Raw genomic sequence first — 136,696 nt, forward strand, 5'->3', positions numbered from 1 at the left:
TGTTCCGCGCGGAACAGGAGTTTCTGTTTCCTGTACCCGGCCGGACTGACAGGAAGGTGCACACTCAGTGTGCACCTTCCTATTACTCCGGCCGGGCACCGGACCGCACAGCAGCTCGGCCACGCTACAGAGGAGGGGTGGGTAAGAACAGAGAGGGAGGGGGTGGGGGGGGGGAAAAGAACAGAGGGGGAGGGGGGAAATTAACAGAGAGGGAGGGGGGGAATGAACAGAGAGGGAGGGGGTGGGGGGGGAAATGAACAGAGAGGGAGGGGGTGGGGGGGAAATGAACAGAGAGGGAGGGGTGGGGGGGGAAATGAACAGAGAGGGAGGGGGTGGGGGGGGAAATGAACAGAGAGGGAGGGGGTGGGGGGAATGAACAGAGAGGGAGGGGGTGGGGGGAATGAACAGAGAGGGAGGGGGTGGGGGGAATGAACAGAGAGGGAGGGGGTGGGGGGGAATGAACAGAGAGGGAGGGGGTGGGGGGGAATGAACAGAGAGGGAGGGGGTGGGGGGAATGAACAGAGAGGGAGGGGGTGGGGGGGAATGAACAGAGAGGGAGGGGGTGCGGGGAATGAACAGAGGGGGGGGGAATGAACAGAGAGGGAGGGTGTGAGGGGGGAATGAACAGAGAGGGAGGGGGTGGGGGGGAATGAACAGAGAGGGAGGGATGAACAGAGAGGGGGGGAATGAACAGAGAGGGGGGGATGAACAGAGGGGGGGAATGAACAGAGAGGGGGGGATGAACGGGGGGAATGAACAGGGAGGGGGGGGAAATGAACAGGGAGGAGGGGAAATGAACAGGGAGGGGGGAAATTAACAGGGAGGGGGGGAAATGAACAGGGAGGGGGAATGAACAGAGAGGGGGGGGGAATGAACAGAGAGGGAGGGAGTGCTTGCTGCGGAGTATGGGTGGGGCCTGTAAGGGGGCCCTTGATTTATTTTGCCCGGGGGCCCTGAGGGTTTTCAGTCCGCCCCTGGGTCGGAGTACAATAGGAGTGTGACAAACTCCCCTTTTTTGGGAGTTTGCCATGAGTTTTTGAAGGGGACTACTTGCCTGCCTCCTGCCCTGCGACGATGGCCCCTTGGAGTGTATTGCCATTTAAAATAGTCTATTTGGGCTTATTGGATTTTAAAATACTTTTTCTGCCCCTTTAAATCCATGGGAAAATGTGCCTCTTCCCCTCCCCCCTTTTCCTGTCCTATTGTTTCTCCAGCAGGGCATTGTCCCAGGGACACTGCCAGACCAGTTTAAACTGGCTGCTTTGTCCCTCCTCAATCTCCCATCAGCCCTGGCTATTTTCTGACCTCACCCTATTATAGTGCACTTTTAACATTGAAAATAGACCGGCCGCACAGTCAAAATCTGTGGAACTATTTTGGGCATGAAAGCCATGCTTGCGGTCGGTCAGAACAGACAATTTTAACCACATGGCTATCCAACTGTATTCGTGAGATCTGAGCGCTGTTCGGACATATTGAGCGATCAGATCCAAGCTATCTGGGGATATGTTGTATTATATGAGTCATGTATTTTTATGTATTTTTTTTAAACAGTTTTTGGACTTAGAGATATTTCCTGTACCTGGAGATAATTTGCTTACCACAGCCACTTACGCCAATTATCTCCAGGATAGAGGAGAAGATAGACCGGCCGCACAGCCTAAATCTGTGGAACTATTTTGGGCATGAAAGCCATGCTTGCGGTTGGTCAAATGTGACTTCCATAAAACTTTTGAACCCCTGCTCTGATCTGGGTGATTTTTGGATTTGTTGTTCACCCAGATCAGGGCTATCCAGAGATGTAGGATTTGTGGGGATATGTTGTTGTTTTGGGGTGTTCCTGGATTTTGGGTAAAACTGGAGATTTTCTGCCTGTGGTAATTGAGTTAGTCTATTGTGTTTGGTAATTGTATCACAGGCAGAGGGGAGGGTTTGTGTACATTAGCTGGGAGTGTCTAACTGTACAATACTGTGTTGATTGGCTGTTGTGACTTTGTGTCCTGTGCTCCACAAGGTCCACGTGGGTGGTAACCTTGTGGGGAAACCTGTATATAACAAATGCCTTTGTGCTCATTAAAACCAGTTCTACTTCACCCTCAATTTAGAGTCCTGACTCTTATTGGGGGAATCTGCTACAAGGCGTTGCTATGCCTTTCATAATCCCTTGAATAATCACTAAGCTCTTGTAAGAGCTTGTTCCTGCTTCACTCTCTGGGGAAAGAGAGGTTCACCCGCTGGAACCTGGAGCCTTGTCATAGGAACCTGGAGCCTTGGTTTAACAATCTGATTTAAAGGGACACTATAGTCGCCAGGACAACTATAGCTTATTGAATTTGTTCTGGTGAGTAGAATCATTACCTTCAGGCTTTTTGCTGTAAACACAGTTTTTTTCAGAGAAAATGCAGTGTTTACATTACAGCCTAGTGGTAACTTCACTGGCCACTCCTCAGATGGCGGTTAGAGACCCTTCCTGGGTCATGGCTGCCTAAAATGCATCCAAACATTCAGTATCTCCTCCCTCTGCATGCAGACACTGAACTTTACTCATAGAGATTGATTGATTTAATTCATCTATATGAGGAGGTGCTGATTGGCCAGGCTGTGTTTGAATCATGCTGGCTCTGCCCCTGATCTGCCTCCTTGTCAGTCTCAGCCAATCCTATGGGGAAGCATTGTGATTGGATCAGGCCACCACTTCTGATGGTGTCAGCAGACAGCTTGTTTTTCTGAGGCAAACAGCATGCAGATCTACAGCTTCAGGCTTGAATACAGTATTAGACGGTGGTTTTAACACTATAGGGTCAGGAATACATGTTTGTGTTCCTGACCCTATAGTGATCCTTTAACTCTGAGAACCAACTTCGATTGATCCAATATTTAATGATGGCTATCACGGTTCTGTAGAGTCTGAGGAATCAAGGCAAGGGGAGGAAGCCAGCCTGACATCCCTTGTCATTGCAAGTCTGTCTAAAAATATATGAATAGGGAGACCTTCTTGTTTTATTTGGTTGTCATGAGATTGATATATGAAAAACCCAGATTTTCTCACGATCTTTGAGAAAACCTATGAATCTGGATACCATTCTGTCTGTCTCCTCTGGTCATCCGGGATAACATTGTCTATGCCTCTGATATAAATTTTCAAGATAGATTCCAGTTTTCTTTCTTACCAGGACATGATTTGTGCGCAAACCAGAGAAAGAGTTTTGACTTTTGTGCCTCCTTGCTTGTTCAAGTATATGCCGGTTGTGATGCTGTCTGATTGTAACGGTTTCAGTACTGCTGTAATTTTCATGAAGTTGGAAGAATGTGCTGCCTCTTCTGTTTTAACTTTTCCTTGATGCATTAATGTATTTAGGTGAGCATGCCAACTGATTCTTGATGTGTCTGTAGTGATTGTGACCAGTTTCTTTCTCTGAAAGACAGGCCCAGATACAGGAATTTTGAATGAATCCACCTTAACGGACTTTGAACTTTTCTTGAAATGATAAACTCTGAATCCAAATCTTCCTGCTCCCCTGACAAGGACCGAAGGATTTCTCATTAGTGATCTTGCTGATGGATATGGCTTAGGTAAGAATGCTTAGAGTGCTTGTTGCCTTTCTGATGAAGTATGCAGAATTGGCACATATTGAAGCAACGTCTTTCATCATCTTCTTGATCTTTTTAAGGGGAATATATACAATATACAATAGGTTATCGTTCAAACTCAAAGAAATTGGTCTAGATGAAAAAAAAGATTGTTTTGGGGTAGAACAGTGTCTTAAAAATAGAGTACATAGAATAGTAATTCATGGTGCATTTTTAAGCTGGGCAAAAGTGGTAAGTGGTGTCCGTCAGGGTTCTGTTCTGGGACCATTTCAATTTAACATATTTATAACTGATCTTGAAATATGCATTGAAAGTCATGTTTCAGTATTTGCAGATGAAACATAACTCTGTAAAGTGATACAATGTGAGCAAGATATTACTTAGCTGCAGGAGAAATTTAGATAGACTAAGGGACTGGGCACTCAAATGCCAGATTAAATTTAATGTGAAAAAATGCAAAGTTATGCTCTTCAGGGTAAAGAATGCACAAGTGTGACAGATCCATCTGTCTTTAAAACTGCTTTTATTCCCCTTGATTCGTCTGTTTGTTCGGCTATTTCCCTGTCCGTACAGTCCCCACGCTTTATTCCCTTTTACCAAACAATTTGCTGAACGGCTGGTCACCCAGCATGGAAGTGTGCTGCTTGTTAACCACTTGGCCCCATCAGAACGTTGTGGTTAACCGCAGACACTTCCTAATTGTCGAATGTCGACTGGATGGACGTCGTTCGTATGAACGAACACGTGGCGGTGGCCATCTTGGACATACGAATGCCCAGCGGTGTTTGTCGACGATTTCATGGAACTAAAAACGGCTACTATTTTCACACCAACACTGCTGAAGCCACCGACCTCCGTTCATCTGTTTCCCGTTCATATGAACACCGTCCATTCGGTACTTTTCATACGAACGTAGCCACCTCAGATAGCTATCCCATGGAGCCCATTCGTATAACGAAAGGACTAAGTGAAAGACTTTGGCTCCATGGCGATTGAACTGTATGCATCTGATCTGAGGGCTGTTTGGTAGTTTTGTGCGTTCAGATCTAAGCTATCTGGGGATATGTTGAATGTATATGCTTTATGCGGTAGTTTATAACTTGTGGATTTTTATGTATTTTTTCTCCCCGCTTTTAAAATGGAGGTTAGTCTCTATCCTCGGAGATAATTTAGTTACTTACCAATTATCTCCAGGATAGAGAGGAGGGATCACAATGTACCTATGTCCCCTACCTCGTGAAAATCCCCTACCCTCGTCACTTCCGGTGAGGGGAATCAGCTGGATCCTGTGCTGCACATGCGTGCCAGCACTCCTGCTACTCCTCCACAGCCAGGTCCTGGAAGGTAAGTAAAGCTAGTTTTACGCTTTCATTATAGTTAGTGCATTCACTAAGCTTAGGCACATGGGACATTTAGGGTTAAGTGAGGGTTCAAATTAGGGTTAGGTAAGTGCTTCTAACCTCTCTCACACTCTATTCTTAGCTTAACCCTTGGGGTATGGGTTAAAATAAAGTGTGAGAAAGCACAATTTAGTGATATTCCCCTAATGTGAAATATCACTAAATGTGAACAAGTCCCTAATCCTAACCCTAATTTGAACCCTAACATTAACCCTAAATGTCCCATGTCCTAAGCTTAGTGAATGCACTAACTATAATGAAAGTGTAAAACTAGCTTTACTTACCTTCCAGGACCTGGCTGTGGAGGAGTAGCAGGAGTGCTGGAACGCATGTGCAGCACAGGAACCAGCTGATTCCCCTCCCCGGAAGTGACGAGGGTAGGGGATTTTCACGGGTAGGGAATTTTGAATTTTGAATTTTGAACAGAGGCTACCAGAGAAAAAAGTAGAATTTTTTTCAAAATTAGCCAGAGAATAAACGCCTCTCATTACACCAACTTTCTGCTTAACTTAACCTTGCTGTTGTGTTTGGTTTTCTTTCGCCAAAGCCGCCTTCAGAGGTGGTTAATTTTTCGATTGCCAGACATACTAGGTCTGATTCCTCTAATACTTTTTGTGTCAATCTTTCTTTTATTCAAGGCATATATGATGGGGTACAGAAGAAAAAATATGGGAAACGTACTAGTAAGTTACATCACAGGGTAGTTACATCGGTATTGTCATAACAGTACAGTTTCAGAATATTGATGCCTCATTTTTAAAAAAATTTAGTAATTAGTAACATGGAAGCTTCAGTTGTACAATATAACTATAGGGATTCCTCTAACATTATGCATAAGCCTCAGGGTAGTTAATAAGCTAAATTTAGTGAGGGGACAGAAGGGGGTCGGTAGAATCTTGGGAATTATTCATTATCAGAGTCTCTCCCCATCCATGTAGAGTGCTTAGTTGCTCCGGCTGTTCAGGGGTGGTCTCAGCACCTAAGAGCCGTATATTAGGTCAGCGGTGTTGTGCCATGGTGTGAAACATGTGTATCGAGGCTTAGCACCACTATAATGCGTCATAGGAGGTTATCATAATGGCTAGTCTCTCCTCTAAGTCAGGGTCTAGTGACCCCGTCCTAGTAGATATCATGGCGTTCAACTTTATTGCCCTCTAAGGGCCAGCACATGACATGGTCGGGGTAAGTCATTAGTCATCAAGCGTCCCAGGCCCCCTGGGGGTCTGGGAGAAGGGATATGCAGATGGGGTTGGGTGGGGAGGAGGGGGGGGGTATTCCGGGTGGGATCCCTCCGGCCCCCGGGGCCATGCCACAGGCACTTCCCATGAATGGACAGCCATTGTGTCACTGTTGGTCGCGGCTCAGCCAACACCAAGCGTCGAGCCTTGGGGAACCCACTATGCTGATCCATTAGAGATATAAGATCAGCATTTGTCAGCAGATATAAGATCTGACATTTGTCAGAGCGCTCCTGCAGGGAGGCGGTCATGATTTCCATGTCATAGATGTTTTCTACTTTGTCAACCCATTGTGTGAATGTGGGCACTGTGGTGCGTTTCCAGTGTAGTGGTATAAGGGCTTTCACTGCAGTGAGCAAGTGTATGGTGAGGGAATTTTTGTATGTACGTGTGAGTACGGGCGTGTGGTGTAGCAACATCGTCAGGGGTAGGAGGGGGAGGTCCGAACCTGTAATCTCCCTGATCTTTGTATTGATCATCTGCCAGTACGGTGTGATGCGTGGGCACGTCCACCATATGTGTATGTTCGTGCCGGGTCCGGACCCGCATCTCCAGCAGTCCCCTGTGGTCGCGACTTGCATACGTTTGAGGGTCTCCGGCGTCTGATACCATTGCGTATAGTTTATAGCTGGTTTCTTGGAACTTTGAGCTTATTGAGCATTTGTGTGTGAGGAGGAAGATTTTCCCCCATTCCTGATCTGTTAGTTGGGTCCCTGTCTCTCTTTCCCATTTACCAGTGAAGCCTAGTGGGCTACCTCCCAGCGATGTCAGGAGGATAGCATACATGTGGGAGACACCGTGTTCTATGTGCCTCCTGTTAGTGCACAATTGCTCAAAGTCCGTGAGCTGCCTGTGGAGGTGGGCTCTACCCGCTATTTGTGCGTGGTATGCCTTTACCTGGTGGTGGTGGAATGCGTCTAGCTGAGTGGGAGGTCCCTCCATCAGGTCCGTCAGCCGCCTGATCTCGCCCCCCGAGGTCCATTGATGTAGGTAGATCCAGTCTGCCCCTTGGATGCGTTTGAGGGCACCCGGAGGGAGGCCCCCTGCGAGATCCGGGTTGTAGGTAATGGGGGTAAGGGGGTTCGGGGAGGTAGTCAGGCGGCGGGGGAATCGGAGGCCGCACCACACTTTGAACGTGGCGTCAGTGATGGGATTGCCCGTTTGCAGGTCCTTGAAGGTGAGCCGTCCCAGCCAGAGTTTGGATGGGATGGTGCCCAGGGACTGTCTTTTCTCCATCTGCACCCAACGTTTGGGGCTGGGATGGGCGTGCCAGTTCATATTCTGTGTAGGTGTGTGGCCTGGTAATAGGTCTGTAGGGATGGGAGTCCCACACCTCCGGCAGCCTTGGGGCGTTCCAGGGTGGTCCTGCGAATGCTGGTCGGTTTCTGGTTCCACACGAAGCGTCTGATGGCCGTCGTCGCCGATTTGAAGAATGTCTGTGGAATCCTCGTGGGGAGGGTTGCGAACAGGTAGAGGAGGCGAGGCAAGATGTTCATTTTGACAGCACTTATGCGGCCGAACCAGGTAATGTATTGTCCTGTCCACTTTGTCAGATCTTTCTGTATGGTCGAGAGGATGGGAAGGAAGTTCAGTTGATAAAGTTGAGCCAAGTCTCTCGGCAACCAGGTACCTAGGTAGCGAAGTTTGGTAGTGCTCCAGGAGAAACGGAATTGGGAGCTGAGGTGTTTGGCGAGGTCCTCGTTCCGTGTTATGGGCATGGCTTCGGACTTATCTATGTTCAATTTCAGGTTGGATAGTCGTCCGTAGGTCTCGAATGCCTGCAGTAGGTTAGGGACAGAGATCATCGGTTGTTCCAGGAAGAAGAGCATGTCGTCGGCATATGCCGCCACACAATGCTCCTCTCCTCCCACCCGCACCCCCCTGATGCCCCTGTCTCGTCTCACCGCCTCCAGGAAAGGTTCCAGGGTGAGGGCAAACAAGAGGGGCGAAAGTGGGCATCCCTGACGAGTGCCGTTGCATATTGGGAAGGCGTTCATCAGGGCTCCATTGACTCTGATCCTGGCCGTCGGCGTGGTGTATAGCGCCGCTATCCATGAGCGCATGTGTGGCCCGAAGCCCATATGTCACAGCGTTTCGGCCATGAACACCCAGTCCACCCGGTCAAACGCCTTTTCGGCATCAGTCGACACGAGTACTGTGTCACGTTTAGATATTTTGGCGGTGTGGATAACGTTGAGTGCACGTATCGTATCGTCTCTGGCTTCTCTACCCGGGATAAATCCCACTTGATCCGGGTGGACGAGGTCCGGTAGTATGTGGGTCAGTCTGAGGGATAGAGCTTTGGTATATAGTTTCAAGTCAGCGTTTAGTAAGGAGATGGGCTTGTAGTTCGCACAGACGGTCGTGTCCTTGCCCTCTTTGGGGATGACCGTGACAGTCGCCGCCAGGGTATCCACGGGAAAGCGTCCTCCGTCCCGTAGAGAGTTGAGTCCAGCAAGTAGTTTTGGCAGGAGCGTATCTCGAAACGTACGAAGGTATGTGAGCGGTAGACCATCTGGTCCCGGAGCTCGGTGTGGCTTTGAATTCTTTAGTGCCATGGCCAGCTCTTCGAGCGTTAGGGGGCTCTCCAGGTCTTCTGCGAGTTCCGGTGTCAACTTGCGTGTGACATGTTGCGACAGGTAGTCCGTGATTCTTCGGCGTTGGGACAGGTCTTGTGTGGCTTGTTTCTGGTTATAGAGATCCGTGTAGTACGCTTCAAATGCCGCCATGATCCCCTTGGGCATATTAGTGTGGTGGCCGGCCCGCGTCTGGATCTTATGGATGTGTTGAGACCGTCTCCTTGAACGAAGCATCGTCGCCTGGAGTTTGCCACTCTTGTTGGAGTGTTCATAAAAGAACCTTGTTGATTTTCGCAGTATTTGTAGGTGGCCTTGAGCAAGGTGTTCCCTGAGTTCCCTCCGAGTCTCTGTCAGTTGAAGATAGGTGTCGTCGTCCAGCGTCGTTTGTGGGAGCTCTCCAGGTCTGCAATCCTCCTCGTCAGGTCCGTGATGCGTCGGGACTTATCTTTCTTGCGTTGTGTACACACTGATATAAAGTGCCCACGCATCACACACTTATGAGCTTCCCATAAAGTCAGTGGGGGCATGTCGGGAGTTTAATTTTTTCAAAGTAATGGGTGATAGTGCGCTGTGCCGCAGTGCGGGCTACTAGATCGGTCAGTAAGGATTCATTAAGTTTCCACTGGCGCTCCACTGGCTTATATAGGGGGGAGTTTATCTGTATTGATGTCGGGGCATGGTCTGACTGGCGGACAATCCCTATGTGTGCGTCCCGGAGGAGCGTCAGGTGTTCCTGTGGCATGAAGATGTAATCTATGCGGCTATATTGTTTGTGTACAGACGAATAGCAAGTCAAGTCCCCGTCGTCAGGGTGGGTCGTCCTCCAGCAGTCTACCAGTCCCGCCTTGTGCAGGGCCTTCCTGGCAGTGAGTAGGCAGTGTGGTGGGATTGTGCAGGTCCCTTTCGAGGTGTCAATGTGGGGGTCCAATGGTAGGTTTAAGTCCCCTGCCAGGATCAGGAGGCCGTCCCTGAAGCGTTCTAGTTTGGACAGTGTTTTGGCTAGGAACGTGTGCTGCACTCGGTTTGGGCTATATATGCAGGCGAATGTGTATGTGTGGTCAGCTATGGAGCCTTTGATGAAAATGTACCTCCCGTTCGGGTCCGCAAGTGTTTCTTTGTGTTGGTATGGGATCGAGTGTGCGACTAAGATCGCAACCCCTGTTTTCTTAGCGTCTGGGTGGTTCGCAAAGAACCCCTGAGGGAAGCGGCTATTCTCAAGTTTCGGCTGGGCTCGGCTCACGAAGTGCGTCTCCTGCAAGAACGCTACTGACACTCTCTCGGCCCATAGTAGGTGCAGCAGTTGGGCGCGCTTTTCTGGGGAGTTCAGGCCGCGGGTATTATTCGACCAAAGCTTTAGCTGAGCTGGGCGTACCTCCGACATGGCCACGCGGACCGGGGATCCCCCCAAGGCCCGGAGTGTATCGGGAGGAGGGGATAGGTCAGGAGCGGAGGGGCAGGGGGGCAGGAAAGAAGGGAGAGGGGGTGGGTGTGAGCGGGGAGAGGGGTAAATGCAACGTCGAACCACGGTCGGGGATAATCGTCGGTGGGTACTAGCCTGTAGTCCCTCCGAACTCCGACCGGTATATACAAAACAGGTTCGTTGCTTGAGGTGCGAGGGAGGCAACCGATGTTGTCAGTCGTTCGGTTGTATTAAGTCCGTCAGCAAGTGTCTCTCAGGGCTCCCAACCCGCTGGTGGCGGTTACTAGTGTTCATAGGTAACTGTCTAAGGTAGTACCTTGTGAGGGTGGACCTTAGGTCCGTGCGGGCGGTGGGCGTCCTGACGGAGGGCATCATGAGATAAGTCTAGGGGGACCTCTCCCTATCCAGTGTCCGTCTGGCTGTGTCCGGGGTCTCTGTCAGTCGGTACCCAGAAAGAATGGCTGTGTGTCGGAGCGTCGTCTGCGGAGGTTGGGACCGTAAGCATGCTATCCAGGCCTACCCACATCCCCGGGTCAGTTAGTTACGTCCGTGGGTCCCGACTGCCTAGTCGTACCGTGAACATGAGGATACATAATGTAACACATAACAAAAAGCAAAAATTAAGAAATACAGTAAATTGTGAACATGTAAAGCACCTTTAACATTCCCCAAGCCCGTTTACCCGGGGTGCTCGGCCGCCGGACCCTGTTTCCGGACCCCGCTTTTGCTCACAACTTGGTTAGCGGGGGGGGCCCAAGAGGCTCCGGGGGTGCGGCGGGCGTGCCCCCATGACCCGTCCATCCTAACCCCCTCGCCCAGCCCAAGTACTCAGGGGACCCCCGATAACAGATCAATGGCCAGCCGAGGTACGGGAGCCAAGGGGATCCCAGGCCCTGCGTGGCATAAGCATTCAAGTCTCGGCTGTACTAGCATGCAGTTTCCAAGTCTCTATGGCGGGGAGTTCCGTAACGAACCTGTAACATGACAGGTGTGTGGCATGGTTGCGATGTTTGTTGGGTGTGTTGGCTTTTATCCTTGGCAGTCGTCGTTCACACATTCGGGGCACATTCAGTTTGCGACGCTGCAGCTTCTCCCACGTTGCCTTCCGAGGATACAGAGCCACCTTGGCTGATATTTTCCGGTTGGCACACGGGAGGGTACTTTTTAGGTGTTTTTATTTTTGTCCTGTTCTGCATGCCTGTCTTGCATTGTTTGGGGAGCCTTAAAAACGATATATTCCTCCTGTCCTGTGGTAAAATTGTGTATTATTCTCGTATTTTCCAACCTTCTTACTTTTTCCTACCCTCCCTATATCTTTTATTGTTATTATTGTTTTTATTTTTCTTGGAGTTTTCATTGTTCACATTGGTAATCACCGTATATTTCGGTTTTTCTGCCTAAATAAATGTTTTTAATTTCTAATATGTCCAACACTCCATTTCCTCTCTCTGACCACCACCTCTTATCATTTGCTTTCGAGTACCCCCTCACCCAACAACCTAAGCCTAACCCCCTTCAACTCAGGAGGAACCTTAATTCTATTGACCTCCAGCAGCTGTCAGCTGATATTGATTCGCAACTCCTATCCATCCCTTCCCTCTCCTGTCCCTCACTGGCCATCTCCACATATAACACTACCCTTTAACTCTCTTCTAAACCCTGCTGTGGCCACCCCCCAAACTAACCTTACAGCCAATAGCTTTGCATGCTACTTTTCCGACAAGATTGAACAGCTAAGGAAAGAATTCTCCCCACCCTGCCAACAGCAAAGGCGGGCAGATCACAGTATACATTTACTCAACATTAAACTGCGCCATTTTGTATAATATGTAACAGAGTAACACCAGTCCTGTCCGAAGATGGGCATGTATAGGTAGTAACTTATGATTATGTAGATTAGTCTTTTTGGCATTCAAGGTGAGATAATAGTTTTAGATAAAAAAAAGGGCCAAAGGACACGACACGCTTACCGATCCCCCCCCCCCACCCCTCCCATTATCCCCGTTCTAGACCCATTATTGACGAACGACACTAAAGGCCGAGAGACACTTACAACCTGTAAGAATAAGTACACGATAGAACCTAAGATCACAAACAATATCATAACGCAGAGCGAGCGATTACTATTAATCTGAACATAGCTAACGCACCTGACAGACTGTAATTAATTAATCTGCAACATGCTTTGTAAATATCGTAATTTGAAACCTTTTGCGCCCAGAGACCTGCGACTATCACAACTATTACTTCTTTAGAGATCTGCGCATCTCAAAATCTCAAACCAGACTCTGAATGATTGAAACCTGAGTGTTTCGCACTGCTCATAGACTAACTGCGATTTGTTTACCCTGCAAAAATTTCAATAAAACGATATTTATAAAAAAAAAAAACTTAACATCTGCACTTCAAATGTGATATAGTTAGCCTGAATGAGGCGACGAGGCACCTCCCGCAAAAATTGGTGGGTATGCTAGCTAGGTTATTACTGCGAGTGTGTGTATCGCTAATGGTGAACTATGGCCATTGATACAATATTTGTTCGTGCCTACAGTGGCGCGGCTGGAGCCTAAAGTGCCATATGCAACGACCACTTGTTGCGGCCATCGTCCGGCGGTTGCCAACACATACTACGGATATGATTGTGAAACACTAGCTACATGTGTGACCCCTGGGTGCCCCCCAATATCTTTCTCATTGTAAGTCTGAATATCAAAATAAATATAACGGTAAATAAATATAACGATAACAATAGTAATTAAATAATAAATGATAAGAATACGATAAAACCTTGCAATCATATGGTCCCAAGTTATATCTGACTGGTATAAGATTAAGGTAAGGCACTCTAAGCATTTAGTGCAGGTAAGCTTCCGCAGGGTGGTAAGTCCCTATATTGGTCCTGGTTGACCTGTCGTGCGTGTCTGCTTGGCCCCCTTGCCATGCCACCGCGGCTGGGGTACTTCTGGTCAGGAGAGTCCTACAGGGGGTCCTGCCGCCCTAGGGGCCGCGTATCTCCGACAGACCTAGGCCCGCGTTTCTGTCTCGAGTTAGGGTTCGCTGCCGTCTGGGCTACTGCCGCTTGCTGCTCTGAGGGAGGTGGTACTAGTAGATGAAGGCCTTTCAGAAACTCAGTGTGGTCCTCAGAGGCCGACAGAGTGTGTACTGTTTCCCCATGCGGCACCACCAGGGTTCCCGACATCCCCCATCGGTACCGGATTCCTTGGTCTCGCAGGATCCTGGTGATGGGTGCGAACTTGCGCCGGTCGAGGAGGACTGCATAGGGTAAGTCATCATATACTGAAATCTTGTTGTTGGCAATTAGCAGGCTTGGTCGTTGTCTGGATCGAGCCATAATGGAGGATTTCACGGTAATGTCTCTAGTGACAGCTATAAAGTCCCGTGGTGCGTCCGCGGGTGCTGTGGTAGCCTTCTGTACTCTATAGGCCGACACAAAGGGTGGCAGCTCACCATCTATCTTAACCCCGAGTGCTTGCAGAACTTCGTGGGCAAAATTTATCAATGCTTCTTGGCCTACTGATTCTGGGGCTCAGCGGATCCTAATTTTCCTCCGTTGGTGCCGTGTCTCCAGAGAAGTCACCATGCGAGAGAGGCGCTGTTCTTGTTGGGTGAGTGTGTTCGTGTGGGAGCTGGTATCGTCCAGCATTTTTCCCCCTCCTCTTCCCTGGACTCTTCAGCTCCTATGCGGCGATTCAGGCCGCCAATCTCCTCCTGCACTCCAGCGAGGTCTGCCTTCCAGACCTCCCTCAGGTCCCGAAGGAGGTTTTTGATGTCTCCTTTAGTAGAGAGGGATTTGTCTGAATCTGAGTCAGACCTTTGATATACCCTGCCTTGGGCCTGGGGTGCTTGGGCTCTCTCTTCATCTAGCGATAGCGCGGAGTCACTGGAGCCGCATGGTTCCTCAGACGCCATATTTGGTCGGGCCTGTGGTCTATTAAAGGATAGATGGATATCTGAATAGTTGGTACCCTCTGTATGGGCAAATTTTCTGTGTTTTCGCCCCATCTCTCTTAAGGGGGATATCCAGAGTGCAAAAGTCGTCAAAGTTTAAGCACTTGCGTGGCAAACAGTTATTTTTTTCTCTTTATGGAGCAGAAGCACTGCAAAAGCGCGACCGCTCAGTGGCTCAGCTAGCCATGCCCCCCGCTATTCTCTTTTATCTCACCCCACCACTTGCCCGCTTGATCCTGTCCCATCTCACCTTATCAGATCTCTCTGCCCTTGTCTTGTGCCTTCCTTAATACACATCTTCAACTGCTCTCTCTCTTCTGGCATTGTCCCTGCTGACCTTAAACATGCTACTGTAGTACCCATCAGAAAAAAAAACATCCCTCGACCCGCCCTTCCCCTCTATCGCCCCCATATCCCTGCTCCCTTTTTCCTCAAAGCTCCTGGAAAGACTTGTCTTTACCCGTATGTCTCACTTTGTCAATTCCATCTCTCTCCTTGACCCTCTTCAATCTGGCTTCCACCCCCTCCACTCTACGGAGACTGCTCTTATCAAAGTTACTAATGACCTAATCGCAGCTAAATCCAAAGGCCACTACTCCATACTAATACTCTTTCACCTCTCTGCTGCCTTTGAAACCGTTGATCATGCTCTCCTTTTTCAAACTCTTCAATCACTCAGTCTCTGTGATTCTGTACTCTCTTGATTTTCGTCCTACTTCTCCCAACGCTCATCCAATGTCTCCTTTTCTAATGATACCTCCTCCATTCATCCTGTCACTGTTGGAGTCCCCCAAGGCCCTGTCCTTGGTCCCTTTCTTTTTTCTCTTTATACTGCCTCTCTTGGCAAACTTATTGCCTCATTTGGATTCCACTACCACCTGTACGCTGATGACACCCAGCTATATCACTCCTCCCGAGACCTCTCCCCTGCCGTCCTGCAACGTGTTACTGCTTGCCTTTCCTCCATCTCTGACTGGATGTCCTCCCGTTGTCCTCTAAAACTAAATCTTTCTAAAATTGAACTCCTTGTCTTTCCTCCTCCGAATACTAATCCTCTTCTTTCGCTCTCCCTTCAAGTCAGTGGTATCAACATCAGTCCATCCTTGCAAGTGCCTTGTCTTGGTGTCAAATTTGATTCTAGCCTCAGCCTCAATCCTGTAGATTCCATCTTAAAAACAAACATAGCCGGCATTCGCCCCATTCTTACGCAAGATGGTACCAAAGAGCTTGTCCATGCTCTAGTAATTTTCCGCATGGATTATTGTAACCCTCTCCTAATTGGTCTTCACAAAAAACGTATTGCCCCGCTACAGTCTGTAATGAATGCTGCCGCCAGACTGATTTTCCACTCTAGTCGGTCCTCTCACACCTCGCCCCTTACATTGGCTTCCTGTATCCTATAGGAGTCAATTCAAAATGCTAACCCATACCTATAAAGCATTGATTAAATCTAGCCCCTCACATCTCTTCACAGATCCATAGGTATGCCCCTTCTCAGTCTCTCCAATTCTGCCCGTGATCTTCTTCTGTCCACTACTCATACGGCCAACTCACGCTTGCAGGACTTCTCACTTCCTATGGAACAGCCTGACTACCGCCATCAGACTCTTCCCTAGTCTTGAATCGTTTAAGAAGTGCCTTAAAACCCATCCTTTTAGGAAAGCTTATGGCCTGCCACAGTAACCGCTACCTCACATACCTGTCTCTTTCTTGTAATTGTCCTATTTATAGTTAAATCCCCCCTCTCATAATATTGTAAAGTGCTACAGAATCTGTTGGCGCTATATAAATGCCGATAATAATAATACTTGTAATACTGAGTTGTATATTTTGAATAATTTTGTCATTTTCCATTAATTTCTACCTTCATGTTTCTCTTTCGGTGTAATTTCTGAATTTTCCATAATGGGAAGACAAATGCCTGGTTACGTGTTCCTTTATTGATCACATTGGATGTTTGGTTCCTTTTATGTTGGACTATTTTCTTTTAAAGAAAGAGGAAGTGATGCATTGTGTGCTGTGTTCTGATTGGTTGATTTACTTTAGTGTTTGTGTGCTACTATTTTGGGGTGGAGTAAATCAAAATACTCACCTCCTGTCATTATTAAAATTAAGATTATTTCTTCGTGAAAACTAGAATAATCTACATTTATCATTGAATAAACCCCAGGTCTTCAGCCTTTTGAATAGCCCTGTCAAACAGAAAAATAATATCTCCTACTGCAAAACGTTGATGGGATTGCTCCTTGCTCTCTCGAGTTTAGATTTTTTGCATACCCTGTGTATTTCCAGCTAGGAAACTCCCTGAATGAGACACAAGACTCTGGCTCTCCACTTTCTGATCCTAGTGGAGGAAGGAAATATGTATATCTAGATCAAAGACAGGCAAAAGGCCGGCAAAGCATTATGGGTGTTGTAGTTGGGGTGTAGCCATCCATATGGTGGGGAGTTACCAGGTATGTTTATAGCAATACTTACGGTGTTCACAGAAGTTCTCCTGTCTAGAGGGGTTTAAAGTGTGAATTGTCCATTGCTTATAATGCCTAGAGCCATCAGGCACTGTGCCTCCAATCAGTGAAACCTTTTTTTCAAACAGCTTTACACACAATGGAAGCACACTGCAAGGGGCCCCTGTGACATGCTACCCGCAGTGATTGGGCCCCTGTGACATGCTACCCGCAGTGATTGGGCCCCTGTGACACGATATCTGAAGGGATTGTCTCCCTGTGACATGCTATCTGAAGGGATTGTCTCCCTGTGACATGCTATCTGAAGGGATTGTCTCCCTGTGACACGCTATCTGAAGGGATTGTCTCCCTGTGACATGCTATCTGAAGGGATTGTCTTCCTGTGACATGCTATCTGAAGGGATTGTCTCCCTGTGACACGCTATCTGAAGGGATTGTCTCCCTGTGACATGCTATCTGAAGGGATTGTCTCCCTGTGACATGCTATCTGAAGGGATTGTCTCCCTGTGACACGCTATCTGAAGGGATTGTCCTCCTGTGACATGCTATCTGAAGGGATTGTCCCCCTGTGACATGCTATCTGAAGGGATTGTCTCCCTGTGACATGCTATCTGAAGGGATTGTCTCCCTGTGACACGCTATCTGAAGGGATTGTCTCCCTGTGACACGCTATCTGAAGGGATTGTCCCCCTGTGACATGCTATCTGAAGGGATTGTCCCCCTGTGACATGCTGTCGAAAGGGATTGGGCCCCTGTGACATGCTGTAGAAAGGGATTGGGCCCCTGTGACATGCTATCTGAAGGGATTGTCCCCCTGTGACAAGCTGTCTTAAGGGATTGGGCCCCTGTGACACGCTATCTGAAAGGATTGTCCCCCTGTGACATGCTGTCTAAAGGGATTGGGCCCCTGTGACACGCTATCTGAAGGGATTGTCCCCCTGTGACATGCTATCTGAAGGGATTGTCCCCCTGTGACATGCTGTCTAAAGGGATTGTCCCCCTGTGACATGCTGTCTAAAGGGATTGTCCCCCTGTGACATGCTGTCTGAAGGGATTGTCCCCCCTGTGACATGCTATCTGAAGGGATTGTCCCCCCTGTGACACGCTATCTGAAGGGATTGTCCCCCTGTGACATGCTATCTGAAGGGATTGTCCCCCTGTGACATGCTGTCTAAAGGGATTGTCCCCCTGTGACATGCTGTCTGAAGGGATTGTCCCCCTGTGACATGCTCTCTGAAGGGATTGTCCCCCCTGTGACACGCTGTCTGAAGGGATTGTCCCCCCTGTGACACGCTATCTGAAGGGATTGTCCCCCCTGTGACATGCTCTCTGAAGGGATTGTCCCCCCTGTGACACGCTGTCTGAAGGGATTGTCCCCCCTGTGACACGCTATCTGAAGGGATTGGGCCCCTGTGACACGCTATCTGAAGGGATTGGGCCCCTGTGACACGCTATCTGAAGGGATTGGGCCCCTGTTGATACCGGAGAAACTGACGGAAGCGAAGCACAGAGAGATGGACACAGGTTTCTTCAGGAAGGAAGAGATTCTTTATTGGATCACCGATCGGGACTCAGAGGGACTAGCGTCACCAAAATACCACAAGTTCTGAGTCCCGGACAATAGTGCAGGCTCCCTATATAGGCACATAACTCCTCCCATATTAAGCTCCACCCGCACATTCTCTTGACCAATCAATACAAATAAGAATTAACTTCCTGCTTGACCGCATGGCTTGTCCAGCACAATGGAGGAGGGGAATACTACATCCTGTATTCTTGCACATGCTCCGTACACTACTGATCGTATCTTGCCTCGTGCAACCAACTGATCGATACGTCAGCATATGCACGTACACATGCCACGTGGTAATCTCGGCCTACTAAATTTATTTTTACCGAGATTCCACCACATTCCCCCCTTTGATGCCTCTTGATATTTCACAATTACTTGAGGCATCACTTAACCTTAGTTTGCATACACCGCAAGTTACCTTGAACCAGACCAGACTTTACTTATGATGTGAATCTTCAACACTCATCTTCCTGCATTGGTTCTCCCTGATCTAGAGCCTTATATTTATAAATTGCCATTATCTGTGCAGCAGCCTTCCTCTCTGCTATATTTTCTATCAGGCTTTGCACAGACCTAACTACTAAGGGTATAAGACACGGCAGGAGTAGACACAACATTAAAATCAGTAGGACTCCACCTACCACTGCCTTAAGCCCTCCAAACCACTCATACCAGCTACCAAACCAACTACTTGGATTATACCCTTTCCATACCTGAGTAGGCACATGCGCTAGTTTAACCATATGGCTAGTAAGCTCAGCTTTTGCTTGCCCTTCGTCATCTATTTGAAGACAGCAATTGCTCAGGTTAAACTTCCCACATACACCTCCCTCTACTGCCAAAAGGTAATCCAAGGCTAATCTATTTTGGTAAACTGCCGTCCTCATCCTAGTATTATGCTTCGCTAGAAGATTGAGCGCTTGTGATGTTTCGTTAGTAATAATCTCAACCACCGCCTGTAATCTTATAATACGGTTGAGCATATAAATAGGGGTTCTATAACCAAAGGTACCATCTTCTGCCCATGTGGCTGGCCCATAATAATCTATGATACGCTGGGGAGGCCATTCATCATCTTCCCAGGCGCCTATCTCTATGGGTCCCCTTTTCTTCCTATGATTCACATCATACACTTTAACACCTAAAGTCTCACCTGTTTCAATCGGTAACAAGAAGAAAGATGGTTTGAGCATACCCAACACACATGCCCCTTCCCAGTCCTGTGGCAACTCCGAATAGGCTTTCTTACCACAGATCCAGTACAAATTTGCTGGGGCTCTCCAGGTAGATGTGATGGATAAATCAAACCACACATCCTTTAAATTGGCGTATCTAGCAAACGGGTTAGATGGTTCTGAGACATTTGAAGCCGACCACCAAGTTGTATTCTTTGTATCATCATCATAAGCTTTTTGCCCTAGACAAGTTAATTCTCCTACAGAAGTATTATACATTATTCCTTTCCTTGCTATGCAAACATAACCTATGATGGAGGTCTTTAATCTCCACTCAGATTTACCTCTAACACTCATATGATAATCGGCTTGTGTAGATATTAGTTGGTCAACTGCCTCAGAACCGGACATTACCTCCTTTGCTTCCCAAGGCCATTGGTCTCCCATGTTAGTACCTCCACACACATAGCAGTTGGTAACATTAAGACTACCGGCAATACTTTCAGCTAAGTCAATGAACAGGTTTTTAGCATTATGGGGGATCTTATTATCTATACTCATCTCTTCATAAAAGGAATGGTATACTTGATGAGTTTGGGAGGATACCGTATCAGTCTCTATCCCTATAAACAATACTGTCCCAGGATCTAAACCTGTCCCGTATATTTGAAACCCAAATAAATTGCCATATTTGTCTAAGAACTTATCGGGGTTATTTATAAGTATATGGATGGGATTACATTCCATAGACTTACAATATGGGCTGGTAGGCAACTTAGTCACTATCATGTCTTTGTCTACTGTCTGTCCCCAAGTCGCCCACCCCACACAAGACCAATATGGGCAAAAGTTATAGTCTTTATTTGGGCATCTAGGACTCACAAATTTATTTTTACTACTGGGACAAATATATTTATCATTAGACCCATACGTCCTCTCCCATCTAAGATCCCCACATACATTCCACGGCTTTCTACCACTTGATATCGCTTTACACGCATCAAATAGCAGAACACCCGAAGAATGTACGGATTCTAACACTGTCTTATTAATTAGGGTCCCCTGAGGATCTCCATTCCTGAGAGTCAACCAAATTGTACGGGGTTGATACTCTGGACTGAAGCACTTAGGTTCTCCTACTCCTAAATGGCACACACTATAGTCTATATTTAGGTATCTACATCTCGATACATCTCCTTTACACTCGTATTGTGAATGCCAAATTAGGGTTTGGGAAATATGGTTACCTGTTCTTGTAGTCTTAATGCATACCTCACAGCTAGGAGTGTCGGTACCTCTACCTTCCTGAATATAAAAATACACATAAATAAACACTATCATCAACACATCTTTCGCCGTCATCCTCAGTCTTCGTCCGTGCGAAGGCACCTCAGCTTCCAGGATGTAAGGGCTGCAGGGAATGGAGTTCTGCTCGTCTTCACAGGAGTCCCTTCGAGACTTTCCCTGGCTTATACACTATATGTCGGTGAGCGGACAGGCTTTATTATGGCCGTCTAAAACACTCACTTCACCAAATCCCTGTAACAATAAAATTTGTAATCCACAAAAGTTCCTCGTTACTCCGACTGAGTAGTGCGTTTTAACCGGATCTTGCAGGGATTCTCTGGATCTGCTGTAACTTGCCAAGAATCGACTGCTGCTGGTTTAACCCTGGAGTGATGTATCCACGGAGTCACTTCGGCTACTTTTATCGCTGTAGGGGTAGACAAAAGAACAACATAAGGACCTCTCCACTTGGGCCCTAACGGTACATTATTCCACTCTTTAATCCACACTTGATCTCCTGGATGATAACTATGAACAGGGGGATAAATATTCACAGGTAATCTATCTTGTACCCATTTCTGTACCTCCTCCATAGTCTTACCCAACTCTACAACCTGCTGCCGGGTAATTCCTTCTCCCAACTGACTCAAGTCCCCCCTTAAGTTACCAAGTACGGGAGGTGGTCGCCCATACATGATTTCAAAAGGAGAGAGGCCCATCCTTCTGGTAGGGGTACTGCGGATTCGCAATAAAGCTATGGGTAAGAGAACGTTCCACTTAAGTTGGGTTTCCTGACACATTTTAGCCAACTGATTCTTAATAGTTCTATTCATTCTCTCTACCTTACCAGAACTCTGGGGTCTATATGCTGTATGAAGCCTCCACTTTATACCAAGCATATGAGTCAGTTGTTGTAGGCACTGATGAACAAAAGCTGGACCATTGTCCGATCCTATAGAACAGGGTAGTCCATATCGAGGTATTATTTCTCGTAGCAGGAATCTCACAACTTCTCCTGCTTTCTCTGTACGAGTAGGACATGCTTCTACCCAGCCTGAATAGGTGCACACAATTACCAGCAGGTAACGATGTCCACCCGATTTAGGCATCACTGTAAAGTCAATTTGTAAATCGGACATGGGGAGTCCCCCCATAAACTGGACTCCTGGTGGCTTTACTGGTCCTTGTCTTGCATTATTTTTAGCACATGTTACACATCTTCGTACAATGGCCTGAGTCAAGTTGGACAATCTTGGTATGTAGAAATGTTTTCTGAGAGATTCTTCTGTACTGTCTCTCCCAGAATGTGTCCCGTTGTGATAATTTTGGACAATTTCTACCGCTAGTGATGCTGGTATGACTATTCTTCCATCTTCTAGCTGATACCACTTGTTCTCCAAATACTTTCCTTGTTCAGTCTTTAACCACTCCTCTTCTTGAGCTGTATAAACTGGAGTCCATTGGGACAATGGAGTTGGTATAAGAGCAGCTATATGCCCCACATATTCCTGTCTTCCTGATTCAGCAGCACTATCTGCCATCCGATTTCCTTTGGTTACATCACCATCTCCTCTCAGATGCGCTCGACAATGTATGATACCGACTTCTTTCGGCTCCCACACTGCTTCCAATAGTTGTAGGATTTCAGCTGCGTACTTGATTTCTTTGCCTTCTGAATTCAGTAGTCCTCTTTCTTTATACAAAGCTCCGTGGGCATGAGTGGTTAAAAATGCATATTTGGAGTCCGTGTAGATATTCACTCTTAAACCTTCAGCCAATTGTAACGCTCGTGTCAGTGCTATCAATTCTGCCTTTTGTGCTGATGTTCCTTTCGCCAGTGGCCGAGCTTCTATCACCTTGTCTATTGTTGTCACTGCATATCCTGCATAGCGGATCCCTTCTTTCACATAACTACTGCCGTCGGTATAATATTGAACATCGGGGTTCTGGATGGGAAAATCACGAAGATCTGGTCTACTTGAAAATACTTCATCCATTACTTCCAAACAATCATGTTGACTTTCAGTAGGTTGTGGCAAAAGGGTAGCTGGATTTAAGGTGTTTACAGTCTCTAAATGCACTCTTGGGTTTTCACACAACATTGCTTGATACTTGGTCATACGGCTGTTACTAAACCAATGATTTCCTTTGTAATCCAACAACGTCTGTACTGCATGTGGGACTCGTACATAAAGTTCTTGACCCAGAGTGAGTTTATCGGCTTCAGCTACTAGCAGGGCGGCTGCAGCTACGGCTCTTAGACAAGGTGGAAGTCCGCTGGCCACTGCATCCAATTGCTTAGACATGTAGGCAACAGGTCTTTGCCATGATCCCAAGTACTGTGTCAATACTCCCACAGCCATTCTTCTTTGCTCATGTACATACAGGTAGAATGGTCGTGTGTGATCAGGTAGACCTAATGCTGGGGCACTCATCAAAGCACATCTTTGTGTAGTAGATCGTGCGTTGCTTGCTGACAGATTTATTTTGTAACTGCTGCTATCAACAAGTCATCTACATACTGTAACAATACACACTCTCCTGGGATGGACTCGAAATCCAGTAAATCTTGACTTAGAGCTGAACCAAATAGGGTAGGTGAATTTTTAAACCCTTGGGGCAGTCTTGTCCAAGTCATTTGGCGTTTTGAGCCCGTTACAGCGTTCTCCCATTGGAAAGCGAAAATACATTGACTTTCTGCGGCAATTCGGAGGCAAAAGAAGGCATCTTTGAGGTCTAAAACTGTAAAGTAAGTAGCCCCGCCCGGAATTAAAGCAAGCAGGTTATATGGATTGGGTACAACTGGATGTATACTAACAACCGCATCATTGACTGCTCTCAAGTCCTGCACAGGTCGATACTCATCTGTACCGGGCTTTTGAACAGGCAGCAATAGGGTGTTCCAGGGGGAAGTACAGAATTTTAGGATATCATACCGTATGAACTTATCCAGATAAGATTGGATGTTCTTCTTAGCCTTCTGCGGGATGTGGTATTGTCTTAGGCTTACTGGATAAACCCCAAGTTTTAGTTCAATTTTTATAGGTGGAATATTGCGGGCCAGTCCTGGTGGGTTGTTCTCTGCCCAAACTCCTGGTATGTTGAATAATGACTCATCACTCCTAGGGTTTTGGCTAGTCAACGCTGTATAAAGTCGCCACTCTTCTTCCTTTGGTACGGATAATGTCATGATACCTGAAGGTCCATTAAACTTTAAGGATGTTGTTCCATTTGGTAGGAACGTAATCTGCGCTTGTAATTTTGATAGCATATCACGTCCCAGCAATTGGACTGGACATTCAGGCATATAAAGGAATTGATGTTTTACTACGTGGCCTCCCAATGTACAGAGTCGACTTTTAAGAACCGGTTTTTCAGCACTTCTTCCAGTTGCTCCTATTACAGTAATAGTCCTTCCAGATGGAGGAGCAACTAGATTAGTCACCACTGAATGTTCAGCACCAGTGTCGATCATGAACGCACTCCTTTTCCCCCCTATTGATACATCGACCATAGGCTCCGCTCGACCAAGGGGGATGGAGCCCGGTCGGTATCAATAGTCCTCCATGACCGTGTCAGCCAATCCTACAAAGTCCCTGCCTTCTCTATCGCGGGAACTTTTGCGCTGCTGGGATATATCAATCTTCCCTCTGTTCCCATTGCTCCCTCTATTACCATTACTCCCTCCGGGGCCTCCTCTACCTCTCGCTCTGCCTCTAAAGTTTCCGTAACCTGCCCTGGGTTGGTCTCTCTCGTACTGCTCTCTTTGTGGACATTCGTTCCTCCAATGCCCTTCTTCCTTGCAATACGCGCACTGATTCCTACTCAAGGGCTCCCTATTCCATCTACTATCGCCTCTATCTGGGCCCCGTCTATCTACGCCTGTGATCGCTACCGCTAGCATGTCTGCCTTTCTACGCATCTTGCGCTCTTCCTCCTTCTTACTTTCTGTTTCCCTATTCATATAAACCTTATTCGCTACCTCCATTAGTTGGGTGATAGACATACCTGCAAACCCTTCTAACTTTTGTAGCTTGCGCTTAATATCTCCGTAAGCTTGGCTGACAAAGGCGGAGTTCACCATTCGGGAATTATCTGCGTCTTCCGGATTAAAGGGGGTATACAAGCGGTATGCCTCCAATAATCGGTCATAAAAGACACTAGGCGCTTCATCACTTTTCTGAATCACCTCAACTGTCTTCGACATATTAATGGCTTTCTTTCCTCCGGCTTTCATGCCAGCAATTATAGCGTCTCTATAGGCTCTGAACCATATCAGCACCATTTACATTCCAATCGGGATCGGTGTTGGGATAATGTGTTGCGGCCCATGCTGATGGATTTGCTTGGTGTAAAGTACGGGCTTTATCCTCTAGTGCTTTAATGGCCGCTTGATTCATTCTTGTCCTTTCCTCATTGTTGAATAAAGTCATTAATAACTGCTGGCAATCAGCCCATGTCGGGTTATGTGTCTGTACTATTGAGGTGAACAGATCAGTCATAGCTTGTGGTTTCTCAGTATACGAGGAATTGTGGGTCTTCCAATTTAAGAGATCGGTCGTCGTGAACGGGACATATACAAAGACCGGGTCAGCATGTGCCATTTGGCCTGCGGCATCGATATAGGCTGACCCAGGATTCAGACGAAGAGGCATCTGATAGTGTTTTAATTGTTGGGCACCGGTCAGTTGTCGGGTCTGTATGGGGCTACGTGGAGGGGCGTCAGTCATAGGTTCCAGTCGGGGAGAAATAGGGTATGGGGATGTGGGAGCTTGGTTTTGGGAAAAGGTTGTAAATAAAACACTTCGAGTCGAGCTAGATGAAGCTTGACCGGAAGTCTGAAGTGGCGCCAAATCAGGATATTCGGATTTAATGGGGGTTGGTTCTGATTCCGGAAGGGGAGATTTAGTACGAGGGGGGGTGGATTCTGTACTGGAGGAGGAAGCGGAAGTGGATGAGGGTAATGAGGGGAGGGTTGCAGGACTTCCTGCATTTGCGTCACTTCCTCTTAACGGAAAGTAAGGGGGCGGCAAAGGGATCTCGGACTCAGGGGGCATGTCCAAAATGGGCCTAACACCAGTCCTAGTGGACAAACAAGTCCTAGCTACCATGAGGCGACATTGCTCCTCGTGGCATGTCTGGAGCCATTTTGGCGAGTCATTTACGGCCTGTCTCCAACAATCAATATAAGGAAACTGGCCGTAAAGTTCAGGCCTACCCGATACAGCCACGTGTAAGCGCTGTACCAGAGTTGGATCCAAACTGCCACGTGGCGGCCATGCCGCAACCAAAGTAGGCCACTCCCTTTTACACAAAGTGACCAAACGTACAGGAGACATTTTAACCCCAAAATCACAAGTTTTGAATCCCTTTTTAAAATTCTTCACCATACAACCTAAGGGATCCGGAATCGTTGACTGCGACGCACCCATACTTAACAATGGAACGTCGTCGACAACGAATACTATACACGCGTACTATTCAACAGTCACACCCGTTTCCTCTGGCAACAGCACCACGTGGTACAGTTACCAAGTGAAACGTATACAATAACACAATAAACACTCAGGGAATTCCCGTACACACACAGCTGTTACACCAGTCACTAGATAATCAATATTATGCCCTTTGGCGAAACTATACAGTCACCCACGCTATAATTCTCTATATATGAATTACCCGTCTATAACACACCCCAGTAACATCGTCTTTTACAAATAGCGGTTACAGTACGGTTAGCATAGGTCAAAGCACAAGTTAAGGTCACAATACAATTATTAGTGGTTATGGTGTTAAACATGCAATGGACGACAATTATTAGTACTTATATACAGTGTCAGTAAATATACAGGGTTATGGTACCGTGCACTATAATACAGCAACACACTATTAACACTCTCGCTAGACGGCTGAGCTCGCCCTATCTAAAAAGATATACACTTTACTAAACAATCTTTATCACATTTACAATTCCCAACTAAACTATTGGCCAGTACCTTGATGGACTACCTAAAACTATATACACCCGTTTTGGTTAGCCACACTGCCCAAGCACCACATATAGCGAGCTAGAGGACCGAATTTACACAGGCGCCTCTTAGTCGATTACTATCAAAAATCTAGTGGGTTCCAAATTTACACGCCTTCCCACTTAGCCAAGATAGGTTGAGAGCTAGCGAACCGAATTTACACAGGCGCCGCTTAGTCTCCCGGTCCCTCCGACCTAGCGAACGTAATATACACCCTAGAACGCTAGTCTAGACAAGACACCGGTGTCCGGCTAGGGCTATTTACACAGGACCCCGCCTGACTAACCAAATCAAACGGTCTGACTAAAGAGCGTTCGATTGAGCGGTGCGCCTTCGCTCCTTCCCTCCGACAGAGGGGGCAGATTCCATACACAAATAACCCCTTATGGGCCTACCGCACAATCGGTATACCCCTAGTGGGTCTGCCGTCTAAAACAGCAGTTGTCTTACCTCCTCGTTCCTGAACCTGAGTTCACACTCATCGACGGGGACACCCCAGCACTTCTCACGTAGAGGCCGATGATCTCCTGGACAACAGACCAGTGGCGCCGAGACGAAGGGAGGTCCACGCAGAAGTTCAGGGGTGCAGCCGTAGAGAACGTGGGCAAAGATAGACCGTCTCACGCCTCTGCCTCTCAGCTACCGTTGAACGATGAGCTTCCCGGCCAATGCACCAAATGATACCGGAGAAACTGACGGAAGCGAAGCACAGAGAGATGGACACAGGTTTCTTCAGGAAGGAAGAGATTCTTTATTGGATCACCGATCGGGACTCAGAGGGACTAGCGTCACCAAAATACCACAAGTTCTGAGCCCCGGACAATAGTGCAGGCTCCTTATATAGGCACATAACTCCTCCCATATTAAGCTCCACCCGCACATTCTCTTGACCAATCAATACAAATAAGAATTAACTTCCTGCTTGACCGCATGGCTTGTCCAGCACAATGGAGGAGGGGAATACTACATCCTGTATTCTTGCACATGCTCCGTACACTACTGATCGTATCTTGCCTCGTGCAACCAACTGATCGATACGTCAGCATATGCACGTACACATGCCACGTGGTAATCTCGGCCTACTAAATTTATTTTTACCGAGATTCCACCACACTGTGACACGCTATCTGAAGGGATTGTCTCCCTGTGACATCCTATCTGTAGGGATTGTCCCCCCTGTGACATGCTGTCTGAAGGGATTGTCCCCCCTGTGACACGCTATCTGAAGGGATTGTCCCCCTGTGACATGCTATCTGAAGGGATTGTCCCCCTGTGACATGCTATCTGAAGGGATTGGGCCCCTGTGACATGCTGTCTGAAGGGATTGTCTCCCTGTGACATGCTGTCTGAAGGGATTGTCCCCCCTGTGACACGCTATCTGAAGGGATTGGGCCCCTGTGACATGCTGTCTGAAGGGATTGGGCCCCTGTAACATGCTGTCTGAAGGGATTGTCTCCCTGTAACATGCTATCTAAAGGGATTGGGCCCCTGTAACATGCTATCTGAAGGGATTGCCCCCCTGTGACATGCTGTCTAAAGGGATTGGGCCCCTGTGACATGCTATCTGAAGGGATTGCCCCCCTGTGACATGCTGTCTAAAGGGATTGGGCCCCTGTGACATGCTGTCTAAAGGGATTGGGCCCCTGTGACGCTATCTAAAGGGATTGGGCCCCTGTAACATGCCATGTAAGGTGATGATATAATGAGAGCTGTATCTCTGTGAGGGGTTGATGTCATGTGAGGTCCTATTATGTGAGAGGATGTGAGGTAATGATGTTTGGTAATGTCATGTAAGGTGATGATGTCATCTGAGGTTCTATTATGTGAGATGATGATGTAATTTGAGGTTCTATTATGGGAGATGATGTCATGTGAGGTAATGATGTCATGTGAGGGGATTATGGTGTGACGTCAAGTTCTGCGCTTTCAGCGCCACTCACGTGGGTTTCCATAGCAACCAGCGGGAACCGTTGTTCTGTCAGATTTCTATACCTTGTCAGAATGCTATACCGGAAGTGACGCAGCCGCACCGGAAGTGACGAGGCCGCACCGGAATTGACGTTTCGGAGCTGGAGGAGGAGGAGCGCCTGCGCAGAAAAACAGGTAGGTGAAAATTTCACACAGATCGGGAGCGAAGGACACCTAATGCGCATGCGCAAAACCCACACTGCGCCTGCGCAAGTAGCTACAAGGGAGGGGGGATGGAGGGGATTTAACGTGCCAGTGCGCACGCGCGCCTAAGTACTTCCGCCGGGCACAGACAGCGGGATACAGCGCGCGTGCGCACCAGCGGGCAGGGAGATCGATTCAGCCGAACATTCATCCGATCTCCCTGCCCCACACTGCGCACGCGCCCACCAAGCCAGGACAGCCTCGGACACCGCGCATGCGCACTAAGGGGGTATAGAAATCTGATGGCCATATCTTCTAAGAAATCTCCTACCCCCTGAGTGCGCATGCGCGGTGTCTGCACTGTATCCTGACATCTCTCAGGTAAGCCTCGCTCACAACACTCTCAGCCATCAGGGGGGACTGTGCTGTATGGAGGGGGTGTATGTACAGTATTGGGGGGGGGTCTGTACAGTGGTGGGGGGGGTCTGTACAGTGTGGGGGGGTCTGTACAGTTTGGGGGGGTCTGGACAGTATTGGGGGGGGTCTGGACAGTATGGGGGGGGTCTGGACAGTATTGGGGGGGTCTGGACAGTATTGGGGGGGTTCTGTACTGTATGGGGGGTCTGGACAGTATGAGGGGGGTCTGGACAGTATGGGGGGGGTCTGGACAGTATTGGGGGGTCTGGACAGTATTGGGGGGGTCTGGACAGTATGGGGGGGTCTGGACAGTATGGGGGGGTCTGGACAGTATGGGGGGGGGGTCTGGACAGTATGGGGGGGGGGGTCTGGACAGTATGGGGGGGTCTGTACAGTATGGCGGGGTCTGGACAGTATTGGCGGGGTCTATACAGTATGGGGGGGGACTGTACAGTATGGGGGGGGTCTGGACAGTATGGGGGGGTCTGGACAGTATTGGGGGGGACTGTACAGTATGGGGGGGGGTCTGGACAGTATGGGGGGGTCTGGACAGTATTGGGGGGTCTGGACAGTATTGGGGGGGTCTGGACAGTATTGGGGGGTTCTGTACTGTATGGGGGGTCTGGACAGTATGAGGGGGGTTCTGTACTGTATTGGGGGTCTGGACAGTATGAGGGGGTTCTGGACAGTATTGGGGGGGTCTGGACAGTATTGGGGGGGTCTGGACAGTATGGGGGGGTCTGGACAGTATGGGGGGGTCTGGACAGTATGGGGGGGGGTCTGGACAGTATGGGGGGGTCTGGACAGTATTGGGGGGGTCTGGACAGTATTGGGGGGTCTGTACAGTATGGCGGGGTCTGGACAGTATTGGCGGGGTCTGTACAGTATGGGGGGGACTGGACAGTATGGGGGGGGTCTGGACAGTATGTGCAGTATTGGGCGGTCTGTGATGTATATTGGGGCGGTCTGTGCTGTGTATTAGGGGGCTGTGCATTAGATGTGGGAGGCAGTGTATTAGGGTGCTGTGTGTTAGATGTGGGGATTGTGCGTTAGATGTGGGGGGTGGGCAGTATGTGGGGCCTGTGTGTTAGATGTGTACAGCCCTGGTTTGACTACCAAATATTTTGTTTCAGAGATCTCAGACGCCATGGCCTGCTTTTTGCTACGAAAGCCCAGCCATCTAGTCACTCACCAGGGGTGGATGAGAAACTGCACCCCAGCCAGAGGGACTGCCCCACATCTGCAACCAAATCCGTCTGTCACTGAATTCTGTAATCTCCGTGTCTTTGTGCATTGTGTATGTATAGTACTCCCAATTCTTATATTTAATACGGTGTGTCTCTCACAATCTTTGTGTCTGTCTGCTGTAAATATGTGGCACGCAAGTCTGCATGCACTGTGTCTGTTTTGCCATTTTACTCTAACCATTATATTTTTGTGTGTGTCACAACTCTGACAAGCATGTTCTCCTATGGGGCACGAAGTACATAAAGAGGAATGAAGAAGTCCCCGTTTGAGGCTCGCGTCCAGGGTGGATTATTGAAGTGCCATCTGACACGTGACAAGTTTCTCCTGTTTGCACGGCGACTTCAACATTGTGTACTGTGATCAGAGGTAGGTAACCTTAGACAGTTCAGATGCTGTGAATTACATCTTTGCCAGCAGGTGTAGTCCAAAACATCTGGAATACCGAATGCGTATGAATGAAAAGTATGGTGTGTGTGTGTGTGTGTGAATGGTCAGTAACAAGGGTTGAAGCCTTGACGTGGCGTTACTGCTCACATGTGTTTTCATGTGCCAATTCAACCAATGTGAGTCACTGTAATACTTATAAGGTAACCAAAAGTACTGTGATTGTGGAGAATTAAACGCCTGTATCACCTACACACTGCTTACACTGTGACCGTATGTCCTATACACTGCTTACACTATGACCGTATCACCTAAACACTGCTTACACTGTGACCGTATCACCGAAACACTGCTTACACTGTGACCGTATCTCCTATACACTGCTTGCACTGTGACCGTATTTCCTATACACTGCTTACACTGTGACCGTATCACCTAAACACTGCTTACACTGTGACCGTATCACCGAAACACTGCTTACTGTGAATGTTATTTTTTCAAGTTAGTTTTAGTGTTTGCGGTTTCATATATTTGTTAACCACTGTCCTCAATCTTCTGTTCTGTGTTTTCTTACATTTGTGGGAAGAACAAGGTGATCCTCTCCATTTTACACTCCTTTACTGATGGTTCCAGTTCCAGAGACAAACCCACCACCATTAACCTCGACCTGCTCAAACAGAAGAGATTACCTTCTTCTATAGAAAAATTCCATATGGCTGCTTCGGAACGCATGCTGCAGACATGATGTAACCTTAATTTTCCAGTGGACCGTCCAGGGAAAGAGACCATTATATTATTAAGATACTGCCTTCCTAATGCCATACAGCCTTTCTTTACATGTGATTGAACTTTCTCCTTCTTGGATACCACAGTGTGACTTTTCTTAACCAGTTTCCAAATTTGACTTTTTATGTTTTCCACTATACATATAAAGTGTAAACTGCATATTAACTTTGAATAAATAAAGTATTTTGCTGACACCTTAACATGTAATTTGTGTTACTTAGCTACAAATAATACCAGCACTTGCTGCGTTCCATTGTAGGTTTCTCAGAAACTGCAATATTTAACATTGCAGGGTTAAGGGGACATTGGCACTGCACCCAAACCATTTAACCCCTTAAGGACACCTGACATATGTGACATGTCATGATTCCCTTTTATTCCAGAAGTTTGGTCCTTAAGGGGTTAAACGAGATGACGTGGGCTTTTAAAGAGCAACTTCTTACTATGCTTATTGCTATCTTTTGAAAGTCATCACATTTATAAGCAAACCTATGCATTGGCACAGTGACAAGAGGACCTATATGCACCATAAATTATCAAATGTTGTTACAAAGCCATATTTCCTAACAGTCCTGGATTGTTTGGTAGAGTCCCAGTTTGGGTTTTCTCTCCATTGTCCCACAATAATTAACAGGTTAACGTTATTACAGACAAATTACTGTAGATTTAAAAAATAAGAGTTTTAATCTTTTTAAAAGTGGCAATATAAAAAAAGTCAAACAATATTTAATTTCTAATTGAACAAAATTGAAAAAGTATGTTGTCCATTATTTACATAATAATTGCACATGTGGCCTAATATCAGATATTGTTATTGTCACCCCCCTGTCACCCTGTCAGACCCCCACACCCTGTCATCTCACCTCATCACCCCTTGTCACCCCCCTCTTACGGTCACCTCACCATAACCCCCTCACTCTGTCACCCTCCTCACACTATGTCACCCATCCTTACTCTGTCACCCATACTCTCACATTACATCACCCCCCCTCTTACTCTGTCATTTCCCCCCTCATCTCATCACCCTCACACTATGTCACCCTCCCCACACGGCCACCACTCCCCGTACACACAAGCACCACTCTCCACACTCTGGCACCTCCCTCCATACACACTGTCAACCATCAACACGCTGGCACCCTCCTGCTCTTTTACACTCACCCTGCCACAGTTACCCCTTTACTCACCCTGTCACCCCCCCAAAGGCAATCATTATACACACACCGTCATAAAACTTAGCTTCGCCATAAACTCAGTGCCAAAGGCCAGTCAGTACACAAACATACACATGCTCAGAGAAACATACATACAGATACAAGGATACTCACTGTCAGACACACACTCAGGTAGACAATGAAACGATGTATACAGAGACTAGCTCTGTGTATCCAGTGCTGAAAGCTCCCCCATCAATATATCTACAGCTCCTTATACACAAAGTCAACTGCTATTTATTCTTCAATAATGGTGTTCTTCGTGGGGTCTCATGTATGAGTTTTGCCCAAGGCCTCGCCAAGTCTAGAGCCGACACTGCAGTACAGCCCTTCAGTATCCAATAGTCTCTTGTGCAGGGACTCCTCAAAGCGGTTTGCTCCTTCCCTCTGGAACTGTAAAAATAAAAAATATAGTTACAACTCACCAAATCGTAACCAGAAAGCATAATACTTATTTTATATTATTACAAACGACAATTTCAATGTTGGAGATTGGAGGCGTAGAATAGAAAGAATGGTCGAGCGCTTTCAATTTTGAATAAAAGCATGTCTGTGCTTAAAGTATGAGCAGTGTTTAGGAGATACGGTCACAGTGTAAGCAGTGTATAGGAGATACAGTCACAGTGTAAGCAGTGTTTAGGAGATACGGTCACAGTGTAAGCAGTGTATAGGAGATAGGGTCACAGTGTAAGCAGTGTTTAGGTGATACGGTCACAGTGTAAGCAGTGTATAGGAAATACGGTCACAGTGCAAGCAGTGTATAGGAGATACGGTCACAGTGTAAGCAGTGTTTCGGTGATACGGTCACAGTGTAAGCAGTGTTTAGGTGATACGGTCACAGTGTAAGCAGTGTATAGGAAATACGGTCACAGTGCAAGCAGTGTATAGGAGATACGGTCACAGTGTAAGCAGTGTTTCGGTGATACGGTCACAGTGTAAGCAGTGTTTAGGTGATACGGTCATAGTGTAAGCAGTGTATAGGACATACGGTCACAGTGTAAGCAGTGTGTAGGTGATACAGGCGTTTAATTCTCCACAATCACAGTACTTTTGGTTACCTTATAAGTATTACAGTGACTCACATTGGTTGAATTGGCACATGAAAACACATGTGAGCAGTAACGCCACGTCAAGGCTTCAACCCTGTTACTGACCATTCACACACACACACACACCATACTTTTCATTCATACGCATTCGGTATTCCAGATGTTTTGGACTACACCTGCTGGCAAAGATGTAATTCACAGCATCTGAACTGTCTAAGGTTACCTACCTCTGATCACAGTACACAATGTTGAAGTCGCCGTGCAAACAGGAGAAACTTGTCACGTGTCAGATGGCACTTCAATAATCCACCCTGGACGCGAGCCTCAAACGGGGACTTCTTCATTCCTCTTTATGTACTTCGTGCCCCATAGGAGAACATGCTTGTCAGAGTTGTGACACACACAAAAATATAATGGTTAGAGTAAAATGGCAAAACAGACACAGTGCATGCAGACTTGCGTGCCACATATTTACAGCAGACAGACACAAAGATTGTGAGAGACACACCGTATTAAATATAAGAATTGGGAGTACTATACATACACAATGCACAAAGACACGGAGATTACAGAATTCAGTGACAGACGGATTTGGTTGCAGATGTGGGGCAGTCCCTCTGGCTGGGGTGCAGTTTCTCATCCACCCCTGGTGAGTGACTAGATGGCTGGGCTTTCGTAGCAAAAAGCAGGCCATGGCGTCTGAGATCTCTGAAACAAAATATTTGGTAGTCAAACCAGGGCTGTACACATCTAACACACAGGCCCCACATACTGCCCACCCCCCACATCTAACACACAGCACCCTAATACACTGCCTCCCACATCTAATGCACAGCCCCCTAATACACAGCACAGACCGCCCCAATATACATCACAGACCGCCCAATACTGCACATACTGTCCAGACCCCCCCATACTGTCCAGTCCCCCCCATACTGTACAGACCCCGCCAATACTGTCCAGACCCCGCCATACTGTACAGACCCCCCAATACTGTCCAGACCCCCCCATACTGTCCAGACCCCCCCCATACTGTCCAGACCCCCCCCCCCATACTGTCCAGACCCCCCCCATACTGTCCAGACCCCCCCATACTGTCCAGACCCCCCCATACTGTCCAGACCCCCCCATACTGTCCAGACCCCCCCAATACTGTCCAGACCCCCCTCATACTGTCCAGACCCCCAATACAGTACAGAACCCCCCCAATACTGTCCAGACCCCCCATACAGTACAGAACCCCCCAATACTGTCCAGACCCCCCCAATACTGTCCAGACCCCCCAATACTGTCCAGACCCCCCCCATACTGTACAGTCCCCCCCAATACTGTCCAGACCCCCCCATACTGTCCAGACCCCCCCATACTGTACAGTCCCCCCCCATACTGTACAGACCCCGCCAATACTGTCCAGACCCCGCCATACTGTACAGACCCCCCCATACTGTCCAGACCCCCCCATACTGTCCAGACCCCCCCCCATACTGTCCAGACCCCCCCATACTGTCCAGACCCCCCCCATACTGTCCAGACCCCCCCAATACTGTCCAGACCCCCCAATACTGTCCAGACCCCCCCCATACTGTCCAGACCCCCCTCATACTGTCCAGACCCCCCATACAGTACAGAACCCCCCCAATACTGTCCAGACCCCCCCCCATACTGTCCAGACCCCCCCCATACTGTCCAGACCCCCCCCAATACTGTCCAGACCCCCCCAAACTGTACAGACCCCCCCCCCAATACTGTACATACACCCCCTCCATACAGCACAGTCCCCCCCTGATGGCTGAGAGTGTTGTGAGCGAGGCTTACCTGAGAGATGTCAGGATAAGTGCAGACACCGCGCATGCGCACTCAGGGGGTAGGAGATTTCTTAGAAGATATGGCCATCAGATTTCTATACCCCCTTAGTGCGCATGCGCGGTGTCCGAGGCTGTCCTGGCTTGGTGGGCGCGTGCGCAGTGTGGGGCAGGGAGATCGGATGAATGTTCGGCTGAATCGATCTCCCTGCCCGCTGGTGCGCACGCGCGCTGTATCCCGCTGTCTGTGCCCGGCGGAAGTACTTAGGCGCGCGTGCGCACTGGCACGTTAAATCCCCTCCATCCCCCCTCCCTTGTAGCTACTTGCGCAGGCGCAGTGTGGGTTTCGCGCATGCGCATTAGGTGTCCTTCGCTCCCGATCTGTGTGAAATTTTCACCTACCTGTTTTTCTGCGCAGGCGCTCCTCCTCCTCCAGCTCCGAAACGTCAATTCCGGTGCGGCCTCGTCACTTCCGGTGCGGCTGCGTCACTTCCGGTATAGCATTCTGACAAGGTATAGAAATCTGACAGAACACCGTTAGCGACTCTGTTACACAGCCCGAGACAGCAAGAGACCGTTAAACAGCCCGAGACAGCAAGAGACCGTCACATAGCAAGAGACACCCAGACACCGTTACACCGGAATATACACCCAGAGACTGTTACATAGGAAGAGGCAGCCAGAGACTGTTACACAGGAAGAGACAGCCAGAGACCAGTACACTGCCTGAGACTGTTACACAGGAAGAGACAGCCAGAGACCATTACACTGCCTGAAACTGTTACATAGGAAGAGACAGCCAGAGACCATTACACTGCCTGAAACTGTTACATAGGAAGAAACACCCATAGACTGTTACATTGCCTGATACAGTTACACGGGAAGAGACAGCCAGAGACTGTTACATTGCCTGATACTGTTACATAGGAAGAGACAGCCAGAGACTGTTACAGAGGAAGAGACACCCAGAGACTGTTACACTGCCTGATACTGTTACATAGGAAGAGACAGCCAGAGACCATTACACTGCCTGAGACTGTTACATAGGAAGAGACAGCCAGAGACCATTACACTGCCTGAAACTGTTACATAGGAAGAAACACCCATAGACTGTTACATTGCCTGATACAGTTACACGGGAAGAGACAGCCAGAGACTGTTACATTGCCTGATACTGTTACATAGGAAGAGACAGCCAGAGACTGTTACAGAGGAAGAGACACCCAGAGACTGTTACACTGCCTGATACTGTTACATAGGAAGAGACAGCCAGAGACCATTACACTGCCTGAGACTGTTACATAGGAAGAGACAGCCAGAGACCATTACACTGCCTGAGACTGTTACAGAGGAAGAGACAGCCAGAGACCATTACACTGCCTGAGACTGTTACAGAGGAAGAGACACCCAGAGACTGTTACATTGCCTGATACTGTTACATAGGAAGAGACAGACAGAGACTTTTACACAGGAAGAGACACCCAGAGACTGTTACACTGCCTGATACTGTTACATAGGAAGAGACAGCCAGAGACTGTTACATAGGAAGAGACAGCCAGAGACTGTTACATAGGAAGAGACAGCCAGAGACTGTTACACTGCCTGAGACTGTTACATAGGAAGAGAAAGCCAGAGACCGTTAAACTGCCTGAGGCTGTTACATAGGAAGAGACACCCAGAGACTTTTACACAGGAAGAGACAGCCAGAGACTGTTACATAGGAAGAGACAGCCAGAGACTGTTACATAGGAAGAGACAGCCAGAGACTGTTACATAGGAAGAGACAGCCAGAGACTGTTACATAGGAAGAGACAGTCAGAGACTGTTACACTGCCTGATATTGTTACATGGGAAGAGACAGAAACTGTTTCACTGCCTGAGACTGTTACATAGGAAGAGACAGCCAGAGACTGTTACATAGGAAGAGACAGCCAGAGACTGTTACACTGCCTGATATTGTTACATGGGAAGAGACAGAAACTGTTTCACTGCCTGAGACAGCCAGACACTGTTACACTGCCTGAGACTGTTACATAGGAAGAGACAGCCAGACACTGTTACACTGCCTGAGACTTTTACATAGGAAGAGACAGCAAGAAATTGTTACAGAACTTGAGACATAAAAAGGAGACCGTTGCATAGTAAGAGACATCCTGAGCCTGCAAGAAAAGATTCTGCCAGGGACACCATCATCCAACCAAGTACATCATCCAGCCAGGCATACCATCACCAAACCAGGTATATCCTCACACAGCCAGGGACACCATCACTCAGCCAAGTATATCATCCAGCCAGGGATACCATCACCAAACAAGGTATATCCTTACCCAGCCAGGTATATCATCCCCCAGTCAGGGATAACATCACCCAGCCAGGTAAATGACCATCCAGCCAGTGACACCATAATCCATCCAGGTATATCATCCAGCCTGGGACACCATCATCCATCCAGGTTTATCCCCATCCAGCCAGGAATACCACTACTAAACCAGGTATATCCTCACCCAGCCAGTTATATCATCCCCCAGTCAGGGATAACATCACCCAGCCAGGTATATGACCATCCAGCCAGTGACACCATCATCCATCCAGGTATATATTCCAGCCTGGGACACCATCATCCATCCAGGTATATCCTCACCCAGCCAGGGACACCATCACCCAGCCAAGTATATAATACAGCCAGTGATACCATCACCAATCCAGGGATATCATCATCCAGCCAGGGATATCCTCACCCAACCAGGGATATCACACCCAGCCAGGTATATCATCACCCAGCAAGGGTAATGTTTGGTGATGTCATGTGAGGTAATGATGACATGTGAGGTGCTATTATGTGAGAGGATGTAAGGTGATGATGCCATGTGAGGTGCTATTATGTGTGAGGGTGTAAGGTACTATTATGTGAGAGGATGTAAGGTGATGATGTTTGGTAATGTTATGTGAGGTAATGATGCCATGTGAGGGATATCCATCCAGGTATATCACCACCCAGCCAGGTATATCCTCACTTAGCCAAGGATATCATCCAGCTATGTATATCATCCAGCCAGGTATATCGTTACCCAACCAGGTATATCGTCACCTAGCCAAGGATATCATCATTCAGCCAGGGTTATTGTCACCAAGCCAGGTATATCCTAACTCAGCAAAGGATATCATAATCATCCAGCCAGGAATATCATCACCCAATACAAAAAAAAAACAAGTCCCTCGCTCAAACTCCCATTACTCCTGGGCGGCAGCAACGACCATAGTACAAATCAGCCCAAATACATACAGTAAAAACCAAAGAAAAAAGTTACCTGCGCTCTTTCCCAAATCCCTCTGTATATTTAAACAAATGGAGATTTTTAGTTACCTCCAATGGTCATTAAAGGGTGCCATGTCAAAGCAGACCTCTTAGGTGGGTCCTAACTCTAACCATTGCTTCCTTGAGCTTCTGGCAACGATATCTCTAATGAGACAGAAAGGGGTATTTTTTATATACATCCCTACATGCTTATTAACCCTTAATAGGGAACAGATGGGATGGGCAGCAGCATTGTAACATAACCATTCACCTTGCTTCCTTGATATCTTTGCCAGAAGCTCAAGGAAGCAAGCTGAATGGTCAGAGTTAGGACCCACCTGAGAGGTCTGCCTTGACGTGGCAGGTGGGCATACCCTCTGGCCATTGGAGGTAACAAAAAAACTCAATTTGTTAAAATATATCATCACCAAGTCAGGTATAGCATCATCCATCCAGGTATCTCCTCATCCAGCCAGGTATATCCTCATACAGCCAGGTATATCCTCATACAGCCAGGTATATCCTCATACAGCCAGGTATATCCTCATACAGCCAGGTATATCAACCAGCCAGGGATATAATCAACCAGCCAGGTATATCACCATCTAGCTAGGTATATCGTCGCCCAGCCTGGTATATTATCACCCAGCCAGGTATATCCTCACTCAGCCAAGGATATCATCACCCAGCCAGGTATATTGTCACCCAGTTAAGGATGTCATCACCCAGCCAGGGATATTGTCACCCAGTTAAGGATGTCATCACCCAGCCAGGTATATTGTCACCCAGTTAAGGATGTCATCACCCAGCCAGGTATATTGTCACGCAGTTAAGGATATCATCACCCAGCCAGGTATATTGTTACCCATTTAAGGATATCATCACCCAGCCAGGTATATTGTCACCCATTTAAGGATATCTTCACCCAGCCAGGTATATCGTCACCCAGTTAAGGATATCAGCACCCAGCCAGGTATATTGTCACCCAGTTAAGGATGTCATCATCCAGCCAGGTATATTATCACTCAGCCATGGATAATTCTAACGCCCAGATTATCTATGTCTAGTTAATTGTGGGTGATAGTATGATATAAATGTAAAAAAACAGACTAAAACGAAAATTCACTTATATTATAAAAGAAATTCAAATATAATGACAGTTTTTCTTTAAAATCTAGCTTTTAAAAATAAAGGTGTTTTTTTTTTGTTTTGTTTTTTACAAAAGTTAAAAATGTGTGACTTCAATCTGAATTTAAAATGTATGGGCAATATAGCTGAATTTAAAAAATTGTCACAGCCAGCTATTCTTCAGTCTCGTGAGTACCCCGGATTATGAATTTCAAATGTAACCCTTATGCTTTTTAGATCAGCATCTTAAAGGGTTACTCCAACCCTTTTTAGAAAACTAGAGTTCAAATAAAAAAGGTAGGTTAGCGCTAATAATATAGTGGATAGGCAGCGACCTTATAGAGGGTAACCCTCTATATGAGAAATATACAGTAAGGAAAAAGAAAGGCTGCACCAAATAAATAAAAAAATGAATAAAAAATTTAAAAAATATATACCGTAAATAAATAAAAATAGTTAAGTTCCAATAAATATCAGAAGGTAAAATGGATATAGTCACTAATTCCGCTGTAGGGGTATCTTCTTTTGTTATAGTAGTTCACACCGTCTCGTGATATGGAAGACACAAGAAGAGAGGACCAATCGTGCGGAGTGTATACAATTAACCCCTTCAGGACGGAGTCAATAGTGCACGTTCTGATCAAAACAAAACGTAAACAAAAACTGGAATTTGCGCTATATGTCTGTTCACCCGTAGTTCCCCTCTTTCAAATTATATGCACCCACACTTATTATATATCATTTTGTTCAGGAGAAACAGGGCTTTAATCTATCATTAATTATTCATATATAGAACATAATTTATTATGAATAAAATAAAAAAAAATGTGAGAAAATAAGATATTTTTTTTAAAACTTGCATTTCCGTCTGACATTTTAACTGTGAATGTCATAACACTGTTAGGTTTTACTGCAAAAAAATGCACATATTTGTAATCAGCGATGTCTCACAAGTACAACAGTACCCCCCATTAACAGGTTTTATGTTGTTTTGGAAAGTTACAGGGTCAAATATAGAACGTTCCATTTTCAAATTGAAATTTTCCAGATTAGTAATGTTACCTTTGAGACGGTGTGGTAGCCCAGGAATGAGAATTACCCCCATAATGGCATAGCATTTGAAAAAGTAGACAAGCCAAGGTATTGAAAGTGGGGTATGTTTAGTCTTTTTTAGTAGCCACTTAGTCACAAACACTGGCCAAAGTTAGCGTTCATATTTGTTTTTGTGTGAAAAAAGCAAAAAACTAATATTTGGCCAGTGTTTGTGACTAAGTGGCTACTAAGAAAGACTGGACATACCCCACTTGCAATACCTCTGGTTGTCTACTTTTGCAAATGGTATCCCATCATGGGGGTAGTTCTCATTCCTGGGCTACCATACGCTCTCAAAGGCAACATAACCAATCTGGCAAATTTCAATGTGAAAAAAATGAAAGGCAAGCCTTATATGTGACTCTCTAACTTTCCAAAACACCTTAAAACCTGTACATGGGGGGTACTGTTATTCTCGGGAGACCTCACTAAACACAAATATTAGTGTTTTAAAACAGTAAAACATATTACAACAATAATATAGACCATAAAAGTGCAGTTCGCTTGTAAAAAATGCGAAAAACGTCACTTTTACTTAAAATATCATCGTTGTAATACAATTTACCAGTTTGAAACACTAATATTTGAGTTCAGCGAAGTCTCCCGAGTAAAACAGTACCCCCTATGTACAGGTTTTAGGGTGTCTTGGAGAGTTACAGGGTCAAATATAGTGCTTGCGAATTAAATTCTCTGCACTTTCTCCCTGTGTTGTCAGGCATGTCAATCAAATTTTAATTAATCAAATCACATAATTACGTTAAAAGATTATTTAAATATACACGTAGAATTTTAATATATATACATTTATAGGTATTTAAATTCTACGTGTATACTAATGTAATCTTTTATGTAATTATATGTATTTATCTATATATATATATATATATTTGCGGTTATTTGTATTTTATATATAGATATATATATATATATAGAATGTCATTCTAAGTGTATTTTGTTACCGATATATATATATATTAATAACAAAATACAGTTAGAATGAAATTACATATGCATATATAATTTATATTAAATTTTGTTTCAATATTTTATTTATTTATTTTATTATTTTATTTATTTATTATTTTAATTATACGTATTTATATATAATATATATATGTACATCTATTATATATATAATATATATACATAGTGTATATATATGTAACGTCATTCTAAGTGTATTTTAATATTAATATATGTACTTATATTAATATTAAAATACACTTTGGGGGGGGGCGGAGCCAGCGCCCAAGCGAGACGGTCGCACTTACTGTGAGCTCCGTGCAGCCGCCGTATTTACCGGCTCATATACTGCCTCACAGGACGCACACAAAGCCCGAGACAGGCTCCCCAGGGTCCATAGAACATGGGACGCCGCTCCAAAAAGCAGCGAGCAGATCCTGGCCCTGGCTGCCGAGATATTGGGAGTTTGTTCCGACAGCAGCAACCTCCGGTGCAATCCAAGATGGCGCCGACCGCTGCCTACTCCACAGCCTCGTCGGAAGCCGAGAGTGCAACAGAGGACGACTTCCATGCCACACTGCCCAGGGTAATTACCACACAATTACAGCATGCAGGGCTTGGGGATGCAGCTCCCTCAACTAAGGCTGATATTAAAGCCTTACTCCAAGACCTCAAAGCTATGTTCCAAGCTGACATAGCAGTAGTGAGGGAGGATGTCGCCACGCTGACAGGCCGGGTCCAGGCAGTGGAGGGAGAACTAGGGGGCACACACTTGGCACAATCAGCCACTGATGCTGCACTCCACGCTCTACAAAAAAAGAACAGTGAAATGAGCGCACGACTGGCGAGCCTAGAGGACAGAGCCAAAGCTCGCAACGTTAGGATCCGAGGCATACCAGAGTCTGTCTCGCCAGACGAACTACCCCACTATGTACGGCGACTGATGGCCACGTTATTAACGCCCAAGTAAGCAAAGCAAGCGGTCACCGACCGATGCCACCGACTGTCAAAGGCAACTAAGGCACCCCCAGAGGCACCTAGGGACGTGCTATTGCAATTTCAAAGAGACTCTGATAAATCCGCAGTCCTCAGTGCCACGAGAGCATCTCCCTCGCTATCTTTTGAGGGCTCCCAGCTATCCTTTTATAAGGATCTCTCTAGAGCAACCATGCAATGGAGGCAATCGCTCCACTCCACCACAAGGCTACTGAGAGAGGCGGAGATCTCGTACAAATGGGGCCCACACTACCTAGTGGCAGAAAAGAGCGGCAAGAAGATCCCTCTCTCCAACCTCCAAGTACCTGCATTTCTTCAAGCTTTGGGAATCTCAGCAGAAGTTCCTCCACCACATGAGAGAAGAACACGGGCGGTAGATGAGATCCCCCCATTTGTCCTGAGGAGAGGCACAGCGGGGTCGGCGGACCCTCCAGCTTGACACCGTCTGAACTAACTGTAGATTTTCCTTGTGTCATCATTTTTTTTTGTTCTTTCAGTTTCAAAATCTTTAAGTTAAGAAGTTGCTATTGTTATTTCTCTGGCTCCGTAGGCACACTTCCAAAGCCGTAAAACACCAAGATTCACCCCCACACCCCTCCACTATATATCTTTGTACACATCGCTCCCAACAGGGCCTGGTATCGCCTGAACTAGCCTTGTATAAGCTCCTGACAAACACAGCGTAACACACATTTTCCTAACGCAGCTCAACGACACGTAATACTGTAAATGTAGAGGATGTACGGAGTATGTGTGTACTGTTATCCATGTGTGTATTGATATCCACTCATTCTAGTTTTACTTAAGCATATACTTTTCCTATCTAAAACCTCATGTTGCATATACAAACCTGATGTTAGGCGGTTACGCATCCTATAGAATGTAAGCTCGTTTGAGCAGGGTCCTCTTCAACCTATTGTTCCTGTAAGTTTATTTGTAATTGTCCTATTTATAGTTAAATCCCCCTCTCATAATATTGTAAAGCGCTACGGAATCTGTTGGCGCTATATAAATGGCAATAATAATAATAATATATGGCTATTGTGATTTTACCTGTACACTGTTTTACGCCATGTTATCTACATTTGGCCACGTTTAAAAGATGTGAACATGCGATATGAACAAAAATAAAGAATTAAAAAAAAAAAAAATATACACTTTGTATGACGTTACATATATATAATATGTATATATATATTATATACATAATATATATACATATTATATATATATAAAAATATATTTAATTTAGTTTTAAACATGTTTTTTTTTTTTTTTTTTTACACCTCCTACCAGCAGGGGGACTGTCTGATATTTCAAACAGTCTCCCTGCTGGCAGATCCACAGCCAGCTATAGGGGGCCTCATTTGCCGGAGGGGGGCTGCCTGGGCTGTCAGGCAGCCCTCCAGAAGAGGATCGCGGCGGAGGTAAGTACAACTCACCTCCTGGGGCTGCAAGCCGTTACGGCGTACCATGCCGTCGCAACGGCTTTAAAGCCCATTTAATGCGTGACGGCATGGTACGTCGTAACGGCGGGAAGGGGTTAATGTAACAATAGTTAAAATATATATGTTACACTCACATTTGGATGAGCTATGGCCAGCTCAGGATTTGTAAGCATACAGCGGAATAATCGCCGCTTACAGGATATGTTGGTGCTTGTCCTCCAGGGGGTTTGTCCAATTCTCAGGAGAAGAAGGAGATAAAAAAAGCAAATAGTGCTCTCTGATAATATAATGAGGTAGTGAATAAAATAAAATATACTCACAAGTAAAGTGCAGGTCACATTGCACTTTAGAAATAGCGTTGGTGGTATAATCCCCACCTCAGGATAAGTAGTATAAAATGCCAGGAAAAAATAAAAATAGTAGTAGTAATAGTGTATAAAATGATAGTGGTACAGATATATAACCAAAAATCATTTATTTTACTATTCTTGCTGTCAGTTTGGGGCTATCCTATTCATAGTTGTTACCTACGGCATTATAGTCTAGGATACCCCCAACCTGACCGTATTTTTTATTACTATGTGCTGCTTAAATATGCATAAATATGTCTGTTATACATGCTCATTTTATGTATTTTACTTTGTTTGTACAAGGAAGCCCACAACAAATATGGCTTCCTTTATTATTGTTATCCTATATAGTTTCTCTTATATTTATATTAATATACCATGTGTCTAATTTTATCATTGTAAATTACCCCTACTAATATATGTTTTCTTTTCAAAATATTTTAAAATATCTTAATATATTCCAATTTTACCCCTTAATCACAATTTTATATAGTTTATATCTAGTTTTCATATGAATGCCCACAACTAATATGGCCCGCTTTATTAATGTTGTCATATTCAGCTTCTTCTATATGTATACACATGATGTGTTTAAATTTGTTACTGTATGATTTATTTACTTATAGACAAATTAATTTAGTTTTTTTAAACTATGTCTGTCCCCTTTTATACTGATTTTTATTTAAGCTTATTGAATCTAATCTCCAGACGAAAGGGCGTTCTAAACTACATTTCCCATACGCCCTTGTTATGGTACTTTTTAGCAGTAAACCAAAATGTTTAAATGTCTATCTGTTCCTGTCCAAATCAATAAAATTAAATTGCGTATATACGCTGAAGTAATTAAGTCTGACACACAAGGTTCAGGTTAAAATAACTTCGAGAAAATTTATTGGCAAGTGATTAAAAAGCGGACGCGCAGGCCCTTTTAAGAGACATTTTACGTCATCATTGATTATTAGAATATCAGCAAATAAACATCATTAATTGGATTAATTGTTAAGTGTCGGGATTAGTGTCCACCTATCAATATTATTAATTGGCTCAAGAGCTAAGTGGTTAGTCCCGTGTCCACCCACCAAGAGGTGGGATTGTTCTGGACACGGGTGGGGACAAGGGGGTCTTGAGCGTCATTTTACACGGTCGGTGATCTCAGGCCTCGTGGCCAGGTGCAAGGTCTCTTATGAATAGAACATTTCATTACTACTGTGTTCTCATGGCCTTCAAATTATACTATGTTGCAAGTTAAGGAAAAGTCAGCAATTCCTGTGTTAATCATGTCTTTGTTAGAACATACAGTCTTTGTCTTATTGTATTAGATATGCTGGGAAATTCTGTCATGTAAGGTAGTTTTAAAATGAACAAGTTAGGTTATGAGGACAAAATGGAGGATTGAAGAAGTCAGGTTAGGAGGACAAAATGGAGGATTGTCACAGTATAAAGTTAAAATGGAGTTAGTGCAATAATTCAATACAAGTACAATAAAGATTTTTAATAATCCCACATCAGTCCCCCCTATGAAATGTTAGATTCTAAGAGATAAAAACTTTATTAAGTTAGTATCAGGAAGACGTGTTAACCCAAAGGCACAGAAACCCCGTGGCCACTAGCTAGGTGTTAATGCAAAGTGCAAGACTGTCCCTAGATCTGACCCTGATAGGCTAACTCATCCGTCAGTATGGCTCTCGAACACTTCACACCCATGGGTGTCCCATGGCGGCTAACCCACCACTTCTCCACACGGGGCCTTTACCATTCACTGACAGATGCTGTCCCTAGGCTGGTCCCTTCCTAGAATTCCTGCACTTTATCAACAAAAGGGATTGTTTGCAGCGGCAGACAGGGTGAGTTGATGTCTTGGAAATCTTGGTCATCAACTTCGAGATGAGTAAAAGTGGGTGCCGCTTGGTCAACAGTCTTCATGAGGGATTTTCTCAGACATGGGAGGATACAACAAAAGAGAAGAGCAAAGATAAAAAGAAAAATTAGTATAGCCATATCAATATGCATTAAAGCCTTTTGCCATCCTGTCATCCAACCAAACCATCTTTCCCAGGGATCTTTTATCCCAGAATTCCTTTTTAACTCTTCAGACAGGTCATTTAATTTCTCTATGGCTAATGTAACTTTACCATTAGGGCCTGTGTTTTCTGGGATATAGGTACAACATGTCATGGTGTCGGGCAAAATTTTACAAACCCCTCCTTTTTCGGCTAAGATCATATCTAGGGCCATTCTATTCTGAAAAGCCATTTGGGATGTTGCCTGCAACTGTTCGGCCAACCCCTGGAGGGCGTCTCTGGTATAATTAACAAAACGCTGTTGATTATAATAAATGTAATTTATCCAATTTAAATTCTTGTTCGTGGTAACTATGGCAAAAAGTGATTCAAATCCTGCGGCAACTTCATCTCTTGCCTTAAACTCATTGGGCACCCCCCTAGGCACTCCAATGGCATCAATATAAACATGAGGATCAAAACTTCCTTTCACTGGGGCGTCACGCTTAACCTTAGTGTGCCTGGACTCATGGGTGACGAGGTGTGTGTCAGAGATAATATGTATAGGCATAATAGCTTTAGCCAGAGTACACTCCCCCCACCACTCTTTGTCCATTCTGGATCTTAGCTGTAAATCCCCACACAACCAGTAAATATCCCCTAATGACCTGGTGTGAAACTGCAACAAGTTCATAGAGACATTTCTGTAGGTAGCACAATACCCCTTAGAGAAGTTACCCAAGAATTTACCAATTCCATCATAATTAGCATAACAAGTGTAATTACTTTTATACACGGTAATACCATCTGGGGGTTTGACATCCTTGGTTAGGAGAGGATACTCCTTTGTCCATGCTATACATATGGACCTGTTAAAATCATAGTGATAGGCAAAAAGGCTTAAAACACATTCTTCTATATCTACTGGCAGGATTAAAGGCACAGTACCCAGGTGAGGCCGGGCACCGCCACATACATAGCATGCAGTCTTATTATGCTTATTAGCATTATATTTCATCCATTCTAACCATAAATTTACATCATTAAAACCTGTTTCAGCGGCCATGGTATCTTCAAAGGTGGGGTTAGCAATGGCCATCATGTCTTGAAAGGTCTGGATATGAGGTTTTAATGGGTTAGGGACCATATGGGTGGCCCCTTGCCACTCAGAAGAGTTGCACATATCTTTTAGGAAGAAATGCCCTAATTTACGGTAGGAACCCTTTTTCCAATACATTCCCATCACATACTGGTCTGCATCCGTTGGGCTTGGATGCTCAATGTTAAGGATTAATTTCATTGGTGTACCCCCCCCAGGCTTTCTCAAAGTCATTCTCTGGAGAAGGGATCTACCTTGATCATCTACTTTAGATAAGGCACTTTTTGGTTTGTAACCCCAGGCAGGCCCGGCATTCCATCCCGCCGCCCCCCAATGGTTACAATTGTGCCCCCATTGCTTGTCAACTACACAAACATATGGGTCTTTTGAATGAGGGATATCTCTGTAGATACTCTGGATTTGTGATGTGGGGAACGGACATTCTACAATATCACAATAGTCAAAGGTGTAAGTAGCCACATGGGTGCATGATGAATTGTACCAGAAGGTATACCCACTAATATCTTTGGTGATGGCTACTTGTTGGGCCTTTATGAGGCTAATTAAGGAGAAGGTGTACCAGAGGTACATGCTTGTGCGGTATCTGCTTCCTCGGGGGCTGGAGATTTCTTGCAGTGGGAAGCGTGGATCCAATTTGGCCTACCGGCCAGTTTGACGGAGGTTGCGGTAATCAGGAGAACTTGGAATGGACCGTCAAATCTTGGTTCCAGGGTATTTTTCCGCACAAACTTCTTGACCAGAACCCAATCTCCGGGAAGCAGGTTATGGGTACCTGTATCCAATTCGGGATCTGGAATTGAAGAGAAAACTTGGGCATGTATTTTGTTCAAGGCACCTGCAAGTTCAGTTACATAATCTATTAAAACATCTGATTGGAGCTGTAACTGCTGCGGATAATAACAACCTAGTCTGGGTGCTGTCCCAAATAGAATCTCATATGGGGACAGTGAATGCTTCCCTCTAGGTGTGTGCCTAACACTAAATAAGGCTATTGACAGGCTTTCTGGCCAGGGCATTTTCGTTTCTTGTGCCATTTTTAACATTCTGGCTTTTAGAGTGCCATTCATGCGCTCTACTTTACCACTACTTTGTGGGTGGTAAGGGGTGTGGAAGGCTAGGGTCACCCCTAGAGCAGTCCAAATTTCTTTAGTCACTGTTGCTGTAAAGGCTGGGCCTTGATCACTTTCAATGACTTCTGGGAGTCCAAACCTACATACTATCTCTGTAAGTAGGCGTCTTGCGGTTGTTTTTGCAGTGATATTGGCCACTGGGTAGGCCTCTGGCCATCCTGAGAACATGTCCACTATGACTAGTGCATATTCATGGGGCCCACTCTTGGGCATTTGGATGTGGTCAATTTGAATTCGCTGGAAGGGGTACATGGGCTTTGCCAGGTGTTTTGGAGGCACCTTGATTGGTCTTCCTGGATTGCATTTTGCACAAATGACACAGGCCTTACAGAAGCTGCTGATCAATGTTGTGATTCCGGGTGCTTCATAATACTTCTGTATGAGGGCGGCCATCAATTCCTTTGACAGGTGTGCAGGCCCATGTGCCCATTGGACAACTGCTGGATATACATTTTTTGGAAGACAAAATTTGAAGTTGTTGTAATATACTCCGTCCTTTTGGACAGCTCCTTTCTTTTTCCATTTCTGGATTTCTTCAGGATTGACTGCAGCTTGCTGTTCTCGCAAAATTCGCAAATCAGTAGGAAGAGTTTGCAGAGCAAAAATAGGGACTTCTTCTTCTTCTTGTCCGGACACTTCTTCATCCACTTCCTGCAGATCCCTGGCTGCTAGCTTAGCAGCCTGATCAGCCAAATGGTTGCCCTTTGCTTCATCTGTATCCAATTTCCCATGGGCCTTTACCTTCAAAACGGCCACTTCTTTAGGGAGTAGGAGGGCATCCATTAGCTCCTTGATTGCAGTACTATGCTTGACTGGTGTACCGGCGGTGGTAAGAAATCCTCTTGTCTTCCAAATTAGGCCGAAGTCATGTGCCACGCCCAGAGCATATCTTGAATCTGTATAGATGTTGGCACGTTTTCCTTCGGAAATTTTGCATGCTGAAGTCAGAGCCTGTAATTCAGCTTCTTGCGCAGACATTGCTGGCGGTAAGGATGATGATTTGATAACTTCATCTGTTGTGGTTACGGCATATCCTGTATGATATCTTCCTTCTTCATCAGCATATCTTGAGCCGTCCACAAACAGGGTAAAATCTGGATCTGGTAACGGATTTTCATGCACAGTTGGTAGGTGCACTGTCTCCATTTTCATCTGTTCAAAACAGTCATGAGGTGTTTCGGGGTCATAATCATGCACTATGACCAGATCTTGAAATTCTTTCTCTAGGAAGTGGCGTGGCCATGCTTCCAGAAGGTCAGTTGTTGGTTATTTGACAATACCATTTTCCTGTAGCTGTTCTTCATCCATGGTGGCCCATAACTTTGCCATGGGCCCAAGATCATTCCATGACCTTGTCTTCAATTTGGTAACAGGAATATGTGGGATAGCAGTATCCCAATGGCGGTAGAGGTAGTTAAGTTGTTGAGGTAGTTGGACCAAGACCATGCTATTGCCTTCAGAGTCACAATAGAAATCTTGAGCAGTGAGCTTCACATCAGTCCAGTGGTAAAGCTCATCTTCATAGCAAGGTTCGGGAGTAATGTTTGGTTTGTACCACATGGTACAGAAGGCGTAATCTGGGCCTTCACAGAGAGGCTTTTCATCTTCATAAAATGTCAAATGTGGATGCATGACTTTCTTGATACATCCACAAAGCAGGTAAATGTAGGTTTCATCCGTGATAAATCCATAATAGATACCCCCCTCAGGGAGTGGAAGAAGAGTGGATGGGTTAAGAACTTGACATCTTTGGATGGAAATGTTGTCAGGTAGAAGAAGATGGCACTGGAGGCGTAGGTGTCTGGCTGGAGACACGTGCTTGAGCTGGACTTGGTTGATGATGGCAGAAATGTCATGAGGGTGGCCAAGGACCAGGTCTGAGGTTCTTTCTATGAGCTCTCTTGCAGCAAAAACAGCCCTGAGACAGGAAGGAGTCCCTCTGGCCACAATGTCCAGTTGACATGAGAAATATCCAATAGGCCTCTGGCGGCCTCTTAAGTCATTAGTTTGGGTGAGAACTCCTGTTGCGTGGCCTTGTCTTTCAGAGACAAATAATTTGAAAGGTTTGGAGTAGTCAGGTAGGCCCAAGGCAGGAGCAGAAGCAATGGCACGTTTGAGAGCATTGAAATTGTCCAGAGCTTCATTAGACAAACAGAAAGGGTCAAACTTAAGTGCGTCATAGAGAGGTTGCATGAGCAGGGAGGCTTCTGGGATCCATGCTCTGCAGTAGGAAATGAGGCCTAGGAAGGCATGGAGAGATTTTGAAGTCCTTGGAGTTGGAATATCCAGTACAGCTCTTACCCGGTCCCGAGTAAGATGTCTGGTACCTTGAGATAGGCAATGTCCAAGGAAAACTACTGAGGGTTGGCAGAATTGTAGCTTGATGAGCGAAGCTTTGCATCCTTGTTCTGCCAAATAACAAAGAAGACTAATTGAGCACTTTTCAGTAGTGGGTATATCATCTCCACAGAGCAGCAAATCATCCACATACTGGAGCAGAACAACTTCTGGGTGCTCAGCTTGCCATGGGTCAAGGATGGTGGCCATGGCCTTTGCAAATTGACTTGGAGAATTTTGTGCCCCTTGGGGCATGACAGTCCAGGTATACTGTTGCATCTCATGGGTGAAAGCAAACAGGTATTGGCAGGATGGGTCCAGTGGGACACTGAAAAAGGCATTTGCTAGGTCAATGACTGTGAAAAATTTTGCAGATGGTGGGACTCCAGAGAGCAGAGTATGGGGATTTGGTACAAGAGGGGTGTCCAGGACGGTGGCTTCATTGACGGCACGGAGATCCTGAACCATCCTGTACTTTTCTGGCTCACCTTTTGGAGTTTTCTTTTTCACAGGGAATAGCGGGGTATTGCATTCAGATTTACATTTTACCAAGGCACCCTTCTCCAAGAGTGCCTTGATCTGGGTAGAAATGGCTGCAGCCTGTGCTGGTTTTAAAGGATATTGTGGTTTTCTTGGTAACTTAGCTCCTGGGATAAGCTTTACCACCACAGGGGGAACATTTAGGTGACCTATGTCCTCTGGGCCTGAGGACCATAACTTGGCGGGCACCTGTGTTTTTAATACCTCTGGGAAATTGGACCTTAATTCTGCTGCTTTCTCACGGGGCTTTTCTAAATGCAGCATCAGAGGCAATGAGCACAAGGCTGAGGTGTCTGATTCAGATAGGGGTGTAGACATTTCTACCTGACCGTCTGGGGTAAAGGTGATGGATGCTTGCAGGCGTGAGAGAACATCAGCACCTAACAGGTTAATTGGGCATGTGGAGGATACCACAAAGCGAGCAAGCAGGCTAGATCCAACTCGTAGTGGAGTTGTTAGAGGGCTATGCCTTGGCTGGCCATCCACTCCAACACAAGAAACATCAATATTGGACAGGAAGGATGGGTCTGGCAGGTCTTGTTCTCGCAGAACACTACGGGCTGCACCTGTGTCAACCAGAAATGTGGTAGGGTGGCCTTCAATGGGCAAAGTCACTGTGGCAAGTGGCCCCCCCTTATCCCCTGTAGACACTGCCATTACAGGGGTTACAGACACAGGCTTGCCAATTTCCTAATCATCGGGTTCCTCAATTATCGGAACCTCTTTCTCGGCCTTGGGGGCCGGGGCAGGCCTGGATGGCTTTCTTGGCTCTCTCTTGGGTTCTGGGCAATCACTTTTAAAATGTCCCTTAGCCTTACAATTAAAGCAATGGCCATCCTCCGGTCGGACGCCCTTGGGAACAGGGGTAGAGCGGGAGACCATGAGAGGAGCTGAAGTGGGTCTTCTTGGGGTCTGAGCAGATTCTAACCCTCTGGCAACTAAGAGCAGGGTATCCAGAGGAACAACCTTATATTCTGGGCGGGCAGCAATAATTCCCTTGCGTATAGAGTCTTTAACACCTTGGACAAACGCACCAGACAGCATTTGTGAATGAATCTTGTCAGTAAGATCAAACCCCAAATCTGTAAACATTTGATACAGTCTTGCATGAAACCTTTCCACTGATTCTCCTTTATCTTGCATAACATCAGTAAGGCCAGCAGCCTGATCTGCAAGTTTGTCCTTGGCCCAGTCTCTTAATTGGCTACAAAAAGTTACTCCAGAGGGGTAATCAACGTCACTGCCGAGCAGATCTGTACTGAGGTGTCGGGCCATGCTTGGCCAATATGCATCCCCTGCTTTAATAGCACAAATGCTCAGTAGATCACGCCATGCGGCGGAATAAGTCTTTTGAATTTGAACTATCCCTCGGTAGAAGGGCATAGGCTGCTTTTCTGGGTCAGGGAGTGATTTCATTAGAGCACTAGCTTGAGTGGGGTTGAAAGCAACATATTTAGGAGGGGCCCGTTCTCCCCGACCCTTGTGGCCAAAGGGGTCATCGATAGAACGATGAGCTGAGGCTCCCGCAGCAACCTCCGATGAGACATGGGACACCCTGTCCTCCTCTTCGTCATCGAATTCTATGATATTGGCTCTCTTACGCGGTGCAGGGCCCGCGTGAGGTGAAAGGATCGGGGGTTGGGAAAGAGCCCCAGATGCAGGGGTGGCTAGCGAGTCATAACCTGGGGACAGGTAGTCACCGGGGATTACCGGCATCAGGGCTGAACTGGGGGCCGCCATATTGGAGGCGGGGAAAGGAGTTGCATTAGGATTAAGGGAAGAAGTGGCGGCCATGTTTGATATGGGCACTTCCGGGGCAGACTGAGCCGGACTGGGCATGACCGGAACCTGGGGAGTGGCTTGGGGAAAGGGAGGGTAACCGGGGTAGGGCAGGGCCATGGGATATGGGAAGGGGTAGGGCCAGGCAGGGGAGGGCAGAAGAGTAGGGTGGGTAGGTACATTTAAGGAGGTAGGATATTGGACTGGGGCGGAGCCGGTTATGGGAGGAGACAGGACGGGAATAGTAGGGATGGGTGCAGAGGGAGGAGTTGGAGCAAGGGAGGGAGGGGTAGTTAGTTGGGCGGATGCTGACGGGAGGGGATTAGCCATGGAGAGGGATTGCAGGGAGGAAATAGCAGATGAAATGTTAGGATTTGGCATGGAAGGTAGCGTGGGGATGGATGAGGATGATGGGACTGGTAGAGAAGGGGAAGGGGTAAAGAAAGATCCGTCAGATTTCAGGACTGGGCAGACAGGGGAGGTGATGGGATGGGATTCGGGAGGATTGGGAGTGGGGAACATAGTCAGCTGGCTATCACCTATTGCTGACTGAACCTTGGGGATAGACATCCCCTGGGCGCCATTTTGGGGCGCCGGCTGAGGGTAAACCCCAGCAACACAATTCTTATGATACACAAACAATTTCACACCTTTGTGATTTATCTCTTCCTCAACCCAACCTTCTAACTGAATAGCCTTCGCTACTCTGTACCATGCTTCAGCAGTCTTTAATAAACCATTATTTGTAAGCTTGCCTTTCATTTCTGCCAGTAACTTGCGCCAACTTTCTGGTTGCAATCTTCCACATGTCGGTACAGCAATTTTACATACTTTTGCAATCTTCTCAACACCTTTAACCATCTCTTCACCCTCTCTGTTCTCTACTAAATCACATGCTAACCAGCCCTTGCTGGGCTTATCTAAATCCTGTCCCATAGTCCCTTTACCCCTATACCAGCGTCCTAGATATAGAGAGAGAGAAGGAAAATTGAACAGGAACGTCTACAATGCTCGACTGCCACCCGAGAACCGTGGGACTTTCTCAGGTGCGTCTTCCCAAAACGTAGACCAGTCACTGAATCCGCCTACCCGGGGTGGTAGACACGGATTGGAGCGAGGTGAGAAGTGTGTGACCAATCACTTCTCTTTTAAGAGGAATGGGAGTGGATAGTATAATAATATAGAAAGTGTAGAAAAGATGAAAGGCAAGGAAAAAAATCCTTAGAGACAGACTCAGGAGTTCATGAGACTCCTCATTAAACAAACAAGACAACAATACAGTGCATGCATCACAATTCAAATGAAATCAACAGTAATTCCTTTCCTTTACTCGTGTGCTTACTCCAAAGTCACCTCCCTCAATCCCGTAGTGTCTCCACTACCTGCAGCCGCGGAAAACAACTGACACCGGCCCGAGTTCCGCCAGCCTCCCTCGACACAGCAGCCCACTAATAGTGTCTGCGCTACCCTCACCCTTGTAGTGCCCCTATAAAAACCCACTTTATAAGTCTCACTACTCCGTGGCGATGAAAACAGCAATGCCTGCCCGAATTCATCCACCACAAATAAAAAATTGGAATGGCTCCAGCTCAGCGCTCAAAGCTGGAGAGTACCACCACTCTGCAAGCAGAGTAACGTGCACAGAGAAGCTAGCTAGGCTATCAAAGTGACACAAGAAGGATCCCCAGGAAACTATGAGTCTACACAATCTCCACAGATCCAACACACCTCTTTTTCCCTACAGCCCCAGCCACGAGGCTCCTAAAAGAGTTAAACAGGAAAAGATGACCCCCAGGAACACATCCACAGGTCAACCCCCCTTTTTCCCTACAACCACAGCACCGTGGTTCCTAAAAGGGGTAAAACAGGCAACAGAAGACCCAGGCAAATCCCCTCAGGTCCACCCCCCTTTATCCCAAAAGGGGTAAAATACAAACAGACAGATATACTGAAGACCCAGGCAAGTCTCCTCAGGTCCACCCCCCTTTATCCCAAAAAGGGGAAAACAAGCAAGACAGAACCCCAGGCAAATCCCCTGCAGGTCCACCCCCCCTTTATCTCAAAATGGGGAAACAGGCAAACAATTCAAACACACCCAGGCAACAGACTAAAATGCAGGTAAACAAGTGAGTAACGAGGCACCGGGCAAGATATTACCTGTCTTTGATGTCCTCCCGGGAAGCAGTCACAGACACGTGGACGGGTCAATCAAAGGGGCCGGAACATACCGGTGGCTCTGCAGAAGTCTCTACCGTGTACCTGGAGGTGATCAATCTCCTTTCCTTCCCCCTGGATTCCTCCGTCCACCCTTGTCTTCCTTAGGACGGCTCACCGGCCGGACATAGCCCGATGCCCCACGTTGGGCGCCAAAGTTGTTATGGTACTTTTTAGCAGTAAACCAAAATGTTTAAATGTCTATCTGTTCCTGTCCAAATCAATAAAATTAAATTGCGTATATACACTGAAGTAATTAAGTCTGACACACAAGGTTCAGGTTAAAATAACTTCGAGAAAATTTATTGGCAAGTGATTAAAAAGCGGACGCGCAGGCCCTTTTAAGAGACATTTTACGTCATCATTGATTATTAGAATATCAGCAAATAAACATCATTAATTGGATTAATTGTTAAGTGTCGGGATTAGTGTCCACCTATCAATATTATTAATTGGCTCAAGAGCTAAGTGGTTAGTCCCGTGTCCACCCACCAAGAGGTGGGATTGTTCTGGACACGGGTGGGGACAAGGGGGTCTTGAGCGTCATTTTACACGGTCGGTGATCTCAGGCCTCGTGGCCAGGTGCAAGGTCTCTTATGAATAGAACATTTCATTACTACTGTGTTCTCATGGCCTTCAAATTATACTATGTTGCAAGTTAAGGAAAAGTCAGCAATTCCTGTGTTAATCATGTCTTTGTTAGAACATACAGTCTTTGTCTTATTGTATTAGATATGCTGGGAAATTCTGTCATGTAAGGTAGTTTTAAAATGAACAAGTTAGGTTATGAGGACAAAATGGAGGATTGAAGAAGTCAGGTTAGGAGGACAAAATGGAGGATTGTCACAGTATAAAGTTAAAATGGAGTTAGTGCAATAATTCAATACAAGTACAATAAAGATTTTTAATAATCCCACATCACCCTTGCGCCGCTTTGCCGATCACCTGAGCCGTGCACCATCCTCCTTATTGGCCGCAGGTCACGTGCTGCACTTCGATCCCGCCCTCTATGTAGTGCATGCAGCCCACCAATAGGACGACTGCACTACTTCATCTAGCATACGGCCAAGCCTCCTGTTCCCTCCCCATCTAATCATACTAATCCAGACGCCGATCACGTGACTCGCGCACTACATTTCCCATAGTGCTGTGCGAGTCACGTGACACGTCATCTCTATTATAAAGTTCAACTTATGGTTTGGACCCTCGTTTTTTAACTTAATCTACCCCAAAAGATTGGGATACATAGCCTGTAAATGATATATACTTTTGTTCATTGTTTTAATTACAATCTTAAATTTGATTTTGTACATGGACAATGTATGATTTCGATTGGTTACTAACTAATGATGTCATTTTGGCGCCATTTTTTAAAGTACTAGTATACCTATATATACTCTTTATGTGCCAGGTTATATGTTATTCCATTTTGATAAAGCCCCAGTGGTGAAACGCGTTAATGGTTATTTATATACTATCATTTTATACACTATTACTACTACTATTTTTATTTTTTCCTGGCATTTTATACTACTTATCCTGAGGTGGGGATTATACCACCAACGTCCTCTCTTCTTGTGTCTTCCATATCACGAGACGGTGTGAACTACTATAACAAGAGAAGATACCCCTACAGCGGAATTAGTGACTATATCCATTTTACCTTCTGATATTTATTGGAACTTACCTATTTTTATTTATATATTTTTTTAATGTTTTATTCATTTTTTATTTATTTGGCGCAGCCTTTCTTTTTCCTTACTTTTTAGAAAACTGTTTGTTTTTATTTCTTATGCCCTATTAAGCATCACTCATTAGATCCTCCCCTCTTGAAAATCAGCAAATTAAGTTCTAAACTTAGTTAAACCCAGTGCCGGACAAAGGTCCCAGCTCCTCTCAACTCCCCATCTGACATCACAGGGTCCCTTGTGTGACATTTAATTGGACCATGCTCACCGGCTTTAAACACATGTACGCTGTCGAAACAGTGATGGGGAGAGGGGGAGATCAAATGTTATTAAAAAAAATCTACAAAACAGAGGAAGACCTGGGAGGGTATCAGGAAGCACTCTCTAACTGGCTTTGGTGGGACTTGAACCCCTACTGATTCCACCCTTGGCTTTGGTTTCACTAGTTGGCATGTATGGACAGTGGCAATCTCGTTCATCCATTCATTCACATCACTAATTAGGTGGCGAGGCTTTTGATTATCTTTTTTTCCCATTTTTAATTTACGCTGTAAGGGTGTGTTTAGGCCAACCAAGAATGGGAGTTACAATTCATAGTGTCTTGAAAACAGGTACTCCATTACCCTAAGCTCTTAGTAATGCTTTTATAATGGTGTTCATAGAGTCAACATCTGTAAAGTAAATTGATGCTGATTGCACCTTTTTACAGACAATTTTAGACTGCAGTGTGCAGAATTCCCTACATGTTATAATTGGATGAGAATTCAGAGAGCTGTAGTCCAGTGCTACAAAGCTAAATATGTGTGCTGTAACTTGTAGGCCATTATTATTATTCTATGCAATTCATGCTTTAGTGTGAAATTGTTAACGCGGGTTAAGAGTACATAAATAGGACAAAGGAGTGTGGATAGGGTGGTAGTAATAGTAGCCTTGGTTTAGCTTGCTCATGACCAGTTGTTTTATTGTTCTTTCTGTTGTACAGGCTCAGCCTATAATGTGCACTAAGGATGGGAAATGTGCAACCTGAGTCTGTGTGTTTTGGACCAGAAAACTCAAACTGCCAATACCTAGAGTTAAATGACAGCAGACAAGACAGGACAAACCATGAAGAGTCTTCTGCTTTGAATCCATTTTGTAACAGTATGGTTGCTGAAGGACAACTAACGTCCAGGAATTTCGAGGTACCTGACATGGGAAAGAAAATTAGCAAAAACATGGTGTTTAAGAAATGCAATACAAAGGAAAAAAACAAAGATTCATCAATAGAACATATTCCACCAAAATGTCAAAGGCAGACTGACGTGAAGTGCACCAAAGCTGAGTCAAGACCATCGCACACCGTAATCAATCATCAAAAAAGCAGCTTTCAGAATCAGGATCCACAGAGAGGGTCAACTGAGAAGGAGCAGGGTGGGTCCATTAAGCCGCCACACACAGAAATGGGCAAAAGCATAAAAGACAGTGCAGATGACAAGACAAGGAATCCAGGAGAATTGCCAGGTATGGATAAGTGTGGAAAACAGCATTTCCCAAATTGTTCATTAGACAAACCTACAGGTGAGATCCAGATCTCAAAGACATTTTCTGCAATTCCACAATCTGCTCAGCTACCACAAAATGCCCCAAGCTGTAAAAAGCAACAGCATCTTGAACCGCAGCCTTCACAGGTTCTCTGGCTAATGCAGAATTCAAGGACAGACAATTCCATGACTCCTTCAGATAATGTCCTGATTAGTCACAGAGGGATACCATTGGATGGCAAGGCTGTTCCTGATAACATGGTCACAGACATGAATATAAAAGCTCCCATGTCAAACAATGGTCCCATCATAGCAAACGAAATGAGTCAGCCCTCTAAAAATATCCCAGATAATCCTATCTCACTCAAACCATCAGCTATATGTCAGACAAAGTTCAGTGTTATGCCGCCAATGAATATGACTGATTTTCAGTTTGGTGGAAACTTTAAAGTGCAAATGGACAAGGAAGCACATAGCTTTAATTTCACAAGACAGTCTCCAAACAAATCCAAATCTATAAAATCAAAACAGATAAAGAATGTTCTCCAGAGAATCCAACCACCAAATGACAATCTTTCTTTACCCAGTTTCTCTTTTACCGATGCTTTTATACCAGGTTCACATGTAAAATGTTCACAATGGTCCAAAGATAATACCTGCCCATTATGTGAAAATCTGGAGTTATCAAACCTTAAATCCTCTGTTAAAGTAGACATGCCAAAGAAGGCAAAAGTATTCAAAAATGCTAATACAAGCACTTCAGAGTTAGAAATACCATTACAGGTTGCAATGGTGGATTCTTCCTGCCAGACATCTGAAGACATGTATATTACAAAGAGTCAAGTGAAGACCAAATGCAAACAGCCATCATCAAAACCCCCCAAAAAAGAAACAGACCTTCAACTTCCAGATATTTCCAGTACAACTCCATCAATCCTAGAATTCAAAGGGGAAATGCCCAAGTCTGATTTGAGTACACGTCCTAAAATCCCATCACCTCAATGCCATGATTCTTTCAACACAAAGGAAAAGCCAACAGACTTTATACAGGGACCATCAGACCAGTTAACAAAACACACTGTAATTGATGTAGGTCAAGGTAGAAAAACACCCAGACCTAAATGTCCGACTCTAGAGAAACCACTGCAGCGTACACCTGAAAAGCTTCAAGAGTTGAAAAAGGTTAATTTTGTTGAAGATAAGTCACAAATGACCTCAAAGAGTCGTCCTGTGAAAAGCAAAATATTGGCCCAGTGGCCTTGTCCCGTTCTGGCTCCTGCCACTGTGAAGTCCTCCAAGCAAATAAATGCAAAGGCACAATATAAAATAAATGAATTGACACAGCATACTGGTGATAAGGCGCCGGCCGCCGCTCCTCCAGGTGCTAAAGAATACATAATGCCAGCTAAAACAGAAACTACAAAGCCAGCTCAGAAAATGGCTAAGGCTGGGATTGTACTCTCACAAGAACCCACCCATTTAATTAGTGAGAGCCCAAAATATCAATCTGTGAACGTGAAAGCTAATCGTCAATGTAAAAAACCAAGAGCATCCTCCAAGAACTCAAAGCATAATCTAATCATTCGTCAGTCTTCTAAAAATATTAGTGACAGCAGTCCTCAAAACACTCCAAGTGCTCTCGCTGAGGATCAACCAAAGGACGTCATGGAGAACATTCCTACTAGTAAGCTGTCTAACCATAAGACACCTCAGGATATTACCAAATGTCAAAGAGAGGACGTTTTGGGTGCAAGACTGGAACAAAAAGAGCCCCAGAGATGGGAGAACTTCCAGGTGGACACTGCTTGTAGTATGAAACCACAGCGTAAAGTAAATCTCCCCCCTAATGTGGAAGCCTGGTAAGCTTATTTCCAACCATTAACATCAGTACAGGGCAGAGAGCAATCTCATCTTACAGGCCAAATGACATGCATCACTTTGAGACTGCTGTCTCATTCATCATTTTTAGCTTTGAATGAGACTGTTTTCTCACTGCAGGCTGAAAAGGAGCAGGTTTTTTTTTCATATTTACCTGCTTCTCCTTTCTTATGCTTTCCACACCCACTTCAGGAGGGGGACATTGGTCTAACCAATCAGTGTTCTGTCCCTAAGAATGCTGGAAAAGTGTCTTGGGAATGCCTGGCAGATTTACACATGTGCAGTGATAATATCTCTTCACCTCGTGGCATCCTGACGGGAAGAAGAGAGGGAGTCTGAACACATCCTGACAGGGGGAAAAGAGAGGGCATCTGATCACATCCTGACAGGGGGAAAAGAGAGGGAGTCTGATCACATCCTGACAGGGGGAGAAGAGAGGGAGTCTGTTCACATCCTGACAGGGGGAGAAGAGAGGGAGTCTGATCACATCCTGACAGAGGGAGACGAGAAGGAGTCTGATCACATCCTGACAGGGGGAGAAGAGAGGGCGTCTGATCACATCCTGACAGGGGGAGAAAAGAGGGTGTCTCATCACATCCTGACGGGGAGAAGAGAGGGCATCTGATCACATCGTGACAGGGGGAGAAGAGAGGGAGTCTGACCAGTGTGATCATGCAGAGGAGGCTCTGGTGTCTGGTTTTTCTCTCCTGCTGCTGCACAGTGATGCTCTATTTCTGTCAAAAGTGGACTCGTTTGAAACTGAGATAGGTGGGTAAGGAGGAGGGTTCAGCTGAAAACTGGCTGAGAAGTGTACCCAACAAGGCAATCTGACCAAGTTTATTACCGAAATTTTGTTTCATACTTACCAGTAAATTTCTTTTCCTGGCTATTTCTCATGGCAGCATCACTTATGAGTTAGCTCCACCATCAGCCGGATCAGGACAGAAAACAATTAAACAATTAATGAGGCTGTAGGCATAAAGGGTTCCTCCTCCCTCCATACCTCAGTCCAATTGAAAAGCTCAGACAAAACCCAGGGCGGGAACCTGATGCTGCCATGAGAAATAGCCAGGAAAATAAATTTACTGGTAAGTATGAAACTAAATTTCGGTATTCCTGGCTGATCATGGCAGCATCACTTATGGGTAATCCCCTCCAAACTAGCAAGAAGGGCTGGGAAAAATAATCCACACATTTTAACTGCAATAACATATAATTTTATTTTGCCGAGCTAATAGAAGCCAACACGCTTCTGCCAAACTTAGTAGAAGAAGAGGCTACATCCAGCCTATAATGTTTTATGAAGGTCATAGGAGAAGACCACGTTGTTGCCTTGCATATGTCATCAGGGGACACCTCTGCCCAATTAGCCCATGAAGTAGCCAAAGACCTAGTCGAATGAGACTTAATCCGTTTCAGAGGAGAAACACCTTTGAGAGAGTAAGCTTTAGTGATGATGTTGGAAATCCATCTACGTAGTGTAGAAGTGAAAGCAGCTTCACCTTTCCTGGAGCCTTCACTAATAATGAACAAATTATTCGTCTTACGAAATGTACCAGAAACAGACAAATACCTGATCAAGTATTCCCTAATATCCAGATTATGAAGCTTCACATCCAGCTCCGAGGAAGGTCCAGGAAAAAAAGAAGGCAGAGCGATCTCCTGGTGTAAGTGAAATTTTGAGACAACTTTAGGAAGGAATTCCAACTTCGGACATAAAACCACTCTGTCGTGGAAAACCTGAATATAGTCCTCTGCACAGGAGAGAGCTCTCACCTCCGAGATTCTTCTGGCTGACGTAACAGCCAACAAAAACAGAGTTTTGTACGTGAGAGAAGAGAAATCCAAGTTCTCTAGAGGAGAAAAAGGAATTTCGGACAAGGCATCCAAGACCAGAGGAAGATCCCAAGGAGGAGCATAGTTGCGCAGAGGAGGTCTAATGCGAATGGTAGCCTTAAAGAACCTGTCAATCAGGAGATTTGAAGCCCAAGAGTAGTTACAGAGGGCTGATAGTGCCGAACACTGCACCTTCAAGGTACTCAGGCTTAAACCCTTATCCAATCCAGCCTGTAAGAACTCCAAAATCTGGTTCTGATCAGGTTTAAAGAAGTCTAGACCTTTGTCAAGATTCCAGGACTTAAATGACTCCCATATACGGTGATAACACTTAGACGTAGATTTCTTACTAGACAAAAGAAGAGTATTCGTTACTGCCTCAGACAATCCTGTTTGCAGGAGCCGTTCCCTTTCAAAAGCCAAGCCCCCAATCTCAGATGTACGGAGTTGGGATGGTAGACAGGACCCTGGCTTAGGAGATCGTTCCTGATTGGAAGCCGCCAGTGTTCCTCCAAGGACATTTTGCACAGGAGAGGGAACCAGGGCCTCCTTGGCCAGAACGGGATGATAGCTATTATCACTTGATTCTCCTTCCAAATTTTCTTTAGTAAGCGATGAATTATCGGTAAGGGAGGAAACACATATCCCAGATCAAAATCCCATATTTGAGACAAGGCATCCTGACCAATTGCCCGATGGTCTGGAAGAAGAGAGAAGTACTTCGGTACCTGAGTGTTCCTGTTCGTAGCCATTAAGTCGATCTGGGGTATGCCCCACCGAAGAGTAATTGCTTGCAATACTTCTGTATGTAGCTTCCATTCTCCTGGCAGAATACTTGATCTGCCAAAATATTTTGAGGACCTGGTAGATATACTTTAATCCCTGAAGATGATTCTGTGCCAGAGACATAAGAGGAGTTGGTTCCCTCAACAGCAGCTTGCTCCGAGTACCACCTTGTTGGTTCACGTATGACGCCACTGCCCTGTTGTCTGTCTGAATCATAATCCAAGCATCTTGTATTAAGGGAAGAAACCCTTCGAAGGGCCTTGAGAATAGCTCTCAACTCTTTCAAGTGTGAATGCATTTTTCTCTCCGGGTTGGACCACCTTCAGTTTCCAAAGAGACCCCAGATGAGCTCCCCATCCTTGTAAGCTTGCGTCCGTAGTAACTACTAACCAGTTCGGTTCCTCCAACCCCTGACTCAGATTCTTCTTGTTCTTCCACCACTTCAGCTGATTCTTTGCATACTTCATAAGAACAATTTTTTGATCCCAGTTCGGATTATGCTTGGTGAACTGCCGTAGAAACCCCATCTGGATAGGTCGGTCGAATTTCCCAATGGGCCCATCTTACCAGCCCTATCGTGGACGTCCGGGACCCCAAGAGACTCATATAGCTTCTGGCAGAAAGGGACTGACGGTCTTGAATATCCGTAATCTTCTCGCAAATCTTTGTCATTCTTTCTGGTGAAAGAGAGAGAGTTGCTACAGCAGTATCTATTTTTGCCCCCAGGAAAATAATCTTTTGGGATGGTTTCAGAGAGCTCTTCCCTAAGTTCAGCATCCATCCGTGAGCCTGTAGACAGTGAATAGCAGTTTGAGTGTGAAGTAACACTTCCTGGGCCGAGGAACCCACGATAAGAATATCGTCGGGGTAATGGAAAATCTCTATCCTCTGCAACCTTAGAAAGGCAATCAGTGTAATGAGAACCTTCAAGAACGTCCTTGGAGCTAGACTGAGCCCAAAGGGAAGTCCCCTGAATTGGTAATGCTTCCCCCATATATAGAAACGCAGAAACTTTACATGCGATGGGTGAATCTGATAATATGTGTCTTTGAGGTCTATGGATATCATCCAACTTCCCTCCTTTATGTTGCAGACAATACTGGAAATTGACTCCATCCTGAATGACTTGGTCTGTAGGTAGGAGTTTAAGACCTTTAGGTCCAGAATCAGTCTCCATTTGCCTAAAGACTTTGGAGACAGAAACACGGTTGAATAGTGGCCTTTGAACTTTTCTGCCTTCGGAACCTCCACAATAACCTCTTGTAGGGTTAGTTCCTTGATACAAGCCATCATAGCTACTTCCTTTATCCCTCTTGCCACGCGAGATTGCTTGAAGGTAGGTGGTGGGATACTTGAAAATTCTATGAAGTATCCTTCTTTTATAATTGACAGTACCCATGAATCGGAGACGTTTTTGATCCAGACGGGGAAGAACTTTAGGAGACGACCTCCTATCTTTGGCTGGACCTGCGCACCTTCAGAATCCCTTATTAGCAGCTCTGGAACCTCTACCTCTGGAGAACTTTGAGGAAGAAGAAGATGGCTGATTTGTTCTCCAATTTGAGTATCTGTGTACTCTCTGCCTGGACGATATGTCCTGGAGTCACGAAAGGAACGATCCTTAAATTTTTTATTCTTCCACATACTGGATAAGAGACGGCTTTTATCCTGAGGAAGAAAGGCTCTTCTACCATCAGCAGAGAATATGGATGGCCTCCTCCAGAACTTTGCTGAAAAGTAGATCCCCTTGTAACGGACCGTTTTGCACACGAGAAGTTAAAAACCGTTTAGGCGATATTCCCCTTTCCAATGCACAGGCAGCTACTGCAAGCACCAGTCTCCCGAACTGCAAACTACACGAATCCACCAACTCCCGAACAGGAAACACACGAACACTGGAAACAGCTGAACAGGAAAAGCTTACAATCCAATTCCCTCAATAACGAGACGACACTTTGTTTTTAGTGTCAAGCAGAACTGACTGTACTGGCACATACAGCCTCTTTTATTCACAATCCACAAACATAGTACTGCCCACAGGGTTTTGAAATACAACCAATCAATCCGTACAATACACACAGACACTCCCACACAAAATCCTCCCCTCTGCCTGTGATATGATTACTGAACACAATGGGTAATATAATTATCACAGGCAGAGAAATACAGTTTTATAAAACATATCACAGGGACCCCAAAACATGCAATAACCCCATAAAATCCTCGGAACCGGGGGATCTGGGTGAACCACATATCCAAAATTCACCCAGATCCGTTCACTAGTTTGGAAGATACAGTTTAATGCAGATTCCGCAGAACATATACAGGCTATATGAAAAATAATTACTGTATAATGTGTCCCCTGTTGTATAGTTTAAAACTACTGCACGATATCTTTGTGCACCAAATACCGGCGAGATGGCACCGTGTAGAAAAGTCCAAACAGTGTCTGTGAGTTAAAATGGCCGCCATCCATTGTTCTCACCATGCGCTTCATCCATTGTTCTCACCATGTGCCTCTGATACATGAAATGGTGGCCACCCAGTAACTCCACAGTATGTCCTCAGATTGTTCTTAAAGGGCAAGCAGCAGCATAATAAAATACAATATGCCAAAATCTGTTATTTCAAGGGACAAACCTCCCAGGGACCATAATCACATGGCAAGAGGCTGGCAAGCAGTCCTCTCCAGGCACAGGTGGCGGGGCTGTTTCCGCCACACCCCTTGAAAGGGAACAGCACATAAAGATGCTTTTGATGCATAGTCCGCACCCCAAGCATGTAGCCACAACGCCCTTCTGGATGCTACCATCAGAGCCATGCTCTTAGCCACCATCTTGGTAATATCGAGAGAGGCCTCTGAGCAAAATTCTGATGCCAAGTGGAAATCTTTCAGACTTTCAATCAGATGCTCCCTGCGAACCCCCGCTGCTATATATTCCTCCAAATTCTGTACCCAAACCTTTAAGGCTCTAGAAAGTGTCGTCAATGCCACTGCTGAAAGTAAAGCAGACCCCAGAGCCAGGTATGCCTTAATTAAATCCGCATCCAACCGTTTTTCCATGGGTTCGTAAATAAGCCATTGAGTCTACTGGAAGAGTAGTCTTTTTGGCCCTATGGATAACAGCCGCATCAATCTTAGGAATGGACATCCAAGCTTTAGAATCCACCTGAGAATATGGATATACCCTAGAAGCTTTACTCTTCAGAGTAGCTTTCGTCTCTGGCCTACACCATTCTTGAGTGATGACTTCTTTGATAGTTGCATGAACCGGAAAGGTAGGTCTGTTTGACCTAAGATCTTCAAAATACCTGTCTGATTCACGCACCTCTGCTTTATCTTCAGGGATCCTTAAAGTATTTCTTAATAGTGAAATCAACTTCTCCACAGATCTAGAATCCAACGATCTTGATGAATGATCTATCTCCTGCTCTTCTTCGTCAGAGAAAAACTGGACATCAGAGTTATCTTTAGATTCAGAAGACCCGGACTCTTGTCTTGAGCGCTTTGCTTGCTGGCCCTTTCCTGAATAGGATCTAATTCCTTCCACTATAGCCTGAGAGATCCACTGTATAAGCTCTTCCTGAGGCGAATCTTTCTGCTGCCCTCTCTGGCACTTCCACCAAACAGGACCTGCACAGATTATTTTCCTCCATAGCCATCCCATTACAATTTAAGCATCTCTTTGTCTTGTCCTTATGCTTCCTAGGAGAGGATTCCAGCGATATGATGAAATTATATAAAGGCCATATATATATATATATATTACTGGCCCCTTGGCACTCTTATTGTTCCCCTTAATAGAAAAAAATACTAATCTTGGCTCACCTATTTCTATTTCTTCTATCAGAATGTCTGGAGGCAGAGGGAGAAGCCATAGCTATGAGAAAAGAAGGAAGAATTTTTAAAGAAGATAAAAAACAAGACTGCTAAGAAAAAGAATATTAGAAATCCTTTTACCTTCTCAGAAGTAATTTGATCCTGGCAGCACAATTCACACAGAAAACGCCAAAGCAACGAGGTACACCAGCGTTTGAATTTCGCGCCATGTACCTTTAAATCCTCCTACCCGCCGATCCGTGCATGCTCGGAGACTTCACTACTAATTTTTAATTTTTTTTTCAAAGTCCCTAAATTCCTTCATCGCGCATGCGCGCGCCGGAGCCGCCCACAGCGCCATTTTGTGACGTCAGAAGCAGAGCATCTAGATGCTGAATAGCTGAGCTGCCAGAAGAAAAAAGAAACTTATACAGCACCTTCTTACAGAACAAGGATAACAGGTAAGAAGTAATCCAGACCTATAGAAGTCAGCAGCCTAATAGCAGCACAAGAGAAGATTACTCAGCTAAGCTAAAAGCCCTTTGCCTCCTGTGGAGAATAAGCCCACTCCACATCATAGATGGGGAACATGCATTAGGGGATTTTTAAGGTAACCGACCCCTATAAAACAGTGTTACAAACTGCCATTTGTAACTGTTATTTTATTCGACAAATTGCCCTGCTTCCCTCTGTTATGGAGAAGCCTAATTTGCCAGCCTTCTCCCCCATGACTATGGACCGGCAGTTAAACAGTTACTTTTACTGTGCAGAAAGGTTTATTCCTTCCCTTCTGCACAGCCGTTGGGTAGATTCTATCTACCGAACAAACAGCCTTTTTTTCAGCCTCCCCGGAGTTGTGGGAAGCCGGCCGGCGCCGTTAATTGGCCACCAAGAAGCTGGCGTGTGCCTCCTATCGACCTCCCTGAAGCCGCGGTTAACCGTGGCTTAACGAGCGTGTGCCGGCAATTGACCACCCAGTAGTTGCGGTTAACCGCAGCTTAATTGATTGTTACCGGGTGGTCGCGGTTGCACCTAGCTGCCACACGATGGCGGTGTTCTGAAACTCCCTGGGCAGCCAGCGCTTTTCTGCCCGGCTTTCATGCACTAAAAGCGGACACTTTTATACGCAGGCACCGCTGAGCCTCCAGCCCCCTGGTTCCTATTCAGGACAATTTAGCAAACACCTGGAACTTCGGGAGTTTATGGGAATGTTGTAACCCAGATAGCCATGCCATGGAGCCTGTTCGTGGAATTAAAGACTTTGGCTCCATGGCGATTAAACTGTTTCGTGTGGTCTCAGTGCCATTCACCTAATAATGTGCACTCAGACCTGAGCTATCTGGGAATATGTGACATGTCTATGTTTTATGTGTAAAAGGTGACTTTATGTATTTTAAAGTGTTTGCGGTTTCTGTGTCCCCACGTGTGTAATGGAGTTTTGCCTTCTGTGTACCCCCCCCCCCCCCCCCCCCTTCTCGATGGCAACACAGAATCTATTGCTTATTTCCATTTCGAGCATGCCTTAATAATATAGACTATTATTAAAGTGTAATCTGTATATATTGTACATTTTGTAAATATGTATATATGTTCTACCATAACCACTGTACCTCTGAGACCCATGACTGGTATGTCCCTATAAATAGAACTATATGAAACCCCACTTCCCTATGAATATCTATCTTCCAGACCATCCAACTCCACATATGCTTTTAACAGCACTCCAACCGAAGTATCAGCATGTACATGTCAGCAAGGACGATGAACACATTGTCATAGCTTTAGCAGTTGTAATTCACAGAGTCACCTAGACTTCTGCACGTATGGGCTTAACAAGACCCCTATCCCTGGTTAGCATCCCAGGCATCCCGTTAACAGATTCTTCTAGGGACTTTAGCCATCGTCATAATGATGTAAGGATATCCTCATCCTAGCGGACTATATAGCATAATGTCATTCGGGCCATGTGATAATTCACATCACATCTCGCAGCAAATGAATTTCGAATAACAGTGGCATTAGTCTAAGGGACAAACATGCTAGCCCTACGTGTATTTGGACTCCTAGCAGTGTCTCTCTATCTTATACAAGGTAATGAATCAATTGTATCAAGATAGAAACAGCAAACACTGTTACCGTATGCTCTAGCTATCAGGAATACAAATTGATCAACACATGACACTTACATCACAACGGCATATACCGAGGCAACGAAGCCGTATTGGACTCCAGAGATACAATTTATAACTTTGACATTCACTGTAGCTATGTCTGACAGCTACACCAGTGCTATTCCTCGTATACACCTGAGTGCCTGGGAACACACTCGGCACTTAGGTGGTTAATACGTTCTGGAACCTGGACAGTTTAAAACGCACAGGATTGGTTGGCGGAATTTAGCTCATTAACATACCCCACGTGGGGTTTCTGGCGCCGGAATTCAAAGACTACCGGCTCATTGATTGGACAACTCTTTGAGGCACAAGTATCTGACTACATATAAAAGGAGACTAGTGACTAGTCTCCAGTCACCCCCTGACGAAGGTGCATCTAAGCAAGCACCGAAACGCGCGTCGGGCTCTTTGGGCTCATTTTCACTCACACATTTTTCTCACTTAAGCTATCTATCACTATGTGCAGGCAACCAACATTCTAAGTATGGTTCTGCACATAGAGGCACTCTAATTATTTCTTTCACCTCCTTTCCTGTTGGGTCACTATTTTGTATTAGAGTCTATAGAGGATTTTTCCTCTGGGTGTTATGGGGGAATTTTGGAAAGCATGCTGAACTCATCTATATAGCTATTGTAACCTTTTAAAGGTTAGCATTACAGTGCTGTAGCAACAATTTGTAGGTGAAGCTGCATGCAACCCCAAACGCCGATTCTGGCCCTTTTGATTTAACCAGCCATCCACAGCCGTAGTACCATAGGCTCTGTATGTACTGGCGTCAATCAGTAGCCATTCGGTGTTCACCAATATTTCAGACTTTTCAGTGACCTTTCCTAATACTTTTGTCAGCTACCTGACAGTTACCTATGGTTTACACTCTAGCCACTGGACTTGACCATGCTAATTGCCTAATAAAGTCAGTAGCCAGCGGCGTTATCTTGAGTGAATAGGACATAAGGTATCATTGGATCTATATGGAGGTGAGCCATTAAGGCTAGTTATCACTATATTTTGGTTCAATCTACTTATCTATCCAGTCCAGATTACACTGTATCCATATTCTATGGTTATTGATTAATTTATTTATTTATCTATTTGGTTTCTCTCCAGTACCATACTCAGCTAGTCTGGATCACTCCAGCTTTTTGAGTGTTTTTCTCTGAGTTTTGCCTTTGTCCTGGGAGATAATTGAATTACTTCTCAATTATCTCCAGGGCAGAGGAGAGGAAGCCAGGATGCATTGTGGGGAAGTGTTGTGACTGTATGTCCTGAAATGCTTGTCTGTCCGTTGTTAGTCTTCCATCTGGTCCCCTAGGGGAGTGTCCACCAGGTAGGAGACCTGCATAAATACAGGGGCAGGTAGCCCTCAATAAACAGACCACTGCTTGACCCTCAACACGAAGCCTTGTCTCGTTCTTGGGGGGATTCACTGTATGCTGTTGGAGACTGATTGCCAGGAGTGTAAGCTGATGTATGCTTTTCCTGTTCGTCTGCTAGCAGCTATTAGTGAGGTTCCAGTTTGGAGTGCTACTTTGTATCCAGTTCGGGAGTTTGGTGTTCTGCAGTAGCTGTGCCTGTCTCTCAGAAAGGGGCATATCGCCTAAACGGATTTTAACCCCTTTTCTGCTGAAACGGTCCGTTACAAACAGATATACTCATATGTATATATACAGCACCAAATTCAGTTTAGGGAATTAAAGAAATACGAACCCCTGAATTGTGCCTTCCTGAAATCCAGATACATAGTCCAGAATCTTCATGTATGACAGTCTCTAAACTGCACACACCAAACTCAGTTAGTTCTGCCCGTGCAGCCTGATTACGGAGTTCTTCAGATGAAGAGAGGCTGAATTTCATCTGGTAAGCCCACGGTAAACGTGGGAGGTGGCCAAAAAATAAAATTTGACTGCAGAATAAATTCCTGTTGCCCGACTGAGGACATAAAAAAGACTGAGGTATGGGGGGAGGAGGAACCCTTTATGCCTACAGCCTTGTTAATTGGTTTTTGTCCTGATCCGGCCGAGGGTGGAGCTAACCCATAAGTGATGCTGCCATGATTAGCCAGGAAAGTAAGTTTGTAAACGTGCCTTGCTTTACTTTATTTTGGTTTGTATGATCGTTTAAAATTATTTGCTTGCTGGTTTAAAAGAATACCTATCAAGTGATGCATGTCTTTTTTTTTATTTTATTTTTTAAGGTTTTTAAAATTTACCATTTATTATAGTCAAACAGTAATATCAACTGATAGAAGTGTCTAAATGATTAGTGCTGCCTAATGAACAGGATTCCCTCTTATACAGCCTATATGTGCAAAATATACAGTCAAGTGTCAATGCTGCATATGTATAAAGTACAAAGTGATATTAAAACACAAGGCAAATGTATAGCCACACAAAATAATTATAAACCACAAACGTTTACCTTGTAACATGTTTTAGAAACCGACAACAAATTCTCACATAACCAAAAGAGAATAAATAAAATAGACAATATATAGCATGTTTTACTAACCAGACTATATATATAATCTCAATCATACAAAATACACAATCCAGCACACTCACATTGAAGCATTGAATCTATGTTTCCTTATGATAAGCATCAGAGGATGTTTGACAACCGCTGCAATGTGTGAGGATGTCCAACATCATAGAACACTCTGACTAGGTTGTGGATACAGAAGCACCATCTAGTGGTTGTCTGGAAGATAGTCACTAGAGGTAGATTAAACCCGGAAATGTGAATATTGCAGTTTCTACTAAACGGGAATGTTTTACATGCTGGGTCAAAACTAAAGGACCACTTAACCCAGAACACTTCATTGAGATGGTCTTGGTTTCTCTAGCTGAAGAGGAAGTTTATGAAGGTAATTCACGAAAGTGAGTATTGTCTGACATTGAAAGTAAATAGAATTTTAGATTCATGGGACACTATAGGCACCCAGAACACTTCAGGTCCCTTAACCATGCAAAGCTATTATTGTGGTTTTTAAGAAGCTGCAATAATTAGCTTGGTGGGTCAACTCCACCTCTAGTGGCTGTCTACCAGACAACCACTAGAGGGATGTTCTTGCGCTATGCATGGGGATATCCAGCGTCACAGGAAAGCACTGTATGGAGACATTGCCTTGCTTGTGCACTAGGTCTTTCCCGCCAGCTGAAGGAAAAGCTGGGCTAGCACCGCAGAACATCGATGTTGGACCCAGGTAAGTGACAGAGGTGGGGAGCTATAGTGCCAGTGTTGTTTCCCTTAACCCCTTAAGGACACATGACGTGTGACATGTCATGATTCCCTTTTATTCCAGAAGTTTGGTCCTTAAGGGGTTAAATATTTGAACTGAAAGCAGAGCTGACTCAGAGAATTGTTCTAACTCTGCCATTTTGACCCTGAAGGGATACTCCAACATCCATAACACTCTGTTTTTGAAGTGGTCATGGATGAAGAAATCTGTCTATTTTAGTGTTTCAGCTTGAAACACTGCACATTCAGAGATTTTAGCACCCCCATGCGCTCTGTTACAGATGGCCTAATCTTAGCTGTGTGCAATTGCATAACACGTAATTTCAGGGCATCTCCAGGAGAGGTCTTGCTCTCTTTAGATGGAAGCATTGCTTATCTGACCGAAAACTGCGCATACTTTGCATTCAACTTCTCTCACAAATTCACTCTGAAATTTTTTTTTATTCTTTATTTTTGTAGTGCAGATATATAGTACAAGCTGGCTAAAGGTACCCCAAAGGCAGTCCTCAGGCTGTTCCCACGCGTAACATGCGGGGCATTTGAATAGCATGCACAATTTGTAATATTTAATCAGGCTTATTCAGTTATATTTAAACACAATTCGGGAGTATGATTAATTTAGTTCGGTGTGATAACTAGGCTATAAACAATAATGTAGTTACGTGACCTTAGTGGTGAAAACATGCTGGGGCTTTAACAGTTAAGGCATTACATATGGTATCACAGAGTACAGTGAAAGAAGTATGTGTAACTCTAGCTTACTGGCCAAGGTGAAGAATGAAAGTCAGGCTAATCAGGTACTAGGTATTGTAAAAAAAAAAAATAGGATGCAAGCATTTCTGGTCATCTGTAGCATTGATGTGTGTTACTATTTATGCTTAGCTGACTTGTAAGCAGATTAAGAATTGATACCTGTGTGAGCAAGCTTTGGTACAGCGTGGCTCATGCCTGTTAGTTCAGGGAGACATAACAAGTGACCTAACAATTGGTTAACAAGTGACCCATGTTAGCCGGGTGCATGAAATCCCTCGCGTCAAGACAGCTTATGATAAAGAGGGGAGCGAAAACAAAAACAGAAAGACCTGTCGCAATTTTAACCACTAGTCTTGTGAAGGGGTTCGGGTGGGCTGTAAAGAAAGACTGTTTTGTCATCCGAAGTGGGTTTATCAGGGGGAGCTGCACGGTTAATTCAGGTATAGTCACCATGAGTCTTGTCACCTGGCCCTTCTCAGCCGATGCCCCCACGTGGCAGAAGGTGTGCAAGCCTCCCGGTGAGCTGTCGCAGGGCAATTCCTGCAGGTGCTTCCTTCGGTGGTGCAGCTGGGAGCTGTTCCCATGCGTCCCAGGGATGCGGTCTTTGGGGCTGGTCAGCGTCGTGGCTGGCTGTGTGAGTATTGTGAGGGCTCACACTGTGCGGTTCAGAGGTGATAGTGCCGCTGATTGGGAGTTTGGATGGGTGTCTCGATCTGTCCTGTTTAGAGGCTTGGGGTTGTGAGCGTAGCTGTCAGAGGGCCCCGGCGCCGTTTCCCGCCATATTGGTCTTCAGCTTTGTTTCCATCTTGAGGCCGCTCGGGAGTTACAGGATGGGTACTCCTGCAGGTGGCACCGGGCGTATCCACGCCTTTACCACTCTCACCGCTAGCTTGTAGGTCTGTCTCTTGTCTTTGAGCTTTCCCCAGAGATAGGTGCATAGCCGGCTTGCAAACTCTAGCGTGTGCGGCTTAATTGGTGTTCGCTGGGTCCTAGGCTGCTTCTGAGCCGCCATCTTGGCTGGGCTCAATTTGTCGCGTGTGGCTGGTGGTTTGGTCGTGTGGGAAGGCGATAATATGGGGGTTAGTGCCCCCAGCGAGGACCGGGATGTCCCCTGCCGGTCCGGGGGGAGGGGTAGGGTTGCCGCCAAACCAGACAGAGTATTTAAAGGCAGGGAGGTCGGCCGCCTCTCCCCAGTCCTTATTCAGTAGGCCGCAGCAGCGTGGCTCAGGTCTTCATCGGGTTACAGGCTAGATTTGGGTGTCTGCATGTGGCTCAAGTGTCCCGCTTCCAGATAATGCCTTCCAATAGCATTTATTAGTCGATTAGTCAGGGTTGTCCCGCTTCAGAGTTAGAAAGGCCCGGGAGCTCAAGTCCCACACGTCTGCCCCACATGGAAGCCAGGCTCCGCCCCCTCATGTGTCTCTGAAATGGTTTTAAACCTTGAAAATATGCAGCGCCCATGGAGCAATGGATTGCACTAAAAGAGAGGGGTTCATTAACCCCTTAAGGACCAAACTTCTGGAATAAAAGGGAATCGTGACGTGTCACACACGTCATGTGTCCTTAAGGGGTTAAAGAGTAGACAATGTGTCTGTATTGCACACAATCTTTTATTTTCAATAATAAAACCACTTTCCTATAAAGCTACAGTGTTTATTACATACCGTGACAATTTGTTTAAAACATCCATCTCCTAATTGCAGGCTTTCAGTGTCACAGAACTGGCTTGCAGAACCAGTTTGGATCACTACATTGAAACTCGCATCATCGCTGGTCACAGGAACCCGGCTGTGGATGGATCATTGGGAAGTGGAAGACAGAAAAGGCAACATAAAGGAGCACTGGGGGTAAAATAGAGTGATCACATGCAGCATATGAATTATTAGAATGGGGGGCAGTTTTCCTATAAAATGACCATGTCACCATCAGGTCCCAAGTTTGTGTTTTCTGATGTAAAGTGTCTTTGTATTGTTTGCACCGAGGGACAGATACCTGGATACCAAGTGCAGTATAAAATCAGAGTAAAACATTTTCCAATACTTTTTGTTTTGCTATTCACTTCTCAGCTCACAGGTTAGTGAATAGATCCCCGGCTGAACAATTACTGCAGTATTATGTACATTTAATACAAAAATGAAAGACACAGGCATCAAATTAGTTTTTACTTTTATTTTTAGGATAATTTCAGACATGTCTGTGGTTAGACAGTGACAAATTGCCACAAAACGTGTCAAAAAAGTTTCAAATTGCAGCTCCCTTGCAATAACCATGAATGCCCAGGACTAAAAATGATAAATTACCAAAGATCACTGAACGCAGAAGGATAAAATGTTTACAAAGGGCCGATGTCACGACTATTCACCACAGAATAGAGTCCCAGACATATACAAGGGCTTCTTTAAAAAAAGAAAAAAGTATTGCCAGGTACTTTGGCAGAGGAAATGGCACACTGTGCCCCAAAGCTTGAGCGAGCTATGCTCTATACTGCTTTATTATATACAAGGCCCATTCTAGTTAGAGCAGGTGTGCTGTCAGAACGGACCCAGAGAGAGGAATAGCACAAAATCTTCACCCTGTGGCTTAGACTATCATCTCCAACTGCCGGGCATACTCTATGACTTGCTTGGCTAGTTCCGTTGATGGAATCGTGGCCTCTTCAGGGTTGTGCTGCTGACTGCTGAAGCTGTAGTAGTTGTTTGGCTCCAACACCCAACCACGCTGTAAATGACAAATCAGACAAGGGCCTGAGTAAGCAGAATACCAGGCAAATACTTCACAAAAAACATTTTATTAGCCCCAAGTGGTGTTAATATACCCCAACACTGCCCTTCTCTGCTAATCTGACGGTCTCATTGTATCGGGGTCACTGCATGTTAACCATAGCCATCGGGGGGGAAAGATCAATCATTAATGGAACTGCATTTTAATAATTTCACCGAATGGTCTTCACAGAATTAAACATCTTTCATCTCTGCTCAGCCTCTTTACATTAATGCCATTATTGTGACAATGGTAAAAAGACAAGCTGTTCCCACAAATGTTCCGGCAGCATTTTACTGAAGTGAATAAAAGGTTTAAGAGAAATGCTCACACAGTGAGGGGAAAAAAATGGGAGCGCTTGCTCAAATGACAAAACGGCAGGGAGAGCAGGATTGGTGGAGAGAAAAACTAGCAGTACTCATTGAAATCCCAATCTCTATAAAGCATTAACAAAAAAACAAAAAAAAAGGGACGGAATAAAGCCAGATCATTACTGTATAAATAAGAATGTCTGCACACCTATATAACAAACAGTAAGGGAGTGTATATATATTGTGTAACGGCAGCACGTTAGGGGGCTTCATGATGGCGGTTAGAGAACCTACGTCCAGCACTCATTCCCAGGCAATCACAAGTGTTGCAGTTGCAGAGTATTCCCTGAATAAGAGACAGAAGCAGGCACTAAATCCCGTGAGATGTACAAACCTTCTTTGCATAGTCAGTCATCTTCTTGGGTGTGTTAAAGAATAATATCCTTGTTGCCTCATTAAACAAGACTTTCTCATACGCCTTTTCAATGCAGCCAGCAATTTCATCCCTGCAACAAAACGTAGCAACATCCATATAAACCAAATTAGCCATTGCTAGGTAGAGGTGCAAGGGCTGGGAGTTAAGCTGTAGGAATGAGGGCAGAGGGAGAGAGCGCTGAGAGTTACACCAGCCAGTGACGGGGAGCATGGCCGGGGCTGAGAGTTACACCAGCCAGTGACAGTGAGGATGGCCGAGGCTGAGAGTTACACCAGCCAGTGACAGTGAGGATGGCCGGGGCTGAGAGTTACACCAGCCAGTGACAGTGAGGATGGCCGGGGCTGAAAGCGCTGAGAGTTACACCAGCCAGTGACAGGGAGGATGGCCGGGGCTGAAAGCGCTGAGAGTTACACCAGCCAGTGACAGGGAGGATGGCCGGGGTTGAGAGTTACACCAGCCAGTGACAGTGAGGATGGCCGGGGCTGAGAGTTACACCAGCCAGTGACAGTGAGGATGGCCGGGGCTGAGAGTTACACCAGCCAGTGACAGTGAGGATGGCCGGGACTGAGAGTTACACCAGCCAGTGACAGTGAGGATGGCCGGGGCTGAAAGCGCTGAGAGTTACACCAGCCAGTGACAGGGAGGATGGCTGGGGTTGAGAGTTACACCAGCCAGTGACAGTGAGGATGGCCGGGGCTGAGAGTTACACCAGCCAGTGACAGTGAGGATGGCCGGGGCTGAGAGTTACACCAGCCAGTGACAGTGAGGATGGCCGGGGCTGAGAGTTACACCAGCCAGTGACAGTGAGGATGGCCGGGGCTGAAAGCGCTGAGATTTACACCAGCCAGTGACAGGGAGGATGGCCGGGGTTGAGAGTTACACCAGCCAGTGACAGGGAGGATGGCCGGGGCTGAAAGCGCTGAGAGTTACACCAGCTAGTGACAGGGAGAGCTGGGAGTTACACCAGCCAGTGACAGGGAGGATGGCCGGGGCTGAAAGCGCTGAGAGTTACACCAGCCAGTGACAGGGAGGATGGCCGGGGCTGAAAGCGCTGAGAGTTACACCAGCCAGTGACAGGGAGGATGGCCGGGGCTGAGACTTACACCAGCCAGTGACAGGGAGAGCTGGGAGTTACACCAGCCAGTGACAGGGAGGATGGCCGGGGCTGAAAGCGCTGAGAGTTACACCAGCCAGTGACAGGGAGGATGGCCGGGGCTGAGAGTTACACCAGCCAGTGACAGGGAGAGCTGGGAGTTACACCAGCCAGTGACAGGGAGGATGGTCGGGGCTGAGAGCGCTGGGAGTTACACCAGCCAGTGACAGGGAGGATGGCCGGGGCTGAGAGCGCTGAGAGTTACACCAGCCAGTGACAGGGAGGATGGCCGGGGCTGAGAGCGCTGGGAGTTACACCAGCCTGTGACAGGGAGGATGGCCGGGGCTGAGAGTTACACCAGCCAGTGACAGGGAGGATGGCCGGGGCTGAGAGTTACACCAGCCAGTGACAGGGAGGATGGCCGGGGCTGAGAGCGCTGGGAGTTACACCAGCCTGTGACAGGGAGGATGGCCGGGGCTGAGAGTTACACCAGCCAGTGACAGGGAGGATGGCCGGGGCTGAGAGTTACACCAGCCAGTGACAGGGAGAGCGGCCGGGGCTGAGAGTAACACCAGCCAGTGACAGGGAGAGCTGGGAGTTACACCAGCCAGTGACGGGGAGGATGGTCGGGGCTGAGAGCGCTGGGAGTTACACCAGCCAGTGACAGGGAGGATGGCCGGGGCTGAGAGTTACACCAGCCAGTGACAGGGAGGATGGCCGGGGCTGAGAGCGCTGGGAGTTACACCAGCCTGTGACAGGGAGGATGGCCGGGGCTGAGAGTTACACCAGCCAGTGACAGGGAGGATGGCAGGGGTTGAGAGTTACACTAACCTTATTGTGTTGAGTAAAATGTCAATGAAGAACGTGTAACTCTCGGCTGGGATGTTACCTTTCGCCAGAAACACTTTGTTGTAGCTCCCTTCCATCAGGTACTGCCATTATTTAAAACAAAGAATAGTGTATTAGTTAGATCTCTAAAAATGTACGTTTCATCATTCTGCCAAACAGAAACTCCTCAGCCGTGTCAGTGACTGCACCTGCAGAAAACATGCGAAAATGCCAATACCAGAGCAGACATTAACCCTCGGACCGCACCATTTTTCTTCTCAAAATTTGGTTAAAAAAAAAAGGTCCACCGCACTCTGCACAATTGGTCATATATGACACGTTTAGCAAGTTAATTCCTTTCAAAAACCAGAAGACATGTGACATCTAGCAGGAAACTATATCAACCGGGTATCCTGCGATTTCCGCATGCAGCACCTACTGCTATCATTTTATGCATTTTCATGGGCTCGCAGTTATTTTCCCATTCACACTACCCTGCTAATGGGAACATTGCAGGATAGCAATGCAAAGAAACGTAAATAAGTGCAAGCCCGTGCTGCATGCGGAAATCCCAGGACACCCGATCAGAGAGTTAAACCAAGGTACCCATCAGGTTCATAACCTTACAGTGTAAAATCCTACGTACTATTACTCAGAATATTCCGTTACCTGCTCCAGAGACACCGGGTGTTTGATGTAAACATTTGCCTGGATCTCTTTTGCTGGTAACCTCTCGAGCTCTGTGTGAAATTCAGCCACTCTGTTCTGCGACAGGAGGAAAAGGAGGTTGAGGCCAAGGAGCTGGTGTTTGTATGCGGATTCTGGGAGCTCATCCCTGAAACACAGGTAAAACAGGTTAAAGACTTGCTGTGTCTCCTGGAGCCAGTGGAAGAGCTAGGACACTGAACACAGTTATTTTAACATTATCAATATCTATAGTACTGGCAGCCATCCCTGCCACAATGGTAGCAGGGAAAGCTCAGAACATGCTTTCCATGCTCAGTCCAGTAGTAGTCCTCTTGCAATGATTATCTGAGCTTTGGAGCTGTATGTGCAGAATAGCAATTCACATCCCAGCCTGCCAAGCCCACCACTTTTATTGGGTTTTTATTAAAAAACATTTTATGATGATTGCAAATTTAGATATTATTCCATTTCTTTTCAGTTGCCTTTTTAGAGTGAGAGAGACTAAATAATGTTGTGTCTTTATCAGCAAATAATCCTTATGCTTACTCGTAGTCAAAGTAGTAGCATTTCAGCTGAGCCATATATCTTTCAAATGAAGGGATGTCTTTCTTCAAAATACTCCACTGGGCACCAATCTCCAAAACATCTCCTGCAAACACACATTCATAGGTCAAACTTACACCACAGCAGAATAGGCAGGGAAATAAGCTAACAGCAAGCAGGGGGAATCGCAGTAACACTGGGCGCTTCACAGCCAGCAGGGAAAAAAAAAATAGTAACTAGGAGCCGTCAGGGGATGGATCGCATTAACACTGGGCGCCGCACAGCCGGCATGGGGGGGGGGTGGGGGGGAGAGGGGGAATGGCGGTGACACTGAGCGCCGCACAGCCAGCATGGGGTGGGAATGGCAGTGACACTGGGCGCCGCACAGCCGGCATGGGGGGGTGGCAGTGACACTGAGCGCTGCACAGCCGGCATGGGGGGGGAATGGCAGTGACACTGAGCGTCGCACAGCCGGCATGGGGGGGGGGGGAATGGCAGTAACACTGGGCGCAGTTAAAAAAATTAAAATCGCACAGCTGGCAGGGGGGAATGGCAGTAACACTGGGCACCACACGACTGGCAGGGGGGAATGGCAGTAACACTGGGCGCCACCCAACTTGCAGGGTGTAAATCGCAGTAACACTGGGCGCCACCCAGCTGGCAGATGTAAATGGCAGTAACACTGGGCGCCACAAAGCAGGCAGCGGGAAAGGCAGTAACACTGGGCGCAGGTAAAAAAAAATAAAAAAAATAAAATCGCACAGCTGGCAGGGGGGAATGGCAGCCACACAACAGGCAGGGGGGGGAATGGCAGCAACACTGGGCGCCACCCAGTTGGCAGGGGGTAAGTGGCAGTAACACTGGGCGCCACCCAGCTGGCAGGGGGTAAGTGGCAGTAACACTGGGCGCCACCCAGCTGGCAGGGGGTAAGTGGCAGTAACACTGGGCGCCACCCAGCTGGCTGGGGGTAAATGGCAGTAACACAGGGCGCCACCCAGCTGGCAGGGAGTATAAATGGCAGGAACACAGGGCGCCACCCAGCTGGCAGGGAGTATAAATGGCAGGAACACAGGGCGCCACCCAGCTGGCAGGGAGTATAAATGGCAGGAACACAGGGCGCCACCCAGCTGGCAGGGAGTATAAATGGCAGTAACACTGGGCGCCACCCAGCTGGCAGGGAGTATAAATGGCAGTAACACTGGGCGCCACCCAGCTGGCAGGGAGTATAAATGGCAGTAACTGTGCCATGTAGTGGGATTATAGTAACTTTTGCCACATAAGAGAAGTTTATGAGTATACGTATTTATTGACAGTGCTTAGGGCCTGTAAAGTGTTTGTACATGTACTGTGAAATTAGTTTAATACTTACTTGCCAATACCAGCTGTTGCTTTGTAAGCTTTACATCAGTTGTGGGTAAGAAATTCTGCTCCAAGAGGGCAAGCTGCGGATATGAAAAAAAGAGTCAGAGAAAGACCTGGTGATTTGTAATCAATCTAAAATGTACATGTTGCTCTGTTCCCTATTCATTAGCCATCCTGAAAGGTGTACACGATTCTTCAGTTAAAGTTCTTTATTAAAATGTAACAATTGGTAGCATGCATCTAAAATGATCCTATAGGACACAGTACAGTGCCAGGTCTTAAAATATGACTAATTTTGGATTCTGGTTTATATTAGATTAAGATTTACCATCCACTGCTTTGAGTGTCCCATGTTGGAATTACCGACTGAGCTAGAAAATGATTTAAACAGATATAAATTATATAAAAGCAATTTAACACCTTTTAATTAACCAGCACTGTTGGCATTCTAACGGATTCATCGCATTGAAGTGGTTATAGTGCCTGCAGAACTCTGGCGCTGTTCATTTAGTGTTAACTCGTTTTTAATGCAGGGGAGCCACCAGGGCCGAGGGAACTGAAGTCTTTCAGCTCTTCTTACAATGCTCCCTAGTGCGCCCTGGCATTGTGCCGGGAAATAGCGTCACTCTAATCCTGGCATCACTAAACGGCGGGCAATAATGCAGAGCGAGAAGATTTCAGCAGCTCCACTGGACCCCAAAGAAAGAATCCATTCCAGCTATCCCAAAAGGTAGGGAGATAGTGGTGGACGTAAATTAAAATAAAAACGAATAATGAGTGTGTGTGTCTGTATGTCAGCCAGTAAGTATGTCTTCTGTCTGTTTAGGTGACTGGCTCCCCTCCGATCACATCTCCCATTTTGTTTACATTGAAATGCAGGGACAGGATATAGACTCTAGAACACTTACATTACTCTGTAATGGTTCTGGGGACTATAGTGTCCCTTTAAGAATTACATTGTAATGCTTTGTTAGTTTAAAAAAAAAAGCCTGGCTCCTACCTTTTTTTAAACTGGTTACTAGATTTCAAGCAAATCTGTCAAGCCCTGCTAGGCTCGACAAATCCCACGCACCAGGTCGTCACGGTGAACACGAATTTTGTCAGCCAATGGGCTGATACAATCTCTGTGCGCCAGGAGGAATTGAAGAACTGTAATTACTTCCTTCAGGCGCTGAGGCAGCGCAGAGGAATGGCGGCTCTGCTCACGCGGTCACCCCCATTCCACAGAGCTGGCCACCTGCCCATTCCTCTTCGCAGACTCAGCGCCTAGAGAAATAAATTACAGTTCCCTTCACTTCTTCCCAGGCACAGAGATAGAGAGACAGGAGATGGTATTTGAACCAGCAGCAGCCCAATCCCATCAGCAGCAGACACCCCACTAAACTGGTGACAATGCTTCTGCCCAATCCCACTGTACCCCAGGGAAGTCACTCTCCTGCATCCAAAAGGTAGGTAGGTAGGTAGGGGTGTGTGTGTGGTGTGGGTCTCAAATAATAACAAAAAAAAATTATTTTATTTTTTAAAAAAGCACACTTTTTCCTTACCAATAAACCCCCAGAATCTACACCTGCAACTATTTGGGAAACACACAAATGTGTCATCTGAGGGTTTCTTATCAAGCACGGAACCAGACAAAAAAAAAATGCTCCAATTTAACTAAACAACAAACTCAATTAGAAACCCAACATAAAGCTACTCTGAATGACAATACTTGCAAACAACTATTAACAATTAAAGTGAAACTCAAGTCTTGTTTGACATGAAAAATTAAAATCCAGTTCCATCTCACCAAGAAATCCTTTTACGAATATGGTCACAAGAGCCGGCTGATGCTAGCGAAAACACTGAGAACACGTCGGCAAAAAAAACAAAATCGGCCATTGGAGAGGGCTTTCAACAATACTATTCTTCACTGTACTGCTTACCCTCTCAAGAGCTGCTACCGGATGAGGATGGCATGAATTTCCACACCCAACAGAAGGACCACATTGCTCAATTTTATCTCCCTGTTGAACACCAACCTAAAGCTCTTTGCTAAAATACTAGCCCTCCGCATCCAACCCCTTCTACCTGATCTTATACATCCAGACTGTCAAAGCGATCAATTCAATCCATGCGACACGTACCCAGTCCTTGCCCTCCCTCCTGGTCTCAGCAGATGCAGAGAAGGAGTTCGACAGGGTTGATTTGCCCTTCCTAATGTCTACGCTGGGACATCTGGGCTTTAGTCCACATATGATGTCTTGGATTTCGACCTTATACACTACCCCCACTGCTTGAGTGAGCATTAACAGGATCCTCTCAAAACCATTCGATATCAAGAACAGCACACGACAGGGGTGTCCTCTATGACCCCTACTCTTCGTAATCAGCTTGGAACCATTTATTAAACACAATAAGTTCACAGCCACAAACAAAAAGTATTAGGGGGCACTGGGGAGTAAGCAAGATCTTGTCTCATGCAGATGACCTCCTGTTCTCCATCTCAAACACAGAGTCCACCTTGAGAGAGATTATGCAACAATTCGATACATATAGATGCCTGTCCAACTTAAAAATCAAATTAACGAAATCCAAAATGTTGGGTACTCCCGAGTGACGGTGACCTCTCTAAGGGTGGAATTCTATCTCCAGTGGTGCAAGGAGGCTATCAAATACCTGGGGGTCTGGCTCTCAGGAGTTTACCAATACATTCTGCATTAACTTCCCCCCACTTCTGGACAGAGTGCAAAAAGATTTTACATCCTGGGCGCTCCCCCATATTACTTGGCAGGATAAACGTCCTCCAAATGAATGTGCTCCCACGATTCTTATACTTCCTGCAAACCTTACCGGTCCAAATACCCAACACATTTCTCTCTCAAACTTGCAAAACAACCACAGAATACGTCTGGCGTCACCGGAAGGCAAGATTAAATTTCACTACTCTTACCAAACCAAAACAAAGGGGCCTGGGCTTACCGGACCTGGTTAAATACTCCAGAGGATTATTGAATGAATAGATGCCTCGACAGACAAGCTTTGGATCTCCATAGAAACCAGTTTTACAAAGACACCCCTGTACCTTCTCCTGTGGTTACCTTGAGAAGCGAAAGTGAGGCTAGCAGATAAACACCCAACCCTGTCTACCATCATGATACTATGGAAAAGACTCATCACACAGCTACCAAGCCCCGGGACTATCTTCAATGTGCCCCACTTCACACAAACCAAATTTTAGCCCTGCAACATCTGCTCTCTACATCACGACCTTCGGGCTGCCGACCCCATGAAGAATAAAAGATGTCTATACTCACGGCATCATCACACCTAAAACTTGGCCCACACCAACTACTTCACTTCAGATACCACCTGCTAGTGAGATTCTTTAAAAGCATACTCAACCTAGCCTTGAGGGAACTCTCTACCTATGAAACCATATGTGATCATTTTCCACTACCAGCACATGCAATGTCGCCATTATAAAGCCTGCTGAGTGCCCACACTTTGACATTTCCCTTCCCTACGTCACCAAATATCGTGAGAGACATATGGGACACCCGTTATCTTCTGAAGAATGGTCCACCATCTTTACTCTCATACACAAATCATCCATCTGTACTAGGTTTCCCGAATCGGGATACAACAGGATCTCAGTGGTACAAGACGCCAAAAAGGTTGACCATTATGGGAAGCAATTGCGAACCGGAGTGCTGGAAAGGATTGGGCTCCCTATACCACATATAATGGACATGTTCATTTATCAGACCTGTCTGAGAGGCAATCTATGGTGTCCTTCCATCTAACAGAAGCAAACCTACCACTCACACCAGAAACACTTACTTCAGTTAACACCCATACTATCACCCCATTTCAAATAATCAGTTATCCCACATTTGCATAATGCAGCCCGCAGCCTCATTCTATGCTAGTGGAAACAAACTACAACCCAGACTCTACAAGAATGGATGAACAGACAAATAGAAGATCCTATCAACAGCAGGATGTATACAAACTCACCATGCAACCTGGTACCGTTGGCTGCTCACGAATACCGCCACAGGAAACTAACAAGATACCTGCTGAGAACATACTGGTACGTCAGCTAAATAGCCCTGGAAAATGTCCCTAGAGAGAACACCACCTGGATGGGCAACCTATCACATGACCAACTTCGCCATGGCGGGACCATCACCAGTTGGGATGGACATCACCCTAGTGGGCGCAGGGGACTGGCTTCGGGGGGAGCTGAATGAAGACTACCCCTTCCTTTTAGCCTCACCCAAACTTCCCTAGAGCTGGGTAAGCATTGGGAAGCTATTGAGCTATTGAGAAGCTATTGAGTATGCGCTGCAAATGCTGCACCAATCAGCCTCCCCTGTTAGAGATGCAATTAAACAATGCAACTCTATGGGGAATGTTCATTGCCTCCATGTAGAGCGTGGGGACGCTGAATTTTGTAAATTGTGCAGTACTTTGGTCGAGTGTCTGTTTGAGTGACTTAACTAGGTGTCCCTAGGGAGCAATGTAAACACTGCCTTTTCTCCTAAAAGGCACCGCTGACATTAAAAAGGCTGCAGGGAAGGACTATGCTCAGCAGAACAACTACATTACGCTGTGTGCCATACATTAGGCTGCGTACCGTGCATTACTTGCTCTGTGTGCCGCACATTACTTGAGCTGTGTGCCATACATTAGGCTGCGTACCGTGCATTACTTGAGCTGTGTGCCATACATTAGGCTGTGTACCGTGCATTACTTGAGCTGTGTGCCATACATTAGGCTGCGTACCGTGCATTACTTGCTCTGTGTGCCGCACATTAGGCTGTGTGCCGTAAATTACTTGCGCTGTGTGCAGGGACGTATTAGCCGCGAGGCAAACAAGGCATTTGCCTTGGGCGGCAGTTTCCAGTGGGCGGCAAAAAAAGCCACCCTAAAATGCCCAGGGCAAATGACTTGTTAGCCTTGTGGCTAACTGACAGTCCAGGGAGGCGGGCGGCGCTGGCGACGGAGCACTTTTCCCCCGAGCGCTCTGCTCAGCTCCCTCGCGCACCGCAGAGTGATACCGGGAGCCTACTGTGTGCCGTACAGTAGGCTGAGTGCCGTACATTAGGCTGCGTACCGTACATTACTTGCGCTGCGTGCCGTACATTAGGCTGCGTGCCGTGCATTACTTGCGCTGCGTGCCGTACATTAGGCTGCGTGCCGTGCATTACTTGCGCTGCGTGCCGTGCATTACTTGCGCTGCGTGCCGTGCATTACTTGCGCTGCGTGCCGTGCATTACTTGCGCTGCGTGCCGTGCATTACTTGCGCTGCGTGCCGTGCATTACTTGCGCTGCGTGCCGTGCATTACTTGCGCTGCGTGCCGTGCATTACTTGCGCTGCGTGCCGTGCATTAGGCTGCGTGCCGTACAGTACTTGCGCTGCGTGCCGTACAGTACTTGCGCTGCGTGCCGTACAGTACTTGCGCTGCGTGCCGTACAGTACTTGCGCTGCGTGCCGTACAGTACTTGCGCTGCGTGCCGTACAGTACTTGCGCTGCGTGCCGTACAGTACTTGCGCTGCGTGCCGTACAGTACTTGCGCTGCGTGCCGTACAGTACTTGCGCTGCGTGCCGTACAGTACTTGCGCTGCGTGCCGTACAGTACTTGCGCTGCGTGCCGTACAGTACTTGCGCTGCGTGCCGTACAGTACTTGCGCTGCGTGCCGTACAGTACTTGCGCTGCGTGCCGTACATTAGGCTGCGTGCCGTACATTACTTGCGCTGCATGCCGTACATTAGGCTGCGTGCCGTACATTAGGCTGCGTGCCGTACATTAGGCTGCGTGCCGTACATTAGGCTGCGTGCCGTACAGTACTTGAGCTGCGTGCCGTACAGTACTTGCGCTGCGTGCCGTACAGTACTTGCGCTGCGTGCCGTACAGTACTTGCGCGCCGTACAGTACTTGCGCTGCGTGCCGTACAGTACTTGCGCTGCGTGCCGTACATCAGGCTGCGTGCCGTACATCAGGCTGCGTGCCGTACATCAGGCTGCGTGCCGTACATCAGGCTGCGTGCCGTACATCAGGCTGCGTGCCGTACATCACTTGCGCTGCGTGCCGTACATCACTTGCGCTGCGTGCCGTACATCACTTGCGCTGCGTGCCGTACATCACTTGCGCTGCGTGCCGTACATTACTTGCGCTGCGTGCCGTACATCACTTGCGCTGCGTGCCGTACAGTACTTGCGCTGCGTGCCGTACAGTACTTGCGCTGCGTGCCGTACAGTACTTGCGCTGCGTGCCGTACAGTACTTGCGCTGCGTGCCGTACATTAGGCTGTAGTGGTTCTGGTGACCATAGTGTCCCTTTAAGAATTGTATTGTTGTCATTAAAAAAAAAAAAAAAACATGTTTACCCCAGCTGTCCCTCACCTTCAGTTTGCCCAGAAGGTCCCCACATTTGCCCAGGTTGGGGCTCTTTTTGCTCCATTCTGCTTTCAGCTGTTCGTACATCGCCGCCGTCTGTCTGAGACCCGCTGAGTCCGCCCCGTTCACCGCCATCTGCACAATGAATCGGCAACTGCGCGACACCCGGAAACCGACACCGGCTGCACTTTACGGCCGGAAATAGTCGATATGAGCGCCATTTTGGATCCGGGCGGGCTGCCTCTCTGGGCGCCATTTTGGAACCTGGCGGCCAGCCTCTCTGAGTGCCATTTTGGAACTGGGCGGCCAGCCTCTCTCTGAGCGCCATCTTGGATCCAGACAAGTCGCTGTGGACCTGGGCGCCATTTTGGATCCTGGAAGAAGCTTTTGAGGCCATGGTGGAAGTGGGCTGTCGCTGTGTGCTGGCTCCCCCTGCTGTTTGGAAGTGTCAGAGCAAGTTCTGGGCCAGACTGGGACATAGCTGCCAAGTGTCCCTGTTCAGAAAGGACAGTCTCTATCTGGGACCCAAACTGCTCCGTCAGGCCAACCGTAGTATTCCCGGAGTATTCCCAGCATCGCTGCCAATTAAAATATAATCATAATGATATCGAGGATATCACATCCTACTATCAACGCTGGACACTCGATAGGGACTTGCCCTTTACTATACCGTTTGGGGAAAGGAGAGGGCGATTCACTAAACTTACCAGTCAATTCAAACTGAATTTCAAACTTAAAGGAACAGTTTAGTCACCTTAAGGCACCATAACAACTTAATCTAAATTAAGTTGTTATGGTGTCTGGAGTGTACCTTTAAGGCCAGAGTAGACAAGCTATAACATACCTCAACATTTTAAATGGACACAGAGGGACACTTTAATTTGAAAGTGTGAGCAAAGCCTTTCACCCCCCAAATGTCCCTCTTTATTAGGAGCTCCATATTGTTGGGGTGTCTGAGTGTATAACAGAGCTCCACAGCAATAATACTCCCAGTAATGTGTCTGGGTGTATAACAGAGCTCCACAGCAATAATACTCCCAGTAATGTGTCTGAGTGTATAACAGAGCTCCACAGCAATAATACTCCCAGTAATGTGTCAGAGTGTATAACAGAGCTCCGCAGCAATAATACTCCCAGTAATGTGTCAGTGTATAACAGAGCTCCACAGTAATAATACTCCCAGTAATGTGTCTGAGTGTATAACAGAGCTCCACAGTAATAATACTCCCAGTAATGTGTCTGAGTGTATAACAGAGCTCCACAGCAATAATACTCCCAGTAATGTGTCTGAGTGTATAACAGAGCTCCACAGCAATAATACTCCCAGTAATGTGTCAGAGTGTATAACAGAGCTCCACAGCAATAATACTCCCAGTAATGTGTCTGAGTGTATAACAGAGCTCCACAGCAATAATACTCCCAGTAATGTGTCTGAGTGTATAACAGAGCTCCACAGCAATAATACTCCCAGTAATGTGTCAGAGTGTATAACAGAGCTCCACAGCAATAATACTCCCAGTAATGTGTCTGAGTGTATAACAGAGCTCCACAGCAATAATACTCCCAGTAATGTGTCTGAGTGTATAACAGAGCTCCACAGCTATAATACTCCCAGTAATGTGTCTGAGTGTATAACAGAGCTCCACAGCTATAATACTCCCAGTAATGTGTCTGAGTGTATAACAGAGCTCCACAGCAATAATACTCCCAGTAATGTGTCTGAGTGTATAACAGAGCTCCACAGCAATAATACTCCCAGTAATGTGTCTGAGTGTATAACAGAGCTCCACAGCAATAATACTCCCAGTAATGTGTCTGAGTGTATAACAGAGCTCCACAGCGATAATACTCCCAGTAATGTGTCTGAGTGTATAACAGAGCTCCACAGCAATAATACTCCCAGTAATGTGTCAGAGTGTATAACAGAGCTCCACAGCAATAATACTCCCAGTAATGTGTCTGAGTGTATAACAGAGCTCCGCGGCAATAATACTCCCAGTAATATGTCAGTGTATAACAGAGCCCCACAGCAATAATACTCCCAGTAATGTGTCTGAGTGTATAACAGAGCTCCCCAGCAATAATACTCCCAGTAATGTGTCTGAGTGTATAACAGAGCTCCACAGCAATAATACTCCCAGTAATGTGTCTGAGTGTATAACAGAGCTCCCCAGCAATAATACTCCCAGTAATGTGTCTGAGTGTATAACAGAGCTCCCCAGCAATAATACTCCCAGTAATGTGTCTGAGTGTATAACAGAGCTCCACAGCAATAATACTCCCAGTAATGTGTCTGAGTGTATAACAGAGCTCCACAGCAATAATACTCCCAGTAATGTGTCTGAGTGTATAACAGAGCTCCCCAGCAATAATACTCCCAGTAATGTGTCTGAGTGTATAACAGAGCTCCACAGCAATAATACTCCCAGTAATGTGTCTGAGTGTATAACAGAGCTCCACAGCAATAATACTCCCAGTAATGTGTCTGAGTGTATAACAGAGCTCCACAGCAATAATACTCCCAGTAATGTGTCTGAGTGTATAACAGAGCTCCACAGCAATAATACTCCCAGTAATGTGTCTGAGTGTATAACAGAGCTCCACAGCAATAATACTCCCAGTAATGTGTCTGAGTGTATAACAGAGCTCCACAGCAATAATACTCCCAATAATGTGTGTGAGTGTATAACAGAGCTCCACAGCAATACTACTCCCAGTAATGTGTCTGAGTGTATAACAGAGCTCCACAGCAATAATACTCCCAGTAATGTGTCTGAGTGTATAACAGAGCTCCACAGTAATAATACTCCCAGTAATGTGTCAGAAAGCACGTCACAGCCGAAATACCAAAATACTGCCACTAGAGGGGGGCAGAGTAAAGCTTTCTGGTGACATTTTTCACAAGGTCTCTTTCCAGGATGTTTTTGACCAGAGAAGCTCGCTCTCTATCTCCCCAACATCTCACAAAGGTGTGATTGGGTGTGACCAGGGGCTGCAGGGCTATTCTGAGAAGTTAAAGGTGACAATTTATAGACCTAGAATGTAATTTATAACAATGTATCTTATTAATACAGACTCTAAACACATTTATTGTAGTTTAAAGATGCATACCCTCAACTAATATAGCGCAAAGCCCTTTCTGAGCCTGTCCTGATACCGTGCGGTCAGTCATTACGTTAGATTTAGTCCAGGCGCTGTCTGAGCCTGTCCTGATACCATGCGGTCAGTCATTACATTAGATGTAGACCAGGCACTGTCTGAGCCTGTCCTGATACCGTGCGGTCAGTCATTACATTAGATTTAGTCCAGGCGCTGTCTGAGCCTGTCCTGATACCATGCGGTCAGTCATTACATTAGATGTAGACCAGGCGCTGTCTGAGCCTGTCCTGATACTGTGCGGTCAGTTATTACATTAGATGTAGACCAGGCGCTGTCTGAGCCTGTCCTGATACTGTGCGGTCAGTCATTACATTAGATTTAGACCAGGCACTATCTGAGCCTGTCCTGATACCGTGCGGTCAGTCATTACATTAGATTTAGACCAGGCACTATCTGAGCCTGTCCTGATACCATGCGGTCAGTTATTACATTAGATATAGACCAGGCACTATCTGAGCCTGTCCTGATACCATGCGGTTAATCATTACATATAGACCCGGTGCTGTCTGAGCCTGTCCTGATACCATGCGGTTAATCATTACATTAGATATAGACCAGGCACTATCTGAACCTGTCCTGATACCATGCGGTTAATCATTACATTAAATATAGACCCGGTGCTGTCTGAGCCTGTCCTGATACCATGCGGTCAGTCATTACATTAGATATAGACCAGGCACTATCTGAGCCTGTCCTGATACCATGCGGTTAATCATTACATTAGATGTAGACCCGGAGCTGTCTGAGCCTGTCCTGATACCATGCTGTCATTACATTAGATGTAGACCCGGTGCTGTCTGAGCCTGTCCTGATACCATGCTGTCATTACATTAGATATAGACCAGGCACTATCTGAGCCTGTCCTGATACCATGCGGTCAGTCATTACATTAGATATTGACCCTGCACACACTAGGATGGCACAACCTGGCCTGGTTACACGTGTTGAGGACTGTGAGGTCTTAGTCTCCATCTTACAGGTTGGGTGGATTCTACACAATCTGTGACCAATTGCTGCAGTAAACACTCCAATCTGGATTTGGAATAAGCTATTAGTGTTAATGTCCCTCGTTAGGAGTAATTACCCTTCGAGACAAAGCAGGGCTGAGACTCACTAAGATGATGGGATTCTCATCCAGAGCCGCAACTTGGGATATTAACTCCTTGTCTACCAGTAATTCTGAGTTTAACCTTTTATTCTATTATGGGGATTACAGTCGATACCGCCCCTTGCGCCTGATCTACAGAAATAGGACATGTCCTACTGAGGCTACTCTTCTCAGCACTCGTAGATACCTCTTCCAAGTGTTAATGTGCTGATTTTACAAAAAATAATTCTGCCCCAAAGAGCTTGAAGTTTAGTTGTAACTGGAGAAGGGTAGACAACTTTCTTCAAAGAGCTGATATTTGATGAATCACATAAGACCTAAAAATAATAATTTGGCAAAATCTGGGCCATGGAACTTACAATCCAGTCATAAAAAAAAACAGGCATTTAAACACGGCGTACTCACAGGACTATTCCATGTAGCGGCCCAGTAACAAACAAAGTTTATTAACAGATTCTACTGTACAACAGAGAGACACCACATAGCTCGTCTGATGTCTTAAAACTGTAGGAGAACTGCAGAAATGGGCCAAAGAGCTTACTTTCCAACTGTATGCAAGATGAACTTGCCAGAGGAGCTGACCATCTATCTTTAAATGGGCGTCTGACAATTATTCCTGCTCTGGCAGTATGCAGTTTGGGTTTCCATTCGACATTCAGTCTATCATGTTTCCTCAATCAGAAAGATTCTCCTAAGAGTTAAAAAGTCTGCATTTTATTGCCAATTCTCCCCAAATGGTTGTTCTCAGAAAACTATTTATAGCCCCAAATTAACCTCCCACCTTCCATCTCAGGAGAGAGCAGTGGAATTGCTGGAAGCTGGACTGATTTAGTCTAATTGAGCAGAATTAAGGGTGAAATATTCTCATTAAAGGGCAGGGCGGATTGTCTGTTGGTAACATATTTTTGACTGTTGGCGTTGACCCAGGCGCTGATTTAAGGTGCGGAGTAAGCATTGCAGAGCTTGGAGGGGGGGCTGCACCGTGTGCTGGCTGGGAGTATTTGTTCCAATTGGTGAAGACTATTAGATGACAATACTGTACTCACCGGAGTCACCTTTATTGAAGCAGAACTGACCTTCTAGACAAACATCCAATGTATTCTACAAAAGGTCCCCAAGCATATATAAATCATTTTTAGGCCTTACTTTGTAACAAACAGTATATGTATGTGCAATGTGTTTTTGTAAAGTAAATTGATGAATTTATCTTACTTTCCCTTGTAGCTAAAGTCTACCTTTACCTTTTTCAGGTTCTATAATATTGTTCTTTAATGCCGGTGTCCAAAGTGACGTTTACTTTCTTAGTATAGCTACTAAAATTAGGAAAAAGAGTGGAGAACGCATTTTGTCACCAGAATCCTTCAGCTGACGTCATCGTTCATGGTGAGTGATATTGTGACAAGGTTCATATCTGACTAGTCGCTCATGTCGGCTGCAGAGGCCGATGGATTGTGTTCGCGTGACTTTACAAAGGCAGATTGCTGCTATAATGCACCTCACGGCGCATGCCAGGGTATGTGCTTCCTGCCTCCGGTACGGGCATTGATCAGTTGGACCTTACAATCTGATGAAGACTATACCACGTACCAAAAATCATGAGAAATATGTGTATATCCTTCCAATAATGCCATTATGTAAATAAGCGGTAAAATACTCGGATGTAAACGCAATGCTCCTTGCTTTGCTAATAAAATATGTTAAATAAAAGTCGTCGCTCGTCGGCATTCTTAATGATCAGGAAACGATATTCTGATAAATAATTTGGGTTCGAGGGAGAGAATTTGTTTAAATTTAGATTGTCGAGTGGATTTGGGGAAAATTAGCCTTTTCAGCAATAGTTACTTTTCTTTTTTTAAATGTAATTAAAGGAATTGTTAAATGCGCGAAGAGACATTTCTAAGATGGCGAGGGTTTAATTGCCAAATTATTAGTAAGGGACTGATTTGGGGGGAATGGGCCATTTCAAGGGAGTTTTCTTCGTGATTTTCGGGTTAGATATTTGGTCAGACATAATAGTATCTTCATTTATTTTGATTATTTTTAAGTATACAGTTTGATGAGTTTGTCACCAAAACAACCCCCACCCCAGCTGCCAACCGCCTGTCATTCTCCTTCAGGGAATTTTGTCATTTTTGTAACTTCTCCAAGGAATTATGTGTTGACAAAAAAACAAAAACGCGGAAAACCCAGCAGGTTCTCTTGGTAAATGACTATCCATTGTGTCGGACATTGTTTTGTGTCTGTGTGGAGGAGATCCTCAGGGAATGCTGCCATCACAATAGCGTCTTTAGAAAGTCAACGGGTTGGCATTGCGTCCAGGATATGGAGCAGTGTCTTCTCCACCGTGGCCAGCTGCTCTGAGGCTTCAGCCAGGGCAAGGCAGGTGTCTGAGATCTGCTGTAACTTCTGGTAGGAAACATGTCAGGAATGTGTGGTCTGTAAAGGCTGAGCCTCCCAGGAGGTAGAAAGTGAGAGAGGCCTGAAAGAGACTTGTCACCGTTCACATTCTTGGAATACACACTTCTTTTAAAGAGCATCTGTGATGAGATGATCCAGCAGGACAACTAGAGATAAAGACAAGAAAAGGGTATAAGGAAGACTCCAGTTATTGGAGAGCTCTGACAGAGTCCATGGTGTATGCAGCATTGTCTAGGTCCTTGTGGGGTTCAAAGAGCAGATTCTCAGGTTGAAAGAGGAAGGTTTCCAAATGATGGGGCAAGTTTTCCAAGGCCATATTCTCTAGGTGAATAACTAGGATTTTGGTGAAGCATCAGATCCTGTGGATGAAAAGCAGGATGTAGTAGGTGAATTATTATTATTATTTATATAGCGCCAACAAATTCCACAGCGCTGTACAATGGGTGGACTAACAGACACGTAATTGTAACCAGACGAGTTGGACACACAGTAACAGAGGGATTGAGGGCCCTGCTCAGTGAGCTTACATGTTAGAGGGAGTGGGTTATAGTGACACAGTAACAGAGGGATTGAGGGCCCTGCTCAGTGAGTTTACAGGTTAGAGGGATTGGGGTATAGTGACACAGTAACAGAGGGATTGAGGGCCCTGCTCAGTGAGTTTACAGGTTAGAGGGATTGGGGTATAGTGACACAGTAACAGAGGGATTGAGGGCCCTGCTCAGTGAGTTTACATGTTAGAGGGAGTGGGGTATAGTGACACAGTAACAGAGGGATTGAGGCCCTGCTCAGTGAGTTTACATGTTAGAGGGAGTGGGGTATAGTGACACAGTAACAGAGGGATTGAGGGCCTGCTCAGTGAGTTTACATGTTAGAGGGAGTGGGGTATAGTGACACAGTAACAGAGGGATTGAGGGCCTGCTCAGTGAGTTTACATGCTAGAGGGAGTGGGGTATAGTGACACAGTAACAGAGGGATTGAGGGCCCTGCTCAGTGAGTTTACATGTTAGAGGGAGTGGGGTATAGTGACACAGTAACAGAGGGATTGAGGGCCTGCTCAGTGAGTTTACATGTTCGAGGGAGTGGGGTATAGTGACACAGTAACAGAGGGATTGAGGGCCTGCTCAGCGAGTTTACATGTTAGAGGGAGTGGTGTATAATGACACAGTAACAGAGGGATTGAGGGCCCTGCTCAGTGAGTTTACATGCTAGAGGGAGTGGGGTATAGTGACACAGTAACAGAGGGATTGAGGGCCTGCTCAGTGAGTTTACATGTTAGAGGGAGTGGGGTATAGTGACACAGTAACAGAGGGATTGAGGGCCCTGCTCAGTGAGTTTACATGTTAGAGGGAGTGGGGTATAGTGACACAGTAACAGAGGGATTGAGGGCCCTGCTCAGTGAGCTTACATGTTAGAGGGAGTGGAGTATAGTGACAGTAACAGAGGGATTGAGGGCCCTGCTCAGTGAGTTTACATGTTAGAGGGAGTGGGGTATAGTGACAGTAACAGAGGGATTGAGGCCCTGCTCAGTGAGTTTACATGTTAGAGGGAGTGGGGTATAGTGACACAGTAACAGAGGGATTGAGGGCCCTGCTCAGTGAGCTTACATGTTAGAGGGAGTGGAGTATAGTGACAGTAACAGAGGGATTGAGGGCCCTGCTCAGTGAGTTTACATGTTAGAGGGAGTGGGGTATAGTGACAGTAACAGAGGGATTGAGGCCCTGCTCAGTGAGTTTACATGTTAGAGGGAGTGGGGTATAGTGACACAGTAACAGAGGGATTGAGGGCCCAGCTCAGTGAGTTTACATGTTAGAGGGAGTGGGGTATAGTGACAGTAACAGAGGGATTGAGGCCCTGCTCAGTGAGTTTACATGTTAGAGGGAGTGGGGTATAGTGACACAGTAACAGAGGGGTTGAGGGCCCTGCTCAGTGAGTTTACATGCTAGAGGGAGTGGGGTATAGTGACACAGTAACAGAGGGATTGAGGGCCCTGCTCAGTGAGCTTACATGTTAGAGGGAGTGGAGTATAGTGACAGTAACAGAGGGATTGAGGGCCTGCTCAGTGAGCTTACATGTTAGAGGGAGTGGGGTATAGTGACACAGTAACAGAGGGATTGAGGGCCCAGCTCAGTGAGTTTACATGTTAGAGGGAGTGGGGTATAGTGACACAGTAACAGAGGGATTGAGGGCCTGCTCAGTGAGCTTACATGTTAGAGGGAGTGGAGTATAGTGACAGTAACAGAGGGGTTGAGGGCCCTGCTCAGTGAGTTTACATGCTAGAGGGAGTGGGGTATAGTGACACAGTAACAGAGGGATTGAGGGCCCTGCTCAGTGAGCTTACATGTTAGAGGGAGTGGAGTATAGTGACAGTAACAGAGGGATTGAGGGCCCTGCTCAGTGAGTTTACATGTTAGAGGGAGTGGGGTATAGTGACACAGTAACAGAGGGATTGAGGCCCTGCTCAGTGAGTTTACATGTTAGAGGGAGTGGGGTATAGTGACACAAAAGGTAAGGGTAGGGTAGAAAAGTAGGTTGCTAGAATAGTATGTGAGTTTTTTATGACAGTTGCAGGAGAGGACACGGGGTGCGAGAAGGGAAAGCTATTAAGTTTAGTTGATATGCTTTCCTGAAGAAGTGAGTTTTCAATTATTTTTTGAAGGAATGGTGACTGGGTGAACATCTAACGGAGAGTCGGAGAAGGGAGTTCCACAGGAACGGTGCAGCCCTAGAGAAGGCGAGCATCAGATGTGGGAGTAAAGACAGAACATAGATGTAATTCTTCGGCAGAGTGTAGGGGCCTAGACGAGACATACTTTTGTATTAGGGAGGATACATAGGTTGGAGCAGCATTATGTAGAGATAACTACCAGAATCTTAAATTGAACACTATATCTTACGGGAAGCCAATGCAGGGACTATCCGAGGGGGGAGATGTGGGAGGAAGATGAGCATCGCCGCTGCATTAGTTGTAGACTGCAATGGGGCAAGTTGGGCACACGTAATTTTTTCAACCGTGCAAGTCCCTAGCAAATATCCAACATCTCAGATTATTGGGGTGTCAGGGGAGCACGATGTTACTGTGTCATTTTTATGTCACGTGACCTGTGCAGTCTTTCTCCTTAGAAAGTGTATCCATGTTTTAATTGAGATTCATTTATCGAGGGATTTTTAAATCCAGAAGGTTAGATTTGGCAAGAAAAAGATTTTTAGGAGCAACTAAATCCCATGTGTAACAGGTAGTGTGTAATGTTTGTGCTATTGTCATGGGATACTTTTATCTCATTCTGGATTTTCCTAGATGTGTAATATATGAAGTATGTACTAAGCAAATAGAAGGCTCGGTGCTCTATGGGTACCATAGGTCTGCAGCCAGAGTGTGGCCATTGGAGAGAGCCATTATTAACAAGTCGCTGTGGCCATTGGAGAGAGCCATTATTAATCAGTCGCTGTGGCCATTGGAGAGAGCCATTATTAGTCAGTTGCTGTGGCCATTGGAGAGAGCCATTATTAATCAGTCGCTGTGGCCATTGGAGAGAGCCATTATTAATCAGTCGCTGTGGCCATTGGAGAGAGCCATTATTAACCAGTCGCTGTGGCCATTGGAGAGAGCCATTATTAACAAGTCACTGTGGCCATTGGAGAGAGCCATTATTAACCAGTCGCTGTGGCCATTAGAGAGAGCCATTATTAACAAGTCACTGTGGCCATTGGAGAGAGCCATTATTAACCAGTCGCTGTGGCCATTGGAGAGAGCCCTTATTAACAAGTCACTGTGGCCATTGGAAAGAGCCATTATTAACCAGTCGCTGTGGCCATTGGAGAGAGCCATTATTAACAAGTCACTGTGGCCATTGGAGAGAGCCATTATTAATTAGTCGCTCTGGCTATTGGAGAGAGCCATTATTAATCAGTCGCTGTGGCCATTGGAGAGAGCCATTATGAATCAGTCGCTGTGGCCATTGGAGAGAGTCATTATTAACCAGTCGCTGTGGCCACTGGAGAGAGGCATTATTAATCAGTCGCTGTGGCCATTGGAGAGAGATATTATTAACCAGTCGCTATGGCCATTGGAGAGAGTCATTATTAATCAGTTGCTGTGGCCATGGGAGAGAGCCATTATTAATCAGTCGCTGTGGCCATTGGAGAGAGCCATTATTAATCAGTCGCTGTGGCCATTGGAGAGAGCCATTATTAATCAGTCGCTGTGGCCATTGGAGAGAGCCATTATTAACCAGTCGCTGTGGCCATTGGAGAGAGCCATTATTAACAAGTCACTGTGGCCATTGGAGAGAGCCATTATTAACCAGTCGCTGTGGCCATTAGAGAGAGCCATTATTAACAAGTCACTGTGGCCATTGGAGAGAGCCATTATTAACCAGTCGCTGTGGCCATTGGAGAGAGCCATTATTAACAAGTCACTGTGGCCATTGGAAAGAGCCATTATTAACCAGTCGCTGTGGCCATTGGAGAGAGCCATTATTAACAAGTCACTGTGGCCATTGGAGAGAGCCATTATTAATTAGTCGCTGTGGCCATTGGAGAGAGCCATTATGAATCAGTCGCTGTGGCCATTGGAGAGAGTCATTATTAACCAGTCGCTGTGGCCACTGGAGAGAGGCATTATTAATCAGTCGCTGTGGCCATTGGAGAGAGATATTATTAACCAGTCGCTATGGCCATTGGAGAGAGTCATTATTAATCAGTCGCTGTGGCCATTGGAGAGAGCCATTATTAATCAGTCGCTGTGGCCATTGGAGAGAGCCATTATTAACAAGTCACTGTGGCCATTGGAGAGAGCCATTATTAATTAGTCGCTCTGGCTATTGGAGAGAGACATTATTAATCAGTCGCTGTGGCTATTGGAGAGAGCCATTATTAATCAGTCGCTGTGGCCATTGGAGAGAGACATTATTAATCAGTCGCTGTGGCCATTGGAGAGAGTCATTATTAATCAGTCGCTGTGGCCATTGGAGAGAGTCATTATTAATCAGTCGCTGTGGCCATTGGAGAGAGTCATTATTAATCAGTCGCTGTGGCTATTGGAGAGAGCCATTATTAATCAGTCGCTGTGGCTATTGGAGAGAGCCATTATTAACCAGTCGCTGTGGCCATTGGAGAGAGTCATTATTAATCAGTCGCTGTGGCCATTGGAGAGAGCCATTATTAATCAGTCGCTGTGGCCATTGGAGAGAGCCATTATTAATCAGTCGCTGTGGCCATTGGAGAGAGCCATTATTAATCAGTCGCTGTGGCCATTGGAGAGAGCCATTATTAATCAGTCGCTGTGGCCATTGGAGAGAGCCATTATTAATCAGTCGCTGTGGCCATTGGAGAGAGCCATTATTAACCAATCGCTGTGGCCATTGGAGAGAGCCATTATTAACCAGTCGCTGTGGCCATTGGAGAGAGCCATTATTAATCAGTCGCTGTGGCCATTGGAGAGAGCCATTATTAATCAGTCGCTGTGGCCATTGGAGAGAGCCATTATTAATCAGTCGCTGTGGCCATTGGAGAGAGCCATTATTAATCAGTCGCTGTGGCCATTGGAGAGAGCCATTATTAATCAGTCGCTGTGGCCATTGGAGAGAGCCATTATTAGTCAGTCGCTGTGGCTATTGGAGAGAGACATTATTAATCAGCCGCTGTGGCCATTGGAGAGAGCCATTATTAATCAGTCGCTGAGGCCATTGGAGAGAGCCATTATTAATCAGTCGCTGTGGCTATTGGAGAGAGCCATTATTAATCAGTCGCTGTGGCCATTGGAGAGAGCCATTATTAATCAGTCGCTGAGGCCATTGGAGAGAGTCATTATTAATCAGTCGCTGAGGCCATTGGAGAGAGCCATTATTAATCAGTCGCTGAGGCCATTGGAGAGAGCCATTATTAATCAGTCGCTGTGGCCATTGGAGAGAGCCATTATTAATCAGTCGCTGTGGCCATTGGAGAGAGCCATTATTAATCAGTCACTGTGGCCATTGGAGAGAGCCATTATTAATCAGTCGCTGAGGCCATTGGAGAGAGACATTATTAATCAGTCGCTGTGGCCATTGGAGAGAGCCATTATTAGTCAGTCGCTGTGGCCACTGGAGAGAGCCATTATTAATCAGTCGCTGTGGCTATTGGAGAGAGCCATTATTAATCAGTCGCTGTGGCCATTGGAGAGAGCCATTATTAATCAGTCGCTGTGGCCATTGGAGAGAGCCATTATTAATCAGTCGCTGAGGCCAATGGAGAAAGCCATTATTAATCAGTCGCTGTGGCCATTGGAGAGAGCCATTATTAATCAGTCGCTGTGGCCATTGGAGAGAGCCATTATTAATCAGTCACTGTGGCCATTGGAGAGAGCCATTATTAATCAGTCGCTGTGGCCATTGGAGAGAGTCATTGTTAGTCAGTCGCTGTGGCCATTGGAGAGAGCCATTATTAATCAGTCGCTGTGGCTATTGGAGAGAGCCATTATTAATCAGTCGCTGTGGCTATTGGAGAGAGACATTATTAATCAGCCGCTGTGGCCATTGGAGAGAGCCATTATTAATCAGTCGCTGAGGCCATTGGAGAGAGCCATTATTAATCAGTCGCTGTGGCTATTGGAGAGAGCCATTATTAATCAGTCGCTGTGGCCATTGGAGAGAGCCATTATTAATCAGTCGCTGAGGCCATTGGAGAGAGTCATTATTAATCAGTCGCTGAGGCCATTGGAGAGAGCCATTATTAATCAGTCGCTGAGGCCATTGGAGAGAGCCATTATTAATCAGTCGCTGAGGCCATTGGAGAGAGTCATTATTAGTCAGTCGCTGTGGCCACTGGAGAGAGCCATTATTAATCAGTCGCTGTGGCCATTGGAGAGAGCCATTATTAATCAGTCGCTGTGGCCATTGGAGAGAGCCATTATTAATCAGTCGCTGTGGCCATTGGAGAGAGCCATTATTAATCAGTCGCTGTGGCCATTGGAGAGAGCCATTATTAATCAGTCGCTGTGGCCATTGGAGAGAGCCACTATTAATCAGTCGCTGTGGCCATTGGAGAGAGCCATTATTAATCAGTCGCTGTGGCTATTGGAGAGAATCATTATTAATCAGTCGCTGTGGCCATTGGAGAGAGCCATTATTAATTAGTCGCTGTGGCTATTGGAGAGAGTCATTATTAATCAGTCGCTGTGGCCATTGGAGAGAGCCATTATTAATCAGTCGCTGTGGCCATTGGAGAGAGCCATTATTAATCAGTCGCTCTGGCTATTGGAGAGAGCCATTATTAATCAGTCGCTGTGGCCATTGGAGAGAGCCATTATTAATCAGTCGCTTTGGCCATTGGAGAGAGCCATTATTAATCAGTCGCTTTGGCCATTGGAGAGAGTCATTATTAATCAGTCGCTGAGGCCATTGGAGAGAGCCATTATTAATCAGTCGCTGAGGCCATTGGAGAGAGCCATTATTAATCAGTCGCTGTGGCTATTGGAGAGAGCCATTATTAATCAGTCGCTGTGGCCATTGGAGAGAGCCATTATTAATCAGTCGCTGTGGCCATTGGAGAGAGCCATTATTAATCAGTCGCTGAGGCCAATGGAGAAAGCCATTATTAATCAGTCGCTGTGGCCATTGGAGAGAGCCATTATTAATCAGTCGCTGTGGCCATTGGAGAGAGCCATTATTAATCAGTCACTGTGGCCATTGGAGAGAGCCATTATTAATCAGTCGCTGTGGCCATTGGAGAGAGTCATTGTTAGTCAGTCACTGTGGCCATTGGAGAGAGCCATTATTAATCAGTCGCTGTGGCTATTGGAGAGAGCCATTATTAACCAGTCGCTTTGGCCATTGGAGAGAGCCATTATTAACCAGTCGCTGTGGCCATTGGAGAGAGCCATTATTAACCAGTCGCTGTGGCCATTGGAGAGAGCCATTATTAATCAGTCGCTGTGGCTATTGGAGAGAGCCATTATTAATCAGTCGCTGTGGCCATTGGAGAGAGCCATTATTAATCAGTCGCTGTGGCCATTGGAGAGAGCCATTATTAACCAGTCGCTGTGGCCATTGGAGAGAGCCATTATTAATCAGTCGCTGTGGCTATTGGAGAGAGCCATTATTAATCAGCCGCTGTGGCCATTGGAGAGAGCCATTATTAATCAGTCGCTGTGGCTATTGGAGAGAGTCATTATTAATCAGTCGCTGTGGCCATTGGAGAGAGCCATTATTAATCAGTCGCTGTGGCCATTGGAGAGAGTCATTATTAATCAGTCGCTGTGGCCATTGGAGAGAGCCATTATTAATCAGTCGCTGTGGCCATTGGAGAGAGCCATTATTAATCAGTTGCTGTGGCCATTGGAGAGAGACATTATTAATCAGTCGCTGTGGCTATTGGAGAGAGCCATTATTAATCAGTCACTGAGGCCATTGGAGAGAGACATTATTAATCAGTCGCTGTGGCCATTGGAGAGAGCCATTATTAGTCAGTCGCTGTGGCCACTGGAGAGAGCCATTATTAATCAGTTGCTGTGGCCATGGGAGAGAGCCATTATTAATCAGTCGCTGTGGCCATTGGAGAGAGCCATTATTAATCAGTCGCTGTGGCCATTGGAGAGAGCCATTATTAATCAGTCGCTGTGGCCATTGGAGAGAGCCATTATTAATCAGTCGCTGTGGCCATTGGAGAGAGCCATTATTAATCAGTCGCTGTGGCCATTGGAGAGAGCCACTATTAATCAGTCGCTGTGGCCATTGGAGAGAGCCATTATTAATCAGTCGCTGTGGCTATTGGAGAGAATCATTATTAATCAGTCGCTGTGGCCATTGGAGAGAGCCATTATTAATCAGTCGCTGTGGCCATTGGAGAGAGCCATTATTAATCAGTCGCTGTGGCTATTGGAGAGAGCCATTATTAATCAGTCGCTGTGGCTATTGGAGAGAGCCATTATTAATCAGCCGCCGTGGCCATTGGAGAGAGCCATTATTAATCAGTCGCTGTGGCCATTGGAGAGAGTCATTATTAATCAGTCGCTGAGGCCATTGGAGAGAGCCATTATTAATCAGTCGCTGAGGCCATTGGAGAGAGCCATTATTAATCAGTCGCTGAGGCCATTGGAGAGAGTCATTATTAACCAGTCGCTGTAGCCATTGGAGAGAGCCATTATTAACCAGTCGCTGTGGCTATTGGAGAGAGTCATTATTAATCAGTCGCTGTGGCCATTGGAGAGAGCCATTATTAATCAGTCGCTGTGGCCATTGGAGAGAGCCATTATTAATCAGCCGCTGTGGCCATTGGAGAAAGCCATTATTAATCAGTCGCTGTGGCCATTGGAGAGTGCCATTATTAATCAGTCGCTGAGGCCATTGGAGAGAGCCATTATTAATCAGTCGCTGTGGCTATTGGAGAGAGTCATTATTAATCAGTCGCTGTGGCTATTGGAGAGAGCCATTATTAATCAGTCGCTGTGGCTATTGGAGAGAGTCATTATTAATCAGTCGCTGAGGCCATTGGAGAGAGCCATTATTAATCAGTCGCTGTGGCTATTGGAGAGAGCCATTATTAATCAGTCGCTGAGGCCATTCGAGAGAGCCATTATTAATCAGTCGATGTGGCCATTGGAGAGAGTCATTGTTAGTCAGTCGCTGTGGCCATTGGAGAGAGCCATTATTAATCAGTCGCTGTGGCTATTGGAGAGAGTCATTATTAGTCAGCCGCTGTGGCCATTGGAGAGAGCCATTATTAATCAGTCGCTGTGGCTATTGGAGAGAGCCATTATTAATCAGTCGCTGTGGCCATTGGAGAGAGCCATTATTAATCAGTCGCTGTGGCCATTGGAAAGAGCCATTATTAATCAGTCACTGACAGTGTATCCACCACACATTATTAAAATTGCAAGCCCCTCCCACTGCTGCTGAATCTCTGGGCACACCCCTTCTGGAAGGAACACAAGCTTACACTCTACATTAATGTATTGATTGATCAGGAATTTATCAATAAATGTATAGATTTATAGATTCAGACATATCTTGGATAAATAAACGGGAATAGTTGGCGTAGATAAACTGAGGTAGCCTGGATGGAATAACAGGTAGCCTGGATGAAACATAGAAACATAGAATGTGACGGCAGATAAGAACCATTCGGCCCATCTAGTCTGCCCAATTTTCCTAATACTTTCAAAAGTCCCTGGCCTTATCTTACAGTTAGGATAGCCTCATGCCTATCCCACGCATGCTTAAACTCCTTTACTGTGTTAACCTCTACCACTTAAGCTGGAAGGCTATTCCATGCATCCACTACCCTCTCAGTAAAGTAATACTTCCTGATATTATTTTTAAACCTTTGCCCCTCTAATTTAAGACTATGTCCTCTTGTTGTGGTAGTTCTCCTTCTTTTAAATATAGTCTCCTCCTTTACTGTGTTGATTCCCTTTATGTATTTAAATGTTTCTATCATATCCCCCCTGTCTCGTCTTTCCTCCAAGCTATACATGTTAAGATCCTTTAACCTTTCCTGGTAAGTTTTATCCTGCAATCCATGAACCAGTTTAGTAGCCCTTCTTTGAACTCTCTCTAAGGTATCAATATCCTTCTGAAGATAGGGTCTCCAGTACTGTGTACAGTACTCCAAGTGAGGTCTCACCAGTGTTCTGTACAATGGCATGAGCACTTCCCTCTTTCTACTGCTAATACCTCTCCCTATACAACCAAGCATTCTGCTAGCATTTCCTGCTGCTCTATTACATTGTCTGCCTACCTTTAAGTCCTCAGAAATAATTACCCCTAAATCCCTTTCTTCAGATGTTGAGGTTAGGACTCTATCAAATATTCTGTACTCTGCCCTTGGGTTTTTACGTGCAAGATGCATTATCTTGCACAAATGGATAAACAGATAGCCTGGATGGATAAACCGGGTTAGCCTGGATAGATAAGCAGGTAGCCTGGATGGAATAACGAGGGTAGCCTGGATGGATAAACAGGTAGCCTGGATGGGTAAAATGGTAGCTTTGCAAACACAGAATACAAACTCCCAATGATCATGCGAGAAGGCTTTCTTGGGGTCTCCGTACAGATTTGGCTTCCGACATGTCAATCAATCAGCTCCCCCTGCACCATTCAAGTAAGCCATCACTCCCTTTACTATTCACTACGGACCGTACACAGCGTTCTCCTATTGTTCCGCTCCTGACAGGTGTATAATTGGGTGATTGATGTGTTTTCATTAGCCTCGAATTGAACCACATCACCCTCCCCGTATGCTGTGACTCCACGCAGCTCACCCCAAATTGGTAGGTTTGGGAATGGGAATCTGATGGGGCAGTGACAGCTTCCCAGACCCTCTCCATCTGCCAAAAAGTTGGGGGTCACCCACTCTTCCTCACCTGTTAACCAATTCACTGCTGCTAGACTGTCAGCATTGTACAAGGCAAACAAAAGTCTGTTTTGTCCAGATGTAAGAAAATAATACGATTTCTATGTTTCTTATGTTGGAACGCATACGATTAGAATGTAAAACATATATATTTATAACATATTTCAGGTTATAAGAGCCAAACGGACAAATAGACAGAAAAATGGTCGTATTTATACAAGCAGAGGTTGATTTTGTTTTATTTTTATATCTGGCCCAGAAGCCCAGATCCGGTCGGCTGCGGTGCAGAGCAGAGTATGGAGCTGGTAGTCAGTGACCCCGGTCCATTAGCAGATCCATATATCAGACGCTTGGAGGCTGTGCGCAGTCCTGGACTCCGATCTAAATTATTTACAGCTCCTTGATTGGCGTAAATCTTCCAACCAATAAAAAAAACAAGGGGAAATAGACAGATCCTAAGTGTTTTCTGTTCCACTCCAAGGCCCCAGGTCCATTTTCCGAGCTATAAATCTGTCAGGTCTTTGGCGTTTTTTGGTTAATTAAATTGGCAAAATAACACAGCAGCATTTCTTGATCTCCATAGATTAGAGAGTACGTTTAATGGGAGAGAGAGGACTGCAGCGAGGAGAGCGGTGAGATGGAGGGGAGATAGGGACCTCAGGGAAAGCATGATCTGGAAGATGGGGGTCTGATGGAGAAAAAGTAATGGGTAGAGGGGTGTGATGGGGAGAGTGGTGTGATGGGGGAGAGTGGTGTGATGGGGAGAGGGGTGTGATGGGTAGAAGGGTGTGACGGGGCGAGGGCTGAAATGGGGGAGAGGGGCACGATGGTGGGTGATAGGGTGTGTGATCTCAGAGAATGCATGATATGGAAGAAAGGGGTCTGATGGAGGAAGAGAGAGGTGTAATGGGGGAAGGTGTGTGGCGGGGAGAGCGCTTTAATGGGGGTAAAGGGGTGTGATGGGTAGAGGAGTGTGATGTTGAGAGAGGAGTGTGATGGGAGAGGGGTGTGATGGAGTATGATGGGGAAATGGGTGTGAAAGGGGAGAGGGGTGTGATGGTAGAGCAGTGTGATGTTGAGAGAGGGGTGTGATGGGAGAGGAGTGTGATGGGTAGAGGAGTGTGATGTTGAGAGAGGGGTGTGATGGGAGAGGAGTGTGATGTTGAGAGAGGGGTATGATGGGTAGAGGAGTGTGATGTTGAGAGAGGGGTGTGATGGGAGAGGGGTGTGATGGAGTATGATGGTGAAATGGGTGTGAGAGGGTAGAGGGGTGTGATGTTGAGAGAGGGGTGTGATGGGTAGAGGAGTGTGATGTTGAGAGAGGGGTGTGATGGGAGAGGGGTGTGATGGAGTATGATGGGGAAATGGGTGTGAGAAGGGAGAGGGGTGTGATGGGAGAGGGGTGTGATGGGAGAGGGGTGTGATGTTGAGAGAGGGGTGTGATGGGTAGAGGGGTGTGATGGTAGAGGGGTGTGATGTTGAGAGAGGGGTGTGATGGGAGAGGGGTGTGATGGGAGAGGGGTGTGATGGGAGAGGGGTGTGATGTTGAGAGAGGGGTGTGATGGGTAGAGGGGTGTGATGGGTAGAGGGGTGTGATGGTAGAGGGGTGTGATGTTGAGAGAGGGGTGTGATGGGTAGAGGGGTGTGATGGTAGAGGGGTGTGATGTTGAGAGAGGGGTGTGATGGGTAGAGGAGTGTGATGGGAGAGGGGTGTGATGGAGTATGATGGGGAAATGGGTGTGAGAGGGGAGAGGGGTTAATGTGGCAGTGGTGTATATTGAAGGAGAGGAAAAGGGGCGATAAGGAGAGGAGTTGCTTTTGGGGAGGGGGTGATAAGGGAAAGTAGTTCATGGTGGAGATAGGGGGTGATACAGAGGGGATTATGGGAGAGGGACCAAGGGTGTTATGTGGGGTGGATGGAGTAGGGGGTAATAAAGTGAATAGAGATTAAACATCTAATCCTCAATCCCTCCGCATCCCCTCACTGCTCCCCAATCTCTCTACATCCCCTCACTGCTCCCCAATCTCTCTACATCCCCTCACTGCTCCCCAATCTCTCTACATCCCCTCACTGCTCCCCAATCTCTCTACATCCCCTCACTGCTCCCCAATCTCTCCGCATCCTCTCACTGCTCCCCAATCTCTCCACATCCTCTCACTGCTCCCCAATCTCTCTACATCCCCTCACTGCTCCCCAATCTCTCCGCATCCTCTCACTGCTCCCCAATCCCTCCACATCCTCTCACTGCTCCCCAATCCCTCCACATCCTCTCACTGCTCCCCAATCCCTCCACATCCTCTCACTGCTCCCCAATCTCTCCCTAATCCTCTCACTGCTCCCCAATCCCTCTGCATCCCCTCACTGCTCCCCAACATCTCTACATCCCCTCACTGCTCCCCAATCTTTCCACATCCTCTCAATGCTCCCCAATCTCTCTGCATCCTCTCACTGCTCCCCAATCTCTCCGCATCCTCTCACTGCTCCCCAATCTCTCCGCATCCTCTCACTGCTCCCCAATCCCTCTGCATCCCCTCACTGCTCCCCAATATCTCTACATCCTCTCACTGCTCCCCAATCTTTCCACATCCTCTCACTGCTCCCCAATCTCTCCGCATCCTCTCACTGCTCCCCAATCTCTCCGCATCCTCTCACTGCTCCCCAATCCCTCTGCATCCCCTCACTGCTCCCCAATCTTTCCACATCCTCTCACTGCTCCCCAATCTCTCCGCATCCTCTCACTGCTCCCCAATCTCTCCGCATCCTCTCACTGCTCCCCAATCTCTCCGCATCCTCTCACTGCTCCCCAATCCCTCCACATCCTCTCACTGCTCCCCAATCTTTCCACATCCTCTCACTGCTCCCCAATCTCTCCGCATCCTCTCACTGCTCCCCAATCCCTCCGCATCCTCTCACTGCTCCCCAATCCCTCTGCATCCCCTCACTGCTCCCCAATCTCTCTACATCCTCTCACTGCTCCTCTATCTTTCTACATCCCCTCACTGCTCCCCAATCCCTCCGCATCCTCTCACTGCTCCTCTATCTTTCCACATCCCCTCACTGCTTCCCAATCCCTCCGCATCCTCTCACTGCTACCCAATCCCTCTGCATCCCCTCACTGCTCCCCAATCTCTCTACATCCTCTCACTGCTCCCCAATCTTTCCACATCCCCTCACTGCTTCCCAATCCCTCCGCATCCTCTCACTGCTCCCCAATCCCTCTGCATCCCCTCACTGCTCCCCAATCTCTCTACATCCTCTCACTGCTCCCCAAACTCTCTACATCCCCTCACTGCTCCCCAATCCCTCCACATCCTCTCACTGCTCCCCAATCTTTCCACATCCCCTCACTGCTCCCCAATCTTTCCACATCCCCTCACTGCTCCCCAATCTCTCCCTAATCCTCTCACTGCTCCCCAATCCCTCCGCATCCCTCTCACATCGATCCCTGCACCCTATCACTTCGTATTATTAGAGGATTTTATTGTATATTTTGGAATATATAATGATTAATTGTTACATAATAATAATAATACTAATAATAACAACGTATTTAACCAGGAAAGGTACATTCAGATTACTCTGGTTTCCAAGTGCATCCTGGGGATGTTACCTTAGCCCGACATCCAGGGGTTGTTACCATTACCCCATTTAATGAGGCTTTATCACCAATAATTCTATAAGTAATAAATACAGTATGGATGTCACATTCTCAGACTATGCTGTGCAGCATTCCATCCCATTTAACCATAAACGATGAGCTGATATTTGGGGTCACCTCATTTGACACCCCAACATTCCCAATGCCACAGAACACACCGCATGTCACCAGTGTCTGTTTCCAGTCAACATTTTTTAATTCCATGTATCTACTACCCTTTCTATATCACTGTTACTGCTCCCACTGGGAGGCTATTCCAGGTATCTACTACCCTTTCTTTATCACTGTTACTGCTCCCACTGGAAGGCTATTCCAGGTATCTACTACCCTTTCTATATCACTGTTACTGCTCCCACTGGAAGGCTATTCCAGGTATCTACTACCCTTTCTATATCACTGTTACTGCTCTCTACGAGATTGCAAGCTCTTATGGCAAGGATATATCATTGTAACAATGGCTTCAAATTTCCTCTTGGGAACATCTCCTATTACATTGATAGATTGTAAGCTCATGTGGGCTGAGTCGCCCATTCTAAGATTATAAGTAGTAGTGTTCATGTAGCGCTGACATAATCCGCAGTGCTGACATAATCCGCAGCGCTGTATCTTTGGGAATACACAGCAGCCAGTGATTGATAGATAAAATAAAAATGAAAAACACAATAGAGATCCCTGCGCAAACGAGATTGATTGTCAGCTCTTTAGAATAAGATCTCCCATTTTATCACTCGATTGTAAGCACCTTTATAAATGTTCTCTTTGTACTAATAAATTGCAAGCTGTTGTGCCAAGGCCCCCTTGTCTAATCATCCTGTAGAGAGGCACAAGGAGTGGGCAAGGTGTGGGGTGTGAGCAGAGGGAGCAGCTGCTGGTTTGGAGAGGAGTGACTGGCAACTGTCAGGGAATGATTAATGTGTGTAATTCATCCAGCTCGCCATCCTTCCTTTACCAAGTCTCATCCATCAAATTCTCTGACAGCCAGCCGGACAGGAGACCCCCAACCCCCATCCACCATCACCAGGCAGCCCAGTCTTACAGACAGGAGCAATGCAACACACAATACCCCCAAATAACTAAGCACCCCCACAGCAGAGACAGGACCAGGGGGATGGATGAGCAGTGAAAGATTGGGGAGCAGTGAGGGGATGTGGAGGAATTGGGGAGCAATGAGGGGATGCTGAGGGATTGGGGAGCAGTGAGGGGATGTGGAGGAATTGGGGAGCAATGAGGGGATGCGAAGGGATTGAGGAGCAATGAGCAGATGTAGAAAGATTGTCAGGAAATATGGAGAGATGGGGAGCAGTGAGAGGATTAGGGAGAGATTGGGGAGCAGTGAGGGGATGCGGAGGGATTGGGGAGCAGTGAGAGGATTAGGGAGATTGGGGAGCAGTGAGGGGATGTGGAAAGATTGGGGAGCAGTGAGAGGATTAGGGAGAGATTGGGGAGCAGTGAGGGGATGCGGAGGGATTGGGGAGCAGTAAGAGGATGTCGAGAGATTAGGGAGAGATTGGAGAGCAGTGAGGGGATGCAGAGGGATTGGGGAGCAGTGAGGGGATGCAGAGGGATTGGGGAGCAATGAGGGGATACAAAGGGATTGGGGAGCAGTGAGGGGATGCAGAGAGATTGGGGAGCAATGAGGGGATACAAAGGGATTGGGGAGCAATGAGGGGATACAAAGGGATTGGGGAGCAGTGAGAGGATGTGGAAAGATTGGGAGCATTAAGAGGATGTTGAGAGATTGGGGAGCAGTGAGGGGATGCGGAAGGATTGGGGAGCAGTTAGAAGATGTGGAGAGATTGGGGAGCAGTGAGGAAATATGGAGAGATAGGGGAGCAGTCAGAGGATGTAGAGAGATTGGGGAGCACTGAGGGGATGCGGAGGGATTGGGGAGCAGCGAGATGATTGGGGAGAAGTGAGGGGATGCGGAGGGATTGGGGAGCAGTGAGAGGATGTAGAAAGATTGGGGAGCAGTGAGGAAATATGGAGAGATAGGGGAGCAGTGAGAGGATTAGGGAGAGATTGGGGAGCAGTGAGGGGATGTGGAAAGATTGGAAGCAGTGAGAGGATGCGGATGGATTGAGGAGCAGTGAGAGGATGTGGAGGGATTGGGGAGCAGTGAGGGGATTGGGGAGCAGTGAGAGGATGTGGAGGGATTGGGGAGCAGTGAGAGGATGTGGAGGGATTGGGGAGCAGTGAGATTATTGGGGAGAAGTGAGAGGATGCAGAGGGATTGGGGAGCAGTTAGAAGATGTGGAGAGATTGGGGAGCAGTGAGAGGATGTAGAAAGATGGGGGAGCAGTGAGATGATGTAGAGAGATTGGGGAGCAGTGAGGGGATGCGGAGGGATTGGGGAGCAGTGAGAGGATTAGGGAGAGATTGGGGAGCAGTGAGGGGATGCGGAGGGATTGGGGAGCGGTGAGAGGATGTAGAGAGATTGGGGAGCAGTGAGGGGATGCGGAGGGATTGGGGAGCAGTGAGGGGATGCAGAGGGATTGGGGAGCGGTAAGAGGATGTAGAGAGATTGGGGAGCAGTGAGGGGATGCGGAGGGATTGGGGAGCAGTGAGGGGATGCGGAGGGATTGGGGAGCAGTGAGAGAGTGTAGAAAGATTGAGGAGCAGTGAGAGGATTAGGGAGAGATTGGGGAGCAGTGAGGGGATGCGGAGGGATTGGGGAGCGGTGAGAGGATGTAGAGAGATTAGGGAGCAGTGAGGGGATGCGGAGGGATTGGGGAGCAATGAGGTGATGTGGAGGGATTGGGGAGCAGTGAGAGGATGTGGAGGGATTGGGGAGCAGTGAGAGGATGCGGAGGGATTGGGGAGCAGTGAGGGGATGCGGAAGGATTGGGGAGCAGTGAGAGGATTAGGGAGATATTGGGGAGCAGTGAGGGGATGCGGAGGGATTGGGGAGCGGTGAGAGGATGTAGAGAGATTGGGGAGCAGTGAGGGGATGCGGAGGGATTGGGGAGCAGTGAGGGGATGCGGAGGGATTGGGGAGCAGTGAGAGGATGTGGAGGGATTGGGGAGCAGTGAGGGGATGCGGAGGGATTGGGGAGCAGTGAGGGGATGCGGAGGGATTGGGGAGCAGTGAGAGAGTGTAGAAAGATTGAGGAGCAGTGAGAGGATTAGGGAGAGATTGGGGAGCAGTGAGGGGATGCGGAGGGATTGGGGAGCGGTGAGAGGATGTAGAGAGATTAGGGAGCAGTGAGGGGATGCGGAGGGATTGGGGAGCAGTGAGGGGATGCGGAGGGATTGGGGAGCAGTGAGAGGATGTAGAGAGATTAGGGAGCAGTGAGGGGATGCGGACGGATGGGGGAGGAGTGAGAGGATGTGGAGAGATTGGGGAGCAGTGAGGGGATGCGGAGGGATTGGGGAGCAGTGAGGGGATGCAGAGGGATTGGGGAGCGGTGAGAGGATGTAGAGAGATTGGGGAGCAGTGAGGGGATGCGGAGGGATTGGGGAGCAATGAGAGGATGTGGAGGGATTGGGGAGCAGTGAGAGGATGCGGAGGGATTGGGGAGCAGTGAGAGGATGTGGAGGGATTGGGGAGCAGTGAGAGGATGCGGAGGGATTGGGGAGCAGTGAGGGGATGGGGAGGGATTGGGGAGCAGTGAGGGGATGCGGAGGGATTGGGGAGCGGTGAGAGGATGTAGAGAGATTAGGGAGCAGTGAGGGGATGCAGACGGATGGGGGAGCGGTGAGAGGATGTAGAGAGATTGGGGAGCAGTGAGGGGATGCGGAGGGATTGGGGAGCAATGAGAGGATGTGGAGGGATTGGGGAGCAGTGAGAGGATGCGGAGGGATTGGGGAGCAGTGAGAGGATGTGGAGGGATTGGGGAGCAGTGAGAGGATGCGGAGGGATTGGGGAGCAGTGAGGGGATGGGGACGGATTGGGGAGCAGTGAGGGGATGCGGAGGGATTGGGGAGCGGTGAGAGGATGTAGAGAGATTAGGGAGCAGTGAGGGGATGCGGACGGATGGGGGAGCAGTGAGAGGATGGGGAGGGATTGGGGAGCAGTGAAGGGATGCGGAGGGATTGGGGAGCGGTGAGAGGATGTAGAGAGATTGGGGAGCAGTAAGGGGATGCGGAGGGATTGGGGAGCAATGAGAGGATGTGGAGGGATTGGGGAGCAGTGAGAGGATGTGGAGGGATTGGGGAGCAGTGAGAGGATGCGGAGGGATTGGGGAGGGATGCGGAGGGATTGGGGAGCGGTGAGAGGATGTAGAGAGATTGGGGAGCAGTGAGAGGATGGGGAGGGATTGGGGAGCAGTGAGGGGATGCGGAGGGATTGGGGAGCAGTGAGAGGATGGGGAGGGATTGGGGAGCAGTGAGGGGATGGGGAGGGATTGGGGAGCAGTGAGAGGATGCGTAGGGATTGGGGAGCAGTGAGAGGATTGGGGAGCAGTGAGAGGATGTGATAAGATTGAGGAGCAGTAGGAAGATATGGAGAGATTAGGGAGCAGTGAGAGGATGTGATAAGATTAAAGAGCAGTGAGAGGATGTAGAGATCTTGGGGAGCAGTGAGGCGATGTGGAGAGATTGGGGAGCAGTGAGGGGATATGGATGGAATGGGGAGCATTAAGGTTGCAAAGAAAGATTACATGAAGGAAAGGGGAGCATGGATTGAGTAAGGGGAGTTTTAGAGGATTAAAATGGGATTGAGGGGGCTTCAGTGACTAAAATGGGATTAGTGTTTTGAGGTGGAAATGAGGAATATTGTGTATTAAGGTGCGATTGGTAAGTATTAAGGTGGATTTGAAGAGTATTGGGAGATTAAGGATTTGATTAGATTGTTACAAGTAAAGTTGGGGTATACCGAACCTTTAGGAATATACTGAACATTTACGAATATCACACAATTAACCCAGTATCTACCAGCTGGTGATATATTTTGATTTCAGGGCCTCTGGCCTCTGGCTGTTGTCTCCATTAGCGACTAGTCCCAAAGCAGACTCACTGTATTGAATTAGGGCAGAGATCTGGCCGTATCTCGCTCGGTACATGCTGCAGACACCATGCTGGCTGGCTAAAGCAGATGTGTTTTTTTCCCCAGTTAATTCAATCCTGTTAGGGAGTAAGATTGTGTTTCGTTTGAGCCATTCCAGAGCCACCTTAATGGAGTTCATTGAAATGAACTGTGTGCTGGACACATCAATTTATAGCAAAAAAGAAAGTAAATGAAAATGAATTATTTAAACCCGCAATACAACGAGATACATTAAAAAACAGATAGTACCATGCTTCATGCTAAAGAACCAGTAAATGGACTTCACTCACATATTGCAGAGCCCTGTGCGGCTCTTTTATTCCTTCCTATACCATGACTCCCCACCCTAAAACATGTCCAGAGGCTATCCAGTAACCCCAGCCAGTGCCTTCAGGATTCAGCAAATAGTGATGTCGCGAACATGAAATTTTCCGAACTTCCGCAAATGTTCGCGAACGGGCGAACCCGGCGAACCGCCATAGACTTCAATAGGCAGGCGAATTTTAAAACCCACAGGGACTCTTTCTGGCCACAATAGTGATGGAAAAGTTGTTTCAAGGGGACTAACACCTGGACTGTGGCATGCCGGAGGGGGATCCATGGCAAAACTCCCATGGAAAATTACACAGTTGATGCAGAGTCTGCTTTTAATCCATAAAGGGCATAAATCACCTAACATTCCTAAATTGTTTGAAATAACGTGCTTTAAATCATCAGGTATGATGTTGTATCGATCAGGTAGTGTAAGGGTTACGCCCGCTTCATAGTGACAAACCAAACTCCCCGTTTAACGCACCGCAAACAACCGCAACCGGTCCATTTGCACAACCGCAAACTCCCCATTTGCACAAGGTTGGATACCAAGCTAGCCATGTCCCGTTCCTTGTCCTCACTGATGTCATTGAAGGTCTCTTCCTCCACCCAGCCACATACACCTCGAAAGGTGACAACAAGCCCCCTGTATATATTTTTTTAAATGTACACTACTGTTACACCAGATATGAGTTGCACTGGTGTGACACTGTGCCCTGGCAGGCCCTGAAACGCTTGCATTATTTTTTAAATGCAAGCTATTGTGACACCAGATATGAGTGGTGGCACTGGGACCACCTTAAAAATATTGGATATCGCTAAAAATCATGATCACTATATACTTTCTCTACAAACCTCTAAAACGAACCAAACTACTCATCCATCCGCTATACCACTTTATCCCACCTAGAACTAGTGCCCAGTTAAAATACTTGACTCTTACTTACCCACACTCAGTCATGCCACACACATTTCACCACTACTCTCACTGAATCCCTCTGACTACGGCTAAATTCATCTTCTACATCAGAACACTACTCCTAAAATTGGGTTGTATCCATGTCTCAGGTCTTTCATTTAGAATAGGGGCAGCTTCGGTCTCCTTCAACACTGACACTCCAGTGCATATTATTAAAAGATTGGGCAGATGGAAATCCTCAGTCTACAACCGATATATTTCTCATCCCGAGAAAGAAATGAGGAAAGCTTTTAAAAGTTGGCTTTGTAAATTTGATGCAATAAGTGTGTTTTTCTTTAATACCTTTTCACCCTCTTTGCATGAACCCGATTTACATAGTTACATAGTTACATAGATAGCTGAAAAGAGACTTGCGTCCATCAAGTTCAGCCTTCCTCACACCTGTTTTTTGCTGTTGATCCAAAAGGCAAAAAAAAAAAAAAAAAAAAAAACCCAGTTTGAAGCACAATTTTGCAACAAGCTAGGACAAAAAATTCCTTCTTGACCCCAGAATGGCAGTCAGATTTATCCTTGAATCAAGCAGTTATTACCCTACATTGAAAGATTATATCCTTGAATATTCTGTCTTTGCAAGTATGCATCTAGTAGCTGTTTGAACATCTGTATGGACTCTGATAAAACCACTTCTTCAGGCAGAGAATTCCACATCCTGATTGTTCTTACAGTAAAAAAACCTTTCCCCACCCTAACTGGCATCACCATAGCTTGATAATTAACACCTATGGCTCAACAGACACCCTGTACCGTTATTATGCCCAATGTTCCATATTGTTCCATATACCTGTTTTAACTTACTTGTTTCAACTTACTTATTTTGCTGACCATAGGGAATCGTGTTTTCACATCATCACAATTAACCAAGGTTGTGTGAGGGGTGATGGGGGCGGCAAATATATGTGGTGTGTAAACCCAACATGTTAACATATGTAACTTAGTCAGATCTACCATTCAGATCTGCAGTTTAGCTTGTTTTCTTAAAAATCTAAAAATGTGCACAATCCTCAAACGCTATGACACAACATCTCGATGTATGTTCAAGGAATGATTATTGCTGCCGTCATGGCATACCGAATTTGTATGTTAATCTTTGCACAATAAAAATACAAAAAATAAAAAAAAAAAAAAAAAAAAAAAAACCTTTCCTTTGCCTTAGACAAAATCTTCTTTCTTCCAGTCTACACGCATGGCCTCGTGTCCTATGTAAAGTCCGGTTTGTGAATAGATTTCCACACAATGGTTTGTATTGGCCCCGAATATATTTGTATAATGTTATCATATCCCCTCTCAGGCGACGTTTTTCTAAACTAAATAGGTTTAAATTTGTTAACCTTTCTTCATAGCTGATATGTTCCATTCCTTTTATTAATTTTGTAGCCCGCCTCTGCACTTTTTCTAGTGCCATGATATCCTTCTTTAGAACAGGTGCCCAAAATTGCACAGCATATTCAATATGTGGTCTTACCAGTGATTTATAGAGAGGCAAAATGATATTCTCGTCCCGAGAATGAATGCCCTTTTTCATGCATGACAATACCCTACTGGCCTTAGTCACTGCTGATTGACATTGCACATTGTTGCATAGTTTGTTGTCTATAACAATTCCCAAGTCCTTTTCGTGTGTTGTTATCCCTAATTCACTTCCATTAAGGGTATACGTTGCTTGTGTATTCTTTACGCCGAAGTGCATAACTTTGCATTTTTCAACATTAAATTTCATCTGCCATTTGAGTGCCCAGTCCTCCAGTCTATCTAAATCCTTCTGCAGAAAAGTAATATCTTGCTCACATTGTATTATTTTACAAAGTTTTGTGTCATCTGCAAACACTGAAACATGACTTTCAATGCTGTCTTCAAGATCATTTATAAAAATGTTAAATAGAAGGGGTCCCAGAACAGACCCCTGAGGGACACCACTTGCCACCTCTGTCCAGCTTGAAAATTTACCATTAACGACAACTCTTTGTACTCTGTTTTTAAGTCAATGTTCTACCCAAGAACAAGCATTTTCATCGAGACCGATTTCCTTGAGTTTGAACACTAATCTTTTGTGTGGAACTGTATCAAATGCCTTGGCAAAAATAGATCCAAATAGATCACATCCACTGCAACACCCTGATCTATACTTCTACTTACTTCTTCGTAGAATGCAATCAAGTTAGTTTGACATGACCTGTGCTTCATAAAACCGTGCTGATTTTTGCTGATAACCATATTCTTCTCAAGGAATTCTTGAATATTATCCCTTAATAACCTTTCAAATATTTTACCAGCCACAGAAGTTAAGCTCACAGGTCTATAATTTCCAGGCAAGGATTTTGAACCCTTTTTGAATATAGGAACCACATCTGCCTTCCTCCAATCCTCCGGAACACTTCCTGAAAGAAAAGAATCTTGAAAGATTAAAAACAGAGGTTCACTTATTTCTACACTTAGTTCCTTAAGTACACGTGGATGGATACCGTCAGGCCCTGGAGCTTTGTTTATATTAACTTTCTTTAGTTGCTGCAGCACATTGTCTTGAGTTAACCAATTACAATTATTCTGCAAGTTTTTAGTAGCAATCATTTGCACATCTATTGCCATGGGTTCTTCTTTAATATATACGGAGGAGAAATAGTTATTTAGAATTCCTGCCTTTTCTTGGTCTTCATTAACTAACACCCCCGTTTCAGTTTTTTTTTTTTAAATTCTTTATTTTTGAGTGCAGAGATGATTACAAGCTTAATCGGTGACATGTTTAGTATACAATAGTATTGCAAACAATTGGTATATATAGTCAAGAGGTGCTGCACTTTTTTTTTTTTGTCGAGTAGGAACAAGAATTAAACAAGAAAAATTACAAGATAAAGAAGTAGTTATAGTCGTGTTGTGTAACATGCTAATTTGTATATTTTGCATACTTTATGCTTGTTTGTAATGCCTTGTAGGTTCAATCTAGCATACTATAAACTCAAACATGTGTAAGAGCCTAAGCCTGTTTTAATTGATAGAGTAATGTATGAGTAGCAACTAGGTTAGTCAGGTAAGTAGTGAGTATGCCTCTGGGGACCCACTGCACAGGGAGATAAAGGTTAATGCTCACGGCACATCTACATGGTAGCTGATCTGGGTTACCCCTCTGCCCCCTCCCTCCATCAACTTGGCTAAGTGTGATAGGAGAGGTGTCCCAGTATAGTGGCAAGCCCAGCTAGTTCGGGTCTGTCTGTCTCAGGTCGCAGCACAAGTTAGTTTCTGGCTTCCTCCGATCGAGCTCTATCTGGAGTCGGCATCAGAGTCCGCAGGTGTGTGTCCACCCAGAAGTCTGGCAGCGATATGAGGTTTTTCCCTCCTTGAGGCTCTCGGTTTAGGTGAGTGGTCGTTGGAGAATCTGTGCTGGGGTGCGAGTGGGTGCTGCCGATAGTATGTCTGCAACTGTTGGTCTTTATGCTCCTTGGAGCCCGTGAGTGAGGGCAGAGGTTCTTCCATAGCCTCATTAGGGGTTCCTCATGCAGGCTGCTCAAAACTGGCTTTTTCGTGATGGCATAGATGGCGGCCATTTTAGCTTCAGAGTGCGGGAGATTAAATTGTTGCGTTCCCTTCCCCGCTGCCGCGGGCCCTCCAGTGGGGACCGGGATAACCCCCACCGGTCCAAAGGGGGGGGAACGGGACCAGGACCACATCAGAGAGCCGGTATGTGATAGCCGAGGGAGAAGGCAGGATGGCGGCCGTCCACCCCGCCTCTTCCTCGATTAGGCCGCAGACACCAAAGTCCTTTTTCGCCCTCCCGGGCTCCAAAAACTCCCGATCTCGGGGTCTGCAGCATCACCGACAGCCAAGCAGTGTTTTTGCTGTTATTTTAGATTAATTTAGGCTTAGTAGCCGCATTTTTGTCAGCTTGTGGGGCTGATTCCCTCAGGAGCCTCTCCAGCATGCGACCAGTCAGCATGGCGGTCCGGCCCCGCCCCCCCCCCGTTTCAGTTTTAAGTGTACCTATACTTTCATTTTTGGGTTTTTTGGAATTTATGTACTTAAAAAATGCTTTGGGGTTGGTTTTGCTCTCTTTAGCTATCATTTTTTCATTTTGAAGTTTAGCAAGTTTAATTGCCTTTTTGCATGCATTATTTGCTTTCTTATATCTTTTATAAGATGCATCTGATTTGTCTGATTTAAATGCTTTAAATGCCCTTTTCTTATTTTTAATCTCTTGTTTTACTTCTCTACTAAGCCACATTGGTTTTAATTTGTTTCTTTTATACTTATTTCCCAATGGTACATACTGAGAAATGTACCTTTCTAATATTTGTTGGAAGATGATCCATTTATCCTCAGTGTTCTTTTCACTAAAGAGTTTATGCCAGTCAATATATTGTAAAGCTTCCCTTATCTTATTGAAATTGTTTCTGAACATATATATTATATTATTCACTCACTCACTCACTCACTCACTCTCTGGGCCGGCCTAAGACATCTTGCTGCCTAGGTCCAACGATAAATGACTATGGGGGATAATGTATAATAAACACAGGTTACTGGCTATGGGGGGGATAATGTGTAATAAACACAGGTTACTGGCTATGGGAGGGATAATGTATAATAAACACAGGTTACTGGCTATGGGAGGGATAATGTATAATAAACACAGGTTACTGGCTACGGGAGGGATAATGTATAATAAACACAGGTTACTGGCTATGGGAGGGGTAATGTATAATAAACACAGGTTACTGGCTACGGGAGGGATAATGTATAATAAACACAGGTTACTGGCTATGGGAGGGGTAATGTATAATAAACACAGGTTACTGGCTATGGGGGGATAATATATAATAAACACAGGTTACTGGCTATGGGGGATAATGTATAATAAACACAGGTTACTGGCTATGGGGGGGATAATGTATAATAAACACAGGTTACTGGCTATGTGAGGGATAATGTATAATAAACACAGGTTACTGGCTATGGGGGGATAATGTATAATAAGCACAGGTTACTGGCTATGGGAGGGATAATGTATAATAAACACAGGTTACTGGCTATGGGAGGGATAATGTATAATAAACACAGGTTACTGGCTACGGGAGGGATAATGTATAATAAACACAGGTTACTGGCTATGGGAGGGGTAATGTATAATAAACACAGGTTACTGGCTACGGGAGGGATAATGTATAATAAACACAGGTTACTGGCTATGGGAGGGGTAATGTATAATAAACACAGGTTACTGGCTATGGGGGGATAATATATAATAAACACAGGTTACTGGCTATGGGGGATAATGTATAATAAACACAGGTTACTGGCTATGGGGGGGATAATGTATAATAAACACAGGTTACTGGCTATGTGAGGGATAATGTATAATAAACACAGGTTACTGGCTATGGGGGGATAATGTATAATAAGCACAGGTTACTGGCTATGGGAGGGGTAATGTATAATAAACACAGGTTACTGGCTATGGGAGGATAATGTATAATAAACACAGGTTACTGGCTATGGGAGGATAATGTATCATAAACACAGGTTACTGGCTATGGGAGGATAATTTATAATAAACACAGGTTACTGGCTATGGGGAGGATAATGTATAATAAACACAGGTTACTGGCTATGGGAGGATAATGTATAATAAACACAGGTTACTGGCTATGGGGGGATAATGTATAATAAGCACAGGTTACTGGCTATGGGAGGATAATGTATAATAAACACAGGTTACTGGCTATGGGAGGGATAATGTATAATAAACACAGGTTACTGGTTATGGGGGAGATAATGTATAATAAACACAGGTTACTGGCTATGGGGGGATAATGTATAATAAACACAGGTTACTGGCTATGGGGTGGATAATGTATAATAAACACAGGTTACTGGCTATGGGAGGATAATTTATAATAAACACAGGTTACTGGCTATGGGGGGGGGGATAATGTATAATAAACACAGGTTACTGGCTATGGGAGGATAATGTATCATAAACACAGGTTACTGGCTATGGGCAGAGGCGGCTCTAGACTTTATGAGGCCTTAGGCGAAACGCAAACATGAGGCCCCACTTACAAAAAGTGTCACATATACACATTGACGCACTGTCTACCTGTGTATGTGCCTGAGAGTGTGTCTGACAGAGAGTATCCTTGTGTGTGCGAATGTATGTCTCTGTGAGCATGTTTGTGTTTTTGTCTGAGACCCTATGTGTATGGGGTAGCTGATGGTGAGAGGGAGCGGGGGGTGTGATGGTGAGAGGGAGTGGAGGGTGATGGTGAAAGGGAGCGGGGGGTTGATGGTAATGTGAGAGGGAGCAGGGGGTGATAGTAATGTGAGAGTGAGGGGGGTAATGTGAGAGTGAGGGGGGTAATGTGAGAGTGAGGGGGGTAATGTGAGAGTGAGGGGGGTTAATGTGAGAGTGAGAGGGGGTAATGTGAGAGTGAGAAGGGGGTAATGTGAGAGTGAGGGGGGTTAATGTGAGAGTGAGAGGGGGTAATGTGAGAGTGAGAGGGGGTAATGTGAGAGTGAGGGGGGTAATGTGGGAGTGAGGGGGGTAATGTGGGAGTGAGGGGGGTTAATGTGAGAGTGAGAGGGGGGTAATGTGAGAGTGAGGGGGTAATGTGAGAGTGAGGGGGGTAATGTGAGAGTGAGGGGGGTAATGTGAGAGTGAGGGGGTTAATGTGAGAGGGGGTAATGTGAGAGTGAGCGGGGTAATGTGAGAGTGAGAGGGGGTAATGTGAGAGTGAGAGGGGGGTAATGTGAGAGTGAGAGGGGGGTAATGTGAGAGTGAGAGGGGGGTAATGTGAGAGTGAGAGGGGGGTAATGTGAGAGTGAGAGGGGGGTAATGTGAGAGTGAGGGGGGTTAATGTGAGAGGGGGTAATGTGAGAGTGAGGGGGGTAATGTGAGAGTGGGTAATGTGAGAGTGAGAGGGGGTAATGTGAGAGTGAGAGGGGGGTAATGTGAGAGTAAGAGGGGGGTAATGTGAGAGTGAGAGGGGGGTAATGTGAGAGTGGGGGGGTAATGTGAGAGTGGGGGGGCGTAATGTGAGAGTGGGGGGCGTAATGTGAGAGTGGGGGGCGTAATGTGAGAGTGGGGGGGGCGTAATGTGAGAGTGGGGGGGTGTAATGTGAGAGTGGGGGGTAATGTGAGAGTGGGGGGGTAATGTGAGAGTGAGAGTGAGAGGGGGTAATGTGAGAGTGGGGGGGTAATGTGAGAGTGGGGGGCGTAATGTGAGAGTGGGGGGTAATGTGAGAGTGGGGGGGTAATGTGAGAGTGAGAGGGGGTAATGTGAGAGTGAGAAGGGGGTGATGTGAGAAGGAGGGGGTGATGGTGAGTGGGGGGAAGCTGAGGGTGGTGATGGAGGGTTATGCTGAGGGTGGTGATGCTGAGGGTGGTGGGGGGTAATGCTGAGGGTGGTGATGCTGAGGGTGGTGATGCTGAGGGGGGTGAAGGGGGTGAGGCTGAAGGTGGTGGGGGAGTGATGCTGAGGGGTGGTGAAGCTGAGGGTGGGGTGAGGCTGAGGGTGGTGGGGGGTTATGGGGGATGGTGAGGCTGAGGGTGGTGGGGGGTGAGGCTGAGGGTGAAGGGGTAATGGTGAGGGTGGTGGGGGTGAGGCTGAGGGTGGTGGGGGGTGAAGCTGAGGGTGGTGGTGGTGGGGGGTGATGGTGACGGTGGTGGTGGGTGTAGCTGAGGGTGGTGGGGGTGAGGCTGAGGGTGGTGGGGGTGATGGTGGTGGTGGGGGGTGAAGCTAAGGGTGGTGGGTGAGGCTGAGGGTGGTGGGGGTGATGGTGGTGGGGGGTGAAGCTGAGGGTGGTGGGGGTGATGGTGGGGGTGGGGGGTGAAGCTGAGGGTGGTGGGGGTGAGGCTGAGGGTGTTGGGGGTGATGGTGGTGGGGGGTGAAGCTAAGGGTGGTGGGTGAGGCTGAGGGTGGTGGGGGTGATGGTGGTGGTGGGGGGTGAAGCTAAGGGTGGTGGGTGAGGCTGAGGGTGGTGGGGGTGATGGTGGTGGGGGGTGAAGCTGAGGGTGGTGGGGGTGATGGTGGTGGTGGGGGGTGAAGCTGAGGGTGGTGGGGGTGAGGCTGAGGGTGTTGGGGGTGATGGTGGTGGGGGGTGAAGCTAAGGGTGGTGGGTGAGGCTGAGGGTGGTGGGGGGTTATGGTGGTCGGGGGTGAGCCTGAGTGTGGTGGGGGGTGATGGGGAGGGAGAGCCTACCTTTCCCTGGTGGTCCAGTGGGCTCCCTGGTGGTCCGGTGGCCACTGCTCCCGGTCTGCAGCTCCACAGAGCTGCAGACCGTGTAATCTCGCGAGATTTCAGAGCGTTGCCATGGTAACCCGCGGCAACGCTCTGATTGGCCAATTCTCGCGAGTCACATGGTCTGCAGCTCTGCACACTGCGGAGCTGCAGACCAGTGTCTGCGGTGGCCGGCCTGGCAGCCAGGAGGGGCCTCGCACCCGGCGGCATACCGGGCAAGCCGCCGGGCCCCCTCCTGGTGTCAGGTCCTCGGTCACTGACCAAGGACCTGACACACTCTGCCAACAGGTGGTTTAGGCGGCCGCGAGGCCCCAGCCAGCGCGAGGCCTTAGGCGGCCGCCTAAAACGCCTAATTAGAGAGCCGCCTCTGGCTATGGGAGGATAATTTATAATAAACACAGGTTACTGGCTATGGGGAGGATAAAGTATAATAAACACAGGTTACTGGCTATGGGGAGGATAATGTATAATAAACACAGGTTACTGGCTATGGGGAGGATAATGTATAATAAACACAGGTTACTGGCTATGGGAGGATAATGTATAATAAACACAGGTTACTGGCTATGGGGGGATAATGTATAATAAGCACAGGTTACTGGCTATGGGAGGATAATGTATAATAAACACAGGTTACTGGCTATGGGAGGGATAATGTATAATAAACACAGGTTACTGGCTATGGGGGATAATGTATAATAAACACAGGTTACTGGCTATGGGGAGGATAATGTATAATAAACACAGATTACTGGCTATGGGGGGGATAATGTATAATAAACACAGGTTACTGGTTATGGGGGAGATAATGTATAATAAACACAGGTTACTGGCTATGGGGGGATAATGTATAATAAACACAGGTTACTGGCTATGGAGGGATAATGTATAATAAACACAGGTCACTGGCTATGGGGAGGATAATGTATAATAAACACAGGTTACTGGCTATGGGAGGATAATGTATAATAAACACAGGTTACTGGCTATGGGAGGATAATGTATAATAAACACAAGTTACTGGCTATGGGGGGATAATGTATAATAAACACAGGTTACTGGCTATGGGGGGATAATGTATAATAAACACAGGTTACTGGCTATGGGGGATAATGTATAATAAACACAGGTTACTGGCTATGGGGGGATAATGTATAATAAACACAGGTTACTGGCTATGGGGGATAATGTATAATAAACACAGGTTACTGGCTATGGAGGATAATGTATAATAAACACAGGTTACTGGTTGTGGGGGGGATAATGTATAATAAACACAGGTTACTGGCTATGGAGGATAATGTATAATAAACACAAACACAAAAAAAAAATGAATGCAGCTTCAGAATTAATCTAAATTGTATGCTATCTAGGAGGTGGAAGGGTCTGGGAGGGAGGGTCTGCTGCTGATTGGCTGGAATGTGTCTGCTGACTGTGAGGTACAGGGTCAAAGTTTACTCAATGATGACGAATAGGGGGCGGACCGAACATCGCATATGTTTGCCGTCCGTGGCGAACGCGAACACGCTATGTTCGCCATGAACTATTCGCCAGCGAACCGTTCGGGACATCACTATCAGCAAAGAATCTATTAATAAATTCTACTTAAATGGGACCTGTGTGCCACGGTGGGAATGGGGTAATCATGGCTTGATCTGAGCTGGGAATATTTTTCAATCCTTATCTTATATCTTTGGGTACTTCTTTTACCATTTATTTAATGTTTCCCTATTATGATAATTTAACCCTTTCAGGGCCTTTCTCACATTTATGATTTCCTGCATTGCGGAGAGGGAAGAAGCCTGGCAGGGCGTTTTAATTTTTAACTAGATGCCATCCGCTCTTTGCCTTTACTAATAAACTGAATTTATTAGGTGCACACGTTAAATGTTTTTGGTAACTGTGGGGGTGGTACCTGTGATGTCATAGGCTCCACCCCGGAGGAGTCTAAGTGCTGTGGAAGCTGCCTATCAGCTGGGGCAGAGTGGCATAGCTTAGTACAATACAAAGGATGGACTGCAACTGGTGCCTCTTATAACAGAACACAGTGAGCGTGGGGAGAGCCGTGTTCTGTTTAAATATAGAGCGAATTTCCTGCTCCCATCATGCTTCATGTGGAACCTGCTGACAAATGTAAGGTATTTATTGCATTCAGTCTACATGGATTACAGCTCCAAATAAGATCCTGGAATGATTGTGGAGCATGATGGGTGTTTAGTGGGTGGTGGCTGTAAGGCGAGGCAGTAGGAAAACGATTGCTCTAGATTGTAAATGGTGGATTGCATGCTGCCTTGCGCAGAGCACACTAGGGATGGGGTGGTCACCAGGTGTCACTAATAATATAGTGTTACTTATTGTAGCGTGACCAAGCATATTGTGGAGGATGAGGCTCTGCGAGTTCCTCTGCCCATTCTGCCATAACTGTCTTATCCCAATCTGTCTGGTCATTTATTTGACACTAGGATGAAAGGGCTTTAGAGATGTCAACGGATCGATCTCAACAGAAGAGCTAAGTCCTGCTGCTTAGAATTGTCTGACTCACCAGTGTTAATAGTGGGGATGGAAAGTTGCGCCCGGAGGACAACGGGGTATGGTTCAAAGCAAGCTGTAGTGGTTATGGTACTTCCTTTAAGGGGGTAGGAGAGACGCATAAGGAGTGAAGTGATATAAAAAAAGAACGTACAATTCAGAAAGGGGACCAGACGACAAAACCACCCCAGGCCCAGAATATCCCTGCTGCACCTCACTTTTTAATTATCCCCTTGTTTGAGGTGCCAAGAGCCAAATGACAAGCTCAATCTACAGTGGTTTAAAGTTCCCACTTCGTGAGCTTGATAAGAGCTTCAGTTATTATGAAGGTTTGGTTGGGGTTTTTTTTCTCTCCAGCTCCTCAACATTGGTTGCAGCAAAATTATTTGCTACCTTCTTCAGCATGGAACCTGAAGATTGTGTACCTGCCAGCAGGGGGTGCCAGGGGCTCAACAATGCCACCTTAATTTGAAATTTTTATTATTTTTGTTACATAAATGGTTTTGCCATTTCGGGAATCACAAATAGTGGGTTGGGAGCGAGAAGTATCAGAGAGGGAGCATCTCCAAATATCTCATCCTACTCACCTTGACTCCTTTCTATAACCCCCTTCATCACATGGGTACCCCATAGCCCTATTACTTGCACTCTGTGGACACTAGATATCCGTGCCCACTCCAGTAATTATGGAATTGGTAAAAGGGGGCCTAAATCATAGAGAAACAAAGCCACATTTTTATTCAATGAGGATTATTCACTAAATAGTAATGTATCGAGAATCATCTTTTTTTTTGTAATGTTGTATTGTAGCCTATTATTACAATGATTGTTTGTGGGCCCAGGACATACTTAAAAACGAGAGAAATCTCAAAGTATTCATCCTGGTAAAATATTTTATAAATAAATAAATCTGCTGAGTTGGCCAAAATCTGTACTTCAGGAGATTCTCTTGAATTTTACAAAGCTTTGTACAAGTCACGCACTGGTGGCTGGTGGAATTTAAAATACTGGGACAAAATTTTACTCTGCCCATTGACTTCTTGGGCTCTGCTTGTCTAACCCCATGTACCCCTGACCCAACAGGAGACCATGTCCTGTTCCACACTATAATCCTCTTGATACACATAATCAGGAAACAACAAGCACTATAACGGGGCCTGACTCCACCCCCGGATCCTGTTCCCATTGACAGAAAAATATTTAGGCCTGGCGTTTATGGGATCTGATGGTCCAAGTCAAAGGGTGATGTCAGACTAAATCTGTCTGAATGGTCCATGCCCTGAGAATTATAAAGAAGAAAACTCAAATCATGACATGATAACTTGCTCAGTCCCTCAAACTGAAGAACCTATAGTCTGTACCACGCGGATAGAATGGCATGTACCTATCACCAACCTCCTATCATTGGCATGTCCCTATCATCTATCACCAGCTTCCTATTACCTATCATTGATATACCCCTATAACCATGTGTAAATGAGTTATTATCAGACTGGAGCAATTCAAATGGAGTCCAAGAGAAATGGGATTATTTAAAAGTTCCACTGCTGAAGGCATCAGAAAATTGCATTAGGCTTGTCAGTAAAAGCTAAAAAATTCAAGAAACCACTGTGGTACTCCGCAGATGTGGCCGAAATAGTAAAAAAACTAAAAGTTAGTAATTATAAAAAAAAAACAGAGTGAGGAAAGTAAAACAAGGATTAGTTAGATTAAAAACAAAAGAAGGAAGGTATGTAGAAGAGGATAAAGGTCTAGCTGACTGCCTCAATGAATATTTTTGTTCAGTATTTACAAATGAAAATGAAGGAAAGGGGCCTCAGTTAGGAAAAAGCACACATTAGTAATTTGTTACATGTGAGTTTACAGAGGAAGAGGTTCTATTTCAACTGTCAAAAGTAAAGACAAATAAGTAAATGGGACCTGATGGAATACACCCAAAGTTACTAAAAGAGCTTAGTGGTATACTAGCAAAATCATTAACAGATTTATTTAACCAATCATTGTTAACAGGAGTAGTCCCAGAAGATTGGAAGTTAGCGAATGTTGTGCCCATTCACAAGAAAGGTAGTAGGGAGGAGTCGGGTAACAATAGGCCAGTAAGCCTTACTTCAGTAGTGGAGAAAGTAATGGAAACCATGTTAAAGGATAGGATCGTTGAACATCTAAAATCTCATGGATTTCAAGATCAGAGACAACATGGGTTTACTTCAGGGAGATCATGCCAAACTAATCTTATTGATTTTTTTTTGATTGGGTAATTAAAATAATAGATCACGGTGGTGCAGTAGACATTGCTTACCTAGATTTCAGTAAGGCTTTTGACACTGTTGCATATAGAAGGCTTATCAATAAACTGCAATATTTAAGTTTGGATTCCAATATTGTTGAATGGATAAGGCAGTGGCTGAGTGACAGGCAACAGAGGTTTGTAGTCAATGGAGTATATTCAAAGCATGGGCTTGTCACCAGTGGGGTACCTCAGGGATCTGTACTTGGACCCATTCTCTTTAATATTTTTATTAGTGATATTGCAGAAGGTCTCGATGATATGGTATGTTGTAACAGAACCTTACAATTACCTGGAAATATTTGTTGCCAAGTCAGCCCTTTTCAGAGACTATAACCACCCTGGAATGGATTACTCGGTTCATGTGGAATAATCAGTAGAATTCGTTTATTTTATGCCATCTGTACGGTAGAAATTCAACCTGTAAAAGAACGAATCAAACTACCGAACACTGGAACACCCGGCTGTTAATTACGTGGTATTTTACCTCCTAGGTCGACCTTTGCTGTTCGTATACAAACGCACAAATTCCTTGTCTCACGTACTAGGTGGCCGCCATTTCGGGACTTTTACACGTGGCCACGGCCAGCTGAGTCCCGATCAGCGGTGATTTGCCGTCGAGCGTCTGGAACCAAAATCGGACACTCGAGTAGGCGAACACCGCTGAGACCTCCATAACACCGGGAATTTGTGCCAAAACTACCGAACCCCCTGCTGTTCGGTAGAAAGACTTAATAGACTATGGGGATTCTTCCAACCAGCAAGAACCGAATGGATGGCAAGATTTTCGTGCCTTTTTACCGCACGACCGAGGACCGACCGCAAGGCCAAATCTTATGGAACTATTTTCGGCTAGTGTGTCTGTGCGGTCTGTCAAAACTTTGAAGCTACATATCTCCCGAACCCCTTTACCGAATGGGATGATTTTTGACTATGTTGTACCCACAGACTAGGGCTATCTAGAGATAGGGGGTACATCGAAAACTATGGTAACATTGTGTGCTTGTTAATTGTGTTACTTGCTTATCTGAGGGGAGGAGATGTGTGGGAGGTAACTCATGTCTGATTGGTGTCTTGTGTAATTCTTGTAAATCCCTCCCTTGCATGGGAGAATCCTATATAAGGAAGTTAGGTGAATAAAAGTTCAGTTCTTCTTGACCCTTCAAAACGTAGCCTCGTCTCATTCTTAGAAGAGGATTTTATTGCATTATTACTTTGCCTTGTTACAGCTGATCCTGACTCTCCCCCTGGATCTTGTGGATGGGATTATACCAGCTCTATTACTACACAGCGACTTGCCGGGAAAAAGGACGTCTCCAACGGCTGATACCCTCTCACTACCAGGGTAGCCGTCACATATGTCTTTTTGCTGATGATACTAAGATACGTAACAGGGTTCATGTTCCAGGAGGGATAAGCCAAATGGCTAATGATTTAGGTAAACTAGAAAAATGGTCAGAGTTGTGGCAACTGACATTTAATGTGGGTAAGTGCAAGATAATGCATCTTGGACGTAAAAACCCAAGGGCAGAGTACAGAATATTTGATATGTGTGGATGACATACACAGACAGATAGTAGAGAGACAGGTAGATAGGATACTGGAGGGATGGAAACTGGATGGACAGACAGAGGGATGGATAGATGGATAATATACGATTGAAAGGATGGATAGATATTAGATGGATGAAGAGAAGGAGGAGGGATAGATAGATATTGGATGCAGTGAGGGAGAGATAAATGTACATGTAAGGCCCTTTCTGGGATGTCAGACTCTGTGTTCATTATCTGGCTGTGTGCGCACAGTTACCTTTAGAAAGAAATAATCATTTTTATTTAGGGAACCGATTCTAACTTTACAGATTCCTAGCAGAAAGACCTGTAACCAAACATGTACATACTGCAGGACAGTAGGGAAACCCAGGTCTTCTGCTAATAACCACTGCCTATAACCCCTACCCATGGGTGAATATTTACCCATTGCCACAACTTAGGTTACTCTGGTTAAAGACTAATACACACAGTCTATAAAAATCTATCCCTGGCCCCGGTTACTCTGGTTAAAGATCAATACTCAGTCTATTAAAATCTACCCCTGGCCCCAGTTACTCTGGTTAAAGACTAATACACATAGTCCATAACACCCTACTCCTGGCCCTGGTTACTCTGGTTAAAGACTAAAACACACAGTCCATAACACCCTACCCCTGGCTCCAGTTACTCTGGTAAAGATCAATACTCAGTCTATAACACCCTACCCATGGCCCCCTGGTCACTCTGGTTAAAGATCAATACTCTGTCTATAACACCCTACCCATGGCCCCCTGGTCACTCTGGTTAAAGATCAATACTCAGTCTATAACACCCTACCCATGGCCCCATGGTTAAAGATCAATACTCAGTCTATAACACCCTACCCATGGCCCCCCCAGTCACTCTGGTTAAAGATCAATACTCAGTCTATAACACCCTACCCATGGCCCCCCTGGTCACTTTGGTTAAAGATCAATACTCAGTCTATAACACCCTACCCATGGCCCCCCCGGTCACTTTGGTTAAAGATCAATACCCAGTACATAACACCCTACCCATGGCCCCCTGGTTAAAGATCAATACTCAGTCTATAACACCCTACCCATGGCCCCCCCGGTCACTTTGGTTAAAGATCAATACCCAGTACATAACACCCTACCCATGGCCCCCTGGTTAAAGATCAATACTCAGTCTATAACACCCTACGCATGGCCCCCTGGTCACTCTGGTTAAAGATCAATACTCAATAACACCCTACCCATGGCCCCCCAGTCACTCTGCTTAAAGATCAATACTCAGTCTATAACACCCTACCCATGGCCCCCCCAGTCACTCTGGTTAAAGATCAATACTCAGTCTATAACACCCTACCCATGGCCCCCCCGGTCACTTTGGTTAAAGATCAATACCCAGTACATAACACCCTACCCATGGCCCCCTGGTTAAAGATCAATACTCAGTCTATAACACCCTACCCATGGCCCCCCCGGTCACTTTGGTTAAAGATCAATACTCAATAACACCCTACCCTTGGCCCCCCGGTCACTCTGGTTAAAGATGAATACTTAGTCTATAACACCCTACCCATGGCCCCCTGGTCACTCTGGTTAAAGATCAATACTCAGTCTATAACACCCTACCCATGGCCCCCGGTCACTCTGGTTAAAGATCAATACTCAGTCTTTAACACCCTACCCATGGCCCCCCGGTCACTCTGGTTAAAGATCAATACCCAGTACATAACACCCTACCCATGGCCCCCCGGTCACTCTGGTTAAAGATCAATACTCTGTCTATAACACCCTACCCATGGCCCCCCCAGTCACTCTGGTTAAAGATCAATACTCAGTCTATATCACCCTACCCTTGGCCCCCCGGTCACTCTGGTTAAAGATCAATACTCAGTCTATAACACCCTACCCATGGCCCCCCGGTCACTCTGGTTAAAGATCAATACTCAGTCTATAACACCCTACCCATGGCCCCCTGGTCACTCTGGTTAAAGATCAATACTCAGTCTATAACACCCTACCCATGGCCCCCCCGGTCACTTTGGTTAAAGATCAATACCCAGTACATAACACCCTACCCATGGCCCACTGGTTAAAGATCAATACTCAGTCTATAACACCCTACCCATGGCCCCCCGGTCACTCTGGTTAAAGATCAATACTCAGTCTATAACACCCTACCCATGGCCCCCTGGTCACTCTGGTTAAAGATCAATACTCAGTCTATAACACCCTACCCATGGCCCCCCCGGTCACTTTGGTTAAAGATCAATACCCAGTACATAACACCCTACCCATGGCCCCCTGGTTAAAGATCAATACTCAGTCTATAACACCCTACCCATGGCCCCCCGGTCACTTTGGTTAAAGATCAATACCCAGTACATAACACCCTACCCATGGCCCCCTGGTCACTCTGGTTAAAGATCAATACTCAATAACACCCTACCCATGGCCCCCCGGTCACTCTGGTTAAAGATCAATACTCAGTCTATAACACCCTACCCATGGCCCCCCGGTCACTCTGGTTAAAGATCAATACTCAGTCTAGAACACCCTACCCATGGCCCCCCGGTCACTCTGGTTAAAGATCAATACTCAGTCTATAACACCCTACCCATGGCCCCCTGGTCACTCTGGTTAAAGATCAATACTCAGTCTATAACACCCTACCCATGGCCCCCCCGGTCACTTTGGTTAAAGATCAATACCCAGTACATAACACCCTACCCATGGCCCCCTGGTTAAAGATCAATACTCAGTCTATAACACCCTACCCATGGCCCCCCGGTCACTTTGGTTAAAGATCAATACCCAGTACATAACACCCTACCCATGGCCCCCCCAGTCACTCTGGTTAAAGATCAATACTCAATAACACCCTACCCATGGCCCCCCAGTCACTCTGCTTAAAGATCAATACTCAGTCTATAACACCCTACCCATGGCCCCCCGGTCACTCTGGTTAAAGATGAATACTTAGTCTATAACACCCTACCCATGGCCCCCTGGTCACTCTGGTTAAAGATCAATACTCAGTCTATAACACCCTACCCATGGCCCCCCGGTCACTCTGGTTAAAGATCAATACTCAGTCTATAACACCCTACCCATGGCCCCCTGGTCACTCTGGTTAAAGATCAATACCCAGTACATAACACCCTACCCATGGCCCCCCGGTCACACTGGTTAAAGATCAATACTCAGTCTATAACACCTACCCATGGCCCCCCGGTCACACTGGTTAAAGATCAATACTCTGTCTATAACACCTACCCATGGCCCCCCGGTCACTCTGGTTAAAGATGAATACTTAGTCTATAACACCCTACCCATGGCCCCCTGGTCACTCTGGTTAAAGATCAATACTCAGTCTATAACACCCTACCCATGGCCCCCCGGTCACTCTGGTTAAAGATCAATACCCAGTACATAGCACCCTACCCATGGCCCCCCCAGTCACTCTGGTTAAAGATCAATACTCAGTCTATATCACCCTACCCATGGCCCCCGGTCACTCTGGTTAAAGATCAATACTCAGTCTATAACACCCTGGTTACTCTAATTGAAGATCAAATCCCTCTCTAGATGTGGAGCCTCTTACATGAATGTGCAAACTTCACACAGAGCTAAATACTCGAACCCTCACGGTGAACTGCTCACGAGGTTTTTGCTCCCAAGTGTTGGGAGATTAATTCATCAAATATTCATGTGCTGTCCATCTGTAATTAGTGAGTGCAAATTGACCTGAGGTCACATGGAAGGAAATGTGTGCAACGCTGGAAAAAGGGAGCAGAGACAGGGACAGACAGGACAAGAGGAGGTGCACTAACTGAACGAGACTCTCCAATAACAGAAGGAGAGAGCGACATGCAAAGAAAATAGAGGCTGTGGAGAGAATAGAGACACAAAGGAAAGAATCAGAGAAACAGACAATCAAGAGGCAATAGGGGAAGAGGGGATGGAGAGAGTCAGAGCTAACAGAGAGAGAGCTAACGAGAGTGAGAGTCAGAGCTAACAGAGAAAGAGCTAACAGAGAGAGAGAGGTAATGGAGAGAGAGAGAGTCAGAGCTAACAGAGAGAGCGCTAACGAGAGTGAGAGGTAATGGAGAGAGAGAGAGAGCTAATGAGAGTGAGAGGTAATGGAGAGAGAGAGTCAGAGATAACAGAGAGAGCGCTAACGAGAGTGAGAGGTAATGGAGAGAGAGAGCTAATGAGAGTGAGAGGTAATGGAGAGAGAGAGTCAGAGCTAACAGAGAGAGCGCTAACGAGAGTGAGAGGTAATGGAGAGAGAGAGAGCTAATGAGAGTGAGAGGTAATGGGGAGAGAGAGAGTCAGAGCTAACAGAGAGAGCGCTAACGAGAGTGAGAGGTAATGGAGAGAGAGACAGAGCTAACAGAGAGAGAGCTAATGAGAGTGAGAGGTAATGGAGAGAGATACAGAGCTAACAGAGAGAGCGCTAATGAGAGTGAGAGGTAATGGAGAGAGAGAGAGACAGAGCTAACAGAGAGAGCGCTAACGAGAGTGAGAGGTAATGGAGAGAGAGAGAGTCAGAGCTAACAGAGAGAGCGCTAACGAGAGTGAGAGGTAATGGAGAGAGAGAGAGAGCTAATGAGAGTGAGAGGTAATGGAGAGAGAGAGTCAGAGATAACAGAGAGAGCGCTAACGAGAGTGAGAGGTAATGGAGAGAGAGAGCTAATGAGAGTGAGAGGTAATGGAGAGAGAGAGTCAGAGCTAACAGAGAGAGCGCTAACGAGAGTGAGAGGTAATGGAGAGAGAGAGAGCTAATGAGAGTGAGAGGTAATGGGGAGAGAGAGAGTCAGAGCTAACAGAGAGAGCGCTAACGAGAGTGAGAGGTAATGGAGAGAGAGACAGAGCTAACAGAGAGAGAGCTAATGAGAGTGAGAGGTAATGGAGAGAGATACAGAGCTAACAGAGAGAGCGCTAATGAGAGTGAGAGGTAATGGAGAGAGAGAGAGACAGAGCTAACAGAGAGAGCGCTAACGAGAGTGAGAGGTAATGGAGAGAGAGACAGAGCTAACAGAGAGAGAGCTAATGAGAGTGAGAGGTAATGGAGAGAGAGAGAGAGACAGAGCTAACAGAGAGAGAGCTACGGAGAGTGAGAGGTAATGGAGAGAGAGAGAGAGACAGAGCTAACAGAGAGCGCTAACGAGAGTGAGAGGTAATGGAGAGAGAGAGACAGAGCTAACAGAGAGAGCGCTAACGAGAGTGAGAGGCAATGGAGAGAGAGTCAGAGCTAATAGAGAGAGCTAACGAGAGTGAGGGGTAATGGAGAGAGAGAGACAGAGCTAACAGAGAGAGCTAATGGAGAGAGAGACAGAGCTAACAGAGAGAGCGCTAACGAGAGTGAGAGGTAATGGAGAGAGAGAGTCAGAGCTAACAGAGAGAGAGCTAATGAGAGTGAGAGGTAATGGAGAGAGAGACAGAGCTAACAGAGAGAGAGCGCTAACGAGAGTGAGAGGTAATGGAGAGAGAGAGACAGAGCTAACAGAGAGAGAGCTAACGAGAGTGAGAGGTAATGGAGAGAGAGAGACAGAGAGCTAACGAGAGTGAGAGGTAATGGAGAGAGAGAGACAGAGCTAACAGAGAGAGAGCTAACGAGAGTGAGAGGTAATGGAGAGAGAGACAGAGCTAACAGAGAGAGCTAATGAGAGTGAGAGGTAATGGAGAGAGAGAGAGACAGAGCTAACAGAGAGAGAGCTACGGAGAGTGAGAGGTAATGGAGAGAGAGAGACAGAGCTAACGAGAGTGAGAGGTAATGGAGAGAGAGAGACAGAGCTAACAGAGAGAGAGCTAACGAGAGTGAGAGGTAATGGAGAGAGAGAGACAGAGCTAACAGAGAGAGCGCTAACGAGAGTGAGAGGCAATGGAGAGAGAGAGTCAGAGCTAATAGAGAGAGCTAACGAGAGTGA

General features: G+C 46.2%; 2 protein-coding genes across 7 annotated transcripts; one reads left to right on the forward strand and one right to left on the reverse strand.

The window, feature by feature from the left end:
• The first annotated feature begins 36,863 nt into the window (after positions 1-36,863).
• Positions 36,864-75,865, forward strand: GGN (gametogenetin). 6 transcript variants are annotated; one of them, XM_063431265.1, is made up of 4 exons: positions 36,864-37,942; positions 38,037-38,056; positions 58,804-61,200; positions 75,530-75,865. In XM_063431265.1, exons 3-4 carry the CDS (start codon positions 58,829-58,831, stop codon positions 75,675-75,677), a joined length of 2,520 nt encoding a protein of 839 aa, XP_063287335.1. In that variant the 5' UTR covers positions 36,864-37,942; positions 38,037-38,056; positions 58,804-58,828; the 3' UTR covers positions 75,678-75,865. The 6 variants fall into 6 exon arrangements, with proteins under 6 accessions (XP_063287335.1, XP_063287336.1, XP_063287334.1 ...); XM_063431266.1 differs by lacking the exon at positions 38,037-38,056 and adding an exon at positions 38,448-38,532; XM_063431264.1 differs by lacking the exon at positions 38,037-38,056 and having other exon boundaries at positions 36,864-37,979.
• Positions 75,866-75,975: 110 nt separating this feature from the next.
• Positions 75,976-88,401, reverse strand: PSMD8 (proteasome 26S subunit, non-ATPase 8). The gene is made up of 7 exons (XM_063431269.1): positions 88,239-88,401; positions 81,854-81,926; positions 80,488-80,590; positions 79,924-80,089; positions 79,258-79,358; positions 77,292-77,403; positions 75,976-76,544 (listed from the first exon to the last, which is right to left on the reverse strand). The coding sequence occupies exons 1-7, from the start codon at positions 88,365-88,367 to the stop codon at positions 76,407-76,409; spliced, it is 822 nt and encodes a 273-aa protein (XP_063287339.1). The 5' UTR covers positions 88,368-88,401; the 3' UTR covers positions 75,976-76,406.
• Between the last annotated feature and the right edge of the window lie 48,295 nt (positions 88,402-136,696).

Source organism: Pelobates fuscus, chromosome 9 (assembly GCF_036172605.1).
Source record: "Pelobates fuscus isolate aPelFus1 chromosome 9, aPelFus1.pri, whole genome shotgun sequence".
Classification (NCBI taxonomy): Eukaryota; Metazoa; Chordata; class Amphibia; order Anura; family Pelobatidae; genus Pelobates; species Pelobates fuscus.

What these genes read in the sequence shown, in the direction of transcription:
- GGN (XM_063431264.1), top strand. Translation starts at nt 58,829, where the DNA reads ATGGGAAATGTGCAACCTGAGTCTGTGTGTTTTGGACCAGAAAACTCA. An exon ending in CCCCCTAATGTGGAAGCCTG is followed by an intron (nt 61,201 to 75,529) that starts GTAAGCTTATTT and finishes TCCTAATTGCAG; the next exon opens with GCTTTCAGTGTCACAGAACT.
- PSMD8 (XM_063431269.1), bottom strand. Translation starts at nt 88,367, where the DNA reads ATGGCGGTGAACGGGGCGGACTCAGCGGGTCTCAGACAGACGGCGGCG. An exon ending in TGCTACTACTTTGACTACGA is followed by an intron (nt 80,090 to 80,487) that starts GTAAGCATAAGG and finishes CCTGTGTTTCAG; the next exon opens with GGATGAGCTCCCAGAATCCG. An exon ending in ACCCGGTGTCTCTGGAGCAG is followed by an intron (nt 79,359 to 79,923) that starts GTAACGGAATAT and finishes AAATAATGGCAG; the next exon opens with TACCTGATGGAAGGGAGCTA.